Source organism: Lissotriton helveticus, chromosome 1_1, assembly GCF_964261635.1.
Source record: "Lissotriton helveticus chromosome 1_1, aLisHel1.1, whole genome shotgun sequence".
NCBI lineage: Eukaryota > Metazoa > Chordata > Amphibia > Caudata > Salamandridae > Lissotriton > Lissotriton helveticus.
Genome location: NC_136057.1, coordinates 211,189,785 through 211,333,963, shown reverse-complemented (window position 1 = coordinate 211,333,963; position 144,179 = coordinate 211,189,785). Strand labels below are relative to the sequence as shown.

The following is a 144,179-nucleotide window of genomic DNA, read 5'->3' as shown; positions in this document are numbered from 1 at the left end:
AAAGGGGGGTTGAGTGGGCTGCTGACAGGATTCCTCAGCAGGTCACTGTAGATGGTCCCTGGGTCCCCCCCCCCCCGCCGGGCCAGTTCAGTGGGCTAGTTCAGGGTACCTCACTCTACTTGGAAGGCAGCACCTAAGCCCTGTCACTCCCAGTGGCATAGGTCCCTGACTAGGCCCTACCGCCTAAATCTCCTGCGTGGGTCCCCCAGGTCAGTGATGCCCCAACTGACTGGAAAGTTTCCCTCCCTTTCTTTATATAGGCCCAGGTCAGGTGACCACCCTCTAAGGCGGCAAAACTAGGCTCCGCCCCTATTCTAGAAGGTGCCAGGAGCTTCCCTACTCTAACTGTGGGCAGGCAAGGCAGGCTGGAATGGCAACAATGTATGGGGTCCCAGCTAGCTCTTGGCAACTAGAGTGCACCTTAACAAGACCACGCTGCAGTAGCAGGGGCCTATGGCAGCCATGTTGAAGGTAGAGAGCACCTGCACCTAGCATTGATTTTAACATTACCCAGGGCATTCCAACCTCACAGGGCCTATACAACTTTGTTACAATGGGGGACATCCTGGATTAGGGGAAGCAAAAAGCAAAATAATTCAGAGAAAAGGGCCAAGTCCAACAGACAAGAACTTCAGTTGAGTAAAATGAACAATAATCAGGATCAAAGTGATGGAAATGGGGGTAAGCCAAGGGGAAAATGTAATAGGGAAGAAGCGAAAAGGAAGTTTCCCTGTCACGGGTATGGCAAGTTGGGGCACTGGAAAAACGAGTGTAAGGCTGTGCAAAATGGTAATATGCAAACTAATGATTTGAATCCACAGACGCAGAATGAGGTGCCACGGAAGCCATAGCAGCAGGTAATACAAAACCAGTTACCCCTAGCATCTATGCTAAATTATAGGAGCAAAGCACAACAGAGTGTAGACACCAAAAATTGGGAGGGAAGTGAAAAGAGAGACATAGCGACATCACAATTTCTTTTGAGTGATACGTTTTTCAGTGAGGACACCTACTGACGGTGCCTGAGAGGGGAGGACGAGGAGTGCGTACTTGGCGCCTCCTTGCCGGTAGATCAGTCAGGTCCATACATTGAAGGAAATGATGCCACCTTTCTGTTGGACACTAGTGCTACCAGTTCTACTGTAAGAACAGCAGACGTTCCAAACCTACCCCTCTCAGGAGAAGAGATCCAAGTAGTGGGTGTTTCTAATAAACATATTAGTACCCCAGTTACAGAACCAATGGAAGTTAGGATAGGCAATTTTAAAGTAATGCATAAATTTGTTATATGTGATTCAAGTCCAGTAAATCTGTTAGGCCGAGACTTGTTGTGCAAAATGAATTGCACTATCTTTTGCTCACCAAGTGGTGTTGAAATCCAAACCCCAGACGAAGATGGAATTTATAAATTAATGTTAGCAAAACCAGAAACTGAAAATAAAAAGTTGACTATAGATGACTTACCAGAAGAATTACGACAAACTGTAGATCCTAAAGTGTGGGATTTTACTGGAAAAGATGTAGGATTAATGGCAAATTTTTATCCAATAAAAGTGATAGTGATGGAAGGTGCAGTTTACCCAAATACTCGACAGTACAAAATGAGCCCAGAAATAAAAGCAGGTGTTGCAGCAGAAATAAAACGATTGGTTGAAACAGGCATTTTACAAGAAATAGAGCAGTCCCTGTAATTCGCCCTTAATTGGAATAAAGAAGCCGAGTGGCAAGTATAGGGTCGTACAAGACCTCAGGAAAATTAATAAGATTTTTGTCCCATGCTGTCCAGTTGTGCCAAATCCTGCAGTGATTCTGTATCAGATACCATGGGAGGCAGGATGGTTTACTGTAATTGACTTATGTCACGCCTTTTTCTCGATTCCATTACACCCAGATAGAAAATTTCTTTTCTCTTTTGAATTTGACAGTCATGTATACGTCTGGAATCGAGTTCCTCCGGGGTATACAGATAGTCCATCAATCTTTAATCAGATTCTGAAAAAATACCTTGAATCTTTGGTACTGCCAGGACAGTCAGTCTTAGTTCAGTATATAGACGACCTATTGGTGGTGTCTAAAAATCGAAATGACTGTGTTGTTGATACCATTCCTTTACTGAACCACTTTGGTGAAGGGGGGCATAAAGTGTGCCCTGAAAAACTACAGTTTTGTATCACATCAGTGAAATATCTGGGGCACCAGATAGAAAGAGGTGTCAGAAGGGTTACCTCAGAAAGAATCATGATAATCAGAAACATGAATTTATCCCAAACTCAGAAACAGATCAGAATGTTCCTTTGAGTAGTAGGTTACTGCAGGCAATGGATTTTCAGTCCTAGCAAGACCACTGATACAGATGACAAAGAAAAGAGCAAAAGACCCAGTAAAATGGGATGATGAAAGCATGACTGCATTTCTTAAATTACGTGAGTGTCTGTGTTCAGCTCCAGCACTAGGGATGCCTGACTATTCAAAAGATTTTGCACTTTTCTGTGACACACAAGATAATTGTGCACTTTCAGTTTTGACTCAAACTCATGGTCTGATGAGACGTCCTGTGGCATATTTTTCTTCCACATTAGACCCAGTAGCATCTGCATTACCGGGATGCCTGAAAGCGGTAGCTGCAACTTGCATGAGTCTTGAGCAAAGTGAGTCATTCATTATGGGACATCCTGTAACAGTGTATGTTCCACATGCAGTCGTGATTTTGCTGACCAGAACAAAAACTCAGTACCTCACTCCCAGTCGGCTGAATAAGTCGGGGCTTATTCTTGTAGGTGCAGGAAATGTAACCATTGCCAGGTGTAATATTTTGAACCCAGCAACATTGCTACCTAACTCACATTTTGCAGAAGTGAAGGGAGAATTCGAACATGATTGTATCGACTTAACTGATTACAGTACAAAACCAGTTCCTGACATAAGAGAGGAGCCAATAGTTGATTCTGAATATGAGCTATTTATAGATGGCTCATGCATGAGACATGAGGAAGGAGGTTTGAGTGCTGCCTACGCAGTGTGTACTTTGGGGGGTCCAATTGAAGCATCCTAATTACCTGGAGTCAAGTCTGCACAAATAACCGAATTGATTGCATTGACAAAAGCTTGCAAATTTGGGAAAAATTGGAAAGTAACCATATACACTGATAGGCAATATGGTTACGGGGTTGTGCATGACTATGGCCAATTATGGATGCAAAGGGAGTTTCTGACTTCTTCAGGTACTCCAATCAAAAATGGTCATTTTGTAAAAGATTTACTTGAAGCAATCCAACTGCCAAAAGAAGTGGCTGTGGTCAAGTGTGCTGCTCACAAATCTGGATTATGACAAAGTGACAGCTGGTAACCGATATGCGGACCAGTTAGCCCAACATTGTGCCAAATTTAAAATGGCTGTAAACAAGAAAATTGAAACAGGTGAAAACAGCTGCCAACTTATGTTGCTTGAAGGTGTGAGAACGTGGGAAGAAGTGAGAGACTTGCAAAATGAAGCAGAACCAAAAGAAAAGGAAGAATGGAGAAAGATAGGTTGTCAGAGAAGGGTTGAAGATGGTGTTATTGTTTACCTTGATGGTAGGCCTGTGTTACCTGACTGTATGCTTGCTCCTATGGCTAGGATGTTCCACGGAGACTCCCACTTGGGAAGAGATGCAATGATTAGGTTGTTCAGACAGAACAATGCGAGATTTAGGAACATAGCAGAAGCACTTTGCCAAAGATGTTTAATTATTTGCCAACAGATGAATCCTGGAAAGAAAACTGTAGTGCTACCAGGAAAGATTGGAAAGGCAGAGGGTCCCTTCATACGATTAAAGACCGATTTCATTCAGTTATACCCTTGTCGAGGACTAAAATACATTCTTGTCATTGTCTGCCTGTTTTCAAAATGGGTAGAAGCTTACCCTACACGTAGGAATGATAGCATCGCTGTATCCAAACTCTTACTCAGAGAACTGATACCATGTTTCGGTTTTCCAGTAACAATTGAATCAGACCGAGGCTGCCATTTTAATAATGAAATAATTGGCCTAATTTGTGAAGCATTCAATGTTAAACAAATACTGCACTGTGCATACCGCCCAGAGGCTTCTGGAGTGGTAGAACAACTGAATGGCAAAATCAAGTCAAGACTGGGAAATATGTATGAGTCTACCCGACTAGAGTGGCCAGATGCTTTACCTCTTGTTCTGATGGGACTCAGAAGTATTCCAAATCAGAACACAGGCTTGAGTACTCATGAAATACTAATGGGAAGAGCAATGAGGCAAGCATGGGTACCAGGGCACAAGCTGATAAATATATCTGAGGATTTGGTACTGGAGTACTGCAAAGAACTGGCTGATCAAGTGCGTTCTATCTCTCACCAGGTTGGGGAAGACGCTTTCGCCAGACAAGCCACTCCAGCACATGACCTGAACCCAGGTGATTGGGTAGTGCTAAAGAAATATACTCGAAAATCTTGCCTTGCACCGAGGTGGGGAAAACCAGGTCAAGTAATTTTAGTTACCACCACAGCTGTAAAGTGCGAAGGAGTTCCACACTGGATCCATGCCAGTCACACAAAAAGAGTGACTGAACCTGAAGAAACTGAAGCTGAAGGTTGTGCAGCTGAGGGGTCTCAAGATGCCTATCCTGGAGTAGCTGAAGAAGAGCAACCAAGCACCAGTCAAGATGAATGGATTCCAGTAGTTGAGATACCTGAAGAATATGTGAGAACCAGAAGTCAAACTTATTTAGACAGCCAGAGTGAGGACTAGAGAGGAATAAAATAAGGTACTCAGATCATAGAAATACAAGTCAAAAGTGATTCTGAGGAGGATCAGATAGGGATAGATCAGAATATTCAGATCATTGACACCCCACCAAGATCTCCAGAGTCTTAAGAGGGAAAGAAAGGTACTAGGGCAAAAGCTCAGGCGGAAGAAAATCAAGAGTTCGAAGAACCCGAGCAGGACCAGACAGGTGTAGAAAAAGGTGTTCAGGGAGAAGAAGGTGAATCAAAACTAAGTCAAAGTCAAATTCAGCAAATACCTGAACAAGGCCAGATTAGTAACCAGGCAGAAGAAAACGGCCGCTAAACCGGCGATAATTGCCTATCGCCACCCTTGGTAATAGGCCCCCAAGACTCCATAGGGAAAGAACTAGTTATTATAACAATATATTCATTGGTTCCAGTAAATGTGAACACAATTATAAGGTAATTGGGGGTTGGGGTTTCAAAGATGAAACTGAACCGGTGTTTCCTGAAATGTATTTTATATGCGGAAACAAGGCTTATTACAAATTGCCAGATCACTGGTATGGGAGCTGTTATTTTGGAATAGTCTTCCCAAAGATATGCCATGTAAATACAATCACTGGAAGTAATGAAGTAATGAATGGATTAACATGTAGCAAAAGAGCTAGTTTTGGAGAAATAGTAGGCGATATATTTAGTGCATTGATACCTACAGTGGGAGTGACTCTGAATACACACAGAATTTCAAATTGTCAACAGTAGTGGCTCGGTTATCATCTGACACTGCTGGAGGGTTCTTGATGGCCAATACCGAATTGGTTGCAATCAGATCAATGGTTTTACAAAATTGACTTGCTCTTTGTACATTATTAGCAAAAGAGGGTGGAGTCTGTAGAATGTTGAAAGCGCAACATTGTTGCACTTACATACCTGACAAGAGTGTTGAAATTAAAGGGTATGTAAGAAATATTACACATTTGGGAAAAGAGCTCAAACCACAGGAGGTTGATAGTGCATAGAAGAGACTGACTAATGGTCTCTCCTCAATAGGTAGCTGGAATTCTAACGTAGGGGAAAGTTTTGTAGGTAGAATACTGATGCCAATGGTGGGAATAGGCCTACTAATTTTAGGGTTAATAATTTGTTGCAAATATCGTAAACACAGAAAGAGATATACAGTAAATGAAAGAGGGAAGAAAAGAAACTGCAATGAAATAGAGCTTGAAGAATTAAATGGCAGAATTTATAAGAAAATGAAAACTTTTCATTTAAATAATGAGAAAAAACCCAGAAGAAATATTGAAGAAATTGAATTGGGTGAATTGTGTAAAGTTGGCATCTGTTTTATTAATTGGTGATGATATAAAATATCATCAAAGAGGGGATTGATGGAGCAAGGATTTGCATGTAACACGACTTGCTTGTACTCAACCCTCTCAACATAACAGTAATGAATTAATCAACATGTTCGTATTACTAACACTGCATTACATTCCATACGAGGGAAGCTTGCATATGTGCTTTTGCTAACTGTAATCCGCTTGCAAATAAAATGGCTGCTTCTACGCAGGATTTCTACTGCGCATGCGTCTGTCATGACGTACTCTTTGCTTTGGAGGGAAATTTTCGCTTCTGCACACTAGAACTAAGATGGCTGCTCTGTGTTACAGCATGCATGAAGCTTGCACTGCTGCTTTTGCTAAGCTGTTCGTTCTGCTTAACTTTAACGCATTAGCTTAAAATAATGGGAATAAAATAGAGATGAGTAGTATACAGTGTATTCATCTATTCTGTGTTCTAATATTGTTTCTTTTCTACTTTTCATATATCGTAATTTTTGGGCCCGAGAGATTCTATTACTCCATCTTGAAAAGCCAAACTGTGCATGTCAAAACTCCAAAAGGAGCTATGTCATTTGTCATTGAAACTCTGCCAAGGCACGACTTGCTAGAAGATGTTCATGGGAAAGTAAACTTCTGACATCTGTGAAGGAAACTGAACTGAAATATAGACTACATTGTAATCCTTATTGATACATTCACTGCAGGGTGGAATAAAACATACGTGAGAAAAATAAAATGATGGGTGGGAACATTCAAGAGAAAAGTGTCATTTTGTTATGGTGTGATGACCTCTCCTCATCTTTCTGTCCAATCAAAATTGGGGATCCTTACACTTGCAACATTGGGGGGTGGTACACTGACTTGAAAAATAGAATAACTAGCGTAGGTTTAGCTAGAGAAATTGTCCGACTTGTCCGAATAGCTGACCTGTCACTGACCCAACGCACTCAATAGGTGATCGAGAGCAGAAGTGCTGCGAAGCACTCTGTCAGAAGATTCGCTGACCCAATCGGGGTTCTGGGAAGCTGAAGTGTTGGCCAAGCACTTTGTCAGTGAAATCGATAACCCAATCGGGGTTTTGACTGTTAGCTGCAGAGAGGGAGTAGTGCAGGCGTTGCAACTGAACTGTAGGTGCCAGTCTTAACCTTTGGTGGTCCTGTCCTGATCCAAATCTGGTTTTACCTGTCCTGATTCTGATCCGTACCTGCTAGCCTACTGGCAACTTTCAGGGATCTGTCCTTCAAACTGACCTGTGGCCAGGGTTAGTTCTTCACACCATTCCTAGGTAAATATAAATGTATGTCGGTTTGTCATTAATTTGTTTCCTTCTATTCCCCTCCCTAAATGTTACATATTGGCTAATAGTGCTTGCATATTATGTTCCTTCTCTTTACCTTTCCTATTGATGAAGTTTGACATGATCCTTTTTTCCCTTCCCTTTAGATAAATGTTTTGATTGTGTTCCTTCTCTTTACCTTCCCTATTGCTATGATCAAAAACAGATTAATACATCCTTTGCATAGTTATATTTTGATTCCGATCTTCATTATTGAGAGTCTATTCGTGTTTAATCTGTGGATCATGACCATTTAAGAAACTTAGATAAAGAACTTAAAACTTCCCAAGTTTGTGGTTATTATATGAGTGCAAATGTTATTAAACCTATTATGTTAACACCCTTGATCCCTTAGGACTTTTAGGTACCGGTGACGTGGATTGGTAAGTCAAGGTATAGATAGGTCAAAAGTCCTAAATGTTACAAATACACTGGTAGTAAAGCGAAGGTTACCTGCATAATTGCGAGTTATTTATTGATTATGGGCCCAGGCGAATATTGATAAAAGACTAGTCGGGTGACCTGCGCGCTCTATCAATACCCAAATGTAGGTTATGTGAATCGGGACAAGAGAATATTATACATTTACTGTGTCTTTGCCCTGAATTAGAAAACAAAAGGAAAATTATACTTAAGACGCTATTTAACGATCGTGGAGTAAGGACATGTAGGCAAGCTTAGATAGTATGTTTAAGCTCTGATGATTTATCTATGAATTCTGCATTTGTAAACTTTTTGTGGAGGGTTGGAAAAAGATTAGAGGAGTATGAATTGAAATCCTTATCTACTATATTTTAAATATATTGGGGCTTATTTACAAGCCCCTTGCACCACTTTTGTGTCACTTTTCCCCAGGGCACAAGTCCTAAAAAAAGAAGTGGGGGGAAGCTGTCACCGGAAGTGACGTCACAAAAGGTGGCTTGCACCATTGGGCTCATTGCCTCCCCTCGCTCACCCCTTAGATGCAATTGCATCTGAGAAGTCAGCGCATGAGCAGCGTGCTGTGAGCTCCGATCTCGTCCCAGAGAGGTCAAAGAGTGAAGTCCAGCAGTTTGGCAGGGGGGACGGCGTCCACCAGGTAAAATAAGCGGGGGGACGCCGTCAACCCGTGTGGTACCCCAACTCGAGCCCTGCCTCTCCCATGTTAAAAGTGACGCAAAAGTGGCGCAAGGGGCATGTAAATCTGCCCCATTGTGTACCGCATTTTAAAGTATAAGTTAGCTCCAAATTTGGTCCCCCTTATATCTTTCCTGGTGGGGTAGACTGGATATTATCAAAATGATGATTTCCTCCCATGTACTCTACACTGTTTCTATGCTCCCTATTAAAATTCCTAATGTATATTTTTCCCGTATAAATTCCATTTGTACCAAATTCCTGTGGAATAATAAACACCCTCTAATTACTTTAGGTAAACTTATTCGTCCCAAGGAGGAAGGTGGTGTTCGCTTCCCTAATTTTAAAACCTACCACTCTGCTTTTTTGATTAAACAATCCTTTTCTTTAGCTTATGATTTTTTGGACATCCCTGTTCCCATATAGGTTCTTTTTGAACGCTCGCTGTTAAAGGATTTTTCTTTTCAACATATTGTTTTTATGTCAAATTGCTTTTTTTTGTCCAAGGAACCTGTTTTGAAATACTCCCAAACGTTGCTTTATAATATATTCTCTAAGGATTTTACTCCTCTTCAATGCTTTTTGTCTTCTATTGTTTGGTATAACAAAGTTCTTAAATACAAAGGCAAATCTTTTTATTACAAGTATTGGAAGGAAAAGGGTATCTTGTTCATCCATCAATTTCTTTCTAACTATGCTGTCATTCCTTTTCATGAATTACAAACCTCTCATCAATTACCTGACTCCTCTCTCAAAGAATATATCATAATTACGAATGCCATACAATCTCATTTGTCTACATTCTCACTAACTCCTACCTTACCTCCTCTCATTCCCTCTACTCCTCTATATCCTTTATTTTCGACTCACCCTCCTAAAGCTGTCCTTGTATATCAATTACTGTTATCAAATGTTATTGTTCGTCAACTATTGAGATTGCTTGGGAAACTGACGTGTCCGTTTCCCTCTCTGTTATAACTTGGGATAGATTATGGTATAAATTGTTTAAAGTTTCTGCTGCTGCCCGTATCACTCAATCTTTGTTCTTTATTTATCACAGAGTTATTATTACTCCTGTTAGTATTTGTAATTTCTCACCAACCTCTTCCCCACTTTGTTGGCCATGTTCCATTGAAACGGGCACACTCATCATCAACTGTACGAATGTCCTTCTGTTTTATCTTTTTGGAATTCTGTTTGGAATATTTGCATGCAAATGTTTAACTGTACCACTTCTTTATCACTATTGAATTTTTTTTAGGTTCTTTATCACCTGATATAGATATTGTACCTTCCAATGCACGATTACTTGATCTTTTCATTGCTCTAGCTTTTAAAGGTATTTTATCCTCCTGGAAGGATAACTCCAAATTGTCTGTACTTACCTGGTGGAATTTTATTTGTGATGAAAACAGGATTACTACCGCTTCCTCTTCTTCTGTTTCTCTAAAAATTTAATCTGACCTTCTTTGGCTCCCCTTTACTACCTACCTTTCTTCTAAATCCTCCATCTTTTGACTTTGTCTCTTCTTTCTCTGCAAATATTCCCCTTATTCATAATTTGGATTTTTCTTTCTTTCCCTTTCCTTTCTTTTTCTTCTCCCCTTATCTTCCTTCTTCTTTCTCTTTCTTCCTATCCTTTTTCATCCTTCTAGTGTATTTTTTTCATATGTCATATGCCTCATGTTTTATTTTATTTAGTTAAACATTTGTCTTCATTTGGCTTATGTATTGTATCTGCAAAATCCTAATAAAAATCGCGTAAACCAAAAAAAAAAAGTATGTTAGCATATTTAAGATATGGTATCAATCATATATGTTCTTTAATCTTTTGTATTTGATCCCATTTTTGGAACGTTTGTAAGATTATAATTAATCAAACAAATAAAATAAATTGAAATTGAAAACCTTGTCTGACTGTACAGGGACCTCACTCTGCGGGCTGTACATTTTGCAGCTGACTACAGGGACATCTAGTAACGAGCTGTGGTACTGCACCCCACGCTTCTAATGCAAGGATGCAGCCTGTTGTGCTCATTTTCCAAACAAAACGAGTAGATGAAGAAATCATTGGTGCGGGAGAAGAGGAAATGTTGTTATGTTTTCAGTTCCACATTCATGACGATTTTAATTATGATGAGAATATATTATTATACTGTAGTTTGTAAACTTGAGGTTCGTGGGTCGCACCACCCGCGAAGCCAGAAAGCACAAATAAATGGACATATTTGTCAACAGGTGAGAGAGATTGCGCGTAAAAAACAATTCAGAAAAGAGAGGGGCCGCCCTTTATGCAGCCAATCAAACAAGAAGGCTAGGTTCCATTATAGGATATCCATGCAGGAAATGACATCTGCAGGAACCACAATCCTCTTAGAAATTTGCATGCCCTGAATCCTTTGCGAAGGAACAACAATGGTTTTATTCTCGTCTGAATACATACGTTCTTTAAGAATAACATATGTAAATTGTGAAATTGCAATTCTGCTGGAAAGCCAGATTTCCACAGGTATTCGGGTGCATAGGTGGGACCCATGTGCCCATATGTCTCCCATTCCATCTGGAATACCTATTCAGGAACTGCAGGAAGGTAGTTACCTACTAGGTACCATAAGTTAATGTCAACACTGAAATGTATTTTCCCATTCATTCATCCCAGTATGTTGTCTCACACATTACTTGCTTTACTAGGTATCAGTGCAAATGCCCTAAGCCATGGTTCCTCAGACCCTACCTGTCTCCCAACAACCCACGTGAAAACTCCGCTTTTCTGTTTAATTTTTTTTTCCCAGAGAAAATCGAGTATGTGTATAGCCATATATATTATATACTAATATAATAAAGAAAGAGCCCAAACCTTTGAGGCGGGTAATCTCAGGAACCACAGCACCAATCACAACACCCAATACAGCGTTGGAAAGGGCAGGTGCAGCAGAAGGACATAGGCTATGCAGACGCCCACCATATACATTTAAAAGGTAAAAGGACCGTGCCAGCAAAGTAGTCCCCTGTGGGCGTGTCTGCGTTGTGCTGTGGGCGTGTGCTGGGGGCGTGTGGTACGTTCCGCCCTTCATGCCATGTCTCATATTGTGTGCTAATCCCACCCTGCTCCCTTTAAATACCCCTGCACCCCATAATCATAATCCACCCTTACTCCTTAAAATACCCCAATACCCTTTCACACTAACCAATCTTAACCCTATAAATATACCCTGTACCCCAAAACCCAAACCTATCCCTAAACCCTAAAAATACCCCTGTACCCCAAAACCCAAAACTAGCCCTGAACCCTATAAATACCCCTGTACCTCAAAACCCAAACCTACCCCTGAAACCTAAAAATACCCCTGTACCCCAAAACAGGGGCGGCTGTTGACATTTTAAAGTGGTGGGCGCAAACTGATTTGCATACTGCACAGTAGCGAGCAAGCCCAAACCCCCTAAAGGGGATTTGGGGGGGTTACCACCCCTGAGAAAATTTTGAAAAAAGAGAAGAAAAATCGAGCATTTTCAAGCAAATTTGAGAAAGCAGGAAGGTTAATAAAGCAATTGTGAAAGTGCAGTTATTACATTAATAGATGACATAACATAGGTAGCTGCTTATTCAGTATAACCAGAGAGCTTCATACATTCCGTCCTATTACACTCAGGTGCTGAATTCAGACTATAAGACTTTCATGAAAATCTCAGCTCTAAGACCTTGCTGACTGGGATACGGACTCTCAGGTGCAGATGGCACATAGAATACCATTACATCCTTGTCCAATACTGTGCCATAGTGGTTGCTGGAGGCACTGAAACAGACACTGCTTGAGGGCCTGGAGAGTGACCACATACGTAGCCCTAACAGAAAAGACATTCATTGGGTCCATTCTGTCATCAGGGTTTAGCTGTTCAAATACACAATGTTAAGGTAATATACTCTTGTGGTCCTGCTCCCACTGGAAACTGACAATTCTAGTATTTCAAACACCCTGATCACTCCCAGTAGAGAGCATTTTTAAGTGCTCGCTCCAAGTCAAATTGGCTTCCTTGACATGAATGGGGTGTGCCTGGTTATCAGATAGGTTGACCGGTGACAAGGTGGTTGTGCTTTGCTATCTGGGGCCAGTTCCTGGCTGTAAGGGTACTCTGTGCATCTTTGGGTGGACCGTGGCTAGTTGACGAAGGTGTGCCTGAGGATGGCAGGGCGGTTGCTGGCTTTGGCAGTGCTCGGACCTCATGAGGAAGTTCTGATCCATACCATGGATGTAAAAAATGCAAAATGGGTGCTTCTCAGTTCTTACAGGGATGTAAGTGCTAGAAACGGATGCCAGTAATTTATCTGGTTTGAGCAAGGATTCGTATAGAAATCCTGCTCTACTTTGTGAACTGCGCAAAAACCTGCTCTCAGCTAAGCTAAAGAGGCCGAGAAAAGACACAACAAAAATGTATTCAGGAAATGACGGAAAGAAAGAAGATTTGCTCCTTCATAAACGATGAGAAAATGTCAGAAGAAAGGGATGAGCATAGCACCAAGCAATACCTGGTGGCGCTTGAATGAAAAGTCATTAAGTATGAGCTGCAATCAGCAGAGTTGCTAAAGCCTGCGCAGACAAACTGAAAGAAATTTAGGAAACTAGTTTGATCTAACGGTCTAGATAATAACGAATTGCAAATGCATACCCAAAAATACATGGTAAGTTAAGCAAAGACACTGTAAGAAAAAACAAATAATTTACATATGATATTTCCGGCCTTCCGGGTAGTAATACATTTTTAAAAACAAAAGCATGCACCCTAATATGCCAATTCTCCTTGCATTGACCTTTTCTCAACCATTAGAATGACTTCTTTCAAAAAACAAATACATTAGTATATTCAAAATGCAAGGAGAATTGGCATATTAGGGTGCATGCTTTTGTTAGTGTGTTGTAGCATTTTTATGGTGCTGCGAACCTATGGGACTTTCACAGCAAACACTATATACAGACAAGTTGCTTCCCCGTATGACTGGTACTGCAGGCAGACCTTGCCTGTCCTCCAGTGGCTCTGGCTGTGCTCTTATATCTCAGTGGGATAATGCCCCTGCTGCAGAGATCGGTGTGCAACCTGAAGACCATAGGCTAGATTCAGCCACCCTCCTGAGGCAATTGGAAACATTACTACTCACAGCGCCGAGAAGCGCCATGATTGCAGCACCGACTGCTGTGATAAAATAAACAAGGGGCCCGATACAAACTGGAGAGCTTTGCAAGCTCAAGGGCATTAAGCGCTATATGAATTGTACATTGGAATGCGAGACGTATATACCCTGGTAGGCTTACTGGGCGCTGTAGGCTAGAATGGCAGTATTTTCCCTTCACACAAATAAATGCAGGTGTCAGACTAAGTGCGCTGCTGAGATGCAGGGAAGATGGCCCTCTCATCCAGTAATGAGCACTGAGGGGCCTTTTCTGTTAAGCTAATAGCTTGGAATTATGGTGACATTATCCAGCGCTGATCTGGCCTGTAGTGTCGGTGATTGGAAAATACTTCTTTTAGTGTCGAGCTCTCATTACTGACCCTCTACATAAGAGGGCAGGAAACCCCATAACCCGTTCATTGCATCTAAAACCCACCATTGCAAATAACGTCTTGCTTGCATTTCTGCCCTCTATTCCACTGGGGCAGACAGGGCACACTCACACTGTCACAGACAGTCAAATGCTGAAAGGGTGGACTTGGCCCAGTTTGCAGAGCCACAGTATGGCAGACCCCGGAACATCTGAAGCAAATTACCTCAACACCACGTTTGGGTAAAAGGGCCCGTAGGCCCCTTGCCTCATGATCCCCCAGTGGAGCCTGAAAATCATCTAGCTATGGCCAAAAACAATTATGCACATGCTGAAGAAAGCAACAAAGGTTCAATTGGTATGTTCCACACTCTACAAAAATTAAAGCAAATAAATAAGGGGGGTAGTGTTCCGCCACAGGCAACACGAGTTTCTGGGGCAGCAGTCTCCTCCCGCTCCTACCTGCCATCTCCGGTCTGGTAATCAGCCTCCCGCTCTACATTTTGGCCAAATCTCACCAGCACCCTTACCCTGCATCCCCCTCTCTTTAATGGTGTTGCCGCAGGCTGCCATAAGGCTAGCTACGCTACTGTAATAATGGGATGACTTCCTGAAATGTAACCATTTGGATGTGCTCTGAGAGTGTATTCCAAGGGCCTGAGGTCCAGAATTGGTTTGAAGGACCTGTCCTTTTTAGGGATTAGGATGTTCCGAGCATATACATCCATTCCCTGTTGATTGGGAAGTGCAGTAACAGATGTACAAATGCTGATTAAATCAAACACTTCACCTGGTCAAGAGATCGGAGTTAAATCCATCATTCTTTTGCCATAGTGAGCAAAAGAACGATTTAACCCAGATCTCAATTGGGGGATAATGTTTGATTTACTCAACATTTTGTCCGTCAATGGTTGCTGCAGCACATTTTGCCCTGAGTGGGAAGAGTATGCCTAGACGTGGGTCCACTGGATTCAAGCTAGCCTGGTTGATGAGGGGTGATGCCCCGAGACCAGTCCCAGTGTGCTAGTCTCTGATCCAGGGATGACCCGGCTTGGCAATTCAGGCTGGACTATTCAGAGAAGATCAGGGTCAAGACTGATTTGCATAAGGCTGGGTCAAAACTGGGGTGGTGTAGTGAGCAAAAGAACTATGGATTTAACCCATATCTCGTAACTGGGAGTGAATATTTGATTTACTACGCATTCCATCCATCATTTGCCGCAGCACCCTTTTGAAAAGGAACACTTTGGTCTCTTCCCTGAATAGCCTTTGGTATGGGGATTGTGTTTGCGAGGTGTGGAAATACATGCCAGATAACTATATTAAATAATATACACCCACTGGTTAGAGGTGATGTTCTGCCAAACAGGAAAGAACCTTTCAAGGCAGCCCCGGCTGCCGCCCCCCCACCCCCCTGATGTTATGAGGTCATAGGGAGGAGAGTTAAGTCAGGGCTTTGGGTTGCCAGATCCTTTGAGAGAGCCACTCTTGCCTTTGGAGTGGTTTTCCCTGTAGGAACCTCTGAATTACCCCTAGAAGCCTACTGGGCCTGCAGACATTGGTAGGTCATGGAGGCATCTGGGGCAGTGGACATTGAGCCTCCATGAAAGGGATTGTGGCAAAAGGTGACAATTAACCTGCATTTGAAAGATGCTCAAAGCCTACGCGGTCCTAGTTTTTTCCAGCATTGCTCAACTTGTGAGCTTAATAGATGTTGACCACTGAATGGCAAGTTGAGTAAATTTTGCTGGACTGCCAGCTTAAAGCCGGAGATATGGAGGCAGGAATGCCTTCATAGGACAACACTGGAGTCGATTACCCTTGCAGCAGCATTCGTGGCATCTAGAACAGTATATATCGGTATTATAGACATACTGGCTATTTGACCAGTAAAATCTACATTAGGTTTTGTTCTGCCGTTTTGCTCAGTCTTGGCGCCGGGAAACCCTTTTTGGGTAGCTGCGCGCCTTATAAACAACAAATAAATAAAATAGATCCTCACCTCAGCAACTATCTCATTGCACTGCTTGCTGTGCTTCTCTGGGAAATGTCGGAGGAGTTTCTCCATCTCAACCCAGTGGGCATGGTCATACCTAGAGGACGATGACAGAATTGGCAATCTTCCAGTAGTTGGCAGATTGTGCAGCAACCTTTTTGTCTGCTGCATCAATGTGTTTACCCTTCTGGTCTGGTGGAGTGAGATCACCAGTAGCCTGTGAGTTCGCCTATTACAGGCAGTAGTAACCACCCGGGAGTTGGGCAGGAGCTGCTCCTGTATGCACAGTGGATTAGTAGGAACGCCTTACATTTCTTCAACCCAAGCGTGATGTCCCTGGCGTGGACAGGATCCTGGAAAATATCAGGGGTGTGATGGAGCATGCCCCTCGAGCTTGTAGAGGTACAGGGTGGAGTAGTGAGTAGAGGAAGGGGTTTCTAAAAGAAGTCCTCCTCCGAAGGCTCACCTTGGGAGGCAGGCGCAGAAGGTGAGCTCTGTGGAGAGGGGAAAGGTGGAGGAGTAGAAAAGGGCAAGTAGCCTCGTCACCATATTGCCCTGCTTGAGAACAGGAGGCAAGTCCAAAGCTCTCCAAAAGCATAGACGATGCTTGGAGGGTCGAGTGCCACACCCTGGAGGGCAGGGTATTATCAGACCGATATGGGGGTGGAGGAGCAGTTTCTACTGGAGTCGATCTCCCCACGTAGCTTGTGAAGGATAGTTTTTGAAAGTGCTTGAGCCCAGGCTGATCTTTGATTTCGGCATTGAAGTTCTCAGCTCCAAGGTAGGTAATTACTTCAACAGCGACGGTGTCAGCTCCGTTGGACGGGTCAGCATGGAGGTGGATGCAGTTGGCGCAGTTTCTTTGGTGCCAGTTTAAAGCTGGTTGTTGTGTTCAAAGGTGGTGGTTGGTGCAGACCATGGCCCAAAGGCAGTGGTAGCTGGTCTAAGACTCCAGAGTGGTAAGACAATCCTTAGGCTGGATCTGCTCGACATGCAAGTATTGGCAAGGGGGAGGCAGTCTACTCTGGAGGCAAAAGCCCTCGCCCTCCCGATCAGAGTCCGAGCGGTCAGCAGGGGAGAGGTTCTCATACGCTGCTGAAGGTTGTGGGTGAAGTACCCTCCTCTAGGTCCTGAAAGCCTAAGGGGTCCAGTGAGTTTTTTTATATTTAAAGTGCAAGATTTTTTTACTTTCAGATTATCCTTTGTAATTCAGTTTGAGATTGAATTTTGGAACTAAATGAAAGGATTAAGAACACCCTGTAGAATGGATCCATCCAAAATGTTTTGGGGACGATATACAATATAAATATATATATATATATATATATATATATATATTCATGAATATATTTAGCGCTCGAGACATTGTATTCAGTTAGGTCCTTGCAACCCAACCGTTGTCTACCATTTATTGGCCCAATTTCCCCCTCGGCCTTCTGGGGCTGTGCCTGCCGCTGTCGCCACATCTTCGGCTGGAGCTTGGGTTAAGTGCAGCTTGATTGCTGTCCCACTGAACGCACAGATTTATTTTTCACAATGCTTCCTCTACCACTGCCCCTCCTACCCCAGCAGAGTGCCACACCAGCTTGCCCCCGTTGCTAGTTATCAATCCCCACCCAATTAGGTGGGAAAGGTGCTATGACGCAGTCAACGCTAGCAGTGTCAGGGCATTTTTTGATCTACACCAAAAATGGGTTGGAGAGCTGCCCAGTTGTTTGCATTGTTTTATCTCCTGGAACACAGGCACTCAAATACATCAGTCACCCTTTCATTTCCGACAAGAGAAAATCGTATTTTATAAGTATCTACAAGAAGTCGCCGTTGATAGATTTCCTATATAAAGCAATATCATTTTTCACCTGTTAAGAAGTTCATGGAATTGTTCAGTAAGTCAAAATAATGTGAACACAAACCCTTTAGTTAATAAAATATTACATTCTATACATTAAAAGCTTCTATATCCTCCATAAATCTGTTACCATTTCCCTGTATTGATTATACAACCAGAGTTTGTTGGAAATGTAATGTTATTAGTAAATGTTACTTTTTGCCAAATCTCTATATTTGTCTGCATTAGTTCTACTTAGTTTATGACTGTGCACACATTACCATTGCTAAAGTGCACATGCTCTACCCTAACACACGGTAACTGTAGTGAATGAAATGATGAATGGTCAGGTAGATTCTTGAAGCTCTTTATTTCAAGTAAGATGAACAGGAGGAAAACCCCACCAGGAACAGGATGGTCACTGCTCAGCCCTCTCTCATCAACTGTCATTCCACATCTACACCAGGCACACTAACATTCTACTCACTCTGTCATCCAGCATTCAACATTCCACACAGACATCACATTCATACTGGCTGAGCAGCAGGCAAGGAGATAACATAAGACACAACATATCCCCTTTCCTTCAATGGAAATAAAACACAATAATATAATACAAAGCGAAACTGAGAAAATAGACTGAGCAAATATAGCTAAACAAAACTTAAGCAAATATAGCTAAACACATCCTAAGCAAATATAGCTAAACACATCCCCTTCCCTTGGGAACATTAAAATTGTAAAATGCAACAATACCAATGTATGTATAGAATAACCACTGCAAAGAAGGCACAGCTGAAGCTAAGTAAAAAGATTACGTAGGGTAAAAACAGTAGGAAGGGCGCGCGCACACCCCACACTGAATAAGTATAGAGACCAGCTCTGAACAACCCTACGAAGAAAATAACCTCTAAACTTAAAGTATCAGCAAAAACAAGAAGTACCAAACACGAAGCTAAATTTGCAGCACTAAATTCGTAACATGTAAATAACAACAATCAATTAAATCATAAAAGCAATACAGACTAACTGCTGTATCAAGCATTGAAAGTAATACAGATTCATACGAATTGCTGTACCAAGCATTGAAAGTAATACAGACTTGAATCGCTGTACAAAGCATTGAAAGTAACACAGACTTACTTGGATTGCTGTATGAAGCATTAAACGTAAAACAGACTCATCTGAATCGCTGTATAAAGCATTGAAAGTAAAACCGGCTTGAAGCACTGTACAAAGCATAGAACGTAACATAGGCATACCTGAATTGCTGTATGAAGCATAAACGTATAACAGACTTATAAGAATTAGTGTAAAAAGCATTGAAAGTAACACACTCGAAATACTGTATGAAGCATAATACGTAATATGGACTATTGGATTACTGAATTAGCATTGGAAGCAATACAGACTTATAAGAATAGCTGTAAAAACACCTTGCATAAAAATTTGTAAATAGCAGTATAAATTATTTAAACATAGCTGTATAAATTATATAAACATCACTGCAACCCTATAGCTAATCCATTGTGCTTTGCACGCGTGGGTTTGTATCCCATCCTCGTCGCCAAAATGTAGTGAATGAAATGATGAATGGTCAGGTAGATTCTTGAAGCTCTTTATTTCAAGTAAGATGAACAGGAGGAAAACCCCACCAGGAACAGGATGGTCACTGCTCAGCCCTCTCTCATCAACTGTCATTCCACATCTACACCAGGCACACTAACATTCTACTCACTCTGTCATCCAGCATTCAACATTCCACACAGACATCACATTCATACTGGCTGAGCAGCAGGCAAGGAGATAACATAAGACACAACAGTAACATTGTCTCATACCCAATCGAAAAAATTTAATTTACTTACAAGTCCCTAGTAAAGTGCACTACATGTGCCAGGGCCTGAAAATTAAATGCTACTAGTGGACCTACAGCAGTGATTGTGCAACCCACCTAGGTAGCCATCTGCCCAGTTCTCAGGCCTGCCACTGCAGGGCTGTAGCCATCTGCCCAGTTCTCAGGCCTGCCACTGCAGGGCTTGTGTGCAGTTTACTGCTACTTCAACGTGGCATTAAAATCCCTTGCGATGCCTTAAACTCCCCTTTTATTTCACACAAGTCAACCCCAAGGTAGCTCGAAGGGCATGGTGCCGTGCAAATAAAAGGTAGTTCATGTACTTTTATTTTACATGTCCTGGTAGCGACATCATGAAATGGGACATCAAAGGAGTCCATTTAACCCCCCCCCCCCCCACCACCACTAATGTTAGTTTTTTCCAGGACTATTTTCTGCGATCAGTACGTGGAGCAATAAAGTATTAAGTTGAATAAGGTATAAAGTATGAAAATATTACATAAAAGCTAGCGAAACTTAAGGTTAGTATGTGATCCTAAAGCACAGAGACCCATCCATAGAAGATGGAGGAAAATCCCTCATACTGAATCTAGAGAATTTTAAAATCTCAAAATAAAAGAATACAAGCAATTTACAAAATACATTTATACGCCCTCTAGGGACCACACTTCGCAAAGTGCTAACCCAACTACAAACTAGAGTTTGTTAAATGATGAAGAGTTGTTGCCTAGAAGAGCAACAATCCAGTAAGAAAAGAATACAAGCCATCTACTAAAGTAGGATCTAGAAGGCAAATGCCTACTCACTTCATGCAACGTGTATGAATACCTTCAAAGAAAATAAACCTCCTTAAAAGGGAATGACCTTCAGAAAAAAGATATTGTAATGACAGATTCATATCAGCCCCAAAAGAGCCTGAATGTTAAGTACCCTTCACAAGAAGGAATAGAATCGAAAGACCGGTCTCCCTGGATACCAATAATAGCATGACATCCCAGCAAGAAACCCTCATGACCAAAGAACAGGTACAACCAAACCAGGTCTACAGGAAGAGGCGAACGAGCCACTCATCAGCAACGGCTACAAGACAGCACCTGAAGAGCAAAAGTATTAAGGCTCAGAAGATCTTGTGGCCAACAATGATTATGTATAAACAGAGTCCCATGGAGGAACAAATATGAAGTACACAACAAGGAGTACCAAACTTCACAAATGCGATATTGTATGTTAGAGAAATACAGAGGGTGGAACTCTGCAACCCCAAGTAGTGCCCAAGCCGAGAAACCCAACTCTGCAAATACAGATTTAGAAATGCTCACATAGCATACAAAAGATACTCTACAGAGTACAGAGCGTACCATGAAGGTATCAACTCACCATGAAGGTATCAACGCGAGCTCTTCTGCAGAGTAAAGCAAACTGCAAGACTAGAACAATTACCTAATACCAAACCAAAATCAACCGCTGCAAAACTGTCCACAGCTGAAGTCTGAATCAAGCAGTAAATTGCAATCCAGAAAGCCACATATAGTGGAAGATACTGAAAAGAATACAACTGTACTAAAAAGAATTCTGCAGAATAAATGAACTACTATAATCTAAACTGACTGGAAGTAAGGGTTAGGTAAAACGTATAAAGAATTGAAAGGTTAGGTAAAAACCTTAAACTCCAGCAGTAAGCAGAAACACCACGCTGGTTACAAATAGATGAATACATATTGCAACTCACTCATTTAGAAACCCTTTTGTCTACCTAAGTCAGAAAGAAGAGAACAAGCAGATCCTTCAAAGACATCTAGGTGTCTATCACACCAGGCAGCTCCCGCAATAACCCCAAATAAATGTACATGAAACAGTACATCTTCTAGGCTATTCTGTGCAGGCTCTGAAAACCACTACTGACGCAGCCAGGTAAGTCTGTGCAGTGCAACTGATTGAGCCATAGTAGCTGTACCCACGAAACCAGTGGCTGCCTCTCGTTTACGCTACCACCAACTGTAGCATTTTACTCCGCACGGCTACTGTGGCAAAACAGCCATGGAATTAGCTTGAGCAGGAGGAGCTTGCTAAGCGATTAGCGGAATATAGATCTCGGCTTCCTTCAGATAGAGGAAGCGCATTCGTCCTTTCAGGACTGGCTGATAGCCGGTCTGGATAGCTGCTTCCCAGCCAAGAGGGGAGGGAAGGGCCGTGGACTTTCAAATCCTTGGTTCTCTGACCTTTTAACGTATGCAAAAAAGGGGTGCAAGCCGTTGGAACGCGCCTGGCGTCGCTCCTCTGAACCATCGGCTAAAGCTGTATACTCTAAGGCAGTAAAGGATTACCACCAGCTTATCCGTAAAACACGGGCAGAATTTATAGCTGACCAAATCCTGACAAGCTCGAACCCCACTAAAACCATCTTTAAACTGCTTAAAAACATGAAGACTGCTGGTCAGGCCAGGGCTTCCACGGTAACTTCTAATCAGCAGTGTGAGGCCTTGGCACTCCACTTTGTTGGGAAAGTGGATCAGATCTATCACAACCTCTCCTCAGGGAATACCCACACGGAAAGAGTCGGGCAGCAGGACCAGCTAATGCAATGTATAATGGTATGGTGACCCTGCCCTTGGTATCGCCAGATGAATTTCAGATTATAAGTGTTAAGATCAAATCTGGGTTGCCGGCCAACCCGTTGGCAGCAAGTAATTTCCGCCAGATTCTACCTCTCATCTCCCCAGTGGCCTTGGAATTGATCAACCTCTCGCTGAAGTCAGCCACCGTTCCCAGGGCATGAAAGCACGCTAAGATCATTCCACTGTTGAAAAAGCCATCTTTAGACCCAGAGGACCCAGGCAGTTATCGCCCAATATCATAGCTCCCTTTCATGGCGAAAGTGGTAGAGGCCCACGTAAATGCCATCCTATCCAACTACATTGATGAGCATAACATCTTCGACCCATCTCAACATGGATTCCACCCCCGCCATAGCACGGAATCCGCTCTTTTGGTGGTCACGGAATCCATTCACAGTAGGTTGGATGCAGATGACTCAGCGGCATTGATCCTATTGGATCTAAGTGCCGCATTTGATATGGTGTCCCATGAGATTCTTCTGCATCGTCTTTGGACGATTGGTATTAGGGATAATGCCTTGGAATGGTTTCGGTCCTTTCTGGCTTAGCAGTCGTTCCAAGTGTCTGTTCCGCCGTTCCACTCGTACGAACATGCTTTGGGCATGGGGGTTCCTCAAGGCTCCATCTTGAGCCCCCTTCTGTTTAATTTGTATTTTGGACCTTTAGCCAAGGTGGCCAGAGATAGGGGGCTGTCCTTGGTGTCGTACGCCGACGACACCCAGTTGGTGATTGCCTTCTCCAAAAAATGTAGGACCAATCTGGAAAGTTTCAAGGAGGATCTAACAGCTATCTCGGCCTGGATGAAGGATAATTACCTCCAATTAAATGCCAGCAAGTCCAAGATCTTGTTGTATGGGAAGGACCAGGATCTCTGGTCGGAGCAATGGTGGCCCGATCATTTGAAGCCTGCACCGGTGCCTAAGGAGACGGTGAAGAACCTGGGCGTCTGGTTCGATACCGGTCTAACATTTGATAAGCAGACAAAAGCTGTAGCCGCAGTCTGCTTTGGGCTTCTGAGAGGATTGAGACCCTTGCTTGGTTTCTTCCCTCCCAGAGTACATCAGACCATCTTGCAGGCTTCCATCTTGGTGAGGCTTGATTACAGCAATGCCCTCGGGTCACCAGGCGCTCTACAAATCCTTAAATAAATAAATAAATAAATACATAATGCCTTACATTTTGGTGCTAACAAAGCGAGCATCTAACGCTTGCAGAGGGTCCAGAACGCAGCCGCGCGTATGTTAGTGGCTCTCCCTAAATCGCACTCTGTGGCCCAAGTTCTTGTCAAGTTGCACTGGTTGCCAATTGAAGCACGCATCCAGTTCAAGGTGCTCTGTATTGCGCACACAATCTTGAGATTTCAAGCACCAGAGGGACTATCGGGCCTACTGAAGCCATACTTGCCTAATAGAGTCTTACGATTGACTAATCAAGTTTTGGTCTGTGTTCCTCGTGTTAGGAAAGCAAGGGCAGGGGGCCGGTCGTTTGACCTCATGGCAGCCAAACCGTGGAACTCTTCCAGTATGTATACGTGCCACCCCCAACCTCCTGACATTTCGCAGGTCCTTGAAGACTTGGCTATTTCCCACTGTGTGACATCCCTCGCTTGCTACGCTCTTGCTCCGGTTAGGTTTCTGGTTGCACTGGGACGCCTCGTTGCTGAGGCGTCCATGCAAATTATAAATCTTGTAATAAATAAATCCAGTCTTTCAGCAGATGAGGATTCTAAAGTAATGAATCTGGAGATGTCTATTAGATTACTATTTTAAAAATGCCACTTTCAGAAAGCTTCTGAAAATGGGGCGCTCACCCCAACCCATTGCACAGCTAAATGCTGCCATCATGGCAATCCTATTTAGCAACTATTTTCATCACCGTATTCTTTGTCTTCCATCTTTTTCGACTTTTTTCCACTCTTTACAACAGTGTTATCAATCCACACACGGAATGAGAAATGCCAATTTTTCAAGTTTCTAGTGCTCAAACGGTGTCCATCCGGACCTTCTGAAAGAACACGACTGTTGCAAAATTCATTAGTTCGGGCTGGACTTTTCCCATGAGGCACAGGGTCAGACTGATTTGCAAATAGCCATGTTTGAACTGGGGTGGCAGAGTGGGCTAAAGAACAGTGGTGGATTAAACCAAGATCTTTTGACTGGGTGTGAGTGTTTGATTGGTTCAGATGCTCCGTCCATTACCACCCACTTTTGTACCGCTTTTGGCCGCCTTAAGTTTGGCAGGGTATGCTCAGATGTGAGTCCCTTGCTCACTTTGACACTGGATTAGCAAGCCGGGCTGAAGACAGCTGTAATGCCAGAAACCGGTCCTCGGAAGCTAGTTTCCAGTCCAGGGAAGGCATGGCAGTTCGGGCTGGACAGTTCCCATGAGGCACAGGGTCCGACTGATTTGCATATAGCCATGTTTGAACTGGGGTGGCAGAGTGGGGCTAAAGAACGGTGATGGATTAAACCCAGATCTTTTGACTGGGTGTGTTTGATTGGTTCAGATGCTCCGTCCATTACCACCCCTTTTTGTACCGCAAAATTCATTAGAAGCAGCGTTTATTGAATTAAAAACCCCAATGCATTTTGGGCGGCGTGCGCCGTTCGTCGGGGGGTCACTGGAAATAAACAATAAAACAATCACCATTTGTCGTTTAAAATCATGTCATCACTTTGTAAATTCTTATTCAGTTTTACTCCCTAGCAAAGCGTGTCGCCCAAAAACATTTATGTATAATTATATGCATTCTCTCAACATCGTAATGAATCTGAGGTTTCCCCTGTGGCGTGCCAATGTCTTTCTAGAAAACTTCGTGCTAAAAACATGATTCACAGTTCACCCTTTTCTTGCCCCGCACTCTTATTTCTATTTCATACCATGTTATGTGCAAAACATTACTTATCTGATACCCCTCTTTGCCACTTTTTGCTCCTCCACCCCACTTCCATGAGAATCAATACGTAACATTTTGTGTAATCCGACAATCCTCATTATTTGCGCATTTAATACATGCTCAAACGGTTAATGCTGCTGTTTTTTTCATTGAATCTTAACTACGTTTCTTACCCCTTCATTAACAACTCCCTGGTACTGGTTGTTAGCATACCGGCTTCGGAATATATCAGATCTTACATCTCAAATTTCGTTAAAAAAAAAAAAAATAAAAAAAAAAAAAAAAGGAGGTACACACCCTTTCCTCCTCCCGCTTTAAACCAGTTTCCCTTTCCCTACTACCTCTCCATTGACTATCCCGATGATTGACTCGCCATAGTCGTGATTGTTTTATGGTATATTTCCAGTGACCCCCGACGAAGGGCGCACGCTGCCCGAAATGCATTGGGTTTTTTAATTCAATAAACGCTGCTTCTAATGATTTTTGCAACAGTCGTGTTCTTTCAGAAGGTCCGGATGGACTCAGTTTGAGCATTAGAAACTTTTTTTTTTATAAGACCTTTATTTGGTGCAAGTAAATAATACACAGCTTCACGCCTACAACCTTGTGTGAAGGCCGGCAGCAGTGACTGGAGTCAATATGAGAAGTGCAAATAGTTAACACAGCGTTTGGCCTACAACCCATCAGGGCCGGCCGCGTAGTAATATGATAAAAGACATATTATATATCGTCATACTGTGTTTAGCATCACTTGTGAGGTCTCAGAATAAACATGCAACTACTGAGGTCATTTTCCGTGTAACTCCCGTCCCCACCCCCCCCGACTCAGATTGAATCTCGGGGAGAAAAAAAATAAAAAATAAATAATGTGTCCTGACCCATCCGGAACCGTGGACAACAAATGTAGTGTGTGCTGCAGAGGTATGTGTGGGGCAGAACATTTGAACGCAGTGTTCTCTCATTAGAGCAGTTCGGTGTCGGATCTGGACTGCTCTGCAACCGGATAGCTACGTGGAACAGGCGTTGGGACGGGGGAAGTGCAATTTGGAAATGCAAGTGCTAACTGAAAAGTGCGTTGTCTGTACCTGTATCGTGTGGCCGCAATGGCTGCGTGTGTGGGCCATTGTCCCAATACTGTATGGGAGAACGGTCAGGAGGACTCCACCCGTTCCATATCGGAAGGGGGGGGGTTGGGGTCCATCCCGGGGGTCTCTACTAAGGCTACACCTCCCATTACCCGACCGACCCCAATTAATACGATATACTGACAGCGCAGGAGTAAGGAGGACGGGGGAGGGGGGGGTACGCGGGAAGGGGAGAGGAGGAAGGGGGGGGGTCCTATGGGGGTGTTTCAAAGGGGGACTGGCCCGTCATCGTGCGTGTCTGGGGGGTCCAAGCGAGCCGGAGACGCTTGTCGGCTCGGAGCTTCCTGGTCCTCCTCCCGAGTCCGGAGCAGGTAAGCAGTAAGGGGGCCCCATAGGTCTTTGGGGCGCATTTTGTGGGGTAGCAAGTCAGCGTAATTGTGAAGTTGGTCTTGCCAAGTAGATATAGTAGATAGCCAAGTCTTGAATTTGGGGGCTCGACCTCTCCCCCATTTGCAAGCCAGTTGGCGTTTCGCCAGTAAAAAACTTAGCGCGAAGAATTTCCGGTGCGTCTTGAGCGACGGAAGAGAATGGCCTAGTAAGGCTATTTTGGGGCAGGGGGCGACCGCCACTCCCACCATCTCGGACATAGCTTGGAATACCTCTACCCAGTACATTGCCACATCCCGGCACGTCCAGGCCAGGTGGAAAAAGTCAGCTCCAGCCCCCCTGCATCGAAGACATCTGTCATCTGCACGTAAACCGAAGCAGTGCAGTTTGGCGGGGGTATGATAAATCCGGAGCAGGAATTTAAAGTGAACCAGTCGAAGGCGGGCATTGCCAGTCACAGCATTAGTGTGTGAGCAACTTTCCTCCCATTGTTCGTCCGAGAGGGGGGCATCGAGGTCAGCGTCCCAATCGCGTCTGGCTCTGAGAGTAGGAGGGTTGAGGGCCGCATACGCTTGTTTATACAGCATGGAGACTACATGAGTTGGGGTATCAGAGAGTAGAAGAGCGTGTAAGGGGGCCACGATTTCCGGCTCGTGAGGAAATTCTGGGGTGACCGCCCGTACATTCTGCCGCAACTGTGTGTAAAGGAATGTGTCCATGATTGAAGGTGCGTGCTTCCCAAAGAATTGCGCAGCCGTCCGGAATTGGCCCTGTATGTACAGATCTCCCCATGTGCTCAGCTCCAGTTTAGTAAGCAGCTTGCGGCCTAATCCTTCGACGGCAACATTCAGCCTCGGGTCGTGTGCTAAGAGCATGCGAGGGGAGTATAGGATAGTAACGCCCATGCGGGCCATTATCCGGCGCCAGGCCTGCACAGTGCAGTCTACCGTCGTGGGGTCGCGATCAGTCACTCGAGAGGCCGTATAAAGATAGCCCGAAGGTTTTTCGGGTCGCATGTATCCATCCTCCACAGCCAGGTGTGCCATAAAAGGAGGAGGGTGGAGCCAGTACGCGGCGAAGTGTCCTTGCGCACAGTCATAGTAGAGGCGGAAATTTGGCACATCAAATCCACCTTGGTGGTAGGGGAGCATGAGAGTTTTTAGTCCGACTCTGGCCTGTTTCCCTCCCCAAATAAGTCTAGACATTTGGGAGTCCAGGGCCCGAAAGAAATGCACACCCGGGTTGTAGGGTATATTGGTAAAAAGGTAGAGCAGCTTCGGGAGTACCACCATCTTAATTAGGGAGATACGTCCCGCCATAGACAGGGGAAGGTGTATCCATTTAGTGACACTATCGATCAATTTGTCCATAACAGAGCCGTAATTAGCACGCATAAGAGTTTCCCGATTCCTAGTAATGTTGATCCCTAGATATTTAAGTTCATCGTCTTCCCACAGAAGCGGGTAGTCAAGAGGGAACTTCTGAGTCTTGTCAGTAAGGGGAAATGGAGCCGACTTTGCCCAATTGATCTGCACTCCCACGATGGCACCATATTTAGTTATTTCACGAAGGATTGGATTTAAATTTTCTTGTGATTTGCGGATATAGAGAGTCATATCATCAGCATATAATGATATGAGCAGTTGCCTTTCCGGGTAGATGAGGGAGCAGTGATTGTGGTGTTGTCGGAGTTTGGCCGCTAGTGGCTCAATCGCTATGGCAAAAAGGACAGGGGAGAGAGGGCACCCTTGTCTAGTGCCTCTGCGAATCTCAAAAGTTTTTGAACGGGCCCCGTTTAATAGGACCGCAGCTTGTGGTTTGTGATAAAGTAAGCGGATCCAATCAATGAAGTTGAAGGGGGTGCCTATGCGTTCCAGTAGCGCCAGCAGATAATCCCATTCTAGGGAGTCGAAAGCCTTCGTGGCGTCGAGATAGACCGCTGCTGCCTCGCATCTGGGGTCTATATCCTGTAGCACTGCCTGAAGAGTGCGTAGGTTGAGAGGTGGCGCGGTTCGGGACAAAGCCCGCCTGGTCCGGGAGGACCAGCCGCTCCATCAATAGGTTCAGACGTGTCGCCAAGACCTTTGCTAGTATTTTAACGTCAGTATTTAATAATGAAAGAGGCCTGTACGAGTCGCAGTGTTCTGGAGGTTTACCAGGCTTTAACAGGGAGGCAATCAGGGCTTCACGCATACTTGGTGGTAAAATGCCTTCTTCAAGGGCAGAGTAGTATACTCTTTTTAGAATCGGGGCCAGTATGTGTATAAAGGTTTTATAGAAGTCTATTGGTAGGCCATCTGAGCCTGGGGCCTTGCCCGATTTCATGGACATAATTGCGTCTTTAAGTTCATCCACTTCCAACTCAAGGTGGAGGAATTTGTTGGGTTGGGCCAAGCCAGGCTATTGCAGTGTCATCAAGGTAGATGGGCAAATCTAGCGGTACACGTCTTTGGGAGGTGTAGAGCGCAGTGTAGTGGCTGGTTAGGGCCCGGAGCTGACCAGGTAGGTCTCTCTGGGGTGTGCCTTGGTTATCGAGGAGTGTGGTGACATAATTACTGTGTCTAGGTGGTCTAATTGCCGTCTCGAGTGCTCTGCCCGGACTGTCCCCCTCTCCATATGAGCGCGCAGTGAAGGGCTTCCCCAGAAATTAGCATTCCTTGTCGGCTGCCTCAGTATATTCATTAATTTTTTCCCGTATTTGAGCCCTGACCCCGTGACCTCCCAATCCCAGGGATATATCTCTCTCCAGGTTTCCAATGTCTACTTCAAGTTTTCGCAGATCCCCTCGTAAGGATTTGAGGACTCCACCCCCTTTGGAGATGCACCAGCCTCGCACAGTGACTTTGAACGCCTCCCAGACCGTAGTGAGACTGGAGACAGAGTTGATATTACGTTAAAAAAATTCTGTTATGTCTTGCTCCAGGTCCGCTTTAAAGGCTGTGTCGGTTAGGTGCGCGGGATTAAGGCGCCAGTTCAGATAAGGGGAGACATCAAGGGGAATGCGCAGGGTTAGAAGGACAGGTGCGTGGTCTGAGAAGGTGCGGGCTAGGTGTTGTGTCGTGATTAACCATGGGGTAATACCAGCAGAGAGGAAGACATAATCAATGCGCGCCCAGGTGGAGTGAACCGCGGAGTAGTGTGTGCCCTGTCTGACAGATGGGTGTGAGTGCCTCCATGAGTCAGTTAGATGATGGTCTTCCACAATGCTCTGTAAGGCGCGTTGTGTGCGGGTGTAATGGGTAGAGTGGGGATGAGACCTGTCCATTGAAGGGTCTAATGCAGTGTTTAAAGTCTCCACCTAGGATCACATAAGACATGCCAAGAGTTTGTATCTTACCCCACAGGGTGAGGAGTGTAGTTGGGTCGTCTGTGTTGGGCCCATAGTAGCATGCTAGTAGGACAGTGTGAGAATGTAACTTCCCCCAAACCATACAGTATCTGCCACTGGAGTCAATTTCAGTGCCAAATGGAGTAAAACCCAAACCCCTCTTGACCAATATCGTGACACCTCTAGAGTAATTTGAGAACGATGAAAATACCCTGCACGAGGCCCAGCGGGAGGCAAACAATGGGGACGCAGTCGGGACAAGGTGAGTTTCTTGTAACATTGCAACAGATACTCCATGTCTATCTTAGTATCCCAGGATCTGTCGTTTCTTCCTCGGGTCATTCAGCCCCCGTACATTCCATGCTAACAGACAACTGTTGGTGTGGTTGCGAGTCGTTCACGTCACCCATCCCTTCCACGTAAGGAGAACAATGCACATGCATTTGACAATCGTTTCCAGACAACACACATCAGCAACATCGAGAAGTTCGTCTATCACATTATTCACAGAATTTTCCCCCGTTCCCAGAACATCCGCAACGGCTACTCCGGCGGGACTATAACAGTTAAGAAGAACAGCACATCCGGCAACCCCAACAGGCCGGTGAGACAGTACAGTTGCAGCATGAGACATGGTAGGAGTATATCGTGTGGTTATATCATTCGCTGCATCAATAAGCAATCAGAGTAAACCCACCCACACCGGCATCCCCAACTGGCCGGGTATCCACATCTCCCACCCCCCACCCAACTATTAACCACCCCAAAACTAAGAAGGCAAAAGTTTGTAGGGGATCACCCATTGGGGACGGTGACCTAGGGGCACCAGACCTGCCAACCACCTCCTAACTTCCTCCCGCTGGACGCCAGGTGAGATCCTAGCAGTCCTGTGCGGGACGGAGGTGGGCGAACGAGCGCAGTGTCAGTTACATGCCAGTGAGGCCTAAAAGCAGTACATGTACCTCACCGTGAATGCAGGAACCAGACTGTCCACGTGCAGAGTTCCGTGCAAGCGAGAACACGACAACAGCCCAGTCTGTCACTCCTGTCGAGACATCGGGGATGGCGACCTAGAGCGGTGGGAGTCGGTTTCTTCCCTGACGCGGTCTTTTTTGAGGAGTTTTAAGAAGTCTTCCACTTGTTGCGGATTTTGAAAGAAGTGCTGTGAGCCTCGGTGTGTTATCTTCAACTTGGCTGGATATAGCATGGCGTATGGGATTTCCAGAGATTGGAGTTTCTTTTTCACTACGGCGAATTTGCGTCTGGCTTCTTGGGGTGAAGTCAGGGAAAAAGGAAAGTGTTGTATTGCCATAGGCGACTGTTCCAACCTCCCTCGCCCGGCGCAGCGCCGCATCCCTGTCTCTGTAATTGAGGAAGCGGGCAATAATGGGTCGTGGTTGAGCACCCGGGGGGGGTCTGGCAGCGAGGGATCTGTGGGCTCTTTCCACTATTAGGTGCGGTGAGAAGGATTCCCTACCGAATAGTTCCACGAGGAGGTTTTCAATAAAGATCTCCATCTTTCCAGTGTTGATGGATTCCGCAAGGCCAAGGACGCGGATGTTGTTGCGCCTGGACCTCGCCTCCAAATCCTCATTTTTGTCCGCTATTATTTTCAGTAGCCTGTCCATCCGTGTAACTTGTCTGACGGTAGCTGTAGCCCCATCCTCAAGCCCAGAGACCCTGTCCTCCGCCTCTTTGAGACGCATGTCATGCTGCTCAAGTTTCGCCACGACGCTGTCCATTCGGGAATTGATGTTGTCTATCTTGCCATCAATTGTGGAGAGGCTCTGTTTCATGCCCAGTAGGAGTGATTTCCAGTCCTCATCTTGGGGAGCAGTGGCAGTGGGGCTGTCCTCCCGTTCCTGCGGCGGCTTGGTCGCCCTTTTGGATTCAAAGGGAATTTTTGACTGCCTGGCGTCATTGCGGCCCATTTCGCGCCGAGGAGTCCGCGCCGCTGCTATGGAGGAGGAATCCAGGGCGCGGGGCGAAGACAAGAGGAGGCCAAGCCGGGACCAGGGGGGGGCCGATGGAGCTGCGGAGCCCCCAGTCCAGGTGTACCGTCCCCAGTGCCCCCCGGTATGGTCAGAGGTGGTTCCGTGGGCTCAGATCCGGAGTGCAGTGTCCCAGTGCTCCGGCTGTAGCGTCGCAGTTGGCAGATGTGGAGGCTTCTATATGTGGAGCAGCAGGGCATAGATACTAGGCTACAAAGGGCCCACGTGTTCTTCAGGGCTAAAGGCAAGCTGGCGGGCACAGGGCCTCCAGGCGGTAGCCACGTCGCAGTCAGGCGGACCGGCAGCTCTGATGTGGGCCTCGCAGAGGCTCTGATTTGCGGGCGTGGGGGGGGCACGGTTCGCCTCAGCCAGTCCGGCGTATGCCCCGTCCAGGTTTCGTCGCCCACGGGGGGTAGAATCAGCTAAGGAGGCCCTGGGGGCGATCAGGTGAGGCGGGTAGCAGCAATCTGGGCCATGCGGGAGCACTGGAGAGCAGGCGGGTCAGGCCAGCCCCGGGGCGGCAGGCCGCAGGCAGCAGAGCGAAGAGGAGGTAGTGCAGGCGGCCCCTGGTGGGGGCCGCGGCTCCCTCCCAAGAGACACGTAGAGGCGGAGGGTGGGAGGTAATCGGCCCGCTGCAGCCAGTGTGGTACGCACCCTCTCCGGACTTCGCCGTCCCTCGGGATCAGTCCGAGTATGGGGGCCTCGGGGGCGTAGCGTGTGGCAATCAGGGTCAGAGGCGACACAGGGCGGGGGGCAGCGGGGTCCTCGTACCTTATCCGACGCTCAGACCTCCGAAGGCGGGAGACAAGCGCCGGGGCGCGCAGAGGGTTGCAGGGCGGGAGAGTAGAGAACCTCCGGCCGTCCCGAGCAGGCCCAAAATCCCCGGTCTTTCCTAGCCACCAGGCCCTCCTCCAGCGACACTCCGCACCGGCACCAGCAGTCGGCTCAGGAGACACCGCCCCGCAGCACCAGCCCCCGACGTCAGTTATGGATAATCCGGGCACCGCTGAGCTCGTCTCGGCGTCGGGCAAAATGTGGGGTGTGTTTCAGGCCGATTTGGCAATGCAGGATGATGTAGGATCGTGTGAATGCGCTCGTTCTGGCTAGAGCCTCACACAAGTTCGGCCATCTTGGTCTGGCGCCACCTAGCGCCCCCGAGCATTAGAAACTTGAAAAATTGGCATTTCTCATTCCGCGTGTGGATTGATAACACTGTTGAAAAGAGTGGAAAAAAGTTGAAGATGGAAGAAATAATACGGTGATGAAAATAGTTGCTAAATATATGATTGCCATGATGGCAGCATTTAGCTGTGCAATGGGTTGGGGTGAGATCGCCCCACTTTCAGAAGTTGTTTATACATTTGGTACCTTTTGGGCAGAGTACCATCCCATATGCAGGCACTCAGAAATAACGTTTGGATACATTTTTGAATAATTATGGATACGAAGGTGTGCATCCCATGCTTACATTTTGACTTTCAGAAAGCTGGAATTTGTATGCTCTGTGTGCCTTACTGCCCCTCAAATCCACACCTGAGCTGGGTGACAATTACGCTGTGCATTCCCTCAGAGCCTGGAAGACAACACTGTTGAAAGGGATACTGGTGCCCTTAAAAACCAGTCTTTGAAGTCTGCGCCCAAAGTCACATTTGGGTACTAGTACTGTTGTGTGTCGTTTTAGGCTCGGAGAGAATTTTCCAAATTCATGCCCTTATATCGGTACAATTCACATTGCCCTTATATAGGCATAGAAATCAAGCCCTTATTTAGACAGTCCATGCAGACCAAATACAGACATAGCTACTTCCATTCGTACCAAACGTCACAACGATTTCTTGAAAAATCTGCTTAAGCAGTCCGGGAACTTACCCTTGCTTGAATATTGATTTGTCCAATAACTCATGGACTTTGCAAACAACGACTATTCCTTAGGGGTTCTTTCCTGATGTTATTATGCACAACTTTACGTCAAACTACGGCATTCCTGGACACGTTCAGGGTATAAATATAGCTTCACTTGCTCTAGCAAGACACGGTAGTTTGGAGCAGTTCAACTATCTACTTGCCCGACGCAGCTCGCTTCAGCAAGTGCCGAAGGAAGCAGACCCTCCAGCTGACGCACTGATCAAGAGGCTGCTCTTCTCCTGCAGAGAATCCAGCTCCAGAGTTTCCAAGCTCCCCTTGCAGGGTGTTGGGAAATAGAGTCCCGAGACAGATACCAAACCTCCTTCATTCTAACGAAGGTATGGAGCGGATTAGAATCTAGAGAAATCTTGGATAGATTCTTGGCAAAGAAAACTAAAAACTATGCTACACAATACTTTTTCCCTCGTAGTAGACTTAGGTTAGGTACACTTGGGTACGCGTATTTTAGAAGCACCAGTTGAGTATTTTTAGTCTATGTATTTTTACATGGCTTAGAAAGCCTACAATGCTCTTCCAGTATTATTTCAATTTACCGTTTACGCTGTACGTATTAGACTTTGCAGTCTGCCTAACGGTTGTAGCAGTTCACTTCTCTTGCCTGAGAAAGAAGACTGTTCAATAAACCTTTATTGAAAACGCCCGTCTCTCCATTTCTCTGCAACTCTGTAGAAACGAACCATGCATGATTGACTGAGTGAAATACTTATCTATTGTTTCCGTGACAGATATATTTCCTATTTTTGGGAAGCAAAGTGGTCATGTTTATGCGGTGTCTGAAACTAATCCCTTCTTGTGAATTCGAGAAAGTTTCTAGTGACCTCTGAGCTAGCTGGCACTCACTATTAAGTTTAGTATATTGGATAGAGACCTAGTTAATCTCAATCCTACGTCTAAATCTATAGGATATTATTCCAATGCGCAGAGCCTATTGGGAATATAGGAACTACACTACAGTACTGGGTCTCTGACAGTCAAACACTCTTGGATCTACAACAACCTGTCAGAAGAACTGCTGTGCTGCTTAAAGGACTCAACCAGACTACTGATTTGGAAGGCCTGCTTTTAGGTTTGTTGCCCTGCTGCTCGGACTCTGCTGAACGCAAGCTAGACTGCCTTCTTCCAAGTGAGAAAGGGCTTGTTTGTGTGCCTCCTGTTGCGAGACTCCAGGATATTAAAGTCTTTACCCCTTCTCCTAGCCCACTGGAAGTGAGCCAGATATTTGCAGCACTGGTTTCAAAGTATCGCCTGCCTGCTTGTAGAAGAACCAGCACGTTGCCCAGATGCTGCAGTAAAATTGGCACATAGCCTTGGAGCCAGGGCTTTGCACCAAATAGATGCATCGGACAGCATAAAGCTGCAGCTTGATGAGATGTTCACCCCTACACTGTGCGGTAGAAACCAGCGATTCGCTCAATGCCCATCGAGTCTGGCACCAGTCTTCAGAATGGACGAATAGCCTTCACTGCATGGAAAAGATTGATGAACCCCACAACTGCAGGCCTCAATAAAGACAACTTGCTGTTTGCTACCAGAAAAGAAATGCGTTACTTACCTGTAACTGCAGTTATCCAGTATTAGTGTCTTTCATAGATTCACATGCCTGAATCATTCCCCGTCGTCGAGACGGGAGCCTCCGGTATATAAAAAGTAATGTCCTAAAGACATACATAGAAAAGAATAGGCCCAAAGGTCTCACCTTAGTAGCCTATCCACGTCCTTTTGCAGGAAGGACCAAAGAGCAGGCCCCAAGGGTCCCACCTTGGTGGCCTATCTGGGTCCTTTTGTAAAAGGGACCAAATAAAGTAAAACAGCCAATCAGCTACCACCTCCTTCTAGAACCTTCCTGCCAGGAGCCCAAGTCTCTCAGATTTTCGTACGCACCAAGCTAGTTAGGCGTAAACTCATTAGAGAGAAAGGTGAGCCCAGCCAGGGGAGGCGGGAGGGTGCATGAGAATCTATGAAAGACACTAATACTGGATAACTGCAGTTACAGGTAAGTAACGCATTTCTTATCCAGTATTTGGGTGTCTTTCATAGATTCACATGCCTGAATCAGAGTAGCGAGCAATACATTATGCACATTCTGTATGAAGATCAGGTATGAACATGTAGATAATACATATCACATGACTATAAAGCACAAAATGCAATGGCATAAATACAGTAAGGGAATGTGCATACCCGTAAAGGATGGAGGGATGTAGTAGGGCTCACCTCACTGGAATAGATGGCGAAGCACTGCTCGGCCCACAGCTGCATCCTTCATCAGCTCAGTATCCAGGTAGTAGTGCCTGGTGAAGGTGTGCGGTGACTTCCATGTCGCCGCTCTGCAGATGTCCAATATCGGCACTCCAGCGAACAGCGCCGCAGACGTGGACATGGCTCTAGTCGAATGAGCTTTGACTCGTGAGTCTAAAGGCCGGCCGGCCTTGTCGTGACAAAAGGTGATCGCAGAAGAGATCCATCTTGAGATGCTCTGCTTTGTCAGGGGCATGCCCAGTCTTGGTCTACTAAAGGCAATAAAGAGCTGGGATGACTTTCGAAAGTGTTGTGTCTTATCGATGTAGAATTTAAGACATCTCTTTAGATCTAGAGAATGTAGAGTTCTTTCAGCTGCCGTGGTAGGATTCAGAAAGAACGATCTAAGCACCACAGGTTCATTAAGATGGAAGTCCGAGGGGACTTTTGGAATGAAGCGAGGGTTAGTCCTCAGAATGACTGTCCTCTGAATTGAAGAAAAGGATCCTGGATGGATAGAGCCTGCAATTCACTGACCCTTCTGCAGAGGTTAGTGCCAGGAGGAGGGCCGTTTTCCAAGAGAGGAACTTGATCTCTGCCTTATGGATGGGTTCGAAGGGATGCTTCATTAGTTGATGAAGAACCACATTGAGGTGCCACGATGGAGGAATAGGCCGTGGTCATGGAAAGGACCTGAATAGACTTTTAGGAATTGTTTGATGAGCCTGTCCGCCCACAAAGATGGGCCTGCAGCCGTCCTTGTGAACCTTGAAATCGCAGCTAGATGCACTTTGATGGATGTATGCGCAAGGCCTGACTGCGCAAGGTGTAACAGGTATGGTAGCAGCTGCTGTGGAGTGGCATGGAAGGGGTGCAAGCCTTGATCCACACCAGGAACAGAATCGCTTCCATTTTAGTGAGTAGGTTGTTAGTGCTGACCGCTCTAGCTTTCGCAAGGACATCTCTGCAATCCTGCAGGATGTTCAGATGACTGAATTCGCGGTATTCAGGAGCCAGGCTGATAACTTCAGAGAGCTCAGGTTCGGGTGGAGAACCTGCCCTTGAGACATCGTGATCAGGGCCAGAAACTGCTGCAGGCGAAGAGGGGGCCGGACAGAGAGGCGATGAAGCTCCGTGAACCAGTGCTGCCTCGGCCAGGACGGAGCAATGAGGATCAGAGTGCAGGGTTTCGATTTCATCTTCCTGAGAACCCTGGGTATCAGTGGGAATGGCGTACGCAAAGACGTTGCGCCATGCGATGGAAAATGCATTCCCGAGTGTTCCTGAGTGGTGATGCCTGCTTGCGAAGCTTGGGCATTTGGCGTTCTCTCTGGTGGCAAAGAGGTCTATGTTCGGGGTGCCCCACTCCTGGAAGATACGGTCCAGCACCTCCCTGTCCAGTTCCCATTCGTGGGAAGGAGACTTCTCCCTGCTCAGTGCGTCCGCCAAGACGTTGTCCTTGCCCGGGACATACTCCGCTTTCAACGCTATTCCATGTGCCAGAAGCCAGTTCCAGATTCTTTGCGATTCGAGATAACGAGATGGAACGCGTCCCCCCCTGTTTGTTCAGGTAGTGCATCGTCGTGGTGTTGTCGGTCCTGACGAGCACTGGGGAGTGACGAATGCGTGGAAGAAACACCTGTAAAGCTAGGAAAACCGCCCGTAACTCCAACAGATTGATATGGAGCTTGGTTTCCTGTGTCGTCCATTTGCCGTTGATCTGGAGGTCCTGGAGGACTGCTCCCCAGCCTTCCAGGGACGCATCCGTAGTTATTACGTGTGGCTCTGCTGGGAGCAGGAACGGCAGACCCTTTGACAGATGGTGGAGAGATGTCCACCATTGCAAATGATTGATAATGGGTCGAGTGACTCGTATGCGGTCCTCGAAAGAACCTGTGGCTTGAGTCCATGGCTTCGTCAGTGCCTCCTGAAGTGGACGCATTTTTAGGCGGCAGTGTGGAATGAGCAGTATGCATGAAGACATCATGCCAAGGAGGGACTTGAACGTGCGGACCGGAAGAGTCTTCCGCGAAGCTACTGCCTTGGCCAAGGAGAGGAGTTTGATTTCTCTCCTGAGAGGGGAAAGCCTTGATACGGTCCGTGTCCAGAGTCGCTCCAAGGAACGTGATGACCTTGGGGGGTTCCAGAGTTGACTTGGCGGTGTTGAGGGTCAGTCCGAGGCGGTGGAAAATATCCAGACAGGCGCTGGAGGATGAGGCTGCGGCGGCCGCCGTCGGTGCCTTCACCAGCCAGTCGTCCAGGTATGGAAACACCTGGTGGCCTTGTTGTCGAAGAAATGCTGCCACTGGTGATAGGCATTTGGTAAAGATCCTCGGGCCGATTTGAGGCCAAATGGAAGGACCCGAAATTGGTAGTGCTGTCCTGCCACCGCAAACCTGAGGAACTTCCTGTGCCCCTTTGAGAATAGGTATATGGTAGTAGGCGTCCTGGAGGTCTAAGGACGTCATGTAGTCCCCTTTCTCCAGCAGACCAAGGATTTCTTGCAGAGTTACCATACGAAACGATTGTTTCTTTAGGAACACGTTGAGTGCCCTGAGATCCAGGATTGGTCGCCATTTCTTTCCTTTTTCGTGGATTAGGAAGAAGTGAGTAGAAACCCTGATTCTTGTGGGCCCGTGGAACTCTCTCTATCGCTCCCTTCTGCAGCATGGAAGCTATTTCCTGAAGAAGTAATCGTAGGTGCCTGTGTGATCGCTGGCACGGTGGCGTTGTTGGGGGGATAGAGGTGAATTCTAGGGAATGTCCAAATCGAATGAGTTGGAGTACCCACCGATCCGTTGTTATAGTCTGCCAATTGCGATGGAAGTATTGCAGTTTCCCTCCAAGTCTTAAAGAATGTAGTGGTGGAGGGGCTAGCGAGGGAGACAAGTCATTGTCTGTTGCCAGCAGGTTGTTTTTGGCCTCTTCCTCGGTAATTGGACTTGCCGTAGGAAGACTGTCGTCCTTGTTGAGGTTGTCACTGTTGAAACTGCGGCTTGGACTGTGAATATGTGTACGAAGACCGATTCTGATAGGAACCTTGGTATGCAGGTTGGCCTCTTCCCCGGTTGCCACGAAAGGACTGGGTCCGGAATTGTAAAGTCCCCAGAGCCTTGGCAGTATCCGGGTCCTTTTTTATGGTGGTAAGGGCCGCGTCAATCTGTTCTCCAAACAGATGCTGGCCATCGTAAGGCATATCTAATATCCTGGTTTGCACCTCCTGGCGGAAAGTGGTGGCCTTGAGCCAGCCCTGTCGCCTCAGGACTGCAGCCCCTGCCAGTTGCCGGAAACCAGTCATGGCGGCATCAATGGCACAATCGATGAGCTCTGAGGCAGAGGTCTGTCCTTCCAAGAGAAGTGAATGTGCCTCCTCTCGGACATCCTCCGGCAGATTTGAAAGATAGGGTGCAATGTCCACCCAGAGTTGGCGATTGTAACGGCCCAGGAGGGCTATTGAATTAGCCACTTTGACCGTCATGGCCGAAGTGGTAGTAAAGCGTTTGCCAACGGCATCCAGTTTCCTGCCCTCCTTATCAGGTGGCGTCGATAGAGGCGAGGCTGGATTTCGTGAGTTCTTCTGCGCCGCTTGAGTCACCACGGAATCTGGTTTGGGGTGACCTGTCAGGCATGCCGGTGCCGTAGAGGTGGCCTTGTATTTCTTATCAAGCCTGGGCACCACCACCTGTATAGAAGCAGGTGCCTGCATGATTGGTTTGCCCTGCTTCCAGATGTAGTCAATTATGGGGATTGATCTTGAAGTCTTCCTAGTGGGCTCCTTGAAGACATAAAGGAAGCATTCAGTTTCCTGAGTTTCCATGGACATATGGAACCTCTTGGCAGCCCACTCAATGATGTTGTGGAATCCACCGATACCTGCGGGTGGAGACTCCGAGGTCTGTGGATCCGGAGAGGCTGGAGAATGTGCCACATAATCTTGGTCTGCATCCGGGTCCGACTGGTCGTCATCGACTTCACCTTCCTCCTGTTCCCTCTCCTCATCGTCAGATGAGGGAGCGTCCTGAATTGGTACCCGTGTCTTCTCAATGACCAGGGGAGTTGGTCTATGGCGAGATGAAGGAGCTGGCGCCTGTGCAGCTGCAAGTGCTGACGCAGAATGTTTCTCCGGGAACCTTTCCTTATAATCCTGGATGAGGAATTGTAGGTCTGAGACGATGGATGCGGGGAGACACCATAGGAGTAACCTGTGTCTGGGATGGAGGTTGGACCTGTTGTTGTAGAAGGTCTTCCTCCTCTTCCGGCTCCTCGTCTGTGGTTTGGCATTTCAGGACTAGGTCCGATGGACTAGTAGCCTGCGTAAAGGAGTCCTCGTCCGACTCCTGACCTTGTAGTAGACAGGCCGGAGGAAGTTGTTGTATCCTACCGGGCGAGGTCTGCTGCGGCGTAATAGGCAGTTTAGTAATTTTCACAGTGACATGGCTCACTTGCGGTGGAAAGGCATCCATGGCGTGGGATAGGAGTGCAGACTCCTTCCAGGGCCCTGTCGACGTCGACGCTGAAAGCGACGGTGTCGTGGTAGGTATTTTCGTCGACGGTAATTTAGTCGTCGTCGACGTCTTCAACGTCATTTTCGTCGACGGTAAAGTCCCCACCGTCGACGGTGTACTCGTCGTCGACGGCTTTCCCACAGTCGACGGGATGATCCTAGTCGACGAGGTAGACTTAGTTGACGGCGTTGTTCTCGTCGACGGTGTCGTCGGCGCCTTCGACGAGGGTCACGTCGTCGACGACATCTTCGTCGTCGATGGAGTGACCGGGATGGTCGACGGCGTAGGTCTACTCGCCGACGATGAAGGCGTCGTCCTCGAGGAGGAAGCCGATGAGGCCGTCGTCGTCACTGTCGTCGTCGACGTTGAGACGGTTTTCTGTGCTGAATGCACCAGACGCTGTCGTCGTCGCCGGGACTAGTGGCTGCTTCCCGGGGACAGGCAGGTCCTTGCCAGATACTGATGGCTTGCCCTCTGAGGACTTTTTAGAAGTCTTCATAGGAGGGGTGTCTGTGGGGCTAGGGGAAGAAACCCTTGGCCTCTTCAAGGAAAAATGCGACACTCCAGACACACTCTCACCTTCGGACACCAAGTCATCAGTCTTGGTCTTGAGCCTGTTGAGCCACAACAGAAGTCGACCTTCTTGGTCCTTGAGGGTCTTGTTGGAGAAGGTCCGACATATTTTGCAGTCCTTTGCCTGGTGGTGAGGGTAGAGGCAATATAAACATGTCTCATGTTTATCCTCAATGTGAAGTCTTTTCTTGCTGCAGGAGGAACAAGCACGGAAAAGACCCTTCTTCTGACTATCAGACATAACTGTAGAGAATATTAAAGTGGTTTATGAAGAAAAAGAAATTCCTGAGGAGAACTCAGGTGGAGACTCCCTAGCACAACGTGCGGTAGAAAATCTGAGAGACTTGGGCTCCTGGCAGGAAGGTTCTAGAAGGAGGTGGTAGCTGATTGGCTGTTTTACTTTATTTGGTCCTTTTTACAAAAGGACCCAGATAGGCCAACAAGGTGGGACCCTTGGGGCCTGCTCTGTTTGGTCCTTCCTGCAAAAGGACGTGGATAGGCTACTAAGGTGAGACCTTTGGGCCTATTCTTTTCTATGTATGTCTTTAGGACATTACTTTTTATATACCGGAGGCTCCCGTCTCGACGACGGGGAATGATTCAGGCATGTGAATCTATGAAAGACACCCAAATACTGGATAAGATACTATGTTGACCATGGCCTACGTGGATCCTGTAGCCAGCCAGCCCTCCATCACAGTCAGTCTGATCTTTGCCCAGTCCAGCGTGACCTAGGTAACCATTTTAGCTATACTTGCTTCTAAGAGAGAGAACAAGTTTTTTTTACAAATTCTTACCAACTTTGGCATACTGGAAATTTGTCATTTTGGTCTGGTTTAAGTGAAAGTCACTTCAATTTTCTAAACTGTGGTCGAGTCTTTGGGGTGTTTTCACAGAGTTACTGTAGAAGTTATTGCACCAATACTTTATGCCAGTGACTCCCAACCTGTGGTTAGTGGACCCCTGGGGATCTGCAACTAGGAAAATTAACAGATTTGGTGTATATTAATAAAGCAAAATTGATGTGCATTTGACGAATGTTTCTGTATTTTTGTGTGTATTGTTTTGCAGTTGAAATAGACAAAGCTAGGCTTCCAGGAATGACTCATTGGGGGACCCTGTGTTACAGTAACAATTAAGTGGCGGTCCCTAGAAGTCAAAAGGTCGACAACCACTGCTTTACACATTGCCTTCCAAGTTAAGCCTGCCTGCTTTGTGCCAACCTTCCAGAGGGTAAGCAGAGGATAATTTACGTTGTGTTGTGAACGCTGCCAATGAGACCCAATTTCTAACTAACTCTAAATTAAAAAAGGACAAAAAAAGTACCTCAATGCTTAGTGTTAAGACTTGTGGCAGTTCGTTATTTCACTGACCGAGGAATGGGTCACACATTTTTGGACACCTTTTTGCCAGATGTACATTTGTGTGTAGACCATTGGTTCCTAAGTACACAACAAATCTGAAGATATAACTAATTAAAAGCATTATCTTAACGCTTACATTTAAGCAAGCTTTCAAGATGCTTGTTAATCAATATGTGTTGCTTTCATGACTGGCTTGTTATTAGCAAGTCTTTTCAGTAACCTTGGCTGGTGTAGAGCATGGCTAAATGACATTAGCAAAGCCAATAGCTCACTTAGGCGAAACCTATGGGTATTGCCAAGGCTGGCTTCAAAGAGAAGAGGATTCAATGAAAGGCCATGAAGGTCACCATCAGTTAATGAACGTTCATAGTGAATCAAAATAATGGTTAACACAATCAAAGGAATTGTGTATACAATTAAGGACCAGATTGTATGATTTGATGCAAGTTTCAGCAACTAGTACGGAGCATCTGTGGTACTTGTCGGATGCCAAATGCATGGCTACCCATCGGTTCATTAAAGACTTAAATCGAACAGCTTACTACTTTGGGCACTGTGCTGGTGTGTTTGATGGTTTGCCTAACACTTCCAAATTGGTCTATAGCGAATTCCATAACTTGGGTAGTATTTAAGCTCTTGGACTTGTTCAGTTGGTTGAGCAAGGATGGATCTGACATGCGTTGTGTTCACGCAACAACATGCATGTAAGACAATCATGTGATTATTGGGGATCAGAAATTATTGATCCTCAACATAGCACTGTCATGCCAGGCACAGCACTAGCCTATGTATGGTAACCAAGTTCTGGTCAAGGTACAAAGTCTGAAGTCATCGTTAAAAAGATCACTGCTGCATACAAAAACGCGGCAGCAGAACAGTCAGTCAACTGTGCAGAACCAGTCGAGATTACTCCTCAAGTTATGTAATGAACGCCCTCGGAGTGTGGCGATCACCATTGAAAGTTGGTCAACACACACACACACACACACAAACACACTCCAGTAAGGTACCTAGCACCTTATAAAATATAAGCTACTTGCTTACACCAACCCCAATAGTTCAATGCAGAAATAAACAAACTTTTTTTGTAATCAAGTTTAATAGTGTTATAAAATAGCTACTCCCTTTGTATACACAACAGTAGATCAGAGGCCGTGCTGTACGGACCGCTACAGCGATTACAGTACACGTTAGACAAGGTCCTATCAAATGCCCAAGCACAAAAGTTACAGCAGCTGTAAGGCTAAACTAGGATCAACACTAGACACAAACCTAGGCCTTTGTCTAGAAGCCTTGAGTAGACCCGCATGGCTCCCCACATACTGTTGCGGCACACCTATAACAGTGACGGACATTCTGTGGTTACAGTACATCACATTTATCACGCTTTTTGCTTGGAGAAGTAATCTTTGCTTTGTGAAATATCTGGCTTGATGGTATCACTTCCGGGTTTCCAGCCGGCTGGGCACACTGAAATGAGAAATTAAATGATTATGTAAAAACTTTAACACAAGTAGATTACCTAAATAAAAAGGTCTGTTGGATCAAGGCTGCATAATATACAAGGCAATCACAATTCACTTCCCGGCCAAAAACTAGTCTGCGCTCAATTCATTATTCACCCAGATTCAATGCAAGTGGAATATGCGAAGCACAACATTTCAGGATCTTTCCTTGAACAAGAATGATCCATATGCTGATTGTAGGGCACATGTAATCCACACTACCCACTGCCTGGAGCATTAACAATGAAAGGAGTAGCAGGGCTACATATTCAAGAGCAAAGCTGCTGTAGGATCTAAAAGCTAAAGGCCTGTAGGTCTATACTTCCAAGCATTCAGATCCTAGAGACTAAGATTTTAGTTCAGGCCATTAAGGAGTAGTTTTCTTCAAAGTGACACCTAACATGGCTGCCACCACGGCTACATTCACTCCATACTATACCAGTGTTGGTCTAATTAATGGCAGCCATACTCCGGCTCTGGGCAGCCCACTGAATATGGTTACTGTACAGTCTTCAGACAACAAGCAAAGACTGAAATCAGGAGATCAAGTTACCATCCACAGAAGACTGGGCTGGAGAAGTGGCACAGAACCATGGTCACATACCGTGGAGGATCAGGCTACAACACATTAGTCTAGGCAGTCTTAGACAACCAATACAACTTTTCGCAACTGCCCTGCAAGACTATGCAGTCTACCAAAATTAGGGCGTTCTTTGTGAGCACAGGGAAGCATCCAACAAGTGCTCAAGAAAGACTTAGTTGCAGCAAGACAACATTCACAGAGCCATGGCTACAGAGGTGAGATTTGTGGCTGCTCACAGAAGGTGCTCAAATATCTGGTAAAGTGCAAAAAGCGACTCCCTGTAAACCCAAGCAACTGCACCCACAAAGCTAGAATTTGCCATCTCAGATTCTCGCAGCTTTTGCTGCTCCCCAACAAATGCCACAAGAGTCTGGGCTGGCAATTCCAAGCATGGGGTTTTCCTGCAAAGCTGCATGAACAGCTCTCCAGAGCACTGATGCCATGCCATTTACTTTTTCTGCAGCTGGTCACCTACTGTAAGGAACAGACTTGTCAGTTGACAATGTATCCGAAAGCAGGGACTTACTAACTTTAACAATATTTTAGAATACCGGATTGGTGAGATACTCAAAGGAGATTTGCTTCACTGTTAAAAAAAAATTCTTGCCAAAGAAGCCACCTCTTATCGCGCTCCATCACATCACCCTCTACAGTCTCACAGCGTGGAAGACTACAATGAATATGCTACTTACCAGTATGCATCTGTTCTTGGCATGTAGGGCTGCTAACATCATTCATATCTAGTGCATAGATCGCCGCCTAGTGTTGGGTCCGGATGATTGCACATTGTTGTCCTGGAAGAGTCTTCGAAGTATCACGAGATAGGTGGCTCCTCCCCTGGACTACAGTGCGCATGGGCATCGACTCCATCCCCAGATTGTTTTTAGCCATTGTGGCAGAGATGGAGTGAAACAGTGTACAGGATGTCCATGCTAATGATGAATGCAAGAGAGTGTCTGCAGCCGCTACGGGCACCGGGGAGGAGGGCGGGCGATATGAATGTTAGCAGCCCTACATGCCAAGAACAGATGCATACTGGTAAGTAGCATATTCAGTTCGAGGCATGTGGGCTGCTAAATTCATATCTAGTGCATAGAATACACAGCAGTCCCTCCATTAAGGGCGGTTGCCCGTGCCAGCTGCAGAAGCTTGAAAAAGTGTCTTGAGAACAGCCGGTTCTACAGCTGCTTGCTGTTTGGAATGCACATCTACGCAATAATGCTTGGTAAATGTGTGTGGTGTAGACCATGTGGCTGCTCTACAAATGTCTTCTAAAGGAATGTTCCCCAGGAAAGCCATGGAGGCCCCCAATTTGCGTGTAGAGTGCGCCCTTGGGGGTATTGTTAAAGTGCGTTTAGCCTTTTGATAACAGATTTGAATGCATTTAACAATCCATCTGGCTATTCCGGCTTTGGAAATAGGGTTGCCTTTGTGTTGTGCTGAGAAGGCAACAAAAAGTTGTTGTGTCTTCCTAAAGGGTTGTGTCCTGTTAATGTAGTACATTAGCGCCCTCCTAACGTCTAATGTATGAAGCATTCTTTCTGCTACCGTTTGCGGGTTTTGGAAAAACGCAGGCAGGTCAATAGTTTGGTTGATTTGAAACTGTGACACCACCTTTGGAAGGAATTTGGGGTTAGTGCGGAGCACTACCCTGTTAGAGTGTATTTGGATGAATGGCTCTTGTATTGTGAGCGCTTGCAGCTCACTAACACGCCTGAGCGACGTGATAGCAATGAGAAAAGCCACTTTCCATGTTAGAAATTGAAGTTCGCATGAGTGCAGTGGCTCGAAAGGTGGGCCCATCAGCCTAGTGAGGACCACATTGAGGTTCCACACAGGAGCTGGTGGAGTTCTAGGAGGAATGACTCGTTTCAGTCCCTCTAGGAAGGCTTTAATGGCAGGCACTCTGAAAACAGAGGTGCTGCGGATTCTTGAGGTAAGCCGCTATGGCCGATAAATGTATCCAAATGGAAGCGTACGCCAGATTGCATTTGTACAGATGTAACAAATAGCAGATGTTAGGAATGGATGCATCTAGCGGGTTGATATTGCTGTCTGTACAGTAAATGACAAACCGCTTCCATTTTGCAGCATAGCAAGCTCTGGTCGTGGGCTTCCGTGCCTCACGGATGATGTCCATGCATTCAGGAGGCAGGTTGAGGTAGCCAAATTCTAAGACCTAAGGAGCCAGATCGCCAGATTGAGCTGTTGCGGATCTGGATGCTGAATGTCGCCATGGCTCTGCGTCAAGAGGCTGGGTGTGAGATGCAGCCTTTGATGCGGCACCACGGAAAGTTCTAGAAACGTGGTGTACCACGGTTGGCGTGCCCATGTTGGAGCAACTAGGATGAGAGTCATCGGGTGTTGCTTTAGTTTACTTGCCACCAGCGGAATGAGAGGCGCTGGGGGAAAAGCGTACGCAAATTTGCCTGACCAGTTCATCCATATCGCATTCCCCTGCGATTGTGGATGAGGGAACCTGGCGGCAAAGCTTTGGCATTTTGCGTTTTCCCTTGTGCCAAACAGGTCTATCTGTGGATGACCCCACTGCTGGAAGTACGGGTGGAGCACTGATGGATGAATCTCCCACTCGTGCATTTGATGGCTGTACCTGCTGAGCAGATCCGCCATTTGATTGTCCTTTTCGGGGAGGTGTTCTGCCATGAGGAAAATGTTCCTCTGAATGGCCCACTTCCACATGCTCTGAGCCAGATGAGACAGCTGTGGTGAGTGAGTACCTCCTTGCTTTTGGATGTAGTACATGGCTGTCATGTTGTCCGTCCGGATCAACACGACTGTTGCACAAATGTACCTTGAAGGACTTTAGCGCCATGAAGATTGCCATCAATTCCAGGTAGTTGATGTGCAACTTCTGTTGTTGAGTGGACCACAGTCCCTGCACAGTGTAGTGGAGCACATGAGCTCCCCATCCTTGGAGAGATGCGTCCGTCGTCAAGATAATCTGTGGGACCGGCTCTTGGAACGGTCGTCCCTTGCAAAGGTTGTGTGGATTCCACCAATGCAGAGAGTTGTATGCCCGACCGGTCACCAACACTAGGTCCGTCAGTTGTCCCCGAGCCTGTGTCCACTGATTTGCCAAGCATTCCTGGAGAGGACGCATGTGCAACCTCGCGTGCGGGACTATGAAAATGCAGGAGGCCATCATGCCTATCAACTGCATGAACACTCTCGCTGGTAGGGAGTGTTGCGGTCTGAACTGTTGGATTAGTGACTGGATACTGTTGATCCTGGCTGGGTTTGGCTGAGCCATAGCAGTCAGGGTGTTTATTGTCGCGCCTAGATACTGCCGCACATGGGCTGGTTGAAGGTGCGACTTTGGGTAGTTGAGCGAGAATCCCAGACTGTGAAGGAGTTGAATAGTGTGGGACATGTCCGCGGCGCATTGTAGTTCCGACTTCGCTTGAACAAGCCAGTCGTCTAGGTACGGGTAGACATGTATGTTCTGCCATCTGAGGTGCGCCGCTACTGTTGCCAGACACTTTGTAAACACTCTGGGGGCAGTAGTCACCCCGAAGGGTAGGACTTTGAACTGATAGTGTTTGTTTTGAATGGTGAACCTGAGGTACTTTCTGTGGGATGGGTGGAGTGGTATGTGGAAGTAAGCATCCTTGAGGTCTAAGGTTGCCAGGAAGTCCCCTTGGTTTAGCAGGGGAAGAATTTGTTGCAGTGTCAGCATGTGAAAGTGTTCTGACAGTATATACATGTTGAGGGGGCGTAGATCCAGAATAGGTCTGAGGGATCCGTCCTTTTTTGGGATGAGCAAGTACAGGGAATAGACCCCTGTGCCTTCCTCCTCCATTGGTACGAGCTCTATTGCGCCTTTTTGCAGCATTACCAAGACCTCCTGCTGCAATAAGTGCAAGTGCTCTGCCGACATAGGACGGTGTCTTGGGGGAATGTTGGGAGGAGTGGATGTTAACTCTAAACAATAACCGTTTTGGATTAGTTTTCTTACCCACCTGTCTGTGGTGATGGATGTCCAGACTGGCAGGAACTGCTGGAGTCTCCCCCCGACAGGTGTTGGATGGTCGGGGGGCAGTGACAGAGTCACTGTTTGTTGGCGGCAGAGGTACAGGAGTTGTTGTTCCCTCTGCCCCTGCCCCTGCCCTTGGCACTGTTACCTCTGTAACCCCCTCTACCTTGCCTGGGGTAGGAGGATTGTGCACCACCCTTTGTAAATTGTGATTGTTGACCCAAGTGTCCTCTGGTAACAGCACGCGCTCCTGAGCGACGAAAAGTGTTTCCCCAGAATTGTTGGGACTGAAGTGCCCCCATGGACTTAGCAGTCTCGTTGTCCTTTTTAATCCTTTCAAGTGTGGTGTCTACATCTGGGCCAAACAGTCCGTCAGGATTGACGGGCTGATTGAGGATTGTAGTTTGGATGTCAGGCTTAAATCCAGATATACGAAGCCAAGCTTGTAGTCTTAGCATGACGCTAGTGTTAATCCCCCTAGCCGCCGTGTCTGCCACATCAAGTGCACACTTTATTGCAGCGTTTGATATAAGCTTCCCCTCGTGTATGAGCATTTCGGCTGCTTCTTTATACTCATCAGGTAGATGTTGAAGGAGCTGTTCTAGGGTGTCGTAATGCGCCCTATCATAACGCGCCAATAGTGCCTGTGTGTTTGCTATACGCCATACATTGGCAGCCTGCGCAGCCACCCTCTTGCCGGATGCCTCAAGCACTTTCGACTCCTTGTCAGGGGGAGGAGCTTCACCCGTAGTTTGGGAGTTTGCCCTCTTGCGGGCATTGGCGACCACCAACGAGTCCAGAGGCAACTGTCCTCGAATATATGCAGGATCTCCAGGTGCTGGCCTGTATTTTCTCGATACGTGGGTTCACCACTCTTGCCCTGGAAGGTTCTTTAAAGATCTCTGGGGCATGTCTAAGGACACCTTTGAGCATAGGAAGTATTTTAACAGTTCTTTCTGAGACAGAGAAAGTGTTAAACAAAAAGTCTTCCTCCACCGGGTCAGCATGCATGTCTACATCATGATTTGCTGCTGCCCGTTCGATTAACGCATTAAATGCTGCAGAGTCCTCAGTTGGAGATGTACGTGCCCCAAAACCTTGTGGATCTTGTACCACCTGCTGGCCACCTTGGTCCCCAGTGTCGTCATATGTGTCCTGCTGAACATCAGGGTCATTGTCCACTGGGAAATTGTATTGGTCGTCTTCCTCATCATCCTCTCCCCCTGATTGGTTTGGGGAAGGTGATGGACTCCTTCTTGGTGGTCGTAGAACGGGCTCAATAAGGGCAGGACAGTCCAGTGCTGTCCTCTTTTTCTTCAACGGAATAACATAGGATACCAGTGGTTGGGAAGTGATCTTCCTTTTGTAAATGGTCAGTTTCCCTGTGTGGGCATAGATGTAGTGCTCTGATTGGTCATCTGAGGCTTGAAGCGCCGAAGGAGCCGAAGTCTGCGGCACCGATTTAGGTGCAAACGCCTTTGGTGGCACCTTTGGTGGAAGAGTGTAAAGAAGCTTGGCTGATGACTTTGGAGGAGAGTCCACCTCCTTTGGAGCCGACGGCGTGGGAGCCGTCGTCGACAAAGTTTTTTCCCCGAATCCGTTTCAGGGAGTCGGTGACCTGCGCGGTGAAGGAGGCGGAGGGTGTGGTAGCCGACGGCCGGTGGCGTCGGAGTCCCTCGGTGTCGACGGTATTTGCGTCGACGAATCTTCGGCCACATTGTGGCGCGGGTCCTTTGTAGACTTTGGCGCCGACGCCGATGTTGCAGATTCGACAGCTTTGTGCCGATGCGTAGTGCCTGCGGCCTTCGGGTCGTGGCTCGTAGTCGACTTTTGTTCGACTGGGCGTTTAGTTGGCTGTGCCGGAGGAGCGTCTGAAGGCGTGTGAACCGACTTCGACGACCGTGCCGGAGCAACAGAGGCCGACTCTTGACGGACGGCCTTTTTGGAGAACGAGTCTTTGTGTACCTTGTGTGGCGCTGCTGTCTCGACAGCCTTCTTCGACTTCTGTGGGCCGGAGGTGGACGGAGCCGATGAAGGAGTCGGTTTCGATATTGTTTGCTGGACGTCGGCCTTTTTTGGTGTTGTCGCGTCCGCTAGTTTAGTTTTCGATTTTGCCTGGACGTCGGCCATTTTGTCTTTTGTTGAATCCGTGGGTTTCGGTTTCGGCTGGAGGTCGGCCATCTTAGGTGCCGTAGAGACCGAAGGTTTCGTTTTCAGTTTCGATACGGGTAATGGCGGCTCCGCTTGAGTGTCCGTGGCCGGGCGAGAAGGCGGGGCCGGGGACAGCAGTGCGGGGTCGTGGGTAAGGCCGAGTGGCGATCCCATGACCTGAGCCTGAATTATATAGACTTCGGGGCATAGCTCTCCCTCTGAGCTATCTTCCGCGGCCCCATAAACTTCTTCGTCGTCCCCTACCTCCTCGACGTATTCAGTGTCCTGGCCGTGCCCTTCGACGTGTTCTTCGGCATCGGACTGGACCTCCGTCGCCGGAGGCGAAATTTGGAGATGATGGCTACTGCCTTCCATCGCGGGGTCGTCGAATATGTTGTCGGGTGCCGGTGCCGCTCGCTGGGCCTCGAGGCGCGCCGATGCTTGAGCGTCTTCTTTGACCTGAATTGAGAGCAGGCCATGCAGTGGTCTTCGTTGTGGTCCGGTGACAGGCATTTGTTACACACCGGATGCACATCGATGTGTGGATATTTGGATCCACAGATGGGGCAGTATTTAAATGGGCTCCGCTCCATGGTAAAGGTTGTCGGGTCTTGCTGCGACAAGAGGGCCTCGATGTCTGAAGAGTAACTTGACTCCGTTGATTTCCGGCTCCGAGAGTCGGACGACGCTCGAGACCGTGCGCAAACAATACAGACGCTGGTAACGAAGGCCTTTTGGCCTTAAGAACAAAGTTTATCGGTTCCGACACGGAGACGTAGAGAACCACATCCGAACCCAATGGCGGAAAAAAACAATCTGGGGATGGAGTCTATGCCCATGCGCACTGTAGTCCAGGGGAGGAGCCACCTATCTCGTGATACTTCGAAGACTCTTCCAGGACAACAATGTGCAATCATCCGGACCCAACACTAGGCGGCGATCTATGCACTAGATATGAATTTAGCAGCCCACATGCCTCGAACGTACACTTCTATACATTCTATTTGGATCCATTTTCCAAATAGAAAGTACCACACTTGTCACTACAGCGTAATTTCCTAATTCAGACATTCTCTGCAGAAGCAATTGTGTTACAAACCCCACATCAGTGGGTAACGTGGGCATAGTTGTGCCCCCCAGATTGTGGCATTGTGTAGTATCCACTTGTGTTCAGAACTAGCGTGTTCGATTCACACATATGTTTTGTCTGCCTGCCGAGTGAAGAAATCTCAAATCTGGGAGAGTCTCAAAATACCAACTTGACCATCAGCCAAGATGTTTGAGCAATCCCACAAAACTAGAGATTGAAAAAGCCAAGCTGCCAAAATCCCATTAGGCCAATCAGTCAAACATCCATTAACCCCTTAAATTTTAAACTGAACAATCCAGTAGCCAGGTAGTGGAAAGTTCACTCACGGCCTCAGAGCGGCCAAATAGATTAGGAGCGCCTAAAGAAAGTGGGGAAAAAAAAAACCCACATCTGAGACCTATTGGTCCAAATAACTCATCACAGCAGTACATGGCCCATGACCCAGCAAAATAGAGCCCTTACTTCACAACATCACTACCGTTCACTTACCTACAACAAGCCTAAAGGACTCAGATTACCTAAAGCTCTATGACTAGAAAGCAACACAAGCGCCTCTGCTGAGAAGGGTTATTTTCAAGGATGAGTCTAGCTGGTGTTCAGAATAAAGCATAAACAACCTGCAAAATCATTTAGCAACTAAGGATTTATTCTTCTTTTCAATAATTATTTTTGTTTATAAGTAACACAATGTTTTTAGTGCATGGAAAGAACGACAAATTTTTCTTATATATATATGTACAATGAGCAACAATTACATGTGAAAAAAATTATTTACACACTCAACACTCATGGCCTTCCAATCGTACAAAACACTTGCATACACAAAAATCTATGAAAACAATGCAAACAACAACTAGATACAACAATACAAAAGTGCATGAAACCACGTATCGGTCATGAATCAGTCGGATGAATCCCTTGGTGTTTTTTGAGAAATATTCCTAAAATCTTTTCAACAGAGTTTCTGAAAAGGATTACTCTCCTTGGAAAGGTTGATACATGAGCTGATTTAAAACGCAAGAGATGTGGACCAGATACGTGGAAAAGGTGGTCGACGCGTTTCGAACCCGTACGACTCGTGGGGTTCTCCTCAGGACCTGTACTGGTTCTGTGGAAGTAATCAGAAATGGGGTGCTTAGTCTAGCGAACTAATTGAAAGCGAGAGACACTCACCCAGAGTCAAACCAAAGCCTACCTTTAGCAATTGAACCAGAGTCAAATAATTCAAGACTAGAGAAGTCAAGGTTTCAAAGGTTTCACCGTGGTGTGCATACAGGGGCTGTGAATGAAAAAGAAATAAAACGAAATCAAACAAGCGCGCTTAGTTTAAACCCTTCAGCGTCGTTTCCAACTGTGGGGCGCGCGGATGGATGTTTACCTGCACGGATGTCGGCGGCTGTTTAGACGTTTAGTCCATGCTTCTGTTTACCACAGAGCGGGCTTGATTTGTGCTTCTGCTTCACTGAAAAGGGGGGGAGGCCTGTGGTTAGTTTTGTGATAAAACTTGCGCGACCAAAAACTGCCGGTCATCTTGAACGCTACATACCGGGTTAGACACCGGGTCCTTCGTCCTCGAAGTCGGGCTGCAGAGTGAATCAGAGCTGCAGAGTTGTTTGGACTGGTACTTCCTGGTTGATAAGACTCAGGGAGACTTCTGGGACTTGTAGTTAACTTCAGAGCCAGTAGTTCAAGTGTTGGTTTTATATATCTCTGATATCTCGTTCAGTCCTCGCAGAGCAGTATTGTACTTCATTATTAGTAATGCCTCACGTTGGGCTAATTTGGCATCCAGATCACCGCCCCTGGGATCTTTTTCAATTCGACAATACTGTCCATCTTAGATCCGATTGTTTATGTTTCATATTTGTCCAGTGATTCACTAATGGGGCGTTTTCTACGCCTCTCCTTATCCGGGATTTATGCTGAGTGATCCTGCTCCTTATTTCTTGGGTGGTCTTCCCTATATAAACCAAAGGACACGGGCAGATGATAGCGTAAACAACGTTTTTAGTTTTACAGTTCGTAAAAGTTTCGTGCTTCCAATGAATGTTTTCAAATGTGAAGACAGAGTCCTCAATGGTTTCATCGCAGCATATGCACGTGCCGCATTTATGGTGGCCTTTCGTGGGGGGGTAGTCCAAATAGGCTTTGTAGGGTAGGTGATTTAACCGGCTGGAGGGCAGCTCTTATGATGCGATTCGCTATGTTTTTTTCTTTTTTGAAAGCAAACAATGGTGGGGCTGATAGATCTTCATGCAGATTTTTAAGTAGATGCCAATTGGCCAAAATCAGTTTTTTATATTGATTTGCTGCTGGGCAAAAGGTAGTGACGCATACCATTCTCCTGAGGTCTTGTTTCACTTTCTTATCAAGTAAGGTCTCCCTAGGGGTCCACCATGCTCTTTTGAGGGAATTTTTTACGAGTTTTTTGGGGTATCCTCTGAGTGTCAGGCGTTCTTTTAAATGGCCTGCATGTTTAAAATATTCCTCTTTGGTGGAGCAATTCCGTCGAATTCTTAAGAATTGCCCATAGGGCAAGTTCTCTTTTAGATTTCGCGGGTGGTTGCTGGTAAAATGTAGCGCTTTGTTTCTGTCAGATGGTTTGCGGAATAAAGTTGTGCCGAGTCCCTGTGCTTGTGGTTGGATTTCCACGTCTAGAAATGTGATAGATTCCTTTGATGATGTTGCTGAAAATTGGATATCGGCTGTTCTTGAATTGAGCCATTCCACAAATTTGTTCAGATCTTCTTGGTTTCCTGTCCAGATTAGAAACAGATCGTCTATATAGCGCATATAGTTGGAAAAATTTGTCGTTCTTTCCATGCACTAAAAACATTGTGTTACTTATAAACAAAAATAATTTTTGAAAAGAAGAATAAATCCTTAGTTGCTAAATGATTTTGCAGGTTGTTTATGCTTTATTCTGAACACCAGCTAGACTCATCCTTGAAAATAACCCTTCTCAGCAGAGGCGCTTGTGTTGCTTTCTAGTTCAGTTTGGCTCAGCCGTGCTGAGTAACGAGTCAAGACCCTTGGGTGTTTTGCGGTTCTCGTAGCGGGCGGACGCTCGCGAGGTCCTGTTAGACAGAAAAAGCCTGTCTCAGGGTAATTGTTTGTTGTTGAACTTGTGTTGTGCCCAGCTGTCGGGCTAGTGTGCTTGGTCACTTTCACTTCATTTTCACTTTTTCACTTTCTAAACTTTTATTCTTTCACGCACTCAGTTATTTTGAATTTTCTTTCTGTTATGGCCGAGAAAGACACAGTTTCCTTTAGCGAGGAACACATACAGAAATTAATGAGAGACCCCCCAGTGTTTGCCTCAGCAACTCTTAGCGTTACAGCCAATACACAAAACGAGTCAGACAAACTAACTCGGTTACGCAAAAAACAGATCCGCACAGACCTACACGGCCATTTTTTGCTTCAACACCTTCGGGCTGGAACTATTCCAGCAGGACTAATTGTCCGCAACATTCCTGTGATCTTCACAGAAGACCCAGATTACAAAAAGGACTTTAGCGGAATTGAAACCAAGTGCAGCCGGGACCTGATGGTCCTGACCATCGAAACGGCACATAGGATTTCAGTTAAAGAACTGGAAGAAATATCCATCCTCCAGAGAGAGATTGAAAACAACCAACTAATCTCAGATTCAAAAACACTTTGACAAAATAGACAAAGAGATTTTGGAATTTAAAGACATTACAGTAGCTCAGAAGAGCAACAAATTCGAAATTGACAAGAAGAGCTTTTCGTTGGAGTCCGCTTATCCTTACTTAAATAAGGATTTTTACACACGGGCCGACTCACGTCGATATTTACAGGGCAACCAAGGAAGATCTCGCCAAAAATTTATCACCTTTTCTGATACAACTTCATCATCCGGGTGCGAGCCTGATAATACGAGTCGCCAATACCAAAACAGAACGGACGACCGACCAGGCCAATATCAACAGCAGAATCAACAGCCTTTTTTAGGACGCGGCCAACCGAAACCCAGCGGCAGAGCCAGGTTCACCCAACCATGGGAGATGAGAACACGCCAGAAGTTTTACAAGAACTAACCAAATCGCCCATCTTCAATTTGTCCAACAGAACTCTTACTCCAGCAGAAATATCCATTTTAACAAAAGGCCTTAATTTCGTTCCATCACGCCCTACGGACTATGTTAAGATGAAATTGGAGACATTAGAATTTTGCCGCAAAATTCGCCTGAAAACTCTTTCAAGGATCTGAAGAAGTCCAAACAGAAGAGGTGACAGGTCTAAGAAAGAAATCATCGTTCTGCCCAAAAGGACCAAATATCCCCAAGGAAGTCATTACATTTGAAAGAACCATGCTTTCAGGTATTTCTGCCCTAGAAAAAAAGAAAACCTTCGTGAAATACAACCTCACAAAAGCAGAGAAGGATGCCATATCAACCATCAAGAATGACAACATTGTGGTTAAACAGGCCGATAAAGGCGGAGCAATTGTGGTATGGGATGTCAACAAATATAAGAATGAGGCTCTCCGTCAACTCAATGACCAAAACTGCTACAGGCGCATCGGCAAAGATCCCACTCTAGATATACAAAATCAAATGTTTGACATAATTCAGAAAGGTTTCGATCAAGGGTTTGTCGGGCCTAAGGAATTTAAATTTTTACAGAATAAAAGCCCCAGAACCCCAGTGTTCTATGTTCTCCCCAAAATGCATAAAGATGAGACCAACCCTCCTGGCAGGCCGATTATATCTGGCTGCGACTCACTTTTCGAACCGGTGTCGAAGTACATCGACTTCTTCCTTAAACCCTTTATTGAGACAATTCCAGCCCACCTGAAAGACACCACAGCGTTTCTCAATCGAATAGCGTCGATCAACTTCAATAGTGAAAATCAACTGTTAGTGACACTAGATGTAGTGTCCTTATACACACAGATTCCGCAGGAACAGGCACTTGAAACCTTAACCTTTTTTCTGGAGAATCGTGAACGACCGATGAGTCCCAACTAACTTCATTCTCGACCTAGCTCGTTTGACACTTCAAAAGAACTTTTTTACCTTCGATTCAGAGTTCTTCTTCCAAATAAAAGGGGTAGCGATGGGCTGCCCCTATGCCCCTGAGCTGGCGATTATGTTTATGGGGCTATTCGAAGAAAAATTTATTTATAACAACAATCCATATGGCCATCACATTTCCAACTATATGCGCTATATAGACGATCTGTTTCTAATCTGGACAGGAAACCAAGAAGATCTGAACAAATTTGTGGAATGGCTCAATTCAAGAACAGCCGATATCCAATTTTCAGCAACATCATCAAAGGAATCTATCACATTTCTAGACGTGGAAATCCAACCACAAGCACAGGGACTCAGCACAACTTTATTCCGCAAACCATCTGACAGAAACAAAGCGCTACATTTTACCAGCAACCACCCGCGAAATCTAAAAGAGAACTTGCCCTATGGGCAATTCTTAAGAATTCGACGGAATTGCTCCACCAAAGAGGAATATTTTAAACATGCAGGCCATTTAAAAGAACGCCTGACACTCAGAGGATACCCCAAAAAACTCGTAAAAAATTCCCTCAAAAGAGCATGGTGGACCCCTAGGGAGACCTTGCTTGATAAGAAAGTGAAACAAGACCTCAGGAGAATGGTATGCGTCACTACCTTTTGCCCAGCAGCAAATCAATATAAAAAACTGATTTTGGCCAATTGGCATCTACTTAAAAATCTGCATGAAGATCTATCAGCCCCACCATTGTTTGCTTTCAAAAAAGAAAAAAACATAGCGAATCACATCATAAGAGCTGCCCTCCCGCCGGTTAAATCACCTACCCTACAAAGCCTATTTTGACTACCCCCCACGAAAGGCCACCATAAATGCGGCACGTGCATATGCTGCGATGAAACCATTGAGGACTCTGTCTTCACATTTGAAAACATTCATTGGAAGCACGAAACTTTTACGAACTGTAAAACTAAAAACGTTGTTTACGCTATCATCTGCCCGTGTCCTTTGGTTTATATAGGGAAGACCACCCAAGAAATAAGGAGCAGGATCACTCAGCATAAATCCCGGATAAGGAGAGGCGTAGAAAACGCCCCATTAGTGAATCACTGGACAAATATGAAACATAAACAATCTGATCTAAGATGGACAGTATTGTCGAATTGAAAAAGATCCCAGGGGCGGTGATCTGGATGCCAAATTAGCCCAACGTGAGGCATTACTAATAATGAAGTACAATACTGCTCTGCGAGGACTGAACGAGATATCAGAGATATATAAAACCAACACTTGAACTACTGGCTCTGAAGTTAACTACAAGTCCCAGAAGTCTCCCTGAGTCTTATCAACCAGGAAGTACCAGTCCAAACAACTCTGCAGCTCTGATTCACTCTGCAGCCCGACTTCGAGGACGAAGGACCCGGTGTCTAACCCGGTATGTAGCGTTCAAGATGACCGGCAGTTTTTGGTCGCGCAAGTTTTATCACAAAACTAACCACAGGCCTCCCCCCCTTTTCAGTGAAGCAGAAGCACAAATCAAGCCCGCTCCGCGGTAAACAGAAGCATGGACTAAACGTCTAAACAGCCGCCGACATCAGTGCAGGTAAACATCCATCCGCGCGCCCCACAGTTGGAAACGACGCTGAAGGGTTTAAACTAAGCGCGCTTGTTTGATTTCGTTTTATTTCTTTTTCATTCACAGCCCCTGTATGCACACCACGGTGAAACCTTTGAAACCTTGACTTCTCTAGTCTTGAATTATTTGACTCTGGTTCAATTGCTAAAGGTAGGCTTTGGTTTGACTCTGGGTGAGTGTCTCTCGCTTTCAATTAGTTCGCTAGACTAAGCACCCCATTTCTGATTACTTCCACAGAACCAGTACAGGTCCTGAGGAGAACCCCACGAGTCGTACGGGTTCGAAACGCGTCGACCACCTTTTCCACGTATCTGGTCCACATCTCTTGCGTTTTAAATCAGCTCATGTATCAACCTTTCCAAGGAGAGTAATCCTTTTCAGAAACTCTGTTGAAAAGATTTTAGGAATATTTCTCAAAAAACACCAAGGGATTCATCCGACTGATTCATGACCGATACGTGGTTTCATGCACTTTTGTATTGTTGTATCTAGTTGTTGTTTGCATTGTTTTCATTGATTTTTGTGTATGCAAGTGTTTTGTACGATTGGAAGGCCATGAGTGTTGAGAGTGTGTAAATAATTTTTTTCACATGTAATTGTTGCTCATTGTATATATATATATATATATATATATATATATATATATATATATATATATATATATATATATATATATATATATATATATATATATATATATATATATATAAGAAAAATTTGTCGTTCTTTCCATGCACTAAAAACATTGTGTTACTTATAAACAAAAATAATTTTTGAAAAGAAGAATAAATCCTTAGTTGCTAAATGATTTTGCAGGTTGTTTATGCTTTATTCTGAACACCAGCTAGACTCATCCTTGAAAATAACCCTTCTCAGCAGAGGCGCTTGTGTTGCTTTCTAGTTCAGTTTGGCTCAGCCGTGCTGAGTAACGAGTCAAGACCCTTGGGTGTTTTGCGGTAAAGCTCTATGACAGCACCAGGAATGACCCCCAGTGTCAAGTGACCACTACCCTCCAGCAAAAACATCCAACGGATGACTGACACTACTGGACGACAGTCCTTAACCCCTTGCGTGCTTGTGACGGAACCGTTCCGTCACAAGCCTCGGGTGTGCTGTGCTGGTGACTGAACGTTTCAGTCAAGGCCCGCCCGCCGCGCCAACGCGGCGCGAATTCCGCGCCTGCACTGAAGGTTCTATTGGGCGGGCGGGGCCGTGACAGAACCGTTCCGTCACAAGCACAGCGCGCCCGAGGCTCGTGACGGAGCGGTTCCGTCACGAGCACTGGAGCGCTGCGCGGCCCCCCCTCCCCCTTAGCACTGCCGCGGAATAGCCACCGCAGTGAAGGGGTTAAAGGAGCTCTTAAATAACTCTCGTAACAATGGTCCTTTCACACCATCTCCAGCAGATGCTCTAAAGACCACCAATGAGACTGCTCCATCCACATCACTAAAGCGCCTGATTAGTAAGATCCTAGGAATCCAGATTTGGAATTTCAAATCAGGTGAACGTTTCCACCAAAAATCTGCAGTAATGATGCACCAGTGTTCTTCACTAAAGGCACATTTCTCACGGTACACCTAGATAGGAGGTCCATGGAAAAAGTCACCCATAAAGCCAAATACATGAGGAAATTGGTGTTTAAAGACCTCGTTCTATGGTAATCACTCATTCCTCGCAGAAATGTGGAAGAATAATTATACCCATCGTCAGCAACTCGTGTGGAATTAAATGTGAGCCAACTCTGCCCATGCAAAACACGCATGATATGATTTTAACAATCTATGTGTGCACAGATGGTGTGGCTCAAGATTGCAGAAACTGCCAGTTGGCAGCAGTTTGGACTACAAACACCAACTCAACATTACAGAGACCACCACTAGGACAAGGCACTGCTACCGCAGAGAACACTCATTCAATCACTTGATCAGCCAACCACACTATGGTTTCCCGGATGAAATGGGTCTCAAAAAGGGAAACCTCAGCGTACGCAATCACTGGAAATCACTCCACAATTAAGGGGCATGCACATATTTGCCCATATTCCAAGTGCAGATTTATTTTAAACCAGGGAGAGTTTTACCATAAGAGTATTTTCGCTGATCGGACTTGAAACCAGGGAATCAATGGATGAATCTGGAAAACGAGAAACACGTACCACAAAAAGACTCACAAATGGGGCATGGCTAGGTGCTACCTCAGGGAGAAGTTAGGCTCTAAAGGAAGCTAGTGTGAAGCCATGTTGCTTAACCCGCTGCTGTTTTGTATTCACACGTTCGACCTCTCCCTTGACGTGCACAGGCCTTGTATTCATGCTTGGCACAGAGTACTACTCACACTCAAGCTAGCTCAGCATCCGAGACCCTGTATCTTCTAAGGCCGTCTGCACAATTCTTGTGAGTAAGACCGGTTGATGCTGGCACCACTGAAGTTGAACTATGTCACATGCATCATCTTGTTGGATTACAGGAGGCATTTATAAACGCTGACCATTTCTGTCTTCGCTGCAATATTGCTACTTTTGTAAGTGGGGCATGTTTTATACCTCCGGTATGTTCACAGCGGCTTCCTCCACACTGGTGGCTCACAAGATTGCACCACCCCAGGAGAGATAGCAAAATATTCGGGGAACATCCTTTATGACGCAACTTTAACAACGCGGTACTGTTACCACGCTACTTTTACAACGCAAGTCGTTACGACGACATATGCTGGGGCGCTCCAGGATAGTAAATAGTCTAATTTACTATCCAACTCCTTCCCTAAAGTCCACGGGGACTGGAGTTGGAATAGTCAATAAAACTATTTACTATCCAGCGCCCCTCAACGCAAGTCGTAACGACTTGCGTTGTAAAACTAGCGTGGTACAGTACGCGTTGTCAAAGTACGCGTCATACATCCAAAATATTCACATCACAAATGAGCATAAAGTAGCAGAGACGTGCTCTGCTCTAGAAACGCCCAAGGTGCCATGAGCAAATGGACTAAATGATGGAAGGAGATTTAAAAAACACCCTTTGCACAACAGAGTCCTCGTTAAGGTTATGTGACCCTTACAGAGGCCATTAAACTCTGTAAGGACTGGTTGACCAAAGGACATTACGTTTAGATGATTAAATAAACACCACAAAAAAAAAAAAGGTTGTCTGATATCGTTTTGTAGTGAAAGCTAAACCGTGTAATTTGGGTAACCGATGCATTCCATGAGAATCAAAGATTCAGATCTGACTTTCGCTAGTATGTCAACTAGCACAAGTTACACGAGCCGCTAAACCGAGCTTTAAAGGTCAATGGGCATTAATATCTATAGTTCTGGGTGTAGAAGAGACAACCCCCCCCAACTACATAGTGACCCTTCAACTGCATGAAGGGGGTGGAGAACCAGTGCTACCAATTGAAAATATTGTGATCGGGTTCAGTTACAAGGGACATTTCCCAGATCACACAAGGCTACGTGTCAAGTAGATACTACTGCAGGGCTCCGTCTTGTAGATCACGGTAAAGAATAGTTACCTTCTCCGAACTTGTCGGTGTGTTGAAACGCCTGCACCAAACGCAGAGTTTCATCCACAGATCGGCCGACGGGCAGGTCGTTGATGGTGATCTGACGCAGGATCCCCTTGTCATCGATGATGAAGAGCCCTCTGCAAAGAGAACATAGGGACAATCAACCACTAACAGTAAGCCCACCATCCCCTTCATGCAGACTACATGGTACCCCACAATCCGTTGCAAGCCGACTGAAATGAAGAGATTTGTGTCTTGCTCCAATTGTCCTACAGGGCATGCCCAACATTCCACTTTGCTAGAACCATCCTGCAGCACGTCCTGGGTACAAATTACCTTGATTAGTTTAACTGAGTTTCCAAATTTGTGTGAACAAACCAAAACAGTCTACACCTTTGCACAAACTAAGGGATTGAGTGTCCACCCACCTTTGTGTACCAAACACGATACAGGTCTCTAGTGGAGGACCTACCTGTGTGCTCCACCCTCGCTATTTAACGCTAACCCTCAGCAGCCTCTGATCTTGCTACTCCCCATAACCCATTTCCATGCTTTATGAACCTGTACCAGCCTACGTATGGTCAGATACGAAGATTAGTGACATAATGTATAATTGCCGCTTTTCCAACACCAGACTAACCGTAATTAACAAGACAGTACACAAGCCTAATCAAATAGCAAGGAAATCCAAACCCACCATGAGAAACTAAGGCAAGGGGAAGACAAGTAGCAGAATCAGACTGTACAGCTCATTTCACCAACAGGTCCATCTCATCTCTGCATAAGAAGCCCTGCATGAAACCACGATGCAGCCTATGAATTCATTGGCGCTTCAATGGCTCGACACAGGTGCCACTGTATGTGTATTGCTGTCCCGCCCCATACGTCTGCCCCCACACGTGTCTGAAACTCAAGATCCACATAGATCCCCACCATAAAACCAGTTGCATGGCACCATAGAAGAATCCTTACCACATAAGAGATCTAGGATAAAGTGAGCTAAAGTAACTAAAAGCTGCAGGATCGAAAAAGTTGATGACCAACCCCTTGGATGTTCTTCATGTGCAAGCTGAAGCAGTCTGGAGCCATCTGCATACGCAGAGACATACAAATGTTAAATAAGGCGATTAAGAACGCCATTAACATCTACTGTTGTGGGTATTTCTACATCTACAAACATTCACCTCCAAGGAAGGCGCATGGAACAAAGGTTTATTTCTCCTCCATTTTCCTACTTTCTACGCGCCCTGCATTGTACTGCAGATATAGAAGGTATGGAAGTGTTAGTATTTGTACTATGGATTCCATTTGCAGTACAAACACTTTGTGGTCACTATTGAACCATAAGATTGGCAAGCCGAATCTCATTGCTCCACTTAAGGACAAACTTTAATATTACTGTTTTCATAGCACATCCATCCACAGGCCCAGGCATGTGCACCATGAGGTTCATCAGAGCAATGAATCTGCAAATAAACCGATTACTTCTCTAAAAATCTCACTGAGAAGAGACAGTCTACCTCCTCCAAAGGAAAAACCCAATAATGCCTCTGCTCACTCAGGAGCACTTTAGACAAACTCTTGCTACTGGGCCCTGAGGTCAGCCACGAGATGGGATTTCTGTACAGTGTGGTAGGACAGGACTTCAGCCTTCTCGTGTTCAAGCTAAAGCAGATGTTAACAGCACTTTCTGCAACTGCCGGGTTATGAACCAGAATGTAGAAGATCTTGGAAGGATTCATATAGTGGTTATCCTTTGGTGCTCTGGGTTCAAGTGACTTACCTGAAGGCGATCCCTTCATCCTCTTTCAAGACCCCATAGTCTAGTGAAATGGTGCGCTTGGTGTCGGCCGCCAGCGCGATGTTCATGGTGCCCAGCCCACCTTCTTTCCGCGGGGTGTTGGTCCTGAAACACGAAACAAAATGAGATCTGGCATCAAGCCTGGTACAAGAACACTGAACAGCCTGGGCTCAATTAGTGCACATTCAATACAAGATAGTATTTGTGCAGATATTTTGCTACATAATTTATTAGCTACAGCCACACTGGTGTATTTTCTAATCCTGCAGTAACAAAAGCATTTGAAAAGCCCTTTCTAGGCTAAACTGATTGAGCTAACCTTTATAACTATAGTCATGGCCCCCTCTTAATTAAGAGATTACAGGTTTATACCACTTAATACCTAAAAACTGTTGATTCCAGTACCTGACAAAGACAAGAAACATCCAGAGGGCCTGCACTGTGCGCTTGCCCCAGGCTTCACAAGCTTCTAGCAGCCGGCCCGTCAATGCCCCTGGTATAATATGGCCTGGACAGTGAGTGAGATTAGGCCTGCTTGGAACAGATAGAGGGCAACCGCGAAGGGCATAAGCCAGTTAAGCCAATGATCGGCATCTGTGCCAAAACTTATCTGCTCATCTGGATGTGGCCTGGTTGGTAAAATAGCTCGTGAATTGCTTACATTTCAAATAGCACCATCTAGCAATGCAACTGGGGTGCATCGTGTTCATTATGTTCATCTGTGGACCGTACGCTCCCATAAGAAACAATCCAAGCTTGAACAAAGCAGCAGCCAGAAGTTCTAAACTTTGGCTCACCATTCGCTTTATGATCAACTCCAATAAAACAGCACAATCCTGTTTAACCGATGTTTCACATACTTAAAAATGGCTCCAAGACCATGCAGGGTACTCCATGTGGCTGCAACCACAGCATGAACAAGACCTTTAAATATGGGCAAAGTTTGGGAAACGGACAGTATGGAATAAAATTAAAGAGTTAATAGAACAGGTTTTGCAGACCCTACACACGACTGCTCTACAGCGCCAGTACAATCTCTAGGGTTTTTCCAGCAGCTCGAGGTCACGCTTCGAAGTGTAGCCTGTCAAGTGATGCATGGACTGAAGCGTAGGGTCTTACAGTGTAGGCTCCATATGGTCAGTACATCGTACATACAAAAATGTGTCGGGGGAAGGACTAAAGCACGTCTTAAGGGTACAAGTGCTCACTCCACAAACCTCTACCCATGATCCACCCCTTCCCCCCCACACAGCTGTCTGCAGCACAGCTGACCAGTTGGGTAATATGGTTTATTAAGTATGGGGCAGAGAGCAATTAGGAACCAAGCATGATGTTTAAAATTAAGGATCCAGAGTCTTTCTTGGTTGGGTCAGGCAGCCGAGATCAAATCTACACCCAGTTAAACATGGTCTACAAGTTCCACTCTTCCCCAAGTGGAGTGGTGCAGAAAGTAACCTCCGTGAAGGGGCATTACAAACTAACCTGGGGGAGCAGCTCTGGACATTGAGCCTGTAGGTGGGGCAGGGGGGCTTACCAGGCCAGGTGACAGAAGTGAGAGTCCACAGAGGCGCCAACCACCTCACAGTTGATCTTCTTGAACTCCTCTGCGCGGTCACTGAATGCAATGATCTCCGTGGGGCAAACAAAGGTGAAGTCCAGAGGGTAGAAAAAAAGAACCAGGTACTTTCCTGTATTAGACAAGAGGACCGTTAGAACAGCACACAAGAACCTTCAGACAAGACCATTAGTGCAGCACACAAGAACCTTCAGACAAGGGGACCATTAATGCAGCACACAAGAACCTTCAGACAAGGACCATTAATGCAGCACACAAGAACCTTCAGACAAGAGGACCATTAGGGCAGCACACAAGAACCTTCAGACAAGAGAACCATCCGAGCAGCACACAAGAACCTTCAGACAAGAGAACCATCCGAGCAGCACACAAGAACCTTCAGACAAGAGGACCAATCAAGCAGCACACAAGAACCTTCAGACAAGAGGACCAATCGAGCAGCACACAAGAACCTGCAGACAAGAGGACCATTAGAGCAGCACACAAGAACCTTCAGACAAGAGGACCATTAGGGCAGCACACAAGAACCTTCAGACAAGAGAACCATCCGAGCAGCACACAAGAACCTTCAGACAAGAGAACCATCCGAGCAGCACACAAGAACCTTCAGACAAGAGAACCATCCGAGCAGCACACAAGAACCTTCAGACAAGAGAACCATCCGAGCAGCACACAAGAACCTTCAGACAAGAGGACCAATCGAGCAGCACACAAGAACCTGCAGACAAGAGGACCATTAGAGCAGCACACAAGTACCTACAGATAAGAGGATCATTAGAGCAGCACACAAGAACCTTCAGACAGGAGGACCAGTAAAACAGCGCACAAGAACCTTCACAGGGCAACAGCTTATTCAAACTTATCTTAGACAGTCATAGTAGGGGGATAGCTACTAAAGCCAGGGACCCAAAACGTAACATTCAGCAATTCTCTTATAATCATGACATAAGGTCGCGGTGTCAACTTGACCACAACATTGGTGGGGAGAATGAAAGCTGACACTTGGCTGCCATTATTTGTAGTTAATGGAAACCAGCTTTAGTAAAATAAAAAAAATAAAAAAAAGGATCAGGCATAGGATTTGGGGATTGAAAGGGTTCTCAGTAAATACTGTTCACCACGAAGTTAAACTATACTAGGAGAAAAAAAGCATACCCAATAATTCTGGTTCACAAGGTAAGATTGTTAGATAGACACTTAACCACTCAACGGCTTAACAGCCAAAGAGTAGCAGCTACTGAACAATTGCTTCAAGTTCATGAGGTTCTGTTTGAGGATCAGGCACCAAATGAGGAGTGTCTCTCCAGACATCAGTAGGAGATCATTCCAGGTTTAGGAGCATTTCCCACAAAGGATCTGGACACAGTTCCAAGAGGGTTCTGCAGGACACCTACTGCGGCCAAGCAGGATCAAGCCTGTTGTGACCCTGTAGGTGTCAGGTGTCTTGGGATATTACGTTGTAGAGATTCGTATAAGGAGCAAGCCGGTTCAAGAGAACAGCAGGCCACGTGTGTTGACAGTGTGGGGAGCTTGTGCGGTCAAGAATGAGGTAGCAGCATGGGGCACAGCTTTCATCGGAGTAAGAGGATTCCTCTGGGCTTCAGGATGGAAGACATCAACCCCAAACAGCATACAAGAGCTTCAACAGCAGTTTTGACTTGATAGTTCGGCCTCTTTAAAGGTGTACATTTTCTTCAATTAAGAGTCCTAGGGACACCATAAATACAAATACTTTGAGTAATACTGGCTTTCTCCTCAACATTCTTCAAAGTTTAGTAGATTATAAATTAGTGCAAGTCAGTGTTCAAGGAGTCAAATTTCTGGTGTATTTGTTTTAAATGTGGTCTTTTGGGCCAGGCAGGTAGGTAGACCAGTTCAGCTGATCTACAGTATTACTTTGAGTTCATTAAAATCCATGTGGCTTACAAATATTTTATGGTTTAACGAGAATACCCTTTAGGTTTTGCGTCTGAATTTAACCTGAGAAACTATGGTATATGCTTGGCCTGATTAATGAACTACACTTTACAAAAAAAAAAAACTTGGCTCAGGCATGACTTCCAACGACATTATCATGCTGTGCTTCTGATAAGTGCAAGAACTCAGCAAGACATGCGAACTACAGTACCACCTTTATGTCAACACGTTCTTATGGGGTTGCATTCTGGCAAAGTAATCTCAATCCTCAACAGGGACTTGCTCTTAACTCAAATATTTAGTCCTGCACCAAACGAGATGTTGCTGAACATAGTCCTGCTCTCAATGAAACGGGATGCAATGAGATCAGGTCCCATTTAATAACTAAGGGGGCATAAGTCACCCCGGGTCCAAATTCCTATATTTTCCAAGCAGCCCATATTCTCCTACGTAATTTGTGTGGACTGGGCCAGGGAAAGTTTAAAAGGAAAACTAGCAAAAGAGCCAAACTCTGATCAATGCTTTCCGATGACTCCAACAAATAACTGGTGTGTTTTATGGAATCCATTCTGCTTCAACAAATACACATTTATCCAAAGCAAAGACCCAACAATTCCCAAGAATGCGCATTTGTGTTAATATTTGTATCACTAAGGAAGACAGTCCACTTTAGTGATAAAGACAGGCTGCAACATTAAAGAACCAGCATGACAAAGCCAATAGGTCTCGTGTTTGTACAGACCTTTAGACTTTGCCAATGCTCATTTGGTTTCTAAATCTTTTATGAAGGAAGACGTGCACCACAGTAACATTGCTGAGGAAGCTTCTGCTCCAAAGGAAAAAAGCGAAACGTTGTCTAAAAGCCCAAACCCTTCATGTCAAGGCAAACACTACCCCAGTCTCCAGCAAAGAAGAAGACTGGATGTATAAAGTGGTTTTGCACATTGTAAAACAGTGCTGCCACTCCCTGAGCAAAGTTGGATGCTGGAGAGGGAGGAACCAGAATGAATGATAGTGCAGCAGGCCAATGAAGGAAGAGGTTGGACCGAAAGCTCACCTAAGCAGTAGAACAAACGTTCTTGGCTAACATCCTAAAATAAAAGGTTGCTTGAAAGTGGGTTATTGGTAGGGGCAAATGTAGGTCTGCCACTGGCAATAAGGCCGCTAACACATGGTAGGACCCAGCATAGGTCTTAGAAAATTAGTCCTATGCTCAACCCTTGGTAACGTGGCTGCGAGCAGACAGGCGTAACTTCAAAGACAGGTATGTAAAGCATTTAAAAAACACCATTTCAGTAAATAATTAAGACAAAATAAAAATAAATCCAACACCAATTTACTAAAATAGGTAATATTTGTATCTTTTAACTAATACCAAAATGGAAAAAATCCACTGTAGGGAAAAAGATATGAATTTTTAAAGATTAGTCACTTTCTAGTGCTTAGAAACCAACAGTGCCCCTTTTAGTCATTTTGTTTCCTCTGACAGGGACACGTTTAAAAATGATTCTGGAGAACCTCACCAAATGTGCCACCTTCCCCAGTAGGCGGGGTCCAGTTAGAACTCCTTCCTGAAGTTCTGCTTGCGGGTCCCAAAGTATCCAACACAACCCAAGGTTCTGGATTCTCCAAGAGGGTCCTTGAAAGTGTGAAACTTCAATTCCGCAATCCACTTGAACAAAACCCTGACAAAACCACTGGTACTCCAGGCTGGGAATTCTTTGTGGGGATGTCCACTTGAGCTCTTAACCTGTAGCTTGCAGGGAGTCCACTCTTTAGTCCTTTTGCAGCAAGGTAATCCATAGGGCTGCAGTTTCACTTGGTGCAGTCTTCAGAGGTCAGGCCTTAGATATCTTTCCACAGCAAAACTTCCTCAGTAGGGCACTTCTTGCTTCAGTAAGTTTCAAGCAGCAGATCTGGAGGGCTCTGCCCCTCAGATACGTATACAAAATTCTCTGGGTCAAGCAGCAGGTCACTCATGACCAATGAGAGCAGGGTAACTCCTCAGTTGGGACCACATCCTGGAGAGTGGCATTATTTTGCCCCAGAGAGCACCAATCTTCCAAATCCATAATTGCAGATTTTCAAGCAAGGAGGCAAGAGCTGGCTAAACATGCCCCCTGGGATGGCTTATTTCCATTGACTCTCCCCCTACCATCTGCACATACCTTCCTTAAGCCTAGCACTGACTCTGGGTCAAGAGTGTGAGAGTGAAACTGAAACTCAGGCCTCCCCTCTGCCTTTGAAGAGCATGGTTTACGACTCCACCCCCTTGCCTGGCATTCTTATAGACCAGCACACTCCCTCCCAGCAGAGTTGTTAACCAAAGGGTCTCTATCACCTCTTCAAAGCAGCCTGGCTAATCCACTAAACTCTGACCAGTCAGAGCAGACTACTGGAAGGCTGAATTTGGACTTACAAACAAGAAAGTCTTATAACTTCTTGTATGTACACTTTAGGAGAAATTCAATATAATATTGTTGAATTTTTCCTTAACATTCTAGTAAGAGTTTGAAAGGTAGCTCTATCGCCTTCCTATCAGTTCTTCTTTAATAACTCCCTTCCATGTTAACCTATGGGCCATGGGATTTGCAATTGGGAATATGACGTGGGCCAGTTTTCGATCTCTAGGGTTTATAAAAACATTTTATAAGTATTACTCTAATTTCTACAGGACCCCCACCCCCTGTGCAACTAGGGGAGACTTTAGGGGTTCTGAATCTGCAGAAATATTTTAGATCTTCCTTACCCAGTGCTCCTAGCATCAAAGTCGAATTTGAGCAGCACTTTACACACAATTTGGGGAGTGAAATGTGAAATTTCACATTACCCAGGCATATAAAAACCCATTTTATAAGGGTGTACCTTATAGATAACTGCACCCCCCTCTCCCCCACCCCTGGGATACCTAGGGGACCCTAATATGCCAAAACATTGTAGGGTTTCCATTGTTAAGTGCTCCTACCACCAAAGTAGAGTGAGCACTTTTCTACTGTTTAAAACCAGTCCTGGCAACCAGGGCTGCTTTTAAACTGTCCTACGGCTTCAGCACTGCACACATGCTAGTGCAGAAAAAGCTGGCCTCTTAACTGCCATACCCCAGGGTACTGGGGACTTCTAGGTAGTTTCAATCCCCTGCCCTAATATATACGCGAGGCCTATGGGGTAGGTCACGCCAATTACAGGGGGTACCCCACCATACTTTTTTTTCTTTTTATTTTAAAAGTTTTATATAGCACTAGCTTGACCCATAGGTATCAGAGCACTTTACAAACAAATTGTGAAAAACAGAAGGACATTACATAGTAGGCTGGCAGTAAGGAAGTAAACCAAAGAAAAAAACACAGCATGGGAAATAAATATGCAGTGCAGCGGAGGGGGAGAGAATAAAAAGAAAAAGATGATTAACATAGTCCGGTCACCAACTACCCTTAAATGTCAAGAAAGTCTTCAACTCTGATATTTAAGTCTGTGTCCTTTTGGAGTGTCTGTAAGGATGGCCTTCCCATAGTCTTAGAGAGAACTAGGGATTGAACTACTGTCTTGAGGTCATCATGGGGAAGAAAAGGTTTCAATTGTAGGTGTTTTGGAGAGAAAAGAGCACTTTTGCAGAGGTTATGATGTGGGCCTCCATTGATAAGTTCTGGTCAAGGGTGATGCCTAGAGACTTAACTGAGTAGGATAGGGTGAGGGGGTAGTTTAGGGCAACCAGATTCTTGAGCCACTCTTGGATTGGACAATGGTTGCTTTTTGGAGAGAATATGATTAGTTCCGTTTGAGCTTCAAGTGGTTAACGTTGAACCAAGTTTGCATCTCGTTTAGAGTGGTATTGAGGAGTTGGATGTCGCTGGGTGACTGGATTCTGAAATAGATTTGGGTGTCATCCACGTAAAGGTGGGAATTCACTCCAGCTTTTTTCAAGAGGATTAGGAGGGACTCCATGAAAAGATTTAAGAGGGATGGGAGAGTATAGAGCCTTGTGGGACCCAAAGTGTGACTTTTGTTGGCTTTGAGAGACAGGAGTTCATTTTAATTTGTTGCGAGCGTTGTTGAAGGAAGGAGGTGAACCATTTTAGTACTGTGCCATTGATGCCGGAACGCTTCGACAGGGTCTCCAGAAGAGCTGGATAGTTTACTGTGTCGAATGCTGCAGATAGGTCAATAAGGATGAGTAGGCAGGCATCCCCTTCATCTAAGGCCTTGTGAATTTCGGAGAAGTGGAGTACAGCCGTTTCCGTGCTACAGCCTTTTCTGAATCCAGATTGAAAGGAGTCGAGGAGGTTGAACTCAATGTGTTTATGGAGTTGGTGGAGAACACATTTCTCCAATGTTTTTGCAAGGAATGGGAGGTTAGATATAGGTCTGAGGTTGTTAAGATAATTAGGGTCAGCCCCAGGTTTCTTGAGAATGGGTGTGATTTGCCCTAGTTGAAGGGAGTCTGGTACACAGCCTGAGGTGAGAGGCATTGATTTTTGTCCAGAAAGGGGAAATTGTGTGGTTGAGTTAGTTTATAATTGTTGATGGGAGGGGGGTCCATAGTGTGGTGGTGCGGGGGAGGGGGGGGGGGGAGAGGTTTTAGATTAGAAATTATATTGAAGACCTTGTTTACCGACTTAGTCGGACCAATCCTCATTGTTTTTTTTAGCAGGAGGCAGGTCTGATTGTCCTTGTTAAGAACTGAGTGGTCAAATGGTGGTTGAAGGGGGGCAGGTTAATAGGGAAGGAGGGTTAGCGGTTTGTATGAAGGATTGATCAATTTTATAGACTTTATTAGTGAAGGAGGTGGCAATTTCTTCACATCGCTCATTGGTGGCTTAGATTTGAGAGGGGGTTTGCAGTTTCGCTTTTAACAATGTTGAAGAGTTCTCTTTCTCCAGATCTAGTTGGCTGCATAAAAAATAAAAAATAAAAAGACGCCTTTTCACTGAAAATGTGTTTTTGTATGACCGCCGAGCAGATCCAAGTTAGGTGTAAGGTCAAGGGGTTTTGTCTCCCAAGACCTTTCCGTTTTTGCGTGGACGCCGTTCATCATTCAGCTCCACGTTAAACCAAGGTTTAGATTTGGTTCTCAGTTGTTTGAGAGGAGCTACTTGGTCTAAAACCTCTGTCATTCTTGAGTTAAAGTGTGAAGTGAGGTCCTCAGCCGTCCATGATGAGGGATGGAGTTGAAGCCCATCTTCGCTTCAAGTTCAGATAAAGGGACTTTTGATGTTTCTGGCCTAGAGTTTAGGTTTGACATCACAAATAGGTTGGAGGCTGACAAGTGTGTTAATCCTGAACAGAAGGAGGTGGCGGTCGGACCAGTCAATGGGAGAAATCGATCTCAGAGACCAGTTTGTTGTTGGGAATGATCGCATCTAGTGTTGCATCTTTGATGAGAGTTGGTTTATTGCAGAGTTGCTTGAGAGAACACTTCTTTAGTGTCTGTCAAGGAGAACCGGGTTATTAGGACTGTTAGTTCTTCAGGGAAAAGGGTACGCTCTCCAGGAGGCTGGTAGATGGTGTGGAATTTGATGGGGTGGTCTTGGCAGTGGAGTTCGACACCCAGGTAGTCAAACGATAGGAATTCTGCAGGTTAAAGTTTGGTAATCTGTATTCCAGCTTTGTGAATGATGGCTAGTCTCCCCCCCCAGTTTTGATTGGCCTGTCTAGTCTGATGTTGTACCCTGGAGGGGTGAGAATGTCAAGAATGGGGGTGGAGTGGACATTGAGCCAGGATTCTGCGAGGAAAGCAATGTAAATTTCTTCAGTGAGAAGAGCTTCAGCAATGTCAGTGGCGTGTTTTACTGCTGATCTGCAGTTTAGGAGCATGCAAGAGGATGGGGAGCCTCGATGATGAGGGGAGTTCGGGGGATAGAGGAGAATTCAGCAGGGGGTCTAGGCGACTGGACAGTATTCTCGATTCTGTTAGTGCAGATAACCGGGATGTGGAAAGGGGCTGACTTCTGGTTCAAAGAGGTAAGAGTCTTAGATCTAATCAGGTTTCGGTACCGAAAAGGGCTGGCTATCCCCATTGGGTCTGAGTGCCTGACTCGATGGACTGAGGGTCGAGGGATGCTCTGTGGGGCCATGGGAGATTTATTGAGTGGAGTAGGAGCCAAACAACTCGGGGGAGGGAGCACAGTGGCCTGGTCCGGTTGAGAAGGTCTTGTTGTAAGTAAAGGAAATCAGCAGCAAGGGAGTAAATTTTCAGCTCCATTCTGTTCAGATGCTGTGCTATTGAGCTGAAAAAGTTTAAGGTTTGAGGCAGGGGTCGAGAATGACTTTAGTCTATGGAGGGAGATTGAACAGGGGTCTGGGATTGGATGGAGTCCTTGGGATTAGGAGAGGTTGTACGCAGGGAGCCGGAATTGTAATGTTCCTATTCGAGGAGTTCAGAGGAGGAGAAGTGGGACTAGTGTCAAAGTGAGGAGGGAGAGAAATTCTAGGAAGGACGTCAGAGTTCTGGGCATTGTCAGAGAGATTTCAGTGGAGTCAGGTTGTGAATGTGGAGTGTGTAGTGGTAGAAGGGGGAGAGAGACCACTGGATTGGCAAGGAAGTTAGACAGGGGAGGGAAGTAAGGGGCGGGGGAACAGGGTCCAAGTAGGTGGTAGGGGAAGATTGTGAGGGAGGGTTCTGATTATCAGGGGTAGAGAGGGGAGGGCCTGTGGGGTCCCTGGAATTAGGGGAGAGATTGGACGCAGGGAGCCGGATTTTTAATGTTCCCATTCAAGGAGTTCAGAGGAGGAGAAGTGAGACTAGAGTCCAGGTCAGGAGGCAGAGAAATTTTAGGAAGGACTTTGGAGTTCCGGGGCATGTCGGAGATTAGATTTGAAGGCGGGTTGTGTATGTGGGAGTGCGACAGCAGAAGGGTAGAGTGCAGTTGTAGAAGGGAGGAGGGAGACCACTGGGTTGGAAATTACGTTAGACCAGGGGGATGTAAGGGTCTGTGTTGGTGGTAGGGGAAGATTGTGAGGGAGGGTTCAGATTATCAGGGGTAGAGTGGGGAGTGCCTGTGGGGTCTTCAGTCGCAGGAGGGCTGAGGTTAGAGACCAAGCTGTTCAGATTGGCCTTGAGGGGATTGTTAGTTTTGAGTTTGTTGCTCCTGGTGCAATCAGTTGATGTGATAATGGTGGGTGTTTGGCAACGGAGTGTTATAGGGGTAGTATGATTGTAGTGAGTGATGTGGATGTCCAGGAGTTGGAGAGGGTCTTCAGGGTAGGGAGTTTGGATCGGTTCCATGTTATTAGTGAGGGTGGTGGGGGATAGGGGAGATAGGGTTTGATGGCTTAGTTGAGTTAACGAGGAAAGAAGTGTGGGGAAGTGGTGGTCAAAAGAGGTGAGGTGTGGGTCTGTGACCTGTAGGAGAATGGTTCCAGTTCTGTAGATTGAAATGGTAAGATCCCCTTTGAAGGTCAGGGAGATGGTAGTGGAGATTTTTTCACCATAGAGAAGGTTTACTGACTTGGCGACTTGAAGGTGAAGAGAGACGGTGTTTTTCCACTTAGCCCGGCGATTAGTGTAGAAAATGAAGTTTGTTTTCGTGTTGCCGTTGGGTGGTAGTGCTCTACAAAGAGTGTTTCTGGGTGTTTTAGAGTACTGTGCTTAAAGTTCTTTTGCATTACTGGTCATTTTGTTAGGGTAGCTAATGGACCAGGAGCTGGGTTTGTAACGCACAAGATTAGAGTTGCGGGTGGGGTTAGGAGGGGGTGCAGGATTGAATGGTAGGAATGTCAAGACGTAGGCTGGGGTGGTAGATTATCCTCAGCTGAGATGGTAGACAGTGATTGGAGAGGTTTTGACCATACTGACTTCAGAACGCAATCTTGTGGGGCCACGAAGGTAGGGTGGAGGAGGGCACACTAAAGAGTATACAATTCTCACAGACTAGAGAGTAACAGCATACATAGTAGAGGGTCGACAAAATGCATGCAATTAATGTTTAAAAAAGTGATTCGGAGGAACAGTTCAATTGAAAGTAAAAAATACATTCTGCGTCACACATGCCTATATGTAGCTTAAACTTGGTGTAGCATCCTGATACGAGTTATGGGCGTGGAGCAAGGAGGCGGCTAAATCACAGTTAATTTGGTTTGGGATTGTTGGACTGGCAGAAGGATAAAATGTTGTAAAGCAGGGGACCACTCCAAGATGGCCACTGTAAGTTAAGGGTAGAGCAAGCTCATTTCAATTGCATAGATTGCAGAGCATGTAGCCAGTTCATTTCTCGGTCTATTTATTGCAGGGCAGAGAGGGCAAATTGGGTCGCCCCTCATCAGTATCCTCCGTAGAAGGACAGAATGCATGAACAACAGAATCAAAATCAATTATAAAATAAACAAACAAAATGGGTCTTTTTGGTTTCAGTGTGTCTGTTTGTTTCATGTACCTGGTAGGGCGGCCATGTGGAGGACAGGCAGGCAGATGCCAAGGAGACCCTCCTCCGGTGCTCCGAGATGCCTCCATCCACTTGAGCGAACCGCTCAATATGTCTCCATGCGCCCCTTTCAAATCGCTGCAGCTGAGATACTGTTTCTTTGATATCCATACCAGACTAAGAGGGGGGAGGTAGCTGTAGATGTGCATCCAAGGCCAGATAGTGGTAGAGAAGGTCTGCTTGTGCATTAAATGGCCTGTAGTAGTACAAGTTGCGGGGATTGATTTCCAGCCACTATTTTGTAATCAGACAGATTGGGCAGTTTCCCTGTGCTCGCGAGAATCGTGGCATCTCTGACCGCAGCGACTGTAAAGGTAGCCAGGTGGGTTGAATCCTTGATGGCAGCCCGTATTGCCATTCTCAACAGCCAGCGCATGCGCCTCAGTGACTTATTTGGTCTCTAAAACTTTGCTGGACGACGCTGTTTCACCTATTGCCGCCATCTTGCCGAGCTACAGCGCAATCCCAGATGTCAGCTGGCCACATAGTTAAAGATCTGTGAGCCCCGGGATTGATTCACTGAGGCTTTGGTGCGTGAGGTTTTTAACCTCACGCACCGGTTAGGTATTTTAACTGTATTCTAATGTGTTCCTTTCAGCTCAGCACTGGCACTGGGCCCGATTAGGCAGAGCCCAGGGTCAGTCAAAATCAGTTACCATTAGCAAGCAAAAAGTTGGGGGTGCCCAGGGTACAGGATGACTTTGCAACAAAGGTCAACTAAGAACTAGGGGAATGTAAACTAAGGACACAAATCTATAGATGGAGCATCAATATGTACTCTTCTGGGTGGTAAAAGTGGTGGCACAAAATGCGGAAACCTAGAATGCTGCACCAGGAAGGTCTGTGTGACAGAAGCATCTGTGCCATCCTACAGCACCATTGGAAATGCACAAAACCAAGCATCCCCTTTAAGTAATGGTGGATTCCTAGTTCCTGCATAGATATGCAGCGTAGCACCCAATACCACAGTGATGCTAGACCCCAAAGATCTAAAACACCAGCTGTTGTAATGAATGGTTCCTTCAGGTAAGCGCTTGTAAGGCCCAGGTATGCCAGGTGGGTAATGCAAGACACCTGAAATGGTTGCTTTGCTGGAGTTTTAGGAGTACGCCTTGCTCCAGTCAGATTTTAGCAGCATTGGCATGACTTCACGTGTATTGAAGACTTTGGTTTTGCTGGGCTGCACGACTCGGCAGTCTGAAGTTAAGGTCAAGCTGTATTTAACTACAGAAGAAATATGAACTATTAAAGCTCTAAATAAAAGTATGCCTGTGGCACTCCCTGCAACGATGCTGCTTCGTGCACAATGAGTTTGAAATTGACCCTTCTTTGCAAGGATTCTGTTTTTTAAATCTGTACCACATGTTTGCATAAATGTAAGGACAGAAGAATCTAACTTAATTACATATCGAGCCATAATATGGTGCTCAGAGTACAAATCACGTTTTTTCTGTAGGAGAAAAATGGTGTTGGCTGGCAGCATTACAGAATTTTTTTTTTTTTTTTTAAATAAAGCAATCAATGAGCAAGCGGCTGGGACAGGCGTAGGCACAGACCGCCCCTTTCAATTTAATGTTCCAGAATTCCATGCATCACTTGTGTGGCAGTGGGCTGTTACCATAGTCCTGTCAGACTGAGGTCCCACCTGCTTAGGTGGAAGCCTACCAGACAGCCCAGCAGTCTGGTTCCTAAAGACTTCTTTGGGGACATTCGGAAAGCTTTCCGCCCACTCCGTACCATTGCCTTTGTAATGCACATTTGCTTGCTTTCTTTTTGTGGCTGGATTGGTTTTAGGCTGTTCAGCAGGCTTAGGTCCCTCCTGTGGAGCACAGCCTGTTCACCACCTGACTCGCTCCTTGTATTCTTCCACGAGTGCTATCTTTATATAAACAGCTCCTTAAAGTTTGTTATCTTGTCACATTTGCTGTGCATTCAAAGACAGGTCAAATGTCAGCCTCAGTCTTCAAGGGAGCTGAATGTTTACTTTTCTTACTGCGACTTCAAAGTGAGGGGATTTGTGAAAATCTGGGTGTGAAAGGAAAGGCTTTTTTCTAGCACACAAAGTGTAGGTATCTGTGAATGAACTTTGCATATTTCAGAATCAGTAATGCACAAATGCAGCAAATGTTATGTACTTCTGAAGTGTGGTAAAATATTTTAATATGACCACAAACAATACGTTAGGTGAGGCCATTCTCACACATTATCGTTTCTGCGCTGCATAGAAATTTAAGTCTGCAACTAATGGTCATTTCATTCGAAAATGTGTTGTCTAATAGCAGTGTGCAACCACCAATGTATCAAAAAAAAAAAAACACCACGCATACTCCATTCCTACCCAAAGTTTAGGACCAGAGCCGCTTAGTACACCAAACTTGGAGAACAAACTAGCTTTAATGGACGTGATGTAAAGCATCGCAACGGAGCGCCAAGACTGCCTCCGGTCTCTGCCAGGACTGCTTCTGGGTCAGGGTGAAGGCTGAATGAGGAGCCTGGAGCCGGTTCCCATGAGCATACAGGTCCATCATGGTCATAAGAGGCCACCTGTCGCCTCCATACTCACTTCTTGCAGGGCCAGGACTGGGGCAGAAGACCTGATCCAAGACTGAAGCAAGCTTCCAGGACCTACATTCAACCGGTCTGAGGAGCAGAGACTTGTCCAGGACAGTTTCAGGCTTTCAACACTAGAAAAAGGAAACTTTGCAAGCATCGCCCACTTCCTCCACCACCCCATGACCGTCAGGCAGCTGGCTTTCAAGGAACCTTCAAAAAGCTTTCGTATAGAGCTTCAACAAAAATGGTGCCAGCAGTACATAAACAATCAAGTAAATTGCAAACAATCTGAATTTCTCTCATTCAATATAAAGACCCTGGTAGAGTATTCCAATATCAGTGCTTTCAAAATATCTGTAGCCAAGTTTACTCATTTAAGCCATGGGTACTCGCAAGCATTTTCCCAGGGCCAATACATTTGATCAGTGGTGCGACTGAGGGCTGCATGGATTAGCATGGTGGTGGTTCGAGCAGGGGTGGAGCAAGGGAAGCGAAGCATGTACATCTACTGGCTGAATTGCACAATCTAAAACCAGAAAACCTGCATCAGTCCCAACTTTACCAAACTACGCAATCCAAAGCAAACGTTTCATTTCACTTTTCTTCATCAACACATAGAAGAGGACCTTGAAATGCATTACTTGAGGATGTGAGCTGTACAAACTCTTCTCTGGTGTTTTATTTAATAAATCATGCTGTCCATGTACAATAGCAACCTAGGTCACCCAGAGTGTGCACATGACAATTTGCCTCTAAGTTCACTATTTGCATTGTTGTCAGGGTGTGGGGGAAGCAGGAATGCTCAATCAAGGTTTTCAACCCGATTTTAAAAAGTACTTTAATGCACTTATTTAATCTGATGTACTAAAGTGAAACGGTTCTGCACATTAATGAAACATCTTTTGAATTTTAAGACTGTCATATTCTAGGTTTCAGGGATGTGGAATTTAATAAAATATCTACGCCCATGGGGAAGGTTGCTTCATAAATCTACTTGTCCTGTAACAAAATCCACTTGTCAATTTGGTGTCATGCAATTCGGCAAAAAATTATGGCAGCAATCTCAAAAGCTCTGATATAGTTCCTCTGATTATGCTAGGATCATACCATAGTAGTTTTTGAATACTTGCAGTCCCCTTATGTTGCCACGTTTCCGCAGATCTACATACTGGGGCTGAAGTTAGTGGTAAGCAATACTTCCAGGGTTAGAATGCCCTTTTGAGTGTGCAAACCTACTAACTTGCATGTTTTAAGGGTTTTCAACAACTCTTCTCTAATAATTTCCCATACTGAGAAATGTACTCTTGACAATGGCAGACGTAAACCTTCTAGAGATGGGGAAAAAGTGGTTGGAGGGAAAGGGAACTTGCAAACACTCAGATTTTTGCATGAGCAAATCTTCACATGCATATTTGTTCATGCTAAAATGTAGTTCACAATTATTTTCTAATTGAAATATTTGTCCTACTTTTGTAAATTCTTTGGTATTCACGAAAGCCTTATACCTGCACTTAATGCAAGGACATATACCCTGGGTGCACTTTTGAGACCTTAATAATTGGGCCCCTATTTTGGTCTGGCGTGGACCATTACCTTAAGCGTTTCGTAAAATTCAGTCTCTCGCTCTGTATCGGCTGGCTTCACTGCGAGTGATAGCATTCTGCTCTTTCACAAGGAGAAAATCGGCACACAAAGTAGTTTTGTTCAGTGCCAGTAACTACTATGGCCATGTGTGCTTGGAGACCAAAAACAATTTTTGCTTTTGACAATGTTTGTTTGTTATAATGGTGAGGGCACGGCAGCTCCCACACCAAGGTTTTACAAAAACCATGCCAAAACAAGTCACATTGACAAAACTAAAAAGCTGACCCCCAATTTCAGACCTACTGGCTTTGCCAATGCTGGTTTATTTTTATTTCCCATAATCATTAAAACTGGTTACACTGATTTACCATTATGAGTATTTTGGGGAAATACTAGCATTCATCAACACAGGTTACTAAATGAAGCTGCAAAGAAATGGTACCTGAAATTTTATAGTTTAGTTAATAAAAATGAAAGCAGGAAAAACATTTAACATTTTATTTTGAAAACAAATAATCTTGCTTTCAAGCTTCTGAAATATTTGTGTCATATCAGAGCATTCTAGGAGCCTTACACATAGCCTCATATTTCTAAACTTTGAAAACAGGTACACATTTTTAAACTGGAACCACTGTCAGTAGTGCAGTCGGCTCTTACATTTACTTAGAGGGCTCACCACAATAATAAAGGCTTTCCATTATAGAACCGTAAATAGTTTGAACAGCATTAACAAATGGACAAAAATATTACCTTAAATGCAGACAGTGCCCTTCCTTGATCCAGAATGTAGTACTGCAAAATGGCAGCCAACATGTTTGTGCTGCAAGGGGGTTGGGCCGACTTGCCCAAGAACAAAATACAAAATGAAAGCTGCTCTTGACCCCAAACAATATGCCCTGGGTGTGGGGCTATAGGAATTCCATATCCCTGAGGCTTGCTGCAAAGAGTCGAAAAAAAAAAAATAGATGACAAGTGTTCCGAAAGGTACACTTTTAACTTCCTTCAACTTCTAATCTTTAAAAAAAAGTCAAAGGGAAAACATTTATTTATGTAATGTTGGGGATGATTGAAATAAACCGCCCAGTGCGGCTGTTGACCACGGGTCTCCAAGTAAATGTCAGGCATGCGTCCCTGGGCCGTACTCGGAGTATCAGAGATTTAAACCCTCATTTGAGGCAAAGAGACTGTAGAAATCTTGTAAAGCCAGGGTTCCCATACATTGAGGCAACCAGTCAGAAGACCAGAACCCTGAGCTCCGAGGGACTTTGATACCACTAAAACGGCTAAGGAAAACAAATAAACTTTCCATCATGGTAAATGTTGGGTTGTAGGTTTGCCCAAAAAGTGGTTGATGGATTCCAACAAAAGTCTCCAAGGCCAGATTAGCAAACAGCATCTACAATTTCAGGGCGCATCAGACTTCGCTCAGGACTGGGTCACTTTCTTTTAAGTGCATGATTTAGTGAGCGGGCTCGAGTTTAAGCCCAACTCAAGGGGTGCACGTCATGAGTAACCATTGGTGAAGAACCAGCTAAGCAAGTGGTTAAAGCAGGACCATCAGTAAGGCAGATGGTGGTCCATATCCACCAGGTGCTTGCTGCCAGGACTCAAGTCAGACACTGTTTTCATATAGCGTGTACTTAACCCGCTATGAGGTGTTGGTGATTTGCAATAGACCCAAGAAACTAAAGAAATTCATGGTAGCATGGAAGGTGACAAGATCTACTACGGTTAGTCATGGTGAAAGTTACAAGTTACATATTAGCAATTCGTGTTGGCACAGATATTTACAGAGTTGAGGCAAAGTTCCTAATAGCTCTCGAGTGTGTCAGTCACCGTCACGCCATAGAATGGAAGGGCGTATCGTCATAGAATGGAAGGGCGTATGCCTGGTAGGGAGAGTTAATGATAAAATGTCTTTGGAATCGAGTTGGAGGTTTGTTTTGCAGATCCAGAAAGGACGTGATAATGTGATGGTTTGGAGGTAACAAGTTCCAAATTCTAGACGTATTACCAGAGGAAGATTGCACCATAAGGCTTTCCCTTTTGAGAGTTGGAGGTTCAAGCAAAAGAATTTCAGCATTACGCTAAGGTCTGGAGCCACTGGATATTTTGAGTTTGTTTGCTAGATAGCGACCTCCGTTTCATAGAGATTACACTGGAACAGCAATACAGGTTCCTCACGGTAGGCCAAACCAGGTATGGGCAGCAAAACAATTCTGCAGCAAGGACAACTAACGAAAGGATGCAAAATGTGGGAACCACCAATTACCTTTTAATATTTATTCATAGTTAGTTCACAAGGTTCCCTACACTGCTGGATCCGAACAGCAAGACCCGAAACCCCCACAGCTAATGCGATTTATATGCATCCGCTTATCCCATAACTACAAACCTGGAATGAGTCCACATACAGCATCTGCCTGTACAGTATTTTGTACAGGATTGCAATACTGACTTGAAAGATGAAAAACCCTTACTCAGTCTTCAAGTCTGAGGGATCAATGTCCTGGCTCAAGTTAGTCAACTCCTCCTCGAAGACTAGCCGCCAAGTTATCAAGAAACAGATTTACCAAAGTTCACAAGTTATCTTCACAAGAGCCAACACTGCACTTTCTCACCAGATGTCCCAAGGCTCACGAGCTCACGTCATCTGCCTCTCCCTGAAGAGGGTGTAGACTTCACCCCAAGAACAAGCCTCTTATCAGTAAGCGATTGTAAAACAGTTACCAGGTCAATCAATAGCTTCCACTGAAGGATGGAGTCGTGTGGAGGGTTGTAGAAAGGAGGCAATCATCCCAAGCCAGGAGTCAGTGCAGCACACGAGAGCACCTGGTGCACTCCACTGTGGCATAGGGATGTTCCAGCAAGAAAGCGGCCAAAGGCGTGCATATATCCTTAGGCAGAAAATTCAAAGTCAGCTGTGAAATTAAAAAGCTCATGCTTCAGTTCAGCAACCGTACACTAAAAAGGTACCCAATTTATATGGGATCTTTTTCCAAGATTCCAGCATCATACGACTTTGAGAGCCACCAGGAACTAACATCCAACTGCAGCTCTTCTGATGCTGGTGTAGATGTGGTCCATGGAGGGGTGTTTGAGGGCTCCAGCGGGGACACTGGACCATCGAGCCTATGCGCCAAGTATAGAACATTCAAATCAATCAGGATGGAGATTTCAATACTGGTGGGGCAGGTAAATCTTCCACAGGATCATCTCCATTCCAATAAACAGGGGTGGTCATAACAGCAAACCTGTAAGCTGCGCAGATCAGAATGGGCAAACTTCAACAGTTCAGTGCGAGTCACGTCCTGGCCACCCAGGCAGGAAGCCCCACTGTACATGTTTGTAAAGAGCCAGACATCCTCGGATTCCCCTCACCATACAGACAGCAGGATTTCCAGACCACAGAAGCCACGAATATACCAGGCAAGACTCATGCAGATGTTGGGGGTGGGACAAACCGACAAACCTGCACAACCCCACAAAGCAAGGCTTCCACAATCCAGAGTGTGGACCCACATTTGGTCCAGCTGGAGTCTTGCAGATAGTGCTGTGGTGAGACATTTGTGGACCCAGGTGAACTAGCAGACCGTAGTTAAGCATTAATTGAAAGTCAAATCACTACACAGGCTCAGCCCTTCAGGTAGAAATATGATGTGGTTGCAAGATGGTGTGGCATCTATTACGGCTTGCGTTTAGTTGCACAGTTCAGGGGGATTAGCTAGAACAGTGTCAGCCAATTTAACACTAAGGAGTTAAATACAATACCCAGGATCATGCAACTTGCAGTCTGACCCACACAGATTTTTTGTCTTAGTATGCACACATGGGCTAGGGTCTCCAACCAGTAGCTCGTGAGCTACTGTAGCTCTTGAGCTAACCGAGTAGCTCAACTGTGCGCAGCCCAGCTTATTAAATTAGAAAGATTTTGCTTGGTTGGATTAATATACATATAAAGAAATTGAAATTATACTGCACTAATAATATTAGTAGCTGTTAATGTGTTTTATTGAACATAAGTAGCTCTCAAGACAAAAGGTTGGAGACCTCTGGGAGAGTTCATTTAATGGTACTTGAGCCTAATATGTGGAGGAGAGAACTGTCCCAAGCACTTTTACAGTGTCGAACCGGGAGGGCCCTTTGTGGATCCCAGTACAAGATCAGTGACCACCTGACTGGGATTTTATGGGCCGATTCCATGAGAAGAAATATGTCCTGTACACGAGATGAAAGGCCGGGTCATACGTCTCAGAAGTAATCTTTCCCTGAATCAGCCACAGAAAGATAGTTTAGGGACCTTCTTGTGGACGTGAAACAAGTTCAAGCAGCTGCAGAAAAGGGCAAGTGCTGTTTAATGTATTGGTCACTTGTATTTCACAAGCAGGCTGTGCCGCGTCACGAGCACATGTCCTTTGAATCAAAGGGAGCATGCCTGGGAGGCGGACACAAAATGTAACGAGGAGTAACTAACATCAACAACAATTTACTCACTTCTCAGAAAAGAGATCCAGTGCAGGGTATCCTGCTGGTGGAGTTCAGTGAGAGCTGCATTTAAGCTACTAAATAAAAGAAATGGTTTACAGGTGGTAACCATGCTCATGCACACCAAGGGTAACAGTGCAAGGCCAGTCTCACTGCATACTACACTAAACGTGTAGGGGCAGCCATTTAATATCCGGATTGTGGTATCGTTAGTGAATAAGCTTCATTTTTTACCTTGAGCAGTGTCCTTGAGGTAGCTCTTCCAGCAATCTAAAACTACAAATGTTCAGCACTTTTTAAAAATGCGTGGGTCATTTTAAACTCAATATATTCCAAGACCTAGAACCAGAACAAGAATAGTCAACGGGCAGGGTCATGTTTGAATATACAACTTTAACTAGTTGCAATTAAAAGCACCAGTCCACGTTAAAAAAATGCCACACACAAAAACACACCCTGTTTACCAAGAGTAAACTTTTCAATATTTGATGCCTCGGAACCCAGATTATTTACTAGAGCTTAGTCAACTTGGCCTCAGACCAAGCACAAGCACTTCTCCAATACAAAACAACAACAACAAAAAAGCCTGGTGAACCAACTCTGGGTCTACATAGTGCCTAGAAACGCACATACCCAGTCTGAATAAAATATTAGGATAAGAAGTTCTTGCGGGTGCTTTTGCAATTTGCATCAGCATTATGACCTCACTTAATTTACACTGACTTATTTGGTGAGCTCCAAGATAAGAGTTAGGAAGGTTACTTCAGTATCATGTAGAGGTGACCCGCGACACTACAGCTGCATCGAAACTTTTAGCGGAAAGGTCCCTAAAGTAGGGATCCTGACATGCGGTACGGTACCTGTAGCATAAACCTGAAAGTATACATGGTATTCAACCAGATTCTCAGCATGGACGGCTGAACGCGTTTCGACAGCTAAGATAGGAGATTAAGATAGTAATCCTGAAAAACTATTTACAACCCATATCAATATCAGAGAAGCGCTCAGCAGGCTGAACACCTATAGAAGACCTCCATGGGGGTACGTTTATCAAATGCCAGACCACCAAGATGCAATGCGCTGCTGTATGGATTCATTCAGGGAGCAGAACGAACATCACCCCTTCCATATTCTCTTGCCCTGATGAAGTCTCTGGCTTACTAGCAGGAGGTGAAACACTTGTTGGCTGGTCTTACAGTGCTTCGGAGCTGCAGAGTGGTATGAACATCTCCACTCTAGTATGGATGGTTCCAGAAAGTGTTATTCTCTAGCAACACTGCCAGAATTCCTGAACTACAACCTGCTTTGATCACGCCAGTAATTCCTTTGCTACCTGGGGGCGGGATTTCAAGTAACAATCCCTCCTTGCTTGTGGGGTGTTGTATTAACAGGTGCCCGGTTAGGTTTGTATTAGATTGATGCTGAACCTGTAGTTTACAGTTTAAAAAAAACAACTAATCTACACTTCATACATTGCAACCTACGCTGCCTACTTCTAATTCAGGACCAATGCTCTAAGAGCTTTCAGTGAGATGAAAAAGATGGTGTCTGAAAGGGCCGTGGTCGAAGCACTATTATTTTCCAGGAGGCGTGGCTGATTTAACTAAGGGCGTGGCTTAAAACCTCCTAACTAAAGTCCTGTGGTTCACTCAGAGGGCACAGGCATTGTTATTGCACCCAAGCACATACATCTAAAAAGCAGCCATACTGATATTGCAGATGTGAGTTACCTGTATCGGATGAACTAGCAAGTGATTTTGTTAATTAGAACTAAAAAAGGCTTCAATTCTGAAAAAGAGAATTACTAAAGTTAAGGGACAGTGGTTTCAGAACATCCTTCACTCTCGTTCTCACCACATTCTTATGTAATTCCCCCTCCACGTCACTAGTACCCCACACAAGCCACCTACTCCAAACAGTGGTCCCTTTTCTTTTGGTGCATTGTGGCAGCTGTGTACCTTCTTTACACGCGGTCACAAATACAACTGTAACTTTGTGCTCTGCAGAGAGGCCAAGCTTTGGATGTGAAATGAAAAAAGATTTAGAGTGCAAACAAATGCCCAGAGTCAAGGTGCTTAAAGCGGTTAGCCCTGAAAATCGGATGATGGGGAAGAGATCTGGATAGAGGACCCGAAACCTCCATCAAGGAGTGAAGCATGTGTATGTATCACCACAACCTTCGGGCCTTCAGATTGCACTGAGACCCTCACACAACCTCCAGTCTCACCTTCACAGCTCTCAGTGGGGCACCATCATAAACACAGCCAGACAGCTGGAGGTGGCGAGAGTCACTGACCGTTCTATATCGTGCATAAAAAATATATATATTCTGAGCAAATGCATGAGGCAGTAAAACGGAAACAGGGACTGGTCTGCAGACCGTAGTTTGCATTCTTACTGTCATTAGGGAATTTCGTGATTTCGACTAAAGATAGGTCCATAAATCTAGAGCAGCGTTTCTCGAACTGGTGGTAGTGACCAGGTGTTTGGTGGGTCGCTAAAGTCCAGGTAATAAAGATGCCCTTAAAATATTTATTCTGTCACAATTTCTGCGCTGCAAAGATAGAAGAAATGTCAAGCTAGGTCTTATGCTGTATATAAATATTTTTTTATTTAACAGACGTTTCGCTTTGCGGACAGAAAATTAAGTGAATTATGGGGCAAACCTGCACACTGAGTAGAAGACAGGCCTCCAGATTTCCATTTACAACAAAACGTAAATACCGGTTAAGGACCGTACACATTCAGCAATTGGGAAAGCAAAATGAAGCACTTTTCTGTAATTTTGAAGCGTAATAGAAACACATTTTAGTAGGATCAGAACAAATCAAGACACTTTACTTGGGGACACAAACAGGAATTATTGTAAAACCAGATTTAACACATCTGTGTGGTTTAGTTTTATAAAATGGTCTGTGCAAAGTAAGGGACCGTTTCAATGGACAAACGTGCTGTCTGCAAATAAGCTACTGCGTGAATATATATATATATATCAGCCTAATAAACCAATCCATTAAAGCTAGGGGGCTCGTGAACGTTTGTCATACAGTGGTTCTAAAAAGTTTGTGGAAGCACGGACCTGGAGCCCAGGAGGACTGGTCTCATTGTTGGGAGGTGAGCCCCACTTAATGCCCTGAATGTTGCACTGTGATCTGCTCGTGTGTCGCCAGTTACACCAAGGTATGCTATCTGCTGTGTTCTTGCAGGTCCTCTACAGCACCCAAAGCCCACTTGGGTGGGATTTACACTACCCAAACCAGTAGTAAAGACAAAATTGCCTTTGTGTAATTAATTGTAAACAAAAGACTCAACCCAAACTGGGCCCTAGTCCTCAATGACCAGAAACGACTGATCAGCTGGCCTGCTTACCTCACTCTCGCCTCAACCCAGAAACAGGCAATCTACGGTGCGCTCAAGGTCCAACACGTTCATTCAAAACATTGCTTGGCTGTGACCATGGTTTACTTTCAACAATCAATAGCTCTTTACGATAAGATAACCGCTTGCGACCTTTCACCTCACTTACCTCTGTAGTCCGTAAGCTTGATGTCTTTGAACTCGCCGCCAGGCATGACGGCCGTAACCTTGAATTCAGGGGCAGGTCTCCCAATCTGTGCCTTGCCTGCAGACATCTTGCTATGCACTGAAAGAACAGTAGAAGAGAATCAGAAACTAGGTCTACCCATAAACGACCAAAACTAGCTTCAGAGCATCCGTTGAGGAGAACCATTGGCGAGTGGTCTTAAACCTGTGGAACTTAGATCGCACAATTGTGGAGCTCCCCACTGAAGACTACCTGGGATAACACCTCAACTCCCCATACTAGCCTTTAAAGGTTCAAGAGATAAAGGATGAAACCACCTTACAGCTGCATTGTTTACGACTGCGACAGCACACCACACTACTGGTATGCAGCAAAACACTGCAGTGCAAGCAGAAGCAAGAGTCTGTGGGAACCCCTACCGCCAGACCCAGTCTTACTGATCAGTGCCAGCAAACCCTTTTACAGCTATGGGTGCAGCAAGTACTATGGGGTCACAGCCAAATATGGCCCAAAAGTGCAACAGAAGATAGGCGCTTTGTCGATTAACCATATTTTGTAGGTTTTGCATTTTAAATGCACGCCTGGGGCTCGTCTGAAGAGTGAAGCTGTGCCAGGCTCTCTGGCCACAAATCACAGATACCGACTCAGCTCAGTGGTGAGCCCGGATAAGTCGGATGGTTCTTTAGAAATAGGGCAGTGGAAAAAGGAGGGTGAGCAGTTAGGCTACCACGGACTGGTAGATGCATCGGAAATACTTAACAGCCATTCGGAAAAAACAAGTCAGGCGGTCTCAGTACTCCCACCTGACAAAAGTAAACATTCCAGAACACAGCCTGGTGGGGGAAATTCGATGTTCTGATTTGGGCAAATCACTTTCTTCACTACACTGGATGTTCCCCTTTTAGAAGGTACCTATGGGTTCTGGAGTCTGTACCTTGTACATTACAAACATACACAGGGGTGTTCTTGGTGTAAGGAAGGACAGGTGGGGGTAGAGGCCTAGTAGCAGGAGCCTAGGAGAAGAGGTGTGGTGCCGCGGCTAGGGCGACTGACTCCGGAATCTGGGGATCATGGTTCGATCCCCGGCACTGGCGGCAGGTTAGCCCAGCACCATGTAACTGGGAAATAGCTTGCTTAATCTTCCCGACGGCCCCCAGCACCTAGAGACCCTTACGGGTGATTGTGTGCTTTACAAATGTGGATTATTCTTATTATTATTAACTTGGTCTGTGGAGGTGACACCCAATAAAATTTATTTTCTGATGAATTGGTGGGTACAGGTGCCTTCAATCTGGTATAGTGAGGTGTCGGTCGGATTTCACCTGGGATTTTTGCAAGCACACTGACAAAAGAAACACTAGCTGTCAGATTTCCTAGTTCCATGCGTGATGCTACTCTAGTCCAGACTTTTTTCCTTTCAATTTTGGGACAGTCGTGTTTTATAATTCATACTACAAATTCCATAATTGAAAGAAACTCCAGGACTGGAGCAACATATCCTGCGTAACTGGGGTACTTTGCCGGGCTGACGCTCTGTTTCGAAAGCCCTAGAAAAGGTTTACAAACTAGCATGTTCCTCAATAGATACTCCTACCAATCCGCAATTCCTCTCCCATTCCACTGCCTCTTACACCCCTCTGTTGTGCCCTGCTTTTTGTAGAATGTGTTTTAACATTATATGCCAGTGTGACTGTCGTGTAATCGGACGCTTACACCCCAAATCTTACGGACCACGCTGCCAGCTAGCAGAAGAGGCGTTTTTTTTATTTCAAATGATTTTATTAGGAAAAGTTTTTTAGCATAGTAAGTACAGAAAGAAGGAAGGCAATACTGGTCATGTTATAACGCTGTTGGGGTTACAATTGGCATACATTATATGTGGTTAGGCGTTAACACGTTGGGTAGGCAAGACTGGTCAGGTTATAACGCCGTTGGGGTTACAATTGCGTAACCTCATCCAAACACTAGCTGAGAAGAGACCCACCCAAACTCTGCCATCGGGCACGAGGTACTCGGACAGCCATCAGGCCTCCAGGGTAGTTCCCAACTCCGGTTCCTTGGCCTGTCCAACTACAGAAGGCTCACTGATCGATTGAAACCAGTGCCAGGAAACAAGTTCTAGTTGTATTCCAAGCAGACTGTCCGGCCTGTAATGGCACAGATGAAATCTGGTTATACATAAAATCAAGTAACCAGTGTTCATTAGGAGTGCAAGTTTGTGTTTATTTTTGTTTTTAAACTCAATGTGAACATAAGCTGGTCTTGTTTTTTTTTTATGCGTTTATACAGCCTGTACTTCACTCCGGTGTCAGAGCGCCCGACAATAGAGCAAAGAAAGTTACGTAAGCAATTCAGAGTCGGATGGTAGGTGACAATATGTAGATCTACTATGGTTGCTCACGTGAGTTGCATATTTACAAGTTACATATTCACAAAATATTACACATTAACGATTAGGTTTTGCACAGATAGATTATGGAGTGGAGGCAGAAAGTCATATTAGCTCTCGTGAGTGTGAAGTAACAGTCAGTGTCACGCCATAGAATGGGAGGACGTATGCCTGGTAGGGAGTGTTATTGACTAAAGATTGCACAATAAGGTTTTCCCTTTTGAAAGTTGGGGGTTCAAGCAACACCTCACACAACTACACCTCCCCGCCCAACGGGTCCTACGTCCTTCCGTCGAACTCTCCCACTCAACCTTAATCATTTTTATTAATTGTCTGATTCCCACATGTTTGACTATGTAGCCATTTACTTGTGCCATTTACTTGTACTATTTTGTACACCGGTTGGCTTTGTAGCCACCTATTTGTACCATTCATATTATGTGACCTATTGATTTATCTGTATGACTATGCGTCCCCATGTACTCCTCTTTGTAAAGCGCTCTGATATCCGCAAGGATCTTGTCCGCGCTATATAAAACTTTCAAAATAAATAAATAAGCAGGAGAATTTCAGCATTACGCGAAGGTCTGGAGCCACCTGATAACGAGTTTGTTTGCTAGGTAGTGTGTGAATGGCTTTATGGGTTAAACAAGCAGTCTTTTATATTCACCCAGCTTCACATCTTTTATTACAGACTAATTCTATTCACACCAAGGATGTATTCCCATTTCAGTCTCTGAACACCAGTCCACTTGAGGAGCTACAGTGCTGCTCACACTGTCGCATAATTGTGTTGAAAACTGAATTCTAAATTACTATTGGGGAAGAGGAGTTGGCCCAACAGCTAGGGCGGGCAACCTCGAAATCTGGGGAAGTGGGTTAGAGTCCCGGCAACGACGTTGAACATCCTGTGATTGTTGGAAAAATCACATAATCTCCCCATGCCTAACAAAAATGAATGCGTCTTCGTGTAATGCAACTGGTACCATGTAAAATCTGATACCAGATTCAGGTCAAATTTGCACTATAAAACTCTGTAAAAAAAATTATTAAAGTAAAGAGTAGTACTTGTAGCAGAGAGGTCCTCGTAAATATGGCCAGAGCGCAACATCCACGTGTAGGTGCACTAGAAACAGACAAATGGTCTTCCATCACGAGGGGTCCATTGTCCGCCTTCTCTACAAGGAAGGCGACCGAGGACCCTTAGCAGGAGAGCTCAGAATGGAGATCCCCCTCCGCAGAGTCAAACAGACCAAATGATGAACACAGGGCGCCCAGTCAGGCCGCTTCACAGCTGAGCGGCCTTGGACCCAGCATAGGTCTCAACAACACATTCCCGGTGGGCTGGACACATTACTCGACTGAGAAGAGGTCAAAGATCACAGTAGTAAACACCAACTTGAACCCGGCAACCTCCCATCTCCAACATGCAATGCAACTGGGTGTGAATATGGGCACCCCAGGATGCAGGAAGGTGCCCAAACAAGCAAGCCTGCTTCCTCGGTGGCCCACCCCAGGTGGTCTGCTCCACTGAAGAGCAGACTCACTGACCCAACATCACAGCCTTGAAGCTTGAATGTGGTCAGTCTCATCTGGTGTCGATAGCCCCCACCCCTCCAAGGCACACTATGCCAGCCCAGTGCGAAGTGCTGTAACACTTGCATCGAACCTGGACAGCATTGGACACCTGCTCTCCAGCCTGGCAGGCCCACCAGTAGTTTAATTCCCTTGTGCTGTAAACATCCGTTTCATTGCATGCCTTGGGTTTAGATGTTACACTGGAACCGCAATAACATCCTTCTTGGCGCCCGCTCAGCCGTGCAATCCAAACAGAAGCTATTGTGTTCCCTCACGCAGAGGCTAAGAGATCCGGCCGAGCAAACACGCGCACCAGCCCGGGGATGCACAGAAGAGGAGCAGCGGTGAAGACTCGAGGCCCGCCGTGCCAGGGAGCAGGTGAGCACCCCTGTGCACGGCGCGGATGTGGCACCGGACGTGCGGGCACTGCAGAGCAGGCGCCGCCCATCCTCCGACCCGGGAGCTCCCGGTGAACCCAGGGGGCGGGGGCGCTTCGAAGCGGCTCTGCCAGGCTGCACAGGTGGTTGGTTATAAGCAGCCAAGCAAGTGCCTCAAAACACAATAACGTCACCGGAAGCGAGAAAAGTAACCGATGCCATTTTAACAGCAGAACACGTATTGGCACACAAGCCTGGCATTGAAATGCCTGCAAACATTTGCAACAGCCATTCAAACTTATGAAAAGTGAAACTGTCCAGTCAAAAGGTGCCAGGTAATGAATGGGTTGCATAAACATGCAACATTGACCGACCTCAAAAATACAGCTAGAAAAAAACTAGGCTTGGCAATTAAGTTGACTTTTTTTATTAATTAGAAATGCACAAGTAATCTGCCACTCACAGTGGCTGGAGTCTGCTGCCCACCAGCCTGCACTATGGGGCATATGTATGAAAATCCGTGTTTGCGATTCTCAAATAGCGATTTTTTGATAATCGCTATTTGAGAATTGCAAAACGGGATGTATTAAAAAATTCACCATTTTTTTGCGATTTTTTAGTATTCCTTAATTGAGATTAGCAAATTGCGAAATCGCAATTAAGGAATACCTTCCAATTCATTTCTACGGGCCAGGAGGTCCATAGGAATAATTGGGATGTCCTTCTCAATTTGCGATTCGCAATTTGAGGATTGCAAATTGAGAATTTCATGGGTGCAAGGGTGTCATGCGCATATGGCTCACGTGCGCCACATGGCACCTTGACAAAAGCCAAAACGTGCATTTGTGAAAGAAATCGCAAAGAACCACCAACTTGAAGTTGGTGGTAATTTGCGATTTCCTAATAAGAAATCTCACAACCTGGGTGCTTGTCGCATAGCATTTAAGGAATCGCAATTTGCGATTCCTTAATATTGCGATGGGGAATTTCCTCATACATCACGTTTTGCAAATTTTGTCGCAAACGCTGCTTTTTACCAATTTGCGACTAAAAATTCCTTTCATACATATGCCCCTATATGCTGTGGTGATTAGCAAGTGATTGACGCCTGAACTGGTCAATAGAGGAAGAGCGCTGAAAGCAGTGTGCTTGCACACAGGATGAACTTTGGAGTCTGGGTGGACCCTATTGAGGTCTCAAGGGAAGACCTTAAATCCAAATTACATTTCTTTTAGAGTGTCCCCCAGTGCTATTTCAAACCGGCAGTCTCCTCAAAGAATCAAAAAACATTTAAAGTAAAATAAGTTATTATCACTTTTTGGCACAACAAAAAGATACTTGGGATTTACAAAGCCACACAAATACGGCTCTGCATGGATTTGTAAAATAGTGCGACACTGCCTTGCTTCACCTCGGCCATCTATGACATGCATCCTCCCATGCATTGTGATGCAAGCCCATATTTACAAATACTTCTCAACAAGGGTTTGCACCAGAGTGATCTGCTTTGGGGTCAGTGTAATCTTTAGATCTCCCCTTTACATCTCTGCTCCATGCTGCAGCACACAAATTAAATACCCTCAAAGGAAAAATTTTAAAAAAAATACCCTCAAAGGATCACAACACTGGTACCTCACCTTAAACAAGGATGCCTGCGTTGGCACAAGGCAGCCACAAGTAGGCCAGAACTGGGGGAATATGGTGTAGTTCTGCACTCTCCCTTACACACAACGCAACTTCACTTGCCGTCTTACGTGACGTTAGTTAACATGCCCCCAAGTGCCAGAAAACACTTAGGCAGCACTAGGTTTAAGCATAAGAGTTCCTTTGCCACATTTTATGAATAGTAAGCAGATGCCCATTTCAGACGAGTCTGTCAGATCCAAAAGGATGCCATGTTATTGAACATGAATCAGGAAGTACTAGAAGGAATTCCAAGGGGTACAAGCAAATCACTATAGGAATCCTGGACATGGTGGAGGCAGAAAGTACGAAGAGATGCCAGGCCAGGCCTGCTCATAACATGAATGCACACCCTCACCCTCTGCAGTGTTGCCAGACTCAGACCTAAAAAAAAAAATCCAGGATTGACCAGTGTCCTGCACTCAAGGAAACTTGGAACAAGGGAGATGTAGCAACTGGAACGAGAAAACCAGAGATCCCGTCCCAGCTGCTTCACTAGACTACAAGGGTGATCCTGGGCATTCTGAGGAGCAAGAGACCCCCCCAGCGCCAGTGTTTAGCATTAGGTAATATATTAAGACCATGTATGGAGAGCAGCTGAGCAAGCGCATTTGAAAGGGAAGCCACCCCAAACCAGTTCTGCAGCCTGAGACCGTGGGTGCACTTGCAACATGAATCTAGTTAAAATTCTGCAGAGGTAAAAGCAGTGTTGCAGACGGGCGTGGTTCAACGAGGAGGGAGCCGCCAAAGGGTTCTCACTTACACAAGTCAGAATCCGGATGAAGTGTCAGGACGCCACCGTCCAAAAAAAGCAATTGTGTTTATAACCAGACCGTGACTTTCATATCTAATAACTCGAGATCTAATTGCCTCCTCAAACTAATTTGTCTTCGGGCGTACTAATCACATTTGACAACTTCCAAGTAATGATCTCCAATTAGCCACCAAGCAAACTCATTTGTCCTGCCTTTCTTGTATTTCCTTGATCGTCTATTTCCCGCTTTGCCTTGATCACGTCCATTCACCTGAATATCTTTCTATCACTTTTCGGCCAACTTTGTGCAGTTCGGACTCTTAGCCTTTTTAGGTCCAGCCTGGAGCCAGCTCGCATGCGCTGCTCTGCAAGGCTTGTTGAGATCGAGTAGCTAATAGAAGCCTGCCTACTATCCGCTCATATTTGCCATTGGCTTGTGTCATGGTCTGGCCTAAATTCTGGCTTCTAATTTGTAAAGAGGCTTGTTGGTCCCTCCTTCGAACCACCTCCTCTTAATTCGTCACCTTCCATTGCGACTGGCCCCCTTACTTCGGTTGTTACACTGTACGTGTTAGACAACGAGCACCATTTTCTTGATTCCGCCTTCTTTACCCTCTCCCTCCAGTTACCGTGCCTTGTTTACCCCATGTTGTCTGTGCCTTCCCCCTCAATCACGCCCGCCCTCCTGTTGTCAGAGATACCTACCATTGGCAGTGCAATAGGTCTCGCATTTACACAAGTTTGAACTATTGGCAATATCAATGCCTTTTATTTAGGTTTTGGTTTTCAAAACAAATAGAACATGGTCATTTACAATACCAATAGCTTTAACTTGAGTAAATGCAACACCGACTGCATTGCAAATGTTTGTTAAGTCTTGCTGGCAGCAGCACATGCGTGCTCACTTGCGAGAGATTGTCTACAAGGGGCTTGCAGCCCACCCTCTGCTTATTTGTTGGCCTTGCAAATAAATGTTAAGTCTTGCTGGCAGCAGCACATGCGTGCTCACTTGCGAGAGGTTGTCTACAAGGGGCTTGCAGCCCACCCTCTGCTTATTTGTTGGCCTCACTTACTACTTGCTGCCTTATTGTGCCAACATCAACTACTCTTGGCTGGAGAGTGGTCTAAGTACTGAGTGCTTCAGCTTCAAGGCCATCCTTCGGCAGTGATTGAGACCCTACTTTTATCTTCCCAGTCCTTTGAAATGGATGTTTGTTGGGACAAGTTATCTGCCTCCAAGTTTATTTTCGCTAGGACATGGGTGCAATTGCTTTATTTGGGATAGGATTTCTTGCCAAATGTACTTTTTCCCCACACAAGCGGGAATTAAACAGATTCTAAGAACTAGGAGGGGGGTTGTTCCGAGACCTAGCAAGCACTGGCAAAGCTAAAAGGTCTTTCCTTTTAGACTATTGGCTCTGCCACTGCAGTTTGCTCATGCTTTACATGGGTCTTGCCAACTTTGGCAAGGATCTGTAGCCATGGTGTATGAAAGGGCAGATCCAGGCTACTACTGGCATTTGTTTTTATACCATGCACTCCGCTACAGAGAGACGTTCCTCATCTCCCCCATCACAGCCAGAAGAATGCTAGTCCAGGAGCTAATAATCAGCAGTCTGGTCTTCTGGTCAATAGTAATGCACTACTGGCTGCAGACGATGAGACTAACAGCCAAATTACAAGTAGTGCAAAACACAGCCAGGCTTCAGTTGGGAGCTGCTTCAGCCCCACTGAAGACATTCTTTCACTGGCTACCAGTCAGAGACAGAAGCACTTAATTGGATGCATTACCTACAACTCCTTAAAAGTCAAATGTCCCTAGTTATCTTCAGCAGAAACGCTTCCTCCCTGCCACAAACGTATGGCAAATGGACACAGCATTGCTGAGTGTGCCCCTTATTTGAGGGACTAGCAGTGGCAGAGCCTTTTCCTTCTCATCTCCGGTTCACTGAAACAGCCTGTTAATGTCCATCTTAGCACTGGATACAGCAAATTCACGAAAATGCTCAAATCACTTCTAACTGAATTCCCTTTTGCCTGAGACGGTCTGTAGCACAGGGATACCTCTCAGGGTGAGTTGCGTGCCAAGTTTAATGCCCTGCCTTCAAACATCACGCAGAGCACCACAGTTTCCCCCATAGGATAGGGCAAAGAGCCTTTTACCAACAAAGTGTGCCCAGGCACCCGTTCAAAGTCAGCGGTCCCAGCTGCATTAGGGCTAAGGAACTACTATGTAAGTTCCATGAGGATCAGCAGCCTGCTCGGAAATGTGGAAAGCTGTAAGCCTTGCAAGAGGAATTGAAAGCACCCAGGATCAGGAACATCCCTGCATCCATCAGGAATGCCCCCTTCTTGCTCTAGTTTAAGATAACACTGAAGACTCCCTCTAAAGAATACTACATCACACTTCAGTAACCGCAATCCTGCTCCCGGAGCCCAGCTGCTGGTACTTGGTGCCTTGGACTGTACAGCACTCCACTGCGTATTGGCTAGGTTTGTGCTGTAGAAGATTCATACAGACAAACCAACAATGAGAATGTCCAGGAACTACGACCATTTCACCCTAGGGCAGGGCTGCCTGGGAAACACCAGCCTGCCCCACCCAGAAGTTTGTTGATGAACAAGCGACTGACAACCCAAAAAGGAAAGTCCCCACACCAGAATAAAACAAAAGCCCTTCCATTTACAGGAAACCCGTCTTTGCCAGTTCCTGTTTCGGGTGCTGAAAGTTATATTCCAGAGATCAAGTTTAGAAATGCAGGTCTCAGTTTTAAGGTATTTACTCCAGACACATCCGTCTAGATTTAAAGGCATTTAATGTTAGCTCATTTTGGAGCAGGTGTTTGCATGTATTGTTTAAAGAAGCGATTTGTCTGCGATGTGTGACCGGATGCCTGTGGTGGTTTTAAGAACTTACTGTGCAAAAGTGCAACCTACGCGTTGAGCACAAGCTTTCAGGGCGAGCTTGTCGACTTAATTTAAGCTCTACCAAGAAACAAAAGCTCTACCAAGAAACAATCTTTCCAGTCTCTGCGAGCGCTAAGTCAGAAAACGTAGACCTTTGATGGTGGTCATGTGCGTGGTCAGCCTTAAGGTGTTAGGGGACAGGAAATGGAAGGAGGGGGTGGGGGAGTTCGAGCCATCAGTTTAAACAGAGCTAAATGTTACCTGCGAAAATTGTTTTGGACCCTGAAACCCCGAAGCTCTTGCTCTGAAAGCCTACACTTTCTCCACTGAGGATTTTTTAAAGCAGACTGGAGAATAAAAGTTGCCAGGGTCTTTCACCCTGCCCTAATAACCTAGCATTACGCTGTGCCATGTTTCACCCTTTCTTCACTGCCATTTTCCTCGTCCCTCGAACAGTTTACGACTGCTATTTTTATCATTACCACCTCCGCAGCAACAAGTCACACTATGAAATCATTACTTTGCATCCAGGGGCGTTCCAAGGGTGGTGCATGGGCATTCCCAGGGGCCACCCATGGTTTTTGATTCAAATCACCATCTAACCATAGTAGAGAGGGCTTTGCGCAACAATACTTTGAGGCAAGTGTAAAGTGGAGAACGGTTTTTAATCATCCAAACTTATCTGGTTTTGAATGTGTACTGCACTGTACAGAACATAAAAGCAGTAAAAGTCAGTGTGCTAGACGTGATTCAGACACCTTTGCACTGCGGTGCATAGGTGTGCACAGCAGTCTTATTAAAGTCAAGTGCTTGGAGACTGCAGGATAGTGCAGCATTTTAGTAGATTAGGCACTTCCTGCTCCCTGCCTCATGCAGCAACTTTATGGTGAGCTGCGAGACCTTTGTAAGTGGGGATCTGGATCTAAGCAAAAGGTTCTTCCACCGATAAGATACTAGAGGGTGGTAAACAGCAAAGAAGAATGTTTTTCAATACACTATGGTTCAGTCAGCAAAGCACGCTTAAACTACTGGCTGCTTGTAGCAGGCTACATTAAAAAGCACCCAAACTGCAAAATTACCATTTCAAGAGCTGATGAAGTATAAGAATAGAATGACAATTAAATTGAGCAGAAGATGTAGCAGGTACTGAAGTCTAATCTGAACAGAAGAAGAAACAAGAGACTACTATAGTCTTCTCCAGAACTTCAGGCAGGTGGGTTAAAAGACAGAAGTAGCAAGAGGCACAAGTCTTGAAAGGTGAAGTGTACAATTTCCGAAACATGTTGACCACCGTGGTTTGATAGCCCATTTGGCAGAACGATACATGGACCGGTACAATTTTTTTAAGTCAGTGTATGTGGAACACGAAACTAGTTACAAATAACCTTTTGCATCCAAGTTCTTAGGATGGGAACTACTTTCATGTAGTGCACACACAGTGGATCGTGGTTTACATTTTTCATCATTAAACTGCTACCTCTTACATTATGATGTGTAAATTTGGCTCCACCTAACCGGTTCTACCTCTCATATTTTGTACATGGTGTAAGCTGATTGCTACCTCACATAGTGTACATTGTGTAAGCTGCACCTACGCACTGTTTGTTCCTGGATTGCACCGACTGCTACCTCTTATATTTTTGGCTACTTTTGGCCACTCACTAGTGTCACTCCTATGCCCTGTAACGAACGGCTGACAGTTTTATTGTCGTCTTTTCTCCTACACCCAACGTTACAGCCATCCTAACATGGATCTCATCGGTAAGCACACATTTAGAATCAACTACCCTTCCACTCTCACCAAAAAAGCCGCTAAACGCTTTAAACATAACTTCTTGAGGTCGCACCCTGAAACACCCTTTGCCGACACCTACTTCTCACCGGGCAATGGAGCCCTGAACACTGATATCTTCCACACCTCACGCAGAGCCCAATGGAGAAAAGCGTTCCTAACCATACTCACCGTCTCCACCACCAGGAAAACAACTCATGGCCTAACTCTCTCTATCACACCTTCCCAACTCTTCCCTGGCAGAACTACCATTACTATCTACAATAACGGGATTGTCCTAATTCAATCCACGGACAAGAACCTGGAACTACTAGACAACCTGTTCCCCAAGTTCAAAGAGCACCTTTCCAAGCTGCAGACCTCCACCCAGATCTCCACCAGCACTATCACCTCTGACGTCGCAGCCCCCACCCACAACACTTCTAACATAGCTCAGCGTCGGATCCACACGCACCTCACCTCTACCCCCAGCACCCTAGTCAATCGCCCACCTGCTGTTACCGCCCCACACTCCCCAAGCGCAGTCACAAATCTCTCCACCTCATACACTAGTTGCCCCTCTAACACTACCCCTTTGACCCCCACTCGTACCTCTCCCATCCCTCTCCCCCCCTGACATAACAACTCCCACCCACAACACGCCACCATCTGAACACACCACCGTCCGGAGTTTTTCCCCCGCCCCCTTCCATCCCCCCCACGGCAGATCCCTCTCCCTCCCCAGCTCCCTCCCCACTCACGACACTCATCCTCCCAACCAGTCCCACAGAACATACCGCCTCCATTACCTTAGCATCCCCCTCTCTCTCCCCTCCTATTTTCAGCCCCAACTACCTTCCTGTCTTCCCCACTGTCTTCAGCCTTCACTCACTCAACTCACCGGCACCGTCTCCCACTATAGTCACTACCTATGCCTCCCACCCTCCCCCTACTTCACCCACAACCCTCGCCCACAAACCCGCCCACACTTTGAATGCCATCCCACTCACTATCACCGTAGAACCTTCCAACAACGCTAGCATATCCCCCCCCCTCAATACCCTGCACGCTTTCCTGCCCACTACTCAACCATTCACCAATGGCTCTCACCACCAACCCCATCTCCAATCCACCTCCTGACCTGACTTTATCCACCCTCCAACAAGTCAAAGAGGATCTCCTACAAGTCAAAAAAGATGTCCACGCAATCAAAGACCTTCTCTTCTCACAGCCCAGTCTACCTCCCACCATCCCACTACCCTACAAACGACGCACCCTCCCTACATACCCTCGCCTCCAACGACCCCCGCGCTGGCCGACTAACCCCGTTCGCAATAATTCCCACCGCCCCCGTCGTGTCCTCATCTCACTGTCGGACCGCGACCTATGCTCCCTCCAACGCTCTTATGGCCCAGGTCCGGTAAAACACATATCCAACACACACATCCCCATACCCACAATTCTCACAAATCCTCTGAGGCTCCCAACCCTTAGCAACAGAGGTTCCGTCCCTAACAACCTCAGAAAAGTCCCCCTCACACTAGAAGGCTCGGCCACCCTTCTCACTCCCAAACTCAAATGCATCCTACTCAACTGCAGATCGGCCCAGAGACACTCCTCCGACATCGCTGATCTCGTCTCAGCAATGGATCTGGACCTAGCCATTCTGACTGAAACGTGGCTTACTGAAGCCTCCACCCCGATTATGGACATACTAGTCCCCCCCAATTATCACATCATTAGACTGGACAGGCCTCGCAAGACAGGCGGGGATATTGCATGCATTTTTAGGGGCAACCTCTCCGTTACTAAAGCCACCTCCCCCTCCCTTACTTCCTGTGAACTCCTCTGCCTCTACATCACCAGCGAGGGCAAACAAGTTTGTGCTTTACATCTCATCTATCACCCGCCTGGTGACAACCTCATATTCACCCAACTCATGGACACGATCACATCCAATGCCGGTCGGCAGACCACCCAAGTCTACCTGGGTGACTTCAATCTCCACTGGAACGATCAGAAAGACAGTGGTGAATAGTCTCAAAACTTTCCTTAATGCGCTTGACCTCACCTAAATATGCGATAGACCAACACACGACAAAGGCTCGATACTCGATCTCATCATCGCCAAAGAGGACTCTACCCAACTGGAGGCGATCCAACCCTGCGACTGGTCAGACCACCACATTATCTCCTTTATCAACGAAAAAGTTAAACCTAACCCGGCTCAACCAACCAAATCCAAAACCTGGAAAAGGGACATGAAGAATCTTAACCCCACTACCCTGCCTCCCCACATCGGCAATCTCCTCCTTCCCCTTTCAGGTGCCTCGGATGTTCAATCACTGACCGACCACTACCTTGACTCTATGAATACAATAGTCAATGAAGTCGCCCCATTGCAACTGAAGAGAGTCTCCACCAAAACTTCTAACCCCTGGTATGACGGCAGACTCAATGACGACAGGCGTACTATGCGAATGGCAGAGCGTACCTGGAGATCTGACCCTTCATCACTGCATCTCAAAACGCTTAAGAACAAGAGAAATGCCTACTTCAGGAAAATAAAGCGCACAAAGTCGGACTACTTTAGCCGCCAGTTGGACCAAGCAAAAAACAAGCCAAGAAAGCTGTTCGTACTAATCAAGACTCAAACAAAGACACAACCCTTACAACCAAACAGCCCCAGAAGCGGCACCCCACACTGTGAAGCCTTCTCTGCTTTCTTTAAGCTAAAGACTGACAACATAAGAAATTACCTCATCATGGATGTAAGCCGATTCCCCAACCACACCAGAATGTCTAACACCCAACCTAAAAACATGGCATCATGGCTGTACTTCGACACCTACTCGGAGGAAGCAATACACAAACTGCTCTGCACCTTGAAGCCCTCTAATCACCTCATAGACCCCCTACCTGCTAATGCTGTAAAAGACTTCATCCCCTTGCTCCTCCCTCTTTGGACCAAAATCATCAACAGCTCCCTTCAACAAGGCCTCATTCCAGACTCCCTCAAGGTGGGGCAAGTCACGCCTATACTCAAGAAACCTACAGCTGACCCGTCTGACCTAAACAATTACCGTCCCATCACCAATATCCCCACCCTGGCCAAACTGCTGGAGAAATGTGTCCAACTCCAACTAACAAAACACATTGACCAATTTGACCTCCTCAACCCTCATCAATCAGGCTTCCGAGCGAAACACAGCACGGAAACAGCTATGACACACATAATTGATGACGCCCTCCAAATCCTTGATCGCAATGAGTCTTGCCGCCTCATCCTTCTTGACCTCTCTTCAGCATTTGACACGGTCAAACATGAGAACTTACTGGAGCTGCTAAGCACTAGAATGGGTCTATCGGGAACTGTTCTCAAATGGTTTTCATCCTTCCTTCATAACCGGTCTCAGAAGTTCAAGATCGACAATGTGCTATCTACACCTGTGCCTGCAGATCTAGGTGTTCCACAAGGATCCTCCCTCTCCCCCACACTGTTCAACCTCGTCATGGAACCGCTCGCCACCTTGCTCCAAGCATCCAATGTTCAATTCCATATCTACGCCGACGACACAACTTTACCTAAAGCTACAATCCCCGGAAGATATCAAACTTCTGAATTCCACACTTATTAACACTCAATCTTGGCTGGCCGATAATCACCTCAAACTAAATGCTCTGAAAACTGAGTTCCTACTCATCTCACCCCCGGCGAAAATTTCCACCACCCAAACCTGGCTCAATAACCTAACAGCACTCAATGTCCAACCTACCATCGTGGACTCTGCGAACTCCCTAGGCATCACACTCGACGCCAAGCTCAACATGCAGCAGCACGTTAGCAAAGCCACAGAAGGAGCTAATTTCCAAATCAACATACTTGAGGAAAATTAAACCCTTCCTCCCTGCCGAAGACTTCCAAACTGCTGTACAAGCTTTAGTCATCCCTCGCATAGACTACGGAATTGTGGCCCTCAGCGGACTCCCGCTATCCACAACAGCACCCCTAAGAGCCTCCTAGAACGCTGCCGTGAGACTCATTACTGGCTCAAGAAAACATTCGCATATATCCCCAGACTTAAAGTCCCTAAAATGGCTGCCTTTTGAAGCCAGAATACAGCTAAAAATTGCAGTTATGACACACTCGGCCGTGCACCACAATGCACCCAACTACCTGGCTCAAAAGTTGTCTATATCAGGAGGTGCGAGATCCAATAGAAGTACAAAAAATCTACTCCTGAAACCTCGTAGATTCCGGAAAGAAAAAACATACAAGCGCTCCTTCTCAGGAATGGCACCCAGGATCTGGAATGCGCTCCCTCCGGAAACCAGGCTTATATCCTCCACTGCACTCTTCAAGAAAGAGGTGAAAACCATCCTTCTGGCCAAGACCTCCTGAACTTTTTAGGTGCTGGATCAGAGACTCTGCATTGCTTTGTATCACTGATCACCTTGTCCTTGGCACTATACTCCTACTTGATGGTGACACTACTACGCTACTCTCTTACTACCGACCAATATAAGACACTTTGGATTATTGAATCACCCTCCTGATGCCCCCACCCAGTTTTCTCTCTATCCTAAGAAATTGATATAAGCCATTCACACATCCAAGGTTTACCTGAACCCTTCTGTAGTGGGATCAACGACTTGTGCCGTCTTATATTACTGGTTTACCTGATTGTATATTGCTATGTTTTCTGTACGTTACTGTTATCCTATTATGTTAGTGACTATTATACTGCTCCCATTATCTCTGTCCATTCCTGCTGCCCCTACCCCTGTCTCTGTGAAGCGCTCTGATATCCGTAAGGATCTTGCTCGCGCTATATAAAACTTTGATTAAATAAATAAACAACATTTGATCATCATTAAACATTTGAGAAACTAGTCCAACGAACCACTGTATTTGTATATATTAAACTCCCTACGGTTCATTGGTTGCAGACTGGGTTGCTTTTGCAGTAAAATGCATCCGTGCATGTAGTACAGCAAAAGTATCTGAAGAGAACAAAAAAAAAAAAAAAAAAAGGCCGACCTACAAGGTGCCAGTTATACATATTAAAGCTCAGTTTTTCATTAAAGTAAAAAAAGCAAAGCTAGATTTTTGCCCATCAAATCATTTGCCTAGCGCAATGAAGGCAACTAGAACTCTTCTTCATACACTGCTACACTCGATCTGACATTCCTCCAATTAAAACCACAATGATCAATTCAGACATTCATTCCACAAAAGCTCCTCTGGGCCATCACATCAAAAAAAGTTACTACTGCCATGTTGGGTGCAGCTAAACTCTGGAAGAGCTGAAGACCTAATGAAATACGTATTTTTCAGTAGCATGACTAATCTGCTGCAGTTCTGTTTTTCTTCTTGTTTTAACAAAAGTAGAAAGGACAGGCAGTAAAACTTTATAGACTTTCACATCTTGGCTTGTAAGACAAAATGCGATTTGCTTGCTCAGCTGATTTTTACATTCTTGTTCTAAATGTAGATGATTTTTCTGATGAAGAGTCTCCGCGCAGCAGCATGCTCTTCTAGGTTTACTCTAGAACTGACTCTTTATTGTAGAATAGTTTGTGAAGTGCAACAAATGTGTCTTTCCTTCCCTTAGTGAACAAGCAACGCTGTAGATTTCTAAGGGGAAATGGGCTGGCACAGTCACACAAGTCCTTTTGTTGATAAACCCTTTCCACCTGCGATCGGTATACAAGCAGATCTTTCTGAACTGGCAGTTGCCACACAATGACTCAGACCTTCTCCGGCCAGCTTACAGAAAGATGGTACTTTGTCCGGCCCTACCCAATCCATCACAAAAAAACAACAAATGATGGACAGAATGTTGCATAATGGCAAAACATTCACCCCCAGTCACAGATCTGGGTTTAATCCATTGTTATTTTTCTCACCACACCAGTTCAGACATGGCCATATGCAAATCAGTCTTGACCCTGTGCCTCATGGGAACAGTCCAGCCCGAACTGCAAAGCCAGGTCTTCACTGGACCGAAACCAAGCATCATAGGACCGGTTTCTGGCTATCAGCACTCCTCAGCAAGGATAGCTTGATTCCATTGGCATGGAGAGCACCCATCCTGCACTCCACTTCCTAACATAAGTGTAGGCATAGCTACAGCATTACATTAAAATGTGATAACCTCTTTGTACCACATGCACATCAAATTATTCTCACAAGCAAGACTATAAACCCACAACACATCAGCCACCAGTATAGGTGTGTGGCAGCATCTATGGGGCAACTTGTATCTGGAGATTAGCAAATGGTTCAGTCAGTACCATAACAGCCCCTCCTAGCAAGATCACTTTGAGTTTACTCCTGCTGAGGATTAGTTTGCTGTTTCACTAATCAATCACCAGCTTCCTAAGATATTAGCACAGCGGACCCGGTTTAAGCAAAAAAAAAAAAAAAACACGTAGTGACAAACAGATGGATTCACCAAAAGAAAAAACATATTTCCACTACAACATTTCAGTTTCCGCCTTCCTCAGGTAGTACAAGATGGCTTGCATAGAAATTAATATTTTTGACCTGGCTGGCTGTTTTCTTCTGATCTTTCATCTTCAAGTGTATATACATACACGCGACTTATAAACGCAACTTACTAGAAAGGAGCCTGCAGTATTAACGAACGTTGCCAGCACAACTCTAAAAGTAAATCTGGAATGTATTCCTCACAACACTGATGTCTGGTGGGTCCCATACTCGGATAACAGCACCTCCGGCATGGAACCCTTTCCAACCACAATCAGCACGCCCAGCGACACCATACAATGCCCTGTCCTTTCACTGCTACCCAGGCGGGCAAGTGCTGCAGCGCCTCACCCAAGAGAAGGAAGCGCTACAATACAACCGGCACAGACGGGAGTGGGGGTAAATGTTGCCACTTCCGACAGGTCTCTGTTCAGTCTATGCAAAAGCACCACGCACTCACTGCCCCAGGGTTTGAGCATCCCGCTAGAGCGCAGCAGGAGTCAAAGAAGTCTCACCGACCCGCAACAAAGTAGCCGCCGGCCTGGCCGGAGCCTCCGAGGAGGCTACACACACAAAGGAACCCAGACTGGGCTCCACTTCACCTATGCATTTTCATAAACAGGGGCCCGCTTGGATTTTTTTTTTTTTATTAGTGGGGGGGTAAGGCCATCTTGTTAATTTTTAATATGAACTTTATTTTATTGTTCAGTTTTATTTCTATATTCTAAAGGGATGTTTTATGTTCTTAGTAATGTTATGTAATCTAGTGGAATGTAGAATGTACATGTATTCCGTTCCTGGTTCGGTCTCGTCTCAGTCAGTATTTCACTACTGCTGATGCGGACGGACCCGTCTCCTGTACCTGAATAAAAGAAGTTATTTTTGTGGAATTCAATACAACAATTCTTATGAATAAATATTTTGTATTGTATTGGTTGCTGCGGCTCCGCTCCGTCCACGCGGGGTCAGAGGGGGTTCGGAAGGCCCCAGGCCTGAACCACCTGGGCACAGGCGGGGGAGGTACCGCAGGCTCGAGGGAGGATCGCGCCTTGGCGTAGACGGTGCCATTCTCCCCTTTGTGCAACTCACCCCCCCCCCTCGACCGCCCCCGCAGTTAGTACGGCCTGGAGCCCCTCGCGCTGGTCGTCAGGCGCAGCTGAACGGGGCCGCCGCCGCGCGCCGGGGGAGGTCGCGAGCCCTCCCTCGCGGGCGGGAGATGGCGGCCGTTCCCTCAGGAGGGCTGAGGCCCGCTTCGAAGCCCTCGCGCATCCACAGACTCACCCTCGGCTCCTGCGCTCCACGCGGTCTCTGCTTTTCGGAGGTTCTGTCACCGGGGGCCGGGCAGCCGGCCGAGCTCGGCTTTATAGGGAGGCAAATCTCGCGAGCGAGGCCTGCCCTCCCTCCCTCGGGCCGCCTCCCCTGCCTCCACCTCCATCCTTCATCTCACCCGCCTCCCCGCCTCTCTCGCCTCCCGGGCATCTCGGGCATCTCACCGTGCTCGCAGACAGACTCGTCCCCTCCGCCCCCTCCCCCGCCGTGCGCTTCCCAGATGCTCCGTCGCCATGACTAGACAGAGCTCTCGAGTTACTAAACTCAAGGCGGCTCGTGTGCCCTCCATGCAGTGCCTACTCACCCCCTACAGCGCCTCACGCCCACCCCTCTACGAGCCCTTTGTTATCCTACCATGTCTTCCTCAACTCCCAATATGGAGGTATCTCTAAATGTTATCCTATGTTGCACCTTCCTCATAACTCCACGAATCCCGGCTAGCTGTCTGAACACGCCGACTACGGTCCTGCTCCCTCTGTACGTCCTTTTTGTATCCCCGTACATACCGGCCGTCTGTATCCCCAATATCCTGCTGACTGACCCCCGTCCTCCGTCCCTTTAAAGTGTACACGATGGCCTCTCTGTCTCCATACCCCACTGGTATGCATCAGGGTACCCCTGGCATATCTCTATGTGCTTCATCACTGCCTGGCCAAGGGTAGTAAGTGATATTCATGCATTTTTTTTATATAAACACTCCATGAACACCACCCGCCTCTTTCCCAGCGATTTTCGCCGATCCTCTTAGACCTTCACGCTGCAACTTCATCCTGTCCTGCATCATCTGCCATTATCATGCTTCTCTCCACGTCTTCTGCCTTCCTGCACATCATGCGTGGTTATGTGCACCGTCTGAATCAGTTCCTCAAGCTTAGTGCAACCACTGAGAGGGTCATATCTTGCCTCGCGCCTCCCTTGTCTTCCTGCACTCCCTCCTGAGTTCTTGCATCCCTTGGAAGTCTCCCTGCACCCCATGTACTTCTGTTTGTACCCCACACAGTAGCATAGCAAAGATTTAATGTACCCTGATGTTAGAAAGGAAAATTACCCCTTTGGCTGCGGTTGGTTTTAGTAACTGCAGCTATTATCAAATATCAATTGGCCCCACGGCCACTGCACCTGCTGCATAAATAGTCAGTGAGCCTACCTACCCCAGGTCTGATTCCTTTAAGGGAGGGGGCCGCATGCCTCTCCTCTCTAAGCCATTAATGGCCCCGGGGAGTCCACCCCAGGTGCCAGAGCAGCAGCTATGTCCTGGGGTGCACCCCCGGGATATAGCGGTTTCAAAACCTGTGTTTGCTCTCACTTGTCTGGAGCAATTTTTTATCACCCACCAAGCGGAAGCAAAGGCCAAGTCCGCTCCCACCTGGCGGTAGCTTTAAAAATGCTCCAGCCCGCTGGGATGGACTTGAGAACAGTTTCCCTGCCTGCAATGATGCTGGCAGGGAAACAGATCTCAAGTCCACTCCGCACGCAGGGGGCAGCATTACTAGCTGTTCCTATTGACGGGTGCAATGGATGCGGGGAGTCCGCTGCGGCTGTGGGGACCACTTGAACTAGGCTTACCAAATTCTTTTGGTAAGCGGTTGGCACTTAGTAATCCGCAACACTCTAGAACGTACTTGGGGAACACTTCTTACTTGATAACTCTTTTTAGAATTGAGAGGTTTTTTTCTCAGTTCAGTACGTCTCTGGCACAGTTTTTATCATCTCTTTCATGACTTTTCACGGCTGGTTCTTCTTCCTCTTCTTTTTACTATACTTGGGGTGCTTTAGTAGCACAAGTAGTTTAAGAACAAAACATTTTTTTTATTGGAATTAATACCGGCTTTTAAAATACATTACATTGTATGTACTTTCAGCCCTGAATAAACCCTTGCAAGGGCGAAACGCGTTGGCTGTACAAAATTGTGAACAGTATATAAGAAATAAAGAGATTGTAATGCACTCCAAAAAAAACTTTGAAAGAATCATTATTGTTCATTGACTCATCATTGTACTATTTTGTATTGCCTCTCATCATTTTGTCTAAACTGGCTCCCCCCGCTGTCTCCAACTGTACTTTTTCTTCGCTGGGGAATGAGGTTCCCGAGGCTGAAATCGGCCCCAGCAGGAGGGGCCACATGTCCCCCTCTCCCTTTAATATGTTGCCGGGCCTAGGGGATGGGGTACCCGAGGCCGAAATTGGGTAAACATCACTTACAACGAAACTTTTACAACGCACTACCATTACAACGCGGTCATTACAACGCAAACCATTACAACGCATTGCGCTGGGGGGCGCTCTAGGATAGGGAATATATTTAATTTACTATCCAACACCTTCCCTACTATCCACGGGGACTGGAGTTGGAATAGTAAATTAAATAAATCACTATCCAGCGCCTAAAAGCACTATGCGTTGTAATGGTATGCGTTGGTCAGGGAAGGGGGGGCTATGTGCCCCCCTCCCCTAGTTATGATGCCAAGTGATAGGCTGCCCAGGGCTGGAATCGGCACAGAAGCGGGGCTTCATACTGCACTCCCCTTTCAGTATGTTTCCTGAGGATGGTGTGCCCAGGGGAGAGGGTCTGCATACCTTTCTACCCCTTCAATATGTTGCCGGGTCTTTGGAGATGGGGCCCCCCAGGCCGAAATTGCCCCAGGGAAGGGGTCTGAGCGACTCCCTCCAATATGTTCGCGGGGCAAGGGGTTCTTGGGGCATGGGGTCCCCAGGGCCAAAAACCCCGGGGAAAAGGGCTGTGTTTCCCCCTCCGCCATCAATATGTTGCTAACTATAACTTGCGCCCCTTCCATGCACTGCTTATGACCTCTCAGGACAACACTGATGACATGTTCTATGACATCATCCAATGAGTGTGTTTGTTTCTTTTATAGTTATACATAGTGACGAGTAACTATCATAGTACTTATCAACCTAATTTTGTACAGCCTGTGTCCGGCTAATGGGTGTAAGTGTTTACAAAACTCATGTGCTGGTATTGCACCGTATCTGTGTTGGGGTAAAAAAAAAATCCTTAGATCATACCTTACTATAACATTATTTTAACCTTTGGTGTTTTTCATTGAATATATATATACATATGATTAAACCTCCATGATTAGGTTGTTCAAACTGTCATAGGATATTTCATGTTTTATGATAAAAAAACTGCTTTTCCCACTTTCCTGCTCCATCGGTGGACTACTATATCTGATTCTGCTCCTCACCTTTTTTTCTTCCCCGTCCTTACTAAATGTAATCATGATCAACACTTCTTGCTTTCCATACCTCCTTTGGTTTCTTTACATGTCTGCATCATATTGAATTCCTAGTTCTGCTTGTTTATCCAATGTTGAGTACCTTTATAATATAATGCGGAATAACATGTCCCGGCTTGGTGTGACAGCCTACCTGTGATATCTGGTTCATGAGGGACCACTTCTTTATTCATGGTCTGTATATTAGACACAACAAAAATAAATCTGCGCGGTCCTTATGAGTACTAAAGTGTATCTCCAAAGCAGAGCAACTCTTCAAGTTTAGTGGTTACTGTATCCTGTTTTTCTGTTAACGACTGGAATGTACCTAAAAGACAAATGAAAATGTATTTTTTTTAAAAATAGAAAAATGGTATCAAACTTATCAAACTTTATCAAACTCAAGTTTCTGGCTTTGCCTTTGAGGTACTTTTTGGGCTGTCTATGAAAAATTGCATTTTATACCAAGAAATGATGCAAACCCAGCAATAAACCACTAGGCGGCTTCTTAAAGCGCGCCAAATCTGCAATGTGCCTTAGTGTACCTTGTGTCTGTCGCTCACTCTGCACCCCCATAGCTTGTTGTAAGCCTTCGTTTTCCTACAGCCTCCTGCACCCCCACAAAGCTCACAGGAGACACATCGCCTGTGTCTCCTCGTGCCCCAGCAGCTACACATCCTGCTGAGCGGCACTCTGCCCCATGTTCATCCAATTCAGACGGGCCCAGCTTCCATTGGTGCAGCAGCTGCAGTGGCACCGGGGCCCAGAGGTGGGGCACTGCACCCTGTTATTGCTGTATCGTTTCCTGTGCACGAGGGCCCATGACACATTAACACACTGCATTTATGGCATGAAGGCGCCTTTGTCTTCTTTTCCTTTCCTTCTCACTCTCACAGTCTACGTTTTGTTAAAAAAACCACCGTTTATAATGTCAAACAAAGAACTTTTTACTCGCAAACGAAACGGCAAACCCGGATTATTCACGGCTGTGCTAATCCTCAAGGAAACAGAAACTTCGTTGTGGGGAAAAAAGGCAAAGCGATGTCGCACATGAAAGAATGTGGAACCTTCCCTGATTTCTCAAGATGGCCCCGCCCTGTGCTCTACGGCTTCTCTTTCCTCCCAGCATCTTCGTCCCCGCGCATCCCTCCCCTGCTCCTCATCCTGCTTCCGTGCACTTGTCTCCGGTGACGTCAGCATGACTCTGCACTTTGCCGCAGCCCGGGGGCGCCTGCTTCCTTGTAGAGCACAGCCCAGTTATTGACTGCTGCTCTGCCAGAACCCGAATCCTCGCTACCCACTGTTGATACTGTAACCAGCGTACTTACACCGAGGGCCGGTTTGACCGGTTTAACCCAGTCGAATGATTCTGAACCCGGCACATTCTTCCTGTAGGAAAGCGTGTAACCGGGAACTACTTGTCTAGATTGTATCAGAGTTATATATATATGTTGGTTTAAAACCCACGCTTCTAGCAGCATACGCGTTTTCGTAGTTTTGCTTGTTCTGTTAAGGCAACGTGTGTTTTTCCAACCCTTTATTAGTGGTTGTGGTGCATTTTCGTTGAATTTGGATTTCTGATCCTTGAGCAGGGCTTTAACTGGACCGGGTCCTGACGGTGCTCATCTTAGGTAGTGTGACCAGATTTTCAGATGGAAAAACCGGTACGGGCAGACATAAACATCGGACTAAATATCCTATTACGTCTCAGGGTGTTTTATATATATACTAGCAGCCGGTCCCGTCGTTGTCCGGGTATGAATTGATGCCGGCCAGTAGTATATCGTTTTGTAGGATTTCGTTTTGATAGCATTTCTTATCTGTGACAGGCCTGTGAAACGCTCCGATTCACGGTGCACTGCTGATGCACTTAAGAGTGCGCGTTCAGTAGTGTGTGAACTCGAGTTTCCCTACTTTATTTTTCCTTGCAATATTATATAGCGCGAACTTGACAACATGGCATGAGCACAATTTACATTACAGAAGAACTCATTCATTTGTGGTAGGCACAGGGAGACAAAGTGATTTGCCTGGAATCATAGGATGTTGAGCTGATGCCGAGATTCGAACGTAGCTCCCCAGCTCTAAAGTTCGCAATTCTAGAACTTGTGGCGGGAGGTGTGTCTAAAAGTGTATGTCGGTGCTGGCCATCAATGAGAGAGACCTGTGCATTTTTCAAATGTGTGGTGAAAAAATATGAGTATGTTGCTGGAGATGTGGGCCGCCGTGCCACCAATGTACTTACCGGGGGAGGGTAAACACCCATTATTCCGCAACTTTCTTTCCGCATACCATCACTCCGCATACTTTCATTACGAAAGTACCATGACTCCGCAATGCCATTATAACGCATGGCATTACATTTTATATGCTTTTACCACGCATACATTTACAACGAAATTCGTTGTAAATGCATGAATGGTAAAAGCATGTTTTTTTAAATGTTTGGATAAGGTAAGTATGGGTATAGCGGTATATGTTTTGGAGTACTGAGGTATATGTTTTGGGGTGTTTGGGTATTTTAAGGGTTCAGATATAGTTTTGGGTTATGGGGTTCAGGGGTAGTTTTAGGGTTTAGGGATAGGTATGGGTTTTGGGGTACAGTGGTATTTTTAGGGTTCAGGGCTAGGTTTGGGTTTTGGGGTACAGGGGTATTTTAAGGGTTCAGGGCTAGGTTTGGGTTTTGGGGTACAGGAGTATTTTAGGGTTCAGGGGTAGGTTTGGGTTTTGGGGTACAGGGGTATTTTAGAGTTCAGGGGTAGGTTTGGGTTTTGGGGTACAGGGTTATTTTTAGGGTTCAGGGCTAGGTTTGGGTTTTGGGGTATAGGGGTATTTTTAGGGTTATGGGGTAGGTTTGGGTTTTGAGGTACAGGGGTATTTTAAGGGTTCTGGGCTAGGTTTGGGGTTTGGGGTACAGGGGTATTTTTAGGGTTCAGGGCTAGGTTTTGGGGTACAGGGGTATTTTAGAGTTCAGGGGTAGGTTTGGGTTTTGGAGTACAGGGTTATTTTTAGGGTTCAGGGCTAGGTTTGGGTTTTGGGGTACAGGGGTATTTTTAGGGTTCAGGGGTAGGTTTGGGTTTTGGGGTACAGGGGTATTTTAATGGTTCAGGGCTAGGTTTGGGTTTTGGGGTACAGGGGTATTTTAGGGTTCAGGGGTAGGTTTGCGTTTTGGGGAACAGGGGTATTTCTAGGGTTCAGGGGTAGGTTTGGGTTTTGAGGTACAGGGGTATTCATAGGGTTCAGGGCTAGGTTTGGGTTTTGAGGTACAGGGGTATTTTAAGGGTTCTGGGCTAGGTTTGGGTTTTGGGGTACAGGGGTATTTTTAGGGTTCAGGGCTAGGTTTTGGGGTACAGGGGTATTTTAGAGTTCAGGGGTAGGTTTGGGTTTTAGAGTACAGGGTTATTTTTAGGGTTCAGGGCTAGGTTTTGGGGTACAGGGGTATTTTAGAGTTCAGGGGTAGGTTTGGGTTTTGGAGTACAGGGTTATTTTTAGGGTTCAGGGCTAGGTTTGGGTTTTGGGGTACAGGGGTATTTTTAGGGTTCAGGGGTAGGTTTGGGTTTTGGGGTACAGGGGTATTTTAATGGTTCAGGGCTAGGTTTGGGTTTTGGGGTACAGGGGTATTTTAGGGTTCAGGGATAGGTTTGGGTTTTGGGGTACAGGGGTATTTCTAGGGTTCAGGGGTAGGTTTGGGTTTTGAGGTACAGGGGTATTTATAGGGTTCAGGGCTAGGTTTGGGTTTTGGGGTACAGGGGTATTTTTAGGGTTTAGGGGTAGGTTTGGGTTTGGGGGTACAGGGTATATTTATAGGGTTAAGATGGGTTAGTGTTTAAGGGTGTTGAGGTATTTTAAGGAGTATGGGTGGGTTATGATTATGGGGTGCAGGGGTATTTAAAGGGAGCAGGGTGGGATTAGCACACGATATGAGACATGGCATGAAGGGCGGAACGTACCACACGCCCCCAGCGTTTGTCACGCCTCCAGCACCCGCCCACAGCACAACGCAGACACGCCCACATGGGACTACTTTGCTGGCACGGTTCTTTTACCTTTTAAATGTATATGGTGGGCGTCTGCATAGCCCATGTCCTTCTGCTGCAACTGCCCTTTCCAACGCTGTATTGGGTGTTGTGATTGGTGCTGTGGTTCCTGAGATTACCCGCCTCAAAGGTTTGGGCTCTCTCTTTATTATATTAGTATGGATATATATATATATATATCATATATATATATATATATAATGAATTTTCGCGAAAGTTTTAAAAAAGTGGCCAGCGAAAAAAGGTCCTAAAACGCATTTTTCCCATGTTAATTTCCATAGCAAATGTAAGACAAAGCAGACGCCCGTACTGCTGAACGGAATTACACCAAATTTGACAAAAAGGTAGGTCTTGGTTCAGAAAGAGCCCTTTAAAAAAAATAATGTAAATCCTTTCAGTAGTTCCTGAGAAATTAGAAAAAGAATGGGTTGGATATCTGTCCTCCATAGTAAACTTTAGACAAACTTTTACAACGCACTACCATTACAACGCGGTCATTACAACGCAAACCATTACAACGCATTGCGCTGGGGGGCGCTCTAGGATAGGGAATATATTTAATTTACTATCCAACACCTTCCCTACTATCCACGGGGACTGGAGTTGGAATAGTAAATTAAATAAATCACTATCCAGCGCCTAAAAGCACTATGCGTTGTAATGGTATGCGTTGGTCAGGGAAGGGGGGGCTATGTGCCCCCCTCCCCTAGTTATGATGCCAAGTGATAGGCTGCCCAGGGCTGGAATCGGCACAGAAGCGGGGCTTCATACTGCACTCCCCTTTCAGTATGTTTCCTGGGGATGGTGTGCCCAGGGGAGAGGGTCTGCATACCTTTCTACCCCTTCAATATGTTGCTGGGTCTTTGGAGATGGGGCCCCCCGGCCGAAATTGCCCCAGGGAAGGGGTCTGAGCGACTCCCTCCAATATGTTCACGGGGCAAGGGGTTCTTGGGGCATGGGGTCCCCAGGGCCAAAAACCCCGGGGAAAAGGGCTGTGTTTCCCCCTCCGCCATCAATATGTTGCTAACTATAACTTGCGCCCCTTCCATGCACTGCTTATGACCTCTCAGGACAACACTGATGACATGTTCTATGACATCATCCAATGAGTGTGTTTGTTTCTTTTATAGTTATACATAGTGACGAGTAACTATCATAGTACTTATCAACCTAATTTTGTACAGCCTGTGTCCGGCTAATGGGTGTAAGTGTTTACAAAACTCATGTGCTGGTATTGCACCGTATCTGTGTTGGGGTAAAAAAAAAATCCTTAGATCATACCTTACTATAACATTATTTTAACCTTTGGTGTTTTTCATTGAATATATATATACATATGATTAAACCTCCATGATTAGGTTGTTCAAACTGTCATAGGATATTTCATGTTTTATGATAAAAAAACTGCTTTTCCCACTTTCCTGCTCCATCGGTGGACTACTATATCTGATTCTGCTCCTCACCTTTTTTTCTTCCCCGTCCTTACTAAATGTAATCATGATCAACACTTCTTGCTTTCCATACCTCCTTTGGTTTCTTTACATGTCTGCATCATATTGAATTCCTAGTCGCCGCGGCCAGGGCGACTGACGCTGGAATCTGGGGACCACGGTTCGATCCCCGGCTCCGGCGGCAGGTTAGCCCAGCACCATGTGACTCTGGGCAATAGCTCGCTTAATCTTCCCGACGGCCCCCAGCGCCTAGAGACCCTTACGGGTGATTGTGCGCTTTACAAATGTGGACTTTACTTTACTTTTAGTCCTGCTTGTTTATCCAATGTTGAGTACCTTTATAATGCGGAATAACATGTCCCGGCTTGGTGTGACAGCCTACCTGTGATATCTGGTGCATGTGGGACCACTTCTTTATTCATGGTCTGTATATTAGACACAACAAAAATAAATCTGCGCGGTCCTTATGAGTACTAAAGTGTATCTCCAAAGCAGAGCAACTCTTCAAGTTTAGTAGTTACTGTATCCTGTTTTTCTGTTAACGACTGGAATGTACCTAAAAGACAAATGAAAATGTATTTTATACAAAAATAGAAAAATGGTACAATATTTATCAAACTCAAGTTTCTGGCTTTGCCTTTGAGGTACTTTTTGGGCTGTCAATGAAAAATTGCATTTTATACCAAGAAATGATGCAAACCCAGCAATAAACCACTAGGCGGCTTCTTAAAGCGCGCCAAATCTGCAATGTGCCTTAGTGTACCTTGTGTCTGTCGCTCACTCTGCACCCCCATAGCTTGTTGTAAGCCTTCGTTTTCCTACAGCCTCCTGCACCCCCACAAAGCTCACAGGAGACACATCGCCTGTGTCTCCTCGTGCCCCAGCAGCTACACATCCTGCTGAGCGGCGCTCTGCCCCATGTTCATCCAATTCAGACGGGCCCAGCTTCCATTGGTGCAGCAGCTGCAGTGGCACCGGGGCCCAGAGGTGGGGCACTGCACCCTGTTATTGCTGTATCGTTTCCTGTGCACGAGGGCCCATGACACATTAACACACTGCATTTATAACATGAAGGCGCCTTTGTCTCCTTTTCCTTTCCTTCTCACTCTCACAGTCTACGTTTTGTTAAAAAAAACACCGTTTATAATGTCAAACAAAGAACTTTTTACTCGCAAACGAAACGGCAAACCCGGATTATTCACGGCTGTGCTAATCCTCAAGGAAACAGAAACTTCGTTGTGGGGAAAAAAGGCAAAGCGATGTCGCACATGAAAGAATGTGGAACCTTCCCTGATTTCTCAAGATGGCCCCGCCCTGTGCTCTACGGCTTCTCTTTCCTCCCAGCATCTTCGTCCCCGCGCATCCCTCCCCTGCTCCTCATCCTGCTTCCGTGCACTTGTCTCCGGTGACGTCAGCATGACTCTGCACTTCTGCCGCAGCCCGGGGGCGCCTGCTTCCTTATAGAGCACAGCCCAGTTATTGACTGCTGCTCTGCCAGAACCCGAATCCTCGCTACCCACTGTTGATACTGTAACCAGCGTACTTACACCGAGGGCCGGTTTGACCGGTTTAACCCAGTCGAATGATTCTGAACCCGGCACATTCTTCCTGTAGGAAAGCGTGTAACCGGGAACTACTTGTCTAGATTGTATCAGAGTTATATATATATGTTGGTTTAAAACCCACGCTTCTTATGTGTAGACATGCCAATGACTCATTTCTCGTTTAAAAGATATTTGGTTTTGAATCCTGTGCGACTGATCTGCCATTGCTCCTGAAGGGCCAGATGGCCAAGGATTCTGGGATTCCAGAACTGACAAGAGAAAGTTGCTCCTGGCAAGCTTCTTTGCCATCCATATACAGCCAAGTGGCCTTGTGCCTCCTGCCAGCCACATATATCTCAAACCTTGTGCCTCCTGCCAGCCACATATATCTAAACCATGTGCCTCCTGCCAGCCTAAAAAGCAGTTACCCTCAGAATTCAGAAAGTGATGTGAACCGTGACCTTCGCTGTGTGAAGTCATATCGAGGTAATTTTTAAAACATAATTGTATTAACTTTTTGAAAATCTTCTCATGTCTGCAGTTTCAAATGCAAAATGTTCCACGGGAGCCACTGATTGCCATATTGCACTGTGCTACGTCAATGGATGTATGCTGAGGACACTAACAAAATAAGCAAATATTATATGTTTTTGATGTCAATTCACAGTTACATTCAATTCTTCTTTCACCGACATAGATATGTCCAGTTGTGAATACTGTATTATAATTACATGCCATCGTGACTCCCCACAGTTATGTCCTCGATTTTGCCCATTTCAAAGTCAAAGCAGAAAAGCCATATAGTACGAAAAAAAGTTTTATTGACAGAATGGGACGTGCACAACGTTTTTGTAGAGAAAAAGAGAAAAGATTAAAAAGTGAATATAATTTAAAAACGGAAATTATGTACTTTTGATAATTTTCTTTAAAAAAAATAATCTTTATTACATAAATTTAATTATTTCAAATACATATTTTAGTGTTTAAAGCGAACTAGTAAATGGCACCAATAAAGTATTGTCTACTAAAAAAATAAAAAAAAATAAAAATAAAAAAACCACGCTTCTAGCAGCATACGCGTTTTCGTAGTTTTGCGTGTTCTGTTAAGGCAACGTGTGTTTTTCCAACCCTTTATTAGTGGTTGTGGTGCATTTTCGTTGAATTTGGATTTCTGATCCTTGAGCAGGGCTTTAACTGGACCGGGTCCTGAAGGTGCTCATCTTAGGTAGTGTGACCAGATTTTCAGATGGAAAAACCGGTACGGGCAGACATAAACATCGGACTAAATATCCTATTACGTCTCAGGGTGTTTTATATATATACTAGCAGCCCGTCCCGTCGTTGTCCGGGTATGAATTGATGCCGGCCAGTAGTATATTGTTTTGTAGGATTTCGTTTTGATAGCATTTCTTATCTGTGACAGGCCTGTGAAACGCTCCGATTCACGGTGCACTGCTGATGCACTTAAGAGTGCGCGTTCAGTAGTGTGTGAACGCGAGTTTCCCTACTTTATTTTTCCTTGCAATATTATATAGCGCGAACTTGACAACATGGCATGAGCACAATTTACATTACAGAAGAACTCATTCATTTGTGGTAGGAACAGGGAGACAAAGTGATTTGCCTGGAATCATAGGATGTTGAGCTGATGCCGAGATTCGAACGTAGCTCCCCAGCTCTAAAGTTCGCAATTCTAGAACTTGTGGCGGGAGGTGTGTCTAAAAGTGTATGTCGGTGCTGGCCATCAATGAGAGAGACCTGTGCATTTTTCAAATGTGTGGTGAAAAAATATGAGTATGTTGCTGGAGATGTGGGCCGCCGTGCCACCAATGTACTTACCGGGGGAGGGTAAACACCCATTATTCCGCAACTTTCTTTCCGCATACCATCACTCCGCATACTTTCATTACGAAAGTACCATGACTCCGCAATGCCATTATAACGCATGGCATTACATATTATATGCTTTTACCACGCATACATTTACAACGAAATTCGTTGTAAATGCATGAATGGTAAAAGCATGTTTTTTTAAAATGTTTGGATAAGGTAAGTATGGGTATAGCGGTATATGTTTTGGAGTACTGAGGTATATGTTTTGGGGTGTTTGGGTATTTTAAGGGTTCAGATATAGTTTTGGGTTATGGGGTACAGGGGTAGTTTTAGGGTTTAGGGATAGGTATGGGTTTTGGGGTACAGGGGTATTTTTAGGGTTCAGGGCTAGGTTTGGGTTTTGGGGTATCGGGGTATTTTTAGGGTTCAGGGGTAGGTTTAGGTTTTGGGGTAAAGGGGTATTTTAAGGTTCTGGGCTAGGTTTGGGTTTTGGGGTACAGGGGTATTTTTAGGGTTCAGGGCTAGGTTTGGGTTTTGGGGTACAGGGGTATTTTAGAGTTCAGGAGTAGGTTTGGGTTTTGGGGTACAGGGTTATTTTTAGGGTTCAGGGCTAGGTTTGGGTTTTGGGGTACAGGGGTATTTTTAGGGTTCAGGGGTAGGTTTGGGTTTTGGGGTACAGGGGTATTTTAAGGGTTCAGGGCTAGGTTTGGGTTTTGGGGTACAGGGGTATTTTAGGGTTCAGGGGTAGGTTTGGGTTTTGGGGTACAGGGGTATTTTAGAGTTCAGGGGTAGGTTTGGGTTTTGGGGTACAGGGTTATTTTTAGGGTTCAGGGCTAGGTTTGGGTTTTGGGGTATAGGGGTATTTTTAGGGTTATGGGGTAGGTTTGGGTTTTGAGGTACAGGGGTATTTTAAGGGTTCTGGGCTAGGTTTGGGTTTTGGGGTACAGGGGTATTTTTAGGGTTCAGGGCTAGGTTTTGGGGTACAGGGGTATTTTAGAGTTCAGGGGTAGGTTTGGGTTTTGGAGTACAGGGTTATTTTTAGGGTTCAGGGCTAGGTTTGGGTTTTGGGGTACAGGGGTATTTTTAGGGTTCAGGGGTAGGTTTGGGTTTGGGGTACAGGGGTATTTTAATGGTTCAGGGCTAGGTTTGGGTTTTGGGGTACAGGGGTATTTTAGGGTTCAGGGGTAGGTTTGCGTTTTGGGGAACATGGGTATTTCTAGGGTTCAGGGGTAGGTTTGGGTTTTGAGGTACAGGGGTACTTATAGGGTTCAGGGCTAGGTTTGGGTTTTGAGGTACAGGGGTATTTTAAGGGTTCTGGGCTAGGTTTGGGTTTTGGGGTACAGGGGTATTTTTAGGGTTCGGGCTAGGTTTTGGGGTACAGGGGTATTTTAGAGTTCAGGGGTAGGTTTGGGTTTTGGAGTAAAGGGTTATTTTTAGGGTTCAGGGCTAGGTTTGGGTTTTGGGGTACAGGAGTATTTTTAGGGTTCAGGGGTAGGTTTGAATTTTGGGGTACAGGGGTATTTTAATGGTTCAGGGCTAGGTTTGGGATTTGGGGTACAGGGGTATTTTAGGGTTCAGGGATAGGTTTGGGTTTTGGGGTACAGGGGTATTTCTAGGGTTCAGGGGTAGGTTTGGGTTTTGAGGTACAGGGGTATTTATAGGGTTCAGGGCTAGGTTTGGGTTTTGGGGTACAGGGGTATTTTTAGGGTTTAGGGGTAGGTTTGGGTTTTGGGGTACAGGGTATATTTATAGGGTTAAGATGGGTTAGTGTTTAAGGGTGTTGAGGTATTTTAAGGAGTAAGGGTGGGTTATGATTATGGGGTGCAGGGGTATTTAAAGGGAGCAGGGTGGAATTAGCACACGATATGAGACATGGCATGAAGGGCGGAACGTACCACACGCCCCCAGCGTTTGTCACGCCTCCAGCACCCGCCCACAGCACAACGCAGACACGCCCACATGGGACTACTTTGCTGGCACGGTTCTTTTACCTTTTAAATGTATATGGTGGGCGTCTGCATAGCCCATGTCCTTCTGCTGCAACTGCCCTTTCCAACGCTGTATTGGGTGTTGTGATTGGTGCTGTGGTTCCTGAGATTACCCGCCTCAAAGGTTTGGGCTCTCTCTTTATTATATTAGTATGGATATATATATATATTATATATATATATATATAATGAATTTTCGCGAAAGTTTAAAAAAAGTGGCCAGCGAAAAAAGGTCCTAAAACGCATTTTTCCCATGTTAATTTCCATAGGAAATGTAAGACAAAGCAGACGCCCGTACTGCTGAACGAATTACACCAAATTTGACAAAAAGGTAGGTCTTGGTTCAGAAAGAGCCCTTTAAAAAAAAAAAAATTTAAATCCTTTCAGTAGTTTCTGAGAAATTAGAAAAAGAATGGGTTGGATATCTGTCCTCCATAGTAAACTTTAGACAAAGCTACAGCCTGAACTGCTGAACGGAATTACATCAAATATGGTAACCAGGTAGCCCTTGCTTCAGAAAGAGCCCTTTTTTTTGTTAAATGCTGTAAATCCGTTCAGTAGTTGCTGAGAAATTAGAAAAATTACGTTTTTATATCTAAGCACCGAGGAGGGATCGCAAACCCTCCCGGGCACGAGCTTCACTCTGATTGGCTGACAACACTCCAAACCAGGAAGTGTTGGCAGCCATCTTGTGACTCGGTAGAATTGAGTCGCAGAAAACAGTAAAACAAATATAAAAAACAAGAAAAGGGGGCAGGGCATAAACACCCTGACCCCCTAAGCCTGCTCAGGGGGTCCCACAAGGACACCCAGGGCCAAGTCGCACTAGGTGCGCAAACCCCGTGGAAAATGACAAAAAAAAACGAAGGTTGGCCTCCGGCGCTTCGTTTTTTAAAGCCCCTGGGTGGGCCAGGTCTTGGGGGCAATCCTTATTATTGTAGCAGGGGCCCACGAGGGCCCCCCACAGCCCCGGGGACCGCCACCTCCCGGGGCTATGTTGATTATGTGGGGGGCAAGTGGCGCACCCGCAGCCCCAGGACCGCCACCTCCCCGGGGCTTTTTAAAAAAAATAATGCTTGGGGGTCCCAACCCCCACACTGCCCTGGGGATCGCCACCTCCCGGGGCTTCATTAAATAAGGGTGGTGGGCCCCCCCACAGTGCCCCAGGGACCTCCACCTCCCCGGGGCACTTTGAATTTAAAAACGGGCGTCGGTTATGGACTCCTGTGCCCCGGGGACTACCACCTCCCCGGGACTTTCAAAGGTTGGCAGGGGGGCCGCGCGCCCCCCCTCCTGGAGTCCTTGATGGCCCTGGGGACCACCACCACCCCCCAGGGCCAACTCCTGCATTGTCCCGGGGTGCCCTCCTACGGGACACTGCTGTTTGCTATGGCAGGGTGGGAGCCGTTTCTTTGAAGCGAGAGCAGGGAAACCTGTTGTCGCTTCAATGAAGCTAAGCAGGATTGCTTTTCCACAAGGTGAGCTGCATGTCAGCAGCTCCCCTTGTGGAAAAGAAATGCCGGCTCCCGCAGGAGGCGTGAAGCTGGCGGGACCGTGGGGGCATAGAGGCTTCCCCCACGGTCCCCAACAGAGCGGCCAGGCCCGGGGGATGGGGTCCCCGGGGCCAGAAGTGGCCCAGGAGGGTGGCCACGCGGCCTCCCCTCCATCAATAAATTAAAAATAAAAAATAAATTAAGAGGCACAGCCCTGGGGAATGGGGTTCAGGGGCCAATAGAGGCCTCAGGAGGCGGGGACCACACAGCCCCCCTCCTTAAAAAATATTTTTTAAAATATATATATGTGGCCATGCCCTAGGGGATGGGGTCCCCGGGGCCGAAAATGGCCCCCTTCACTTTTTTTTTTTAATTGTAAAAAAAAAGGTCAGACCCTAGGGGATGGTGTCCCCAGGGCCCCAAATAATGTAAAAGAAGGGGGCCACACAGCCCCCCTTCTAAAAACATAAAATTAAAAAAAGCCGGCATTCCGAAGGATGCTCGCCCCTTCCTGCAGCACTCTACAAACACGCCCCCTGGCGCGTTGTAAGTTGGCGAATTAATTCTCCTTGAATACTGAGGGTAACTGGGGGCCAACTAGCCCACCAGCTACCTCCAATATGAACCACAGAGCTGCGTTGCAGAGAGGTGGTCCGAGGCTACGCCCCTTTTTACACCTCTCTGCAACGCAGCTCTGTGGCGCTTACTGGAGGTACATAGTATTGTTTTCTAATTGCATTTATATAGCGCTTACTACCCCTGACGAGGCGTTGAAGCGCTTTTTCGGCGAGTAGCACACTACTCCGGGACCCATAGAGGATTAGTGTTGAATTAGTATAGTGAAACATGCAAGTACATTTTAAGTGGTGGATAGGTTAGTCAGTTATTTGGATTTGGAATGATAACAGAAGGATAGAGGAGGACAAAGGTTTGTATTTATATAGCGCTTGTTGACGCACGCTATTCAGGAAGCCTACAAAGGATTAATGGTGAAATAATATGGTAAAATATGAAGTAATTTCAGTGGTGGATATTAGTCAGTTACTTGGAGTGAGAAGGATAGAGGAGGGATAAAAGGGGAAGAAAGATTCGCATTCATATAGGACTTGTTACCCCTGTTGAATCGCTTTTCTGGTGAGTAGCACCCCACTCCGGAACCCATAAAGGATTACTGTTAAAAATTAGTATAGTAGAAAAAAAAGAAGTAATTTGAGTAGTGGATATGTTATTCAGTTATTTGGGTAGTATATTAGTATAGTTTAATATGGAATTTGAGAACTGACCATGTTAGTGTGACGGGTCAGGCGGACAGGAACTGACTCTCCCCACGGACTGGTGGTCCGCCACCCCCCTCTTACCTTGCACATTTTCCCCACAGCTTCAACCTTGTACGTGGAACGAGGAACCCGAGTCTGGATGGCCCGATGACTATACCACGTTCGGTTCCTTTAGGAACACGGACCCGGAGGACGAGACCCCGCCCCTCGCGAGCGTCGTGACATCAAAAGGCGGAAGTACTGGAGAGAAGACGGACGGCGATTCCAGGGAGGCAGCGGACATCGAGGAAGACGGAAGGCGGTATCCCGAGACCAGAGAGACCGAGAACGACACGCCAGGAGGCCAACGGTTGGACGTTTCGCCCCGCCACGCTCCCACAGGAGGAGTGTGGCTTCAAGAGGTACGGGGCCGGGTCGCGGGTTGGGTTGGGCGGAGGAGGCAGCCCCCGGTGTAAATTGTGTACAGCCCTGTGTGCAATAACCTGCCTGAGCACGAGCACTCCTATCACGCCCATTTGAGCTAAATCGGGCACTTCTCACGGATGTTTTCCCTCACGAGCATACCCAGAGTGATCCTTGGTTTTGACCCGCGTTACCTTTCTTTTTCGGTTCCGGAGAGGATCACGGAGCGGAGAGACGTCCCCTCCTGGAATACGATCGCCCGGACCACGTCCAAGCTGGAGAAAGCTACCTTTTCTTTGAACCCTGCGTCACTTAACAGAGACCGAGCCACACCATTGATGAAAAAGACCTACATCCCAATAAAGCCTTCTCTGAAACCTTTACTTAAGGCGCCAGTGTTTCTGTTCACCCCGTCACCCACAGTCAGTCCCGTCCCTGTGGTCGAACCCCCTCACATCCCGGGCCCCCCGGGACAGTTAGTCTGTTAATTTTGATTGAAAAGGATAGTGGAGGGATAAAAGAGTGAAATTTTTTTTTTTTTTTTAGGTCTTAGCAATATGAGGAGGCTTTTGGATGAGTATAAAGGAGTTTTGGAGGGGAGGACTCAGAGGAAAGAGTTTAGAAAGGTTTGTTTTAGGGGATCGGTATAGTAAAAGAGGGTGAACAACCTTTACAACGCAACTTTTACCACGCAGTGCCTTTACGACGCAACTTTTACAATGCAAACCATTACAACGCATTGCGCTGGGGGGCGCTCTAGGATAGGGAATAGGTTTAATGTACTATCCAACACCTTCACTACTATCCACGGGGACTGGAGTTGGAATAGTAAATTAAACAATTCACTATCCATCGCCCCAAAGCACTATGCGTTGTAAAGGCATGCGTTGTAAAAACTGCGTTGTAAAGGCATGCGATGTAAAAGCATGCGTTGTAATGTCATACATCCGTAAAAGAGGTGTCAGATGATACAAGGCGGGGTAGAGTAGGAGAGAGTCTAGAAAGGGTTATTTTCCAATCATAGTAGTGGTATGGGGTTTGGGATAAATGAGAGAGCGGATATAGAGGATATATTGATAGGTGTATAGGATGAGAGATAGGGTAGTGCATTGGAAGGAGTAGTAGAAGAAGTTTGAGATGAGTCAGAAGGTTGGGCTAGAAGATATATTGAGCGAAGTATAGGCTGCGAAATAGGGTAGTGCATTGGAAATGCTAAATTAGAAGAAAGAGATAAATATGTAGATCCATAATTACATTGAAAGTATATGTGTTGCAAGAGATACAAAGTGTGGTGGTGTGCAGAGTGTGTGTTGTGCGTCAGTGTTATTATGGTAGAAGGAAGAGGTGGGTGTTTGTTGGACAACTGATGGAAGGACTGTTAGGTGTAATTACAACAGGGAGAGTGTGTCTGAATGGGATGTAGTTCGATCCCCGGCTCCGGCGGCAGGTTAGCCCAGCACCATGTGACTCTGGGCAATAGCTCGCTTAATCTTCCCGACGGCCCCCAGCGCCTAGAGACCCTTACGGGTGATTGTGCGCTTTACAAATGTGGACTTTACTTTACTTTATGTATGGTGTTGATTGGTATTGTTAGTGATGAGTGTATTGGTCAGTGGTATAGGATAGAGTTGTGTACTGTTTGTAGGTGATGGTGGATATGTGTGGTAGTTGGGATAGTAGGGTGTGTAGATGTGGTTTGGTTGGGTTTGTAGTGCAGGCTGGTACATTAATCTGTGCATAGTGTTGTGCGTGGTGTACATTTGGAGTGAGTGCGTTGCTCTGTTTGTGGATGTGGATGTGTGGGCTGGTTGTTGCTAAATGAGAAAAAGGGCAGGATTTCTGGCCCTAGTTCCGACCTGTCTCGAACAGGCTCAAAGAGGCAACTGCCCTTGTCCTCTCTGCCCTTAACAGGCTCAAACAGGCAACTGCCCTTGTCCTCTCTGGCCTTAGCCTCAACGCCCGGGCTGAGATGCCCTAACCCTTGCCTTTTTTATAGCCCTAGTAATCAGGTAACCCCTTCAGCCAATGGGAACCCTAGCCCTAACACTATCCAATCACAACACTAGCCCTAAAATCTAGGAACCAATAGGAGACCAGGACCTTACAGCCAATCTTAGCCCTAGTCCAAGCACCCAATCAGTTTAAAAACACTGATCTCTACGCCCAATAACGGCCCTAGCCCTACCAGTTGTCCCAAAACAAGTCCATGCAACCAATGGCACAGGTAGCCCTAGTCCCTACTTCCAATAGAAAGCCTAACCCTACTCTAAGTCCCACACCTAGTCCAGCAATCAATCACACTAGAAGCCCTAATCGTTACTTCCAATTAAAGGTCTAACCCTAGCCCTAGTCCCACCCCCTCCCAACAACCAATAACATAGGAAGCCCTAGTCCCTACTTCCAATAGAAATCCTAACCCTAACCTTAACCCTAGCCCTAGTCCCAACCCTACAATGATTGAATAACACACCCAGAAATCAATCAGATCCCTCAAATACCCAACCAATGAGGACATTAACCCTAATACAATGGAAAGTGTAGACATGTACCAACCAGTAGCAGAGCCTATAAGGTCCCTGCGACCTCAGACAAGGTTTGCTGGCCAGGGAGTTGTGAGCTGTTACTCCTGTTCAGAATCTCCCAGGAGACAGACAGGCTCAATCCACACTTTGGACTTCAGCAGGTAAGGGCCTCACTAACTTGAAATCTAACAATACTGTTTGAATAAAACTTTACTTCCCCTGCTGGCCAAAAAACGAAGTGCACAGGCCCTAGTAAAACACAGTTTAAACAGCTCACAGAAGCACCATCTGATGAAGAAAAAATCCCTGTTGCTGGGGGGGAGGAGGTAGGGGGGCTGGTTTCACTTGCTCTTTTCATGTTCACTGCTCGCTCACTGATAACGCCGCTCGCGTTTCCGGCGCCTTACACAATTCACCAGCGTTCGTAGTTTATTGGAGTGCACGTTTTTCAAGCTATGCTGTAAGCTGATACTAATCTGTTACATTTTGTCAATGTATTCCCTAGCATGTTACTCTATTTACCTGACATCGCGCCCTGTCTTGCTTTACCCACTTCGTTCTACCTACTTAGTGCACGCTTTAAATAACGCAGTTTGTTTGCTTGAGACACATGACGATTTCGGTGTTCTTGGTATCATTTTTTAACTTCTTCCTTTTCGACATACCGAGTCATCTTTCTTTTGGGTTCCTTTGCATCACACAGGACGTTTGTTTATTATTGTATGCATGTAACTTTCTAATATAGGTAGCAGCACGTTTCACCTTACTTGGCTCTGCACTTCTTTATACTTAGAGGTTTTAGCACCATTATGAGCAGCATATTCTGAAATTTTATTAGCTCCTACCCTGCGCTACCTCTTTCTGTATTTCTCCTTTTTCTTTTTAGACATTCCCCCCCGACGAAGAGTACTGCTCGAAATGCATAGGGGATGCATTTATGAATGACGTGTACTTACATAGCTTCCTTGAAATACAGCAATGTTGCGATTTGTTTTGGAAATTATTCATCATTTGATTTAACACTTTGAAGATTGGTTGAAAATAAACCATTTCCTGATAAATATCACTTGAGATTATTTTTAGACTACTCATTTTAAGGCGTACCTTTGCCCCTAGGAGGTCTCGAGATTCATCTTACACTGTGTAAGATCGTGTTGTTTGATTCACTGGCTTGTGAACACAAAATGGTGGCTTGGAGTGCACTGTTTTAACATACAGGTCTTAGCACAGAGCAAAGGAGAAATTTGGAGAAAACAGAATTTTCACCAAGGAATGAGAGGGACAAACTACAGAGGTTGGACTGCAAATCCCACAATTCAACACACTAAATGGAGGCAATCATGGGCAGGGAAAACCACAAATTTAAAACACAACACAGGTGATAAAATATGCAATTACAGGCAGGCTAAAACTACATTTTTTATCTGTAACAACCACAGGCATAGACAGTAAACAGAGAAAGTGAAAATCGTTTTTTAAACAACTTTTTGTCTTGGGAAGAGACAGCACTAGTCTGTCTCCTTACCACTTCCTGGACTCTGCTCACTGCAATCTGGGGCACAGGTAGGCTGCAACTCACAAGATGGAGAAGAATGATTTGGGGTGCACCCAACAAGGCCTTAAGGGGCCTGGGCAGGTGTGAGAGGAGGGCTCAGACTTGCCTGGTAGCTCATTGGCCCCCAGGGACTCTCAGGATTCAAGGGGACTTAACCCCCCAACTTACAACAAGCCAGGGGGCGCGTTTGCACAGTGGTGCAGGGAAGGGGGCGGGGCCTGATATTACAAGTGTGCAAACACACCCCCTGGCGCGTTGTAAATCGTGGAATTAAGTCCCTATGAGTACTGAGGGTCCCTGGGGGCCAACTAGCCCACCAGGTACCCCCAGTAAGCGCCACAGATCTGCGTTGCAGAGAGGTGGTCCAAGGCCATGGCCCTTTTTTATACATCTCTGCAACGCAGCTCTGTGGCACTTACTGAAAGTACCTGGTGGGCTAGTTGGCCCCCAAGGACCCTCAGGATTCAAGGGGACTTAATCCCCCAACTTATAATACGCCAAGGGGCGCGTTTGCACAGTGGTGCATGGCGGGGGTGGGGCCTGATAATATATACGTGTGCAAATACATCCTCTGGCGAGTTGTAAATTGGGGGGTTAAGTCCCCTTGAATCCTGAGGGTACCTGAGTGCCAACTAGCTCACCAGGTACCTCCAGTAAGCACCACAGAGCTGCGTTCCAGAGAGGTGGTCCGAGGCCATGCCCCTTTTTACACCACTCTGCTTACACTAGCATTATAGCTGTACCCCCAGGGGCGTACGAGACCCTAGGGGTGCAACAAGAGCCACATTTTGAGGGGGGGGTAATACTTCCAGCAATGTGTCCTTGTATAATGTACCTGGTGCTCATGCAAAAGTACCTCAGTTCCTTCGGGTGGAGTTTGATTTGTATAAAACTGCAAAAAAACAAAGCCTAAGGTTACTTTTCAGGAAAGCCACTCTCATACAGTAGCAGCAAAGGAAATTTGCAACTTTAAGGAATAGACAGAATGGAGATGCAGGGGCTTTAGGAATGGGTAAACAAAACAACAAAGCCTCGTTATCAAGTAAATGGTATTTTAAAGACCTGTGAAATACCCGGGTGATTCTGCAATAAGACGCCAGACCAGCCAGCCCACAGCAACTCATGAACTGTTTGTGTGTGAAAGGGCGAGATTTTGATCGATACCTTATATCTATTGATCCAAACCTCGATCTGGTCGACTGAACCTTTGTTGCCTGTCTAGGAGGAAAACAGTACACCCATCTGCAAGTTAGTTCACCCAAGAAAGGACCCTACTCTCAAAGATCACGGACAACTTCTAGTTTTCAAAAGTTTATTGTAAAGATATAATGAGCTGCAAATACAGGCATCTCAGAATGAGATTCACGAGATACACAGGTCCAATTACATACATGTGCTCTCGAAAAGCCCTCAGACGAGCAACAGAAATCACTAACACAAGTTCTAAAAATAGTAAAGCTATCAGCATAGACGCATATCTCTCCTTCATTTAGGTTGGAGGAAACAAACACAGGTTAGGCGTCCCTACCCTGTTCTAGATGGTATCCCTACTTAACCAAATCCCAACCTAACAAAGGTGTCAGCAGTGAATGACCCCCAAGGGAAGTCACCCACTCTAAGTCTCTTGGTGAAAACCTAAAGTTCTCCAGTCATGACCCCTCACTGCCTACCCATCCGCTCTCTAAAGGGTCCTCAGGTCTCTGCTCTAACTCCACCCAGGGGTGCTGTCCCTAATACAAAACAGTCAACAACATTTGAGACGCCCCTTGCGAAACGCCTCTCACGTGGTGCAACTTCAGGCTTTTTCCATGATGCTTTGTATTGGGCCTCAGACGTTAGAGTTGACCTTGCTTCTCAGACTCTTCTCCGGCCCGCTGATACCCCTTAAACATTCCAGAACCCTCCTCCATGTCTGGGCCGTCTACTGAACAGACCTCTATTCATTCATTTATAATTGGATCCCCCCTTTCCTGTTGCGGACAGATATCTGCCGCCAAGAACCCAACTCTCATAGACTTCTAAAAAGGCTTGCAACATTTCTCAGCCCAGACATGTACGTGTAAATCAATGCTAAAACATTTCAGGCCTACAATATTTCTCATTATGATTATAGCATTCAACTTCTTCATTTAATTAAAGCATGTTAATACTCTTATTCTATTATTAAGTAAACATTTCTATAAATCATGGTCTATTAATGCAATGACCAAAAACCTTAATGCAATCTGTGTCGTGAAAAGAACCACCTTCCCTTTCCCTCCAGCTCTGGCCCTGAGGCCTACCACGTTCTGCTTTTAACCACATACCATCTTATGTTTTAGCAGCTTCACGACATGGATTCAAAATAATCACGTCTAATAAAGTCATATAATGTCGCACATTTCTGTATTAGTTCCACTTCTACTTAAATCTCTATATTAACTATACATTCAGAATATATTTTGCAGATACTATTAGCACTCATGGCATTTCTCTTCACGATTTGTGCTTACTACAGGTAAGTGTGATGCATTCATACATTTAAATCAGTTTGCGCTCTCTCAGTTCCCCCCTTTGATGACCTCTCGGGGTCATCACTAACATTTAAACTGCAGTTATTGCTGGCATTCTCTGCGCTTCCAGAGCTCTCAGGCTCCTGTACTGATTATCTTGTATGGCAGCCAATCTCCTCAGCTGTTCTCTTTGGGCCCTTTCTGACCTTCTTGCTCTGTACCATTTGAATACCCTCACCAATCCCCACAATATTATCCCACAGATCAATATTATGATGATAGGCTTTAGGATATACCATACAAAGCTTTTGCCTAAGGCGGAAAACCACCCTCCAACTGTACTCATTCCGTGGCCCACCTTTTCCCAAACATTTTCTCTACTCAAGTCTTCGATCTCCTTGTGAATACTAGTTATGTTCTTAATAACTTTCTCAAGGGGCTTCGAATTGTCTGGAATGTAAGTACAACATTCCTGGACCTTCAAAGCCTTACAGACTCCGCCCTCTTTTGCTAATAGGACATCTAATGCAAGACGATTTTGAAGAACCATAGCCCTTATCGATTGCATCTCTCCTTCTACCAGCATTAAGGACTGAGCAGTGCTGGCAGACAACCTGTCGACAACTGTTGCCAGTCGTCTAATTTTAACATCATTAAGGATTATTCCCAAAAGAGGGAACATAGCTCCAAAGACATCTCCAACCATTTCGGCATCACCTACATCTCTCCTTCCCCTCGATGATGTCTGACCCTCAATGATCACTAAATCTTGTGCATGATATATTTTGGGGAAGACAATTGCCAAGTAACATGATCCATACCAGTTGTCAGGTAGTCTCACGTAAGCATTTCTTCCACATACAAAATACACATTTGGAATCACTTGCATTCCCTTTAGGAAATCCTTAGTGTAGTACTCTAAATTAAAAGCATGCTCACAGTCAACTTCACCTACGTATACATTTTCATAATACGTTTTGGCTCGGTGAAGACATAACTTTCCTCTCTGCGCTTTATCTAAAGCTATTGGACCACTACTACCCTTTCTCTTATGTGACTTCTCTTCCTCGGTCCAATCTATTTTCCCTTGTCCTGATTTTTTCAAAATCTTTTGTCTCCTGTAACGATCATCCACCTGCCCTATGAACTTCTTCTCGACTTCTGACACCTTGCATGTCAGGTTATTTCTACGGGCATGTGAAGTATCTAAGGTAATCCAAGGAATGAAGAATTTGGCCAATCTGTCTTCACTCTTCCAGTAATCCCATTTATTCATCTGCTTATAATTCGGGACTTCTGGCAACACTGAATCATAATTAGAGAAATAGTATTCAAAACTATCTCTCTCATAAAATATACTAAGCAATAAGCTACATGTAATGCCATATGTCAGAGGGAGGTGATGATAGCGAATTCCTTCATCTACAGACGCAGGCAACTGCATGCAGACGTAGCAATCCTTAACCTCCATGGCATCCACGTATTCATATAAAAGTTTAGCATAAGCATTTGACCTAAAGTCTCCTTGGGACTCGTCTACATGTAACCTGCGGGCTTCTGCAGCTAATAACGCTTTCTCTTGAGTGTTTTCCCTTTTCTCACCAGCAACAATAGGTGTAAGCGTTACTACAGAACTCACATCAGTTACCTTTACCTCTTCTTCATTTCCCTTTACATAAGAAATTGTTACCACTAAAGCTATTAATATTATCACTCCTACTATTAGTGTACCTATTATACATTTAGCTCTGCGGTTCGGGGTGCCGGCCTCCATTTCGTCAGACAATCTAGCTCTCTCTTTATCTTTGCAAAAAATTCTTTTCCTCTCGTTCCTTTACAGTCTCTTTTCAATCCTTTTGTCCTTAGAATCCACACAACTGGAGGCTGACAACCTTCTTCGCAAAAGTCCTTCAACAGTTCAAAAAGACAACCCTAGTCCTTCTCCATCAACTCAAGGGAAGTTCCCTAAAATTCTCTGCTTCCTGGGCGCTAGGTAATCTTCTTTTTCTGCTTGCTTTATTTACAAAGTCCTTTAACAGTCTACTATCAGATTTGTGGTTGCAGCTTCAATAGCATAGTTCAGTATTTCCAAACGAAGATTGTGCTCTTCATGTGCTGTTATCGTTGTACCAAAGTCGGGGAATTGCAATTCTGTAAGAAACATATGTTTTAACTTGCTGAGGCGGGGAGGTCTGGGGAGCACGAATGTCAGCGACCCTTCTTGTTCGACACCGGGTACCAACAGTCGTATTTCCACGGTGATAATGGGCTCAGAACTGGACACCACCACCGCTCGGATCCTCCCTGTCTCCGGTTTCACAGACATTTGACGCCAGATATGTCCACTCAGGTGTGGAGTATCTTCTGTTAGGCACTCGCACTCTTCTTGACCTTCTTCGGTCCGGTGCTTCAGCGCCCTGAGCACCTTCTTCTGGATCTGAGTCTTCTGATATCGGAGGAAGGGTTGCTTCTGGAGTTGACCTCAGGCTAGAGCTCCTTCTTTGCGGCCAATTAGCTTCTCCACGTGCCCTTCTACTCCTTCTCCTTCTGGTCTGTTCTCGCTCTCTTTCAGACCTGTCAGGGTCAGACTCGTACTCCCAGCTGCTTTCTCCTTCTGTAGCGTCGTCTGTTTCGCTGTTGTACTGACCGTCCTCAGCTTGGTCAGACTCGTTCCCTGCTTCCGCTGGCACCTCTACAGCTTGGCTAGCCCCCTCTATGGCTTCTCGGTCCTCAGCTGGACGTCTATCCGAGAGAGGAGCTGTTTCCAGAGGTGCTGGAACCCTTTTCGTATGTGACGCGTGGATCCAATTGGGCAGGCCTCCCACCTTTACAGCTGTATTTGTGATCAGGATGACCTGGAAGGGCCCACGCCAACGAATATCCAGACAGCTTCTTCTCACGTGTTTTCTTACCAGGACCCAGTCCCCAGGGTTCAGGTCATGGCACGGGCCCTGGCACGCTGGAACCTCTGCAGCCTGCACCTGAAGGGACACAGAACGCATGGCGTCAGACAGCCCCTTACAATAGTCCAGGATCATATCATCTGTGATATTTAACAGTGCAGTAGCTGGAATAGATGGCAGCCTCATTGCTCTCCCCATTAACACCTCATGTGGTGACAACCCTGTTCTTCTGTCTGGGGTACTACGAAGGCTCATGAGGACTAATGGCAGGGCATCAGGCCAACTCAGGGTCGTTGAGGAGCACACTTTCGCTATTCTGGCCTTGATTGTTCCATTGATCTGTTCCACAATTCCTGAGGCTTCTGGTCGGTAACTGCAATGCAGCTTTTGGTCAATATTTAGTGCTACACAGATCATCTTCACAAGCTCGCTGTTAAAATGTGTTCCCCTATCTGATTCCAAAAAGGCCGGCACCCCGAAGCGAGGGATGAGTTCTCTAAGCAGTAACTTGGCCACTGTGAGGGTGTCGCACCTACGTGTAGGGTATGCCTCAACCCATCTGGAGAACACACAAACAACCACCAGGACATAGCGGAGGCGGTTGCACCTTGGCATTTCAATGAAATCTATCTGCATTCTATTGAATGGACCTCCAGACCTTCCTATGTGACTTAGTGCAACTGGTGTTCTTTTCCCTACATTCAGCTGCTGGCAGGTCACACAACGCTGGCACACTGCTTCTGCTGCTATTCTAAACTTAGGATTGTACCAAGTCTGTCTAAACACTCTCAGCATAGCATCTCTCCCTAAGTGTACGGGACCATGTATGAGTCTAGCCATTGGACTCACCATCTCATTGGGCAACACTGCTCTGCCGTCTGCTGAGACCCAAAAATGGGTCTCACCCATTACACATCCTGCCTTTTCCCATGTTTCTTTTTCAGAATCAGGAGCATTTTCTTGCATGGTTGACAGTTCATCCCAAGTATCAACAGTTTCCAGTATCATAGCTAATTCAGTTCTTACATTTATTCCACCCACATCCACCTCTGTGAAAGAGTAACCTTGTTCCGCGCAATACCGCGCAACTTCATCAGCATATCTATTGCCTTTCGAAACAAAGTCCTCATTTCTGGTATGTGCGATGCATTTTACAACTGCGATACTTGCTGGGCATTGCAATGCTTCTAACAACAGGCGCACAAACTCTCCATTGCGAATGGGAGAGCCTGAAGAGGTCATGAACCCTCTTTGAGACCATAACTGCCCGTAATCATGAACTACCCCATAGCCATACTGGCTGTCGGTGTATATGGTGACTCGAATTTGATTGCCTGCTAAGCAAGCACGTGTCAGGGCAATAATCTCGGCTACCTGAGCGGAGTGTACTCCTTCCAGGCACCCTGCTTCCACAACTCCTTCAATTGTGCAAACAGCATAAGCTGCTCTCAACTGCCCAACTTCGTCTCTTACACATGAGCCATCGACAAAGAAAACTTCGTCTGGGTCGGTCAGTGGCTCATCTACGATGTCGGGTCTGGGTTTGGTGCATAGTTCAGTCACATCGAGACAGTCATGGTCTGTATATTCATCATCATCATCAATATCATTTGGAAGTGGCATTAAGGTAGCAGGGTTCAAAACAGAGCATCTCTTGAGGGTCACGTTCTCTGCAGCAAGAATAACTTGCTCATAGCGCGTGAGCCTGCTGTTGGTCAAATGCTGTGTTTTGGTCCTGGTCATCAACAGTTCAACAGAATGTGGCACGCACACCTCTAACGGGTGCCCCATAACGATATTTTCACATCTTTCAATGCTGACACCCGTTGCAGCAACGGATTTGAGACATCCGGGCAACGCTGCGGCTACTGGGTCTAAAGTAGCCGAGAAATAAGCAACTGGTCTACGGGCATTCCCATGGATTTGAACCAACACAGACAACGCGCAACCTTCTCTCTCACAACAGTAAAGAAAAAATTGTTTATTGTAATCAGGCATTCCCAATGCCGGAGCACGACACAGGTCCTCTCTCAGCTGTAGGAACGCCATCAAACAGTCTTTGTCCCATGGTACCGGATCACTCACCTCCTTGTGCGTCAGTTTTTGCAAGGGCTTTGCTTTCAGTGAAAAGTTCACAATCCACTGTCGGCAGTAACCCACCATCCCTAGAAACATCCTGACCTCTCTTTGTGTCTTAGGCGCATTCATTTTCATGATCGCCTCTATCCTGTCTGGTGACACTTTTCGTTTGCCTTTCTCAATTCTGTGTCCTAAGTACTGCACTTCTGTCAGGCAGTACTGCAATTTTCCCGGGGACACCTTGTGCCCATTGGCAGCTAGGTGATTTAACAAAGCAATGGAGTCTTCTCTGCAAGCTTCTTCTGTTTCTGACGCCACAAGGAGGTCGTCTATGTACTGGACCAGAACTGACTTCTGGGGCAGCACTAGACTTTCAAGATTTTTCTTCAGAAGCTGGTTAAAGATCGATGGACTCTCTGTATACCCTTGAGGGATACGACACCATGTTAGGACGCGATTTTCCAGCTTAAATGCGAAAAGAAAATGGCTATCTTCGTCCAAAGGGATCGAAAAGAAAGCCTGGCAAAGATCGATCACAGTGAACCACTCAGCTTGGAATGGAATTTGAAACAGTATCACTGATGGATTCGGTACCACTGGACAACACGAAACGACTATGTTATTAATCTTTCGAAGGTCCTGCACTATCCGAAATTTCCCATTTGGTTTCTGCAGACCCATAATCGGGGAGTTGCATGGACTACCCACGATTTCTTTCAGTATTCCCTGTTTAATCATGGACTCGATCACGGGTTTTATGCCTGCAATCGTTTCTGGAGTCAATTTATATTGGGGTGTTCTTGGGAACTCAGCATGCGGTTTCACTACAATTTTCACTGGGTCCACCCCTTTGACCAATCCAATCTCTTCCCCAGTGAAATCCCATACTTCTGATGCCACTGTCTCTCTCAAGTCCCAGGGAAGCTCCTCTACTGTTAAAGTAGGGTACAGTTCCACGCATATTCTAGAGTTTGCAACTTTGAAATCTGCGTCATCATCATTGGTCAATACCTCCACTCCCTGAGGTGTACAGTATATAGTACAATTTAATTTACACAACAGGTCTCTTCCTAGCAGACACACAGGGCTTGAATCGCAAACCACAAACTGGTGCTCATCACTGTACTTCCCTATTTTCACCTGCACCGGTTCTGTCAATTGGCTGGTTATTCTCCTGTTTGCGACCCCTACCACCTGTATGGTCTCTCCAGACATGGGCAGGTCTGGAACTGCAGCTGATCTGATCGTGGATCTAGTGGCTCCTGTGTCCACCAGAAATGTCGTAGGGCACCCTGCTACTTCTGCTTCCACATAGGGTCCCCTCTGATCTACCTCTAAGGCTGCCCCAAGGGTGCAGTCTTCTCTTTCCACTCTCTGTCCGGTTAATGGGTCCACATAATAGCACTCTTCCCCTTCCACAAACAGGGGCATTTGTCTATAGGTCTTACCCATGCTCCCTGCTCGAGGAGGTTGCGGGAACTGGGCTCGGGGAGGAGCCCCCCCCCCTTTGAGCACCTTTCCTTGGTATGGCGTTACCCCTCTTGTAGGTGCGCTTTGGACCTCTTCCTCCTCTTCCTCTTGCTCTCCTATCTCTACATTGTAAGGGCACTCGCGTTTCCAATGCCCCAGCTCGTTACACTGGTGGCACCTAGTCGTTTTCTTCAAGGTAGCTATGTCTATTCTGGGTCTAAAGGTGGAACTCTCCTCATTACCCTTGTTCTGACTGTACTGCTTCTTTCCTCCTGTACCTGTCCCTTGCTGCTGTTGCTGTTGTCCCCCTTTCCCTGCTGCCTGCATCTGTACCACCATCAACTTTTCCTTTAGTTTCTTAGCCTTGGAATCTATCTCATCACAGCAGTACCTTGCATATCTCAGTATTTCATCTAGGGGTTTAGTTTGCCAACAAATCGAGTGTTGCTGAATCATTAAACTAATATCCGGTCTCAGTCCCAGGACGAACTTGGACACAAATTGCCCTATGTCTTTTGGATCCATTACATCCAAGCCGCTATACTGTTTAAACGCCTTCAGCAATCTCTCGTAATATTCATGAACTGTCTCTTTGGGTTCCTGTCTTGTTCGGTCTATTCTGACCCAATCTATGTCTTGCATTGGCACCTTCTCTTTCAGCCAAGTCATCACTCTCTCGAATTTTGCCATCACAATCTCGGACGGCCCATTAGTCTTGGCATCTCTCTCTGGCTCCGTTGTGGGCCACTCAGCGCTAACCTTGCATGCTGTCCACAGATCGCCTGGTACTACAATGTCAAACAGCGTGTTCAGATCTATCCAAAGGACCTTAGAGATTTTTACAAATCTCTCCACTTGCTTATACCACTCCACTGGGCTCTCACGTAATTTGGGGAAAGAGGTGGTAAAAGCAGCTAAATCTCCCCTACTCCAAGGGACATGTACATAGTTCCCGTTTGCAACTTCACGCAAAGGGTAAGCTTCTATTCCCTGCTGTCCTGGTGTCATACCAATCATGCTTCTCCTGCCGGTCCCTTTCTTGGACCACCTCTCTTCCCACTTATCTAGTGCCCTCCATGTCCTTATTCCAGTAATCAGTTCCCTTATGTGTGTTTTCAGCCCAATCGTTCTCCTCTCATCTAGGTCTCGATCTGAGTAATGTAGCCTGTGGTTACCCTGTAATGCTTTGGTTCTTGACAAGTCCACCATATATTTGCCTGCTAGTTCGACTAACTTCTCATGGACTGCTCTCGCCTTTCGAGTGATGTCCTTTGCCATATACAGTATTTCATCTTGTTCATACATTTCCATTCTTTCTAAAGGCAGGGTACCATCTACCATGTCATCCAGATCTGACCTTAAGCTGGAGACATCAAGTCTCTTGGCTTTTATCTCAGCTCGCAATATGTCTTTCGAAGGGGGCTCGCTGGTCTCCCTACCATCCCAACTTCGAGCTCTGCGTTTGGGCTCAGGAGAGTTAATGGGTGGCCTCCCTTGCTCCCATCTCTCCAGGTCCCATGCTCGGCCATCTGATCTTGGAAGGTGATGGAACACGGGCCTGTTACCCCTGTTCTGGCTCTGCCCATTCTCTTCTTCTTCTCTCCTCTCCCTGCACACCTCTCTGTTATTTTCCCTCTGGTCGCTACACTCCCTTTGCCTCGTATCGCTCAGTATCCGATACGATCCTTCCTGGTTCCCCATATTCCCTGGGCTGCGCTCATTTCTGTCATCACAGGGACTATGGTGCGTCCTCTCACAACTCCCATTCAGTTCTCTGGTGCCAGGTACACAGTGTGGACACTTAAAGCTGTTTCTGTACTCTTGTGCTCTCTTCTCCCCTTCACTGAGTATTGGGCGCGCCACCCCTTCACTCCCGGGGCCCCCGTTTTCCAGGTCTGTTCTACCTCCACTCCGGGCCCAATGGGTGACTCCCCTACTCCCTCTACAGTCCCACTCCGGGCTATTCTCCCCAGCCCCGCAGTGAGTCCGTGCTCTGCTGTCCTGACTTTCCCTTTCTGCTTCTGCAGCATTGATGCACTTTTGAGCCTTCACTGCCTCATCCCACTGCTTCATGTACTCATTTAGCTCTTGAAAGGATTTTCGTCCCGATCCCCTCAGATCCATTGGCCATCTAGGGCCCCCAGGATCTCCTCCTGGGTCCCCTGCTGTGTGCATCGGGGTACTCCACTCTCTGGGTATCGGCATCTGACTTGGGGAATTAGTGGTATCGTTCCTCCTTGCCTCCTCTGCTCTTTCTCTGTCTTTCCGTTTCCGTTCTTCCCCTTTTGCTCTCTCTTGGTCATATATCGATATTATAGGACCTATGGTAACAGGTACCTGTAGTGCATCTGGTAATGGGTAGGATGTGGCGCTTTCCGTTTCCGGCGCTCTTTGTACCACAAACCTACCGACTACCTGTTGCACCTGACTAGGCTGGAACAACTCTTTCTTTGGCTCAGGATCCCACTCTGAACTGGGAAGCGGTCTATGCTCTCCTGCATTGCCCCCCTTTGCTCCTTCAGTATTCTCGACCTCTCCCCCTGCTCTATTATACGGGGGTGGCCTGTCTGTCAGTAATCTGTTTATCAGGCTGTCCTCTGTTTCGCTCTCATCATCTTCTTCCAGGGGACTTTTATTTACTGGCGCCTCTAACACTGGATACAGTTTATTTATTTCCAAATTATGTACTCTCCATCTTTTAGCATCCGCATCCCACCTGGCATCCTGCACTGCCCTTACCGAGCGTTTCACCCTTTCTTGTCGTCTGTTCATATTCTTTTCATGCGCTGCCCTAATCCATGCTTCAAGAGCTTCAAACTGGGTTGGTCTAGGCAAGGGTCTCTTTGAGGTCATGACTGATTTTAATCGATGTAACACCTCTAATCTGAACGTCCCGTACTTCGGGAACGTCAGTTCCTCATTTCCTTCAGTAATCTTACTCCACTCTGATATCCAAAGGATCGTATGCAACCCAACATTTACTGCCATATAACGAGCTGGCGTACCCTCCGGCGGGGCTTCTTCCCCTTCATACGATCCCCGCTTCTCTTTTTTAAACAGCGCTTTCAACCATTTAAAACACTTCATAATTATGCGCACAAAATCCAGCCTCGCTACTCTGTTTACTTCCTGATGACAATCCACCAATCCTGTCGCGGCTTTGCTAGCTTGGCCTATCACAGCGCGGTCTTTCTCCTGTCGGCCAATCACGTCGCGACCCTGTCTGACGTGTTCGCTAGCTGGCCTATCACAGCGCGGTCTTTCTGACGTCACTTTTCTCCGCTTCGCAGCAGCACCCCTCCTTTCTCAACTCGTCTCCCGGTTATGCATGCGTCCCATTCATACACCGAAAAATGACTACTTCCGACCAAGCGGTCACTTCTCTCGACTGTACGTCCACAGTCTATCTGTAATTGTCAACACAACTGACGAGATGTCTATCGTCTCTCTGATAGGTTGCTTACACACACAGTAACTTCCGACCAGCGTCCGTTACTCACGCACTCACTCTTACGTTCCCCCTATCTCGGTCTCTCGGGTGATCAATGGTACCTCATGACCCCCTTCACACTAGTTGACAATTACTCTGGGTGTCCGATACACCCGAACCACTTAAGCTCTCCTTGAACTTAAGATTTCCACCGGTTGCGCGCGCTCACAACCTGTTCCACAGTCACTCTACAGACATTCAACTCCGCCAGACATTACAACATAGATACAATACAAAAACACCGCAATCTAACACGCATAACCCTTTATACTCACTCTCGACCGATACTGCTGCTTTTTCTGTCTCACGTCATCCGGATCTTCATCTGCGGGCTGTTCTTCCGATCATCGATTTCTAGGGGCCTTGGGGTAAGCTAACCTGGCCTAGGTCACCGTCCTCAAGAAGGCAACCATCCTCTGCTACCAACTGAAAGGGCGAGATTTTGATCGATACCTTATATCTATTGATCCAAACCTCGATCTGGTCGACTGAACCTTTGTTGCCTGTCTAGGAGGAAAACAGTACACCCATCTGCAAGTTAGTTCACCCAAGAAAGGACCCTACTCTCAAAGATCACGGACAACTTCTAGTTTTCAAAAGTTTATTGTAAAGATATAATGAGCTGCAAATACAGGCATCTCAGAATGAGATTCACGAGATACACAGGTCCAATTACATACATGTGCTCTCGAAAAGCCCTCAGACGAGCAACAGAAATCACTAACACAAGTTCTAAAAATAGTAAAGCTATCAGCATAGACGCATATCTCTCCTTCATTTAGGTTGGAGGAAACAAACACAGGTTAGGCGTCCCTACCCTGTTCTAGATGGTATCCCTACTTAACCAAATCCCAACCTAACAAAGGTGTCAGCAGTGAATGACCCCCAAGGGAAGTCACCCACTCTAAGTCTCTTGGTGAAAACCTAAAGTTCTCCAGTCATGACCCCTCACTGCCTACCCATCCGCTCTCTAAAGGGTCCTCAGGTCTCTGCTCTAACTCCACCCAGGGGTGCTGTCCCTAATACAAAACAGTCAACAACATTTGAGACGCCCCTTGCGAAACGCCTCTCACGTGGTGCAACTTCAGGCTTTTTCCATGATGCTTTGTATTGGGCCTCAGACGTTAGAGTTGACCTTGCTTCTCAGACTCTTCTCCGGCCCGCTGATACCCCTTAAACATTCCAGAACCCTCCTCCATGTCTGGGCCGTCTACTGAACAGACCTCTATTCATTCATTTATAATTGGATCCCCCCTTTCCTGTTGCGGACAGATATCTGCCGCCAAGAACCCAACTCTCATAGACTTCTAAAAAGGCTTGCAACATTTCTCAGCCCAGACATGTACGTGTAAATCAATGCTAAAACATTTCAGGCCTACAATATTTCTCATTATGATTATAGCATTCAACTTCTTCATTTAATTAAAGCATGTTAATACTCTTATTCTATTATTAAGTAAACATTTCTATAAATCATGGTCTATTAATGCAATGACCAAAAACCTTAATGCAATCTGTGTCGTGAAAAGAACCACCTTCCCTTTCCCTCCAGCTCTGGCCCTGAGGCCTACCACGTTCTGCTTTTAACCACATACCATCTTATGTTTTAGCAGCTTCACGACATGGATTCAAAATAATCACGTCTAATAAAGTCATATAATGTCGCACATTTCTGTATTAGTTCCACTTCTACTTAAATCTCTATATTAACTATACATTCAGAATATATTTTGCAGATACTATTAGCACTCATGGCATTTCTCTTCACGATTTGTGCTTACTACAGGTAAGTGTGATGCATTCATACATTTAAATCAGTTTGCGCTCTCTCATGTGTGTCCAGGAAGCTGTATCAGCCTGGGCTGACACTCAGGACGGGGTGGACTGAAGCCCTTCGAGCCCTACTGGCGTTGCATGCCTGCTTCACGTTGCTGGCGGCAATAAACATGTACTATAACAGTGTTTTGAAGTGAAATAGTGCTATTAAAATATGCTATTTTTTTATACAAAGTTCAGGTGCGATTTTATCAAACACCGCCTAATGTACGGTAGCACAAGGAGTCAAGGCGCCTGCTGTCAAACGCAACCCGGAGTTCACTCTTTGAATCTCTGCAGGGTCTGATTTTCATCCTTCCTAGGTTCATACCATAACTAGAGTGCTACTGGGTTGATGTAATATCAACACCTGTAAGTTTGAGTTCTATTAGGTTGGCAGAACATGGCCGGAACCAGTTCATAAGCAGAGAAAGAATTTGTTTTTTTGTTGCAGTGTTATATAGCGGGAACTTGACCCAAATGTATTGGAGACCATCAGCACCAGTTGCATTAATCAAGATGACATTTATTTTGGGTTTTTTTAGGCACAGGAAGATTAAGTGATTTGCCCAGAATCACAGGATGATCAGCTCATACTAAGACTTGGGGCCCAATTATGATGGAGGTCGGACGAGTATTCGACCACCATCGCAGTGGGATTGGGACCAACCGACAAGTAGTTGGCGGTCCCTCCTGCCAAATTATGATGCGACCACCGTGTAGGTGGCCGGAATCATGGCTTTTTCTATTGCGGCTTGTGCTGCAGCTCGAAGAGGCAATGAAAAAAGGGATGTTTTCAAACATCCATGCACTGTGTGTCAGGTACCATTTGGTGAGTGGCAAACAGGATATTGATGTTTGGGGGGCACCACAGTTGCCCCCCAGGACTCATAGCGGAAATGGGGGCCCTGCTAGGGGCCCCCAAAGTCTCTCTGATTTTCTAATGAGGAAAGGGGCAGTGAAAGGACCAGAGATACGAGAGACCAGGCAAAATGCTAACTGTATACCTGTGGGAAATGGGGCGGAAAATAACTTGCAGTTGAAAGTAAAACTTTGTAAAACAAAAACAAAAAAAGTTTTATGTTTTATGCGCGAGGGCTGCTTTTTTTCCGGCCACATTCAAAAGTTTGTTTATTTCAATTGTGCGCACACACGCAATGGCTGCTTTCTGGGGACTGGGCATGAGGACATTGGAAGAAGCTGCAGCTGTTAGAAGTATGGTAGACAAACAAATGAATCAAAGTTATTTTTTACCTTTTTTATCCTAAGAAACGTGGCCTCGTAGAGATTGAAACGGTGCTTTAAATTGGTA

General features: G+C 45.9%; 2 protein-coding genes across 2 annotated transcripts in view; one reads left to right on the top strand and one right to left on the bottom strand.

Annotated features, from left to right (window-relative positions):
- Positions 1-42,169: 42,169 nt before the first annotated feature.
- LOC144786139 (peroxiredoxin) lies at positions 42,170-107,361 on the bottom strand. Its single transcript, XM_078665157.1, has 6 exons — positions 107,229-107,361; positions 87,978-88,094; positions 65,454-65,607; positions 63,902-64,024; positions 62,125-62,255; positions 42,170-44,124 (listed from the first exon to the last, which is right to left on the bottom strand). Exons 2-6 carry the CDS (start codon positions 88,081-88,083, stop codon positions 44,036-44,038), a joined length of 603 nt encoding a protein of 200 aa, XP_078521283.1. The 5' UTR covers positions 88,084-88,094; positions 107,229-107,361; the 3' UTR covers positions 42,170-44,035.
- A 10,245-nt stretch (positions 107,362-117,606) lies between these two features.
- The window catches only part of AKR1A1 (aldo-keto reductase family 1 member A1), a 776,593-nt gene continuing 750,020 nt past the window's right edge, over positions 117,607-144,179 (top strand). The window contains exon 1 of the mRNA XM_078664963.1: positions 117,607-118,034. The gene's annotated coding sequence lies outside the window, so the exon portion shown is untranslated. The remainder of the gene's footprint in view (positions 118,035-144,179) is intronic.

Coding starts and splice junctions, on each gene's coding strand:
- LOC144786139 (XM_078665157.1), bottom strand. CDS start 88,083: ATGTCTGCAGGCAAGGCACAGATTGGGAGACCTGCCCCTGAATTCAAG. Junction 65,608..87,977: donor CAAGCTTACGGACTACAGAG/GTAAGTGAGGTG, acceptor TGTCTAATACAG/GAAAGTACCTGGTTCTTTTT. Junction 62,256..63,901: donor GATGAAGGGATCGCCTTCAG/GTAAGTCACTTG, acceptor TTCTCTTTGCAG/AGGGCTCTTCATCATCGATG.